The 121896-nt window shown below is 42.2% G+C and overlaps 2 protein-coding genes across 3 annotated transcripts; one reads left to right on the top strand and one right to left on the bottom strand.

Annotated features, from left to right (window-relative positions):
* The first annotated feature begins 8450 nt into the window (after nt 1-8450).
* On the top strand, nt 8451-19467 carry LITAFD (LITAF domain containing). 2 transcript variants are annotated; one of them, XM_048321345.1, is made up of 5 exons: nt 8451-8608; nt 14819-14925; nt 16978-17043; nt 18187-18329; nt 18783-19467. In XM_048321345.1, exons 2-5 carry the CDS (start codon nt 14832-14834, stop codon nt 18873-18875), a joined length of 396 nt encoding a protein of 131 aa, XP_048177302.1. In that variant the 5' UTR covers nt 8451-8608; nt 14819-14831; the 3' UTR covers nt 18876-19467. The 2 variants fall into 2 exon arrangements, with proteins under 2 accessions (XP_048177302.1, XP_048177301.1); XM_048321344.1 differs by having other exon boundaries at nt 8453-8608; nt 18170-18329.
* Nucleotides 19468-22385: 2918 nt separating this feature from the next.
* On the bottom strand, nt 22386-95911 carry USP7 (ubiquitin specific peptidase 7). The gene is made up of 31 exons (XM_048320775.1): nt 95402-95911; nt 65124-65228; nt 59227-59425; nt 57691-57829; nt 56911-56999; nt 56079-56187; nt 50192-50322; nt 47725-47779; nt 47123-47203; nt 46938-47028; nt 46071-46153; nt 44529-44638; nt 43511-43667; nt 42486-42630; nt 41765-41895; nt 40525-40659; nt 40218-40319; nt 39425-39530; nt 38983-39075; nt 38113-38180; nt 37087-37187; nt 35569-35722; nt 34185-34252; nt 33029-33137; nt 32858-32935; nt 32404-32504; nt 31710-31809; nt 30742-30861; nt 29439-29510; nt 28424-28514; nt 22386-25725 (listed from the first exon to the last, which is right to left on the bottom strand). Exons 1-31 carry the CDS (start codon nt 95484-95486, stop codon nt 25619-25621), a joined length of 3315 nt encoding a protein of 1104 aa, XP_048176732.1. The 5' UTR covers nt 95487-95911; the 3' UTR covers nt 22386-25618.
* Between the last annotated feature and the right edge of the window lie 25985 nt (nt 95912-121896).

Below are 121896 nucleotides of genomic sequence, written 5' to 3'. Positions count from 1 at the left end.
CAAGAGTTAATGAGAGACAGAGCAGTGCAAAGCATATCCAGAGGTACATAATCTAACTTATTCTTGTTTAATTATTATTTTTTGAGAAGAAGCACTTCCCCTCCAAGCAGGGCTGCTCAAGAGAAGCAGGCTGTGTTCAAATTAATCTGCTCTGTGACCTGTCAGTTGCATGAGTTCCTTATGCTCTGAAAGTGAAATCATTTGGTTAGGAGCACCAGTGTGTCTCTTGATCTTTCAGTACGTAACCACTGGTCATCTTGCCTGTCAAAGTATCTGAGAAGCAAATAGAGCACCTCATGTACAGCACTGAAATCCTCCTAAAAGTGTCCAGTAAAATGCAGCTGACTCATGTCAGAGTTTTGTGCTGAAGGAGTCCTCTGTATCTTCTTTTTCAGGCTAACATACTCAAAGCCACTTCAAAATTAAAAATGGCATTACAGAGCTTCAGACACTGCAAAACTAAGCTAAACTCAACTGAAACACTCGGCTTGTGCTGGCACATAGTCATCATGTTCTCTCCCACAGTGCCTCCTAACAACACTCACACAAACAAATCAGCTTTGGATGGGTTCTGCTGACGTTATCTTCTCTTCCCATGTCAACATTTTAAGGACCTCCACAAAAACAACCCAAGGAGTTTAGAGCACAATAACTTCGGCATGTTCTATTGTCTTATCTTTTTCTTTCTGTACAGGCTCACACAGACAGCCAGGACAGTTCCCACTTCCTGCACTTATTAGACTGCCCAGCCAGGTCAGTTTTTCGTTGTGTCTAATTTCTGGTCTTTGGGGGTGGTTTTCAATTATTTTACTATCACCAAATACAGGGATGTTTCATGGCTCGCTCAGCAAGCTGGCACAGTTGCCATCCAAGTGAAGGGCACAGCAGCCCAGCCAGCTGGTGCTCACAAGGGTACACTCTACAGGGGCAGAGAACTTCTCTCCTCATGCCAGAAAAAATAAAGCTGGATCAGTCTGGTTTTCACTTGACCATGGTGTTCACAACTACCAACCTCCCCAGGGTACATGGTTGCTTTTTCACAGGGCCTGCAGAATAAGGGCAGCATTAAAAAGGGTGGAATTTCAGCAGTTATTTGGGACTGAAACCTGAAATAGCAGAAAATGGCTTTAAACTGAGCAAAAGCAATTTGTAAATTAGAAGGGACATACCCCAACATAAAGATGTGGTTTCACAGCCTGACAGGAGAGCATTAAGCAAGTTCTACAGTGCAGTAAGTACCTTAACAATCATCCTGCTTACATCTGATTTCAGGATAATTCCCTCCCTGATCTCCTGTACTACTTTTGCACACCTTTAACTCTCTACAAGTCTCTCTTGACATCGTTTCAGACACAGGCTGATAAACATTTGAACGTTGCTGGACAAGTTTCAGAGAATAGTTCCAGGCACAAGACTAACTTCCTGTTGTGTTCCATCAAGAAGAGCACTGCATATAAAGTAGAAGGGATCATTTTAATGAGTAAGGGCTTGATACCTCAGCTGCTGCTCAAGGCTCAACAACAGGGTCATTCAGGTATGAGAGGACTCCAGGAGCAAGTCCAAAAATAACTTTAAAGGTACCTAAATTGTAAGGAACAGGATTATGGAGCACTGCAGGTTCTGGCCCCAACTTCAGCTGCAGAAGACAATCCCATTATCTTGTCCCCACACAGATCTTTGAATGGCCTACTTTGAACTCAGTGATGGAAAGGATTCATTGCTTTTAAGCTGTAATCTTCATGGAAGAGATGAGATACTGGATTACAGACCTTGTGAGTGACCAATAATAGGCAATACTCTTTCTTGTTGCATTTTTCATGGAATAGATGATAAAAAATGAAGTAGATGGCTCCGGGTTTTCCATTACTCGTTTGCTTTTGTAATTCCCTAATTTTTGTTAACTATTCTGTAAAATTACTTGGAACCAGATATTTTGGGATACCAAATATGAATACATTTTACCTTGAGGCTTCTAAAAGCAAGAAGCAGAGGGGACAGAAGTGTCTCGGACCTGTCAGTGCCAGAATCCCGGAGCTCTGGAGCTCTGCAGGCTGAAGAGGGCAGCAGCCTCTAACCCAACCCCAGCAGGGTGAGCTGCACCCAGAAGAAAGGCCATGTGTGTTTGTGGGGTTGGAATCCACTCCTACACACCGACTGCTGGGGTATCCGTACAATCCCAGCGAGAGTTTTCCATTTTAATACAATACTGGTTCTATTTATTAATGTGACACCAATGTGCGTTTTTGATTTTATGACATTGCTTTCTACATGTCACAGTCACAATCTCAAAAACTGCAGGTGTATATGGTTAGTGCTTTGCAGATAACTTGTATAAATTATTCTTTGGCCAACACTGTCTTTATCAACACACCAGCGACACAGAAAAGCTGCTTTGTCCTTTGTGCAAGTCAGAGTACAGGGAATGCTGCTCTTCCTCTTTTCTGGCAGATTTTTGTTAAGTGCTCTGGAAGTTCAGTCAAGGGAACGAGGTAAAAAAAGACATGATTATGAAGTATAAAAAAGGAATATATGTTGTCTTACAAAATGTCACTCTCTACCTACCAGGCAGGTGAAGCAATCTTCTAAGAAAATCTCAGCATAGAAATACCAAGAACACGTTGCATTTCCAGGAATTTACTGATTGGGATTTGTATCTCTGATAATGTCAGTAATTCAGGCATTAACCTGCCATAACTAGCAGCGGCTGTGCTGAGCTCTTTCCATCCTTTCTCTTATAGAAACCATGCTCTAACCTGCTGCTTCTTTCAAGTGAGGAAATTGAAGCAAGGTCCAGGTGTTCAAGATTTAAATTTAATTCTCTCAGAAAGAAAAAGAAAAAAGAATAATTTTCGATTATTTTGTTTGCTTCTAGAAGCTGAAACAGAATATCTCAGGTTGGAAGGGACCTACAGGGAACATCAAATCCAACTCCCTGCTCTTCACAGGACTACCTGAAATTAAACTTGGGAAACAGACCTGAAAACCAAACGAAAAAAAATCCATCTAAACTCATAAGCTATGGGTGCCCAAAATTAACAAAAGGGTGCATTTGCCAGTGCAGGGCCCCACACTAGGACTGAGGTTAATTACTGGCCCAGTTAATTAGAGGACTCCAGAGCCTCTGGGAGCCTCCCCCAGGCTGAACCTGCAGCAGCTCCCTTACCTCAGGCTCCTCCTGGCTGCAGGAACTTGAAGCCCCTCTCATGAGAGGGATCAGGCACTGGGAGTCTGTGGTTTTGTGCCTTTTGCATCCTTCGACCTCGTGGTACCAGACAGGAGCGCACCCACCCCTCTGTGTGTAGCAGCATTCCCTGGGGGAAGCAACTCTTAAAACATTCTGATTGCACTTGCAACAAGTCTTTGCAAAGCCTGTGCAAAATCAGCACCATCTTTGCCCAGGAACAGATAGTCCTGGCCTATTTAAACTGTGTTCAATCTCCTTGTCCACTTTTATAATCAAAATAGAGTTCTAGGGACAACTGGAATCCTGAGATACTTATTCTTCTGACTGCACCAAGGTGTGCCATTAGGCAATAATTCAGGCATCTGACCACATGCTGTTTGTTACATCAGAAACATCCCAGACTTGCAAGCCAGTGCTACTGATCAGCTCTTTCCAGCATCTCAGTCCTCACCACTGAATTAATTACCTGGATCTGGGTAATGAACTTCCCAAGTGACCCTGAGGGTTAAGGGCTCACTCCTCTTCCTTCCCAGATCAGCATGATGATCTGTAAGGTGGTTTTGTCATGTGTATCATGTAGGTGGCAATCCTGTTGATTCCCCTCGTTGGAAAAATCAGAAAGCCCCTTAATTCAAGCAGAAAATGTTAAACCTCTTGGACATGCCAAGCACAGCCCAGCTGTATAATCACCACTGTCAGCGCCACAGTCACGTCAACAGAACAGGCTTTGTTCTCCTTGCATGAAATTTCACAATTCCCTATTTTTTTCCAGTCTGGGGGTCTAATCCTTCATGGTTCTGGCTGTAGCAGTCGTTAAGGTGTGATAATAACCAGCAGATGCCATTCCATTCCTGTAGCAGGGTGTCTCTGCCGTAGGCTCCACACTGTGCTCCATCCCTCCGAGGCATCAAGGGCTCAGCAGTGACCTCGCAGCTCCCACTGATTCCCTGCAGCTCTGCCTGCCTTGTCCAAGCCAAACTGTGTGGTTCAGGCTGAAAGCACAAGAATTCCTCTTGGTAGCAGGGATGTATTTGCAGGAAAGCAGAAATTGCTGTGAATGCAAGGACCTAACAGGACAGATTCTCCTCTTGAAAACCATTAACAGCCACGGTGGTCAAAACCAGCAAAAGCTTTAAAAAGTAAATTAATTTTGAGATGTTCTCACTGACTTTTCCCATGTATTGTTTCAAAAATTTTCAAATACCAAGTTAGGATTGTGGATTTTTTCCAACATCCAAAATAAAAAGAGGAAAACAATGAAATACTTTTCATAAAGGTATTCCTTGCAAACCAAGGGGGGAGGTCACTCATTTTCCTTTGATTCAGTGATTAATTTTAAATTAAACTGTTAAGTATTTTCTGCCTCACATCATTGATGAGTAAGACTACATGGATGTTATAACCATCTTTCTGACACCAAGCTCAGAGCTTGTAGAACTATTATTTTAAAAGGAAAAAAAAAAAAAAACAACAAACAAAAAGGAAAACCCATGACTTTTGTGCTAGTAACAAAATTAACCGATGGCTGGGGTCTCAGAGCAGATGAATTGCAGAGGGTACAGTGATTTTTCAGATTCCTGCATGATGTGCTGCTGGTTCTCTTTCTACATCTTATTTCAATAAGCAAATTACCAGAAAAAGCCAGTGTCCAATTTGTCCTATGAGAGATGATTTTTCACGTGGAAAGCATTGCGCAGAAGTGGTTTCTGCTTTGAGCTGTGTGCCACGTGTCACCAAATATTTATTTTGCACATTACAGCAACTCATCTCTGGATCTTATCTGAGAAGAATGGTGTTTCATATTTGAGTCACTCTTATCCTTCTGGTGTCATCAGTGTTCCAAGAAAATGCTGCATTCAGATACCAAACAGGGCAGGCAAGTTCCCAGCCAAGAGAAGGTTTGTTCAGCTATAGCAAACTGGCATTTTAATTGGGAAAGGAATTTTTCTACCTGCACTATATTTATGGCAGACAATAGCAGGGGTATTCACAGGCACTGATATTTTTTGAATTACAAAACGCTTCCAGCTCCAGGTGTCAGTGACTGCACACAAGCACCTGCTGGTGTAAACAGGAGGAGAACTGTGTGCACAAGGTCTCTGCTTTCTATAACTGGAGAAAGGGTTCAGATTTTTCACCAAGCTTTATTAGCAAAGGACCTTTACTCATTGATAGAGAAGCTATATCAAAATATGAGTTATCTGTAATAAGGTCTCAATTCAACTTTATTTTTTTCGTGCTTTTACAGAGGTTGCAGTCAGCAGGGCTAGAACTGAACACAAAACAGCAAGGAAGAGACAGTCTCACTTCAAAGAAGATATGAACTATTTAAAAGGGAAGAAAGAGAGAATTAAATCTCAGTTTCACCCACCTACAAGTCAGGAGCACAGCATGAGCCATTTGTCTGAGGCCCCCCTAAGGTCAATGGAAAGACACAAAAACTCCTTCATGCCCCATTCCACCTGCACAGGTGGGTGAACAAGGCCTGGCCATGAGGAGACCTGTCCTCACTGCTCTGCTGGGTGCTCTGTCCTGTCCTGGGCCAGACTGCAAACCTCCTAGAGCTTCCCCAGGGGCAGCGTCTCCCACATGGTTCATGTAGGGCTTGATATCCAGCAACGCTCTGGCTCTGCAGAAATCTCCGGGTGAGAATTTACAGTCTTTATCTCACACAAAGAACCTTCTGATCTTAACTCCACAGTTAAAACATCCACAGTCAGAAACAGGGCTAACAACTACATGCAAAAAAACCCATAAAAATATTGAATCCAATTTTCCCATCCCATGAGAAACTCTGAGCAAAAATAGGAAAGAAGCCACCAATAATTGTGAGCAGCTCCTACGTGCAGCAAGTGGCTATTTTGTATGACGATAGGAAAAGCAATCATCACTTGATGGACTAATTTATAATGATTATTGCAGCCTTGCTGGTCTCTGATAGCATACATGATATTCAGGGGGCTGATACAATCTCTCTCCTTACCAAGCATCACACTGTTTCTCCTAGAGCAAGCACTGTAATTAAGATTGGGAAACAAAGCCAGTGATACGCACGTAACCCAAAGTTTAAAACCACTCACTTCCCCCACGGGCTGGAGAATCAGAGAGAGGTTGGCAGGGGAGCACAGCAGGCACAAAAACACGTCTGGCAGGAGACAGGAGGGGCTTTGCACCCCCTCAGCTCACCTGCAACAAAGGCTGCAGGTGACAGAACACCTAGTGCCACTGGGAGCAGGGGGCAGAGCTGGCACTGCCCCCCGTGCGCCTGCAAAGAGCCCTCGGAGCTCCAGCCACGGCAGGGCCTTTCCCAAGTGTCAGCTTGGCAGCACCTTAAGTGAATTAAGGCTGTTGAAAATATTTAAAGCACTTGAGCCACCCTACATCACATTCTGAATGTGTTGTGCGTGAGTGCTTTTGGATGCACTCATGGTTTCATCACTTCTTTTCCTCTGCTGTTCAAGGAAAAGAAAAGGCATCCATCCCCTAAGAAATGGGCCCTCTCTCCCACGCTGATTTCCTGATATATAAATATATAGAAGGACTACCCTTAAATCCATTTTTTCTACAGATATTACCATTTTGACACTTCTCCTTTTTTTTTTCTTCAATAGAGTGTTTTCCCTAGACCTTAAAGCGCCTCTTCAAGGAATAGCACTTTGCAGTATGAACATGCAGTGACTTTCCTAAGAAAATATTGTCAAAATAAGGTCTCTTCACAGAGCATTTGAGTTTCAAAAAAGCATAATTTTACACATTTCTATTAAAATTGAGTTATTATGATCAGTCTGTTATTTTCATTTACATGAAGAGAACACAGAGGAGTGAATAACTTGCCCGATATCACATAAGAAACCTATGAAAGAGCAAAGGTTTGAAAGGCAGAAATGGGATCAGCCACAGTTACTGTCAGCCATCCTTCCATATTTCTAGTTTAGCCTGGAGATGCGACTCTTGTGAGGTGACTCTGCAGCTACTCTGGTGATGTGTGTGTAGTGCACAAAGTGCTGAGCCTCCACTTGGGCAGTGAGACAAATCTGAGTAAGTGCTCTGTACCTGGTCCTTTGAGTCTGGAGAGGGTGGTGATGTGCTGTCACCATTAACAGCATCCAAAACCACCAAAACATCCATTAACAACAACAAAAAACTTCTGTTTGCAGAGTTTCCAAGCTGTGGTGACAAAAGGGGCATGAAAACTTGGAGAGCAGAACAGTTCCCTCTCTTCCCATGGGCAGTTTCCCAGCTGTACTGGGAAAGAAGAACCACTGTTTTGCTAATTACTGTGCAATCCTGACTTTCCAAGCTCAGGGGCTTCCTGCACTGCTACAGCCCTTCCTTGAGTAAGATTTTTCCCGGGAGCCAAGCCAACAGCATGTTCTGTGTTGGTGATGAGAGTCTGCCAGACAAACCCCGGGCATCACGCTCTGTCCTTGTGGGGAGCACTGGGGATGGGCTCCTTCTGTGGAGGAAGGTCTTTGTACAAAACAGTTTTGCAGGAGGTTCAGACAGAGCAAAAATGATTCTTACTGAGAGGGTCACCATTAGACTTGGAGGTGCCAAATGTATGGCATCTGAGGGAGGCGGTTTTGTCTCTGTTTCTCACCTTTCAAATATATTTAAATTGGTAATAAATTCAGTCAGTTTTCCCCAAGTCAAGTCTGGTTTGCCTGGGATGGTAATCGGTGAGTGATCTCCCTGACTTCATCTCATCTGATGAACACTTCCATCTCATTTTCACTATTGAGGAGGAGAATAAGAGCATCTGGGTGGGCATCTGGCAACCCACCACAGAGAAAAAGCATCTATTTGACAAAAATCCAGTTCAGCCACAGACCTGGTTACCAAGAAGATCTCAGCTAAAATATCAGTGGTCACCAGCCTGAACAGAGATCTCTGCTGATCTAAGCACACTTAACTGGTCAGAAAGTTAAAGTGATCTCAATAATACAATATCAGAGGCCCAGATGTGCCTGTGCTTTCCATCACTATTTTCTCCTAGAGAAGCACAGTGGGTGAGGATATACACTTTCCTCTTCATTGTCCTCAAGTTATTCCTGTGCTGCTTCTCATCGTCTCCATTAGCTTTCAGCTTAGCACAAAGGAAAAAATCTCTGGGATATTGGGAAAAATACAAACTGAAAAAAACAAACCAACAAAAACAAGCTCTGGTGCAAGCCTGTCACACAACATTCCTTTTGTGACAGAGCAGGTGTGAGCAGTGGGCTGGGACTGTGGCAAGCTGGGGTAATTATACGCTGTGCACAGCTGACTCGCACCTTCCACGGGATGTCACTGGGGCAGGACCGGGGCCATCTCACTGCTCAGCTGTGGGCTCCCTCCCCACACACAGCCAGAGCAAAGACATGGATGAAGTGACCACCTTTTGAAGCTTTCTTTCCTCCCTAGATTTGCCAGAGCTACATAAAGGTAAGAGCTTTCAAAATGCCTGGGGTCAACACTGTGTTTCCTCCTCAGGAGATAGAGAAAGGGAGGACAAAAGGACTAAAGCAGACAGTGAGCTCAAGGAGTATGGCAGCTGTGGCTCTCTGCTGGGAATGTTAACTTTTCGTGATTAAATTGTCAAGCTCTGAAAACCTGCAAGCCTCTCTCATGTTCCTAAAATCTGGAGGCAAAGATTTTTCTCAGGATATTTTCTCTTTCTCCTAGAACAGATGAGAGATGGTAAAGAGGAAAAGGAGCTTTCTGAGAAGGTGGAAATGAGAGCAGTAATAAGGATGGAAATTCAAGCTAATGCACCATAGGAAAGGGCTTAGCTCACACATAAACACAGGGCACACACCTGCTTGCTTCAAGTGAATTTATTCATCATAACTTTGTAAGAGTTGCTAAACCAGCTCCAGATGCTGTAGGACACATTACTTGAGCTGCTCTATCAGTTTTCAATTGAAGAACACGTTATGGACATTATTTTTAGAAGGGTATAAATGAAATGCTGGCAACCCATGATTCAATGCTGTTGGTGAGAGAATGTTCATCTATAAAGGAATTAAATTAAAAGTTGGCAAACATCAATTTTTAAAGTAATGATGAGGTGCTGGAAACAACTGTGTAAGGCTGCCCTCAATTTTGAAAGCTAAAAGGAAACGTGAAAGACAAAATTGTGTTCATAGAGGACAAAGGCTGAATCTAAACTCAGCATTTCCTATCTTCTGTGTGCTCGAGTTTTAAGGCCTAACCAAATGTGACCATGTCACAGCAGAACTGGTGCAGTGTCTCCTCAAAGCAGTATTTCTGTCCACAGCAGAGTTAAGGAAAACCAAGACTAATTAACTGCAGAACGTCACTGTGGCAGAACAGGAACTGAGCCCATTTTTTTTCCCCAGCGCAGGTTAAGGCACAAACCACTGGACAATACATCCTTTTAATGGTTCTTACTCTATTTTTGGAATGGCAATTAGGGAGGGACAAGTTCTAATGCAATCCCAGGGCTCAGCTGTACTCACCCTTCAGAGCAAGTGCCCTTTAAATACGAATAAAGTTGGTCATCTCAAGGGAACAAGGCATTATACATCAAACAGTAAATTAAGGAACAAGGTTTAGTAGATAAACCTGGTGTGCATCAAAGGTTAGCACAAAAAGCAGGGATGGATCCAATTCAGTATTTTAATTAATAACCTTGGCAGAAATATAGGAGTGGCTAATAAAATGTATGACTTAAGAAACAAATTATGAAAGCAGAAATTCTATTACACAGAATAAGAAAAGTTAGAGACCTGCTGTGGCAGTATTTGTGTGCACTACAATGCTACAAAGCAGCGCACTTAGAAAACGACCAGAAATTTCAGCTGCAAGCTGGGAGTTCATTAGTACAGAATGACATTGGAGGAGAAAGACCTGCTGCTGGTTAATGACAACTTAAATACAAACCAACAGCATGAGGTGGCTGTGGAAAAGGAAATAAGTGCTGCTGGATTATTCTGCAGACAGCTTTTCCATTAAATACAAGATGACATTCATACCATCCCATAGGCTGAGGACAGAGGTCACTGACCATTCAGGGACAAGAAGGATGAATTCACTGTGCAGAAATGAAAAGGGCTCAGAACCTTGCTTAGCCCTGTGAAGGAAAGGCTGCAAAGGGACAGGAATGTTCTCGGGGCTGGCTCAAGGGGAGAAGGTTTTCTGCAAAAGCATGATGCTGGCACAATAGCACACAGCAAGGAACTACCATTAATAATTCTAGACTAGGAGGTTTGTGAAAGTTTACAGTGTTTTGGATTGATTTAAGGTGAGAGCAACAGGAGCAGTGAAGGTACTGCATTATAGGCTGGGGCTCTCTTCATGAAGGATTAACTCAACATAAACATCCGATGTGGGACAGGACAGGAAAATCCAGGCAGTCCCTGCCTATCCAGCAGCCTTGTGAGTGCACATACTGGGGAGTGAGTCAAGGCAGACAATAGACAAGAAAACAGAACCAGGTGAAGAGTTTCCAACAAGAAATATGGTGCATATTCAGTCAATCCCCTGCAGCTACATCCTCTCCATTTGAAGAGGCTGGTAGCCGGATCCAGGCTTAAAAGCCAGAATAACTGTGATATTAAAAAATTAATTTCATGTGTAAAGAATGGGGAATTGGCAGAGCATTCTTCATCTCCTTGAAAAGGTTGTCTGCTACAGATATAATGAATACTTTTTTGAAGTCCAGCTTCTCATTTGCTGCCAGCTGTCCTCTCTTTTAGCTTCTGTTTAAGAATGAGAATAGGCAAATACCTGAATGCTGCTCGCCAATTATGTTTGTCTGTATTAGAGCTGGAACTATTCCTTCTTGAACATCTGGAAACCCTCAGCACATTGTGAATGTTACCTGAAATGACCAATGCAAGACTAAAGGCAAAAGATCTTTCCACTGAGGAATTCGGTGTTTAATTGCTAGCCAAAAACTGGAATTAACTGCTTCAATCAAGTGAAACGGGCTCTTGATATTGTTCAAGCCCCAGATGTAATTGCATGCCAGCAACGGCATTTTATGGCCAATCCTTAAAATATCAGAAATGTAAATTGTCTCATAAACACAGCTGAAAGGGCTAAATGTCCAGGTAAATGTTAAACTAGTGATGACAGGAGAACAAGAACACATTGCAGCAAACTGAAAGCCTTTGGGCCAGTACCCTACAAGCCAACAGGCCACTGGAGAAAACTGCTATACCTCCATATGTCTAGGGAGCGTGGAGATCCCTCACTATAATGTTTTAATGCTAATCTTCCAAAATACCAAACTTTTGAATGTAGTACCCTATATTCTTTAAACACCCGAATCTTAAAGTTTCCTCCAAAATACCATGTTCCCTTTTTTCTGTCCTGAACACACCCTCACTGAATGGCAAATCCCACACTGATATCAGATGAAGCTGGAATGGACATTAAACACTTCTCATAAAGTCACTGCTTGCTGAGATGCCATCCTGGAGAGCCAGATATGAATGTGAAAGCAGAATTAGTACTGCAGTGAGCTTCGACTTTCAAATGAAACCCTTTTCCAAGCACAGATGACAGTGCCTGTGCCTCTGCAGGCACACTTGGAATTAATGGCACCTATGGGGTTATTCAGCCGACAGGGACAGTCGGGAGGGACATGCAGAGGTGCCGGTGAGCGCTGGGCAGTGCGGCTGTGAGTGGAATTTCACACCTCATCAGCTTTGCTTGCCTGCATGAGGCTGCTCTTCACACCCAAACACAAACCCTGGAGCAGATCAGAGGAAGATGAAGGAAACTGCCTGCCCATTCTTCCCTGGAATCTGTCCTTCCTGGAACAGAAAGGCTTTGTCATTCGCACCTCACTTTCACTGAACAGGCTCTTTGTGCACATGCCTCAGGGTGTGATTTACTTATTTTTATTAAATACTGATTTCCACAGGACTTAAAGTCAGCTTTATTTTCCAGTGCATGTCCATATGCAGAAGAGACTAAAACTTGGGAGAAGACAGGGAATTGTTTTGGTGCCCCTGGGATGATGCGGTTCTGCCTGCAAATCAGGCAGTTTGCAGTAGTTTGAGTCAATCTGCTTCAGATAAACCCAGGCTCACTCCAGAAGAGCTCCAGGGGCTGCTCTGCCCTTGCACAGAGCTCTGTTTGCTCAGGGTGACTGCAGAGAAGGAAACTCACATCACCTCCTAAGCTATTAATTGTGACCCTCCTGGGCATTACTGTAGGGAAGTTTATAGGGCATTTTCCTGCTCTTCAGGAACTGCTGCCTGATATTTCTCCTTATGACTTTTTCCTCCAGGGCTACCCACACTGTTCTCTCCCGTATCTTCTCCTCCAAGAACTGAAAAAGAGGGAATTCTCTAGCTCTAATCTATGGCAACAACTCCTACAGGTTTGGGAGTCACAGCCCTAAAGGGCTCTCAGGCACCTTATACAGGGTTGGAACCAAGAACTGGGAGTAACATACTGGAGTATGTTATATTAAAGGGGCCGCTGAGTTGCATAAACCACCCTAGAAAATGCCTTTCCTGGACCTCTGAACTTGCAGCATTCAGGCCCAGAGGGTATCCAAGCCCCTGGTGCTTTCTCCCACACAGGCTGAAGAGGCTCCTGCAGAAGCTGAGCCCCGCTGCCCACCCAGCCCTGGAGCAGGTCCTCCCTCCCAGCACACAGAGAGCACACAGCAGCAGCACTGAAAATGAGCAAATTCAGGGCTTTATCAACAGCCTCAGCCCACAGCTTCTGTGCTTGGCAGCTCCAATAGATCAAACACAAACCTGGCATCCCACACTATTCCCTGCTCTGCTGCTGATTCACTTTTGCACCTCGTGTCCTACACATCTACCTGGTGATATTATCCTGATACCTCTCTGGGTGGAACCAGGATTAGTCAGTGTGTGCTTGCTTTCAGCAGTTAACTTGACAAGTTAACACCGTGCTAACCATGATTATTCCCTCCTACCCTGTGCCTCTTGCAAGCGCCTGCCTGGGCTTACAGGCACTGGATGGAATTCAAAAGCCCTTTCCTCTTTTTCCTGTTTCACAGCGAGATGAATTCTGCAGAAGTGTCGCCCAAAAGGACACCACCCAGTATTTAGTGTATGGTGTTTCACTACCAAGATAAGAATAAGACAAAAACTTGGAGACTCCCTGTAATTTTGCCCACTAATCCCTGTCCCAGGGGAGCAGCTCTTGGCCAACCCTGGCTAATGTAACATTACCTATCACCACACTCCTGAGCCCACGGTCACGGCTGACACACTCTCCTTCTTCTCCCTTGGCTCTCACAGCTTCATCCTACCCAAATTCTCTCTACTCTCACCTTTTTTCCTTCTCAGTGGGATCCTCATAAAGCTTCAACAATGGCCTATTAATAGCTCTGACATTCTCAATCACCTGTTTTAGCTCCTTTATAACAATTATACCGAGATGCGCCTTTCTCCAGCCATTCTCTCTAATCCATGTGTTTTCCATTTCCTGGGGCATCTTTGGCCTTAACGTGGCCAGTGCTGGATTTCTGGTTTTTTTCTCTACACCATCCTACCTATTCCCTTTATTATTCATTCTCCTACCATTTTCCATATCACCTGCTGTTCATCCAGATTTGTGAAAATTGCAGCACTTCTTCCCCGATGATATTTTCAAATTCCTTCTTCTTTTCCTCCCTGAGGGACTGATGCTTTATCTCAGCACTACTGATCCCCCCTCTTTTGTCCTCCCCACCCATATTGCCCTCCAACACTCCTTGGGAACAGACCTGTTGAGACCATCCTGCCTTGCCCAGCAACTCCTCTGTTGCTTTTCTTTGACCTCACACACTCGGGCAGTTTGTGCATCTGTGCTCCTTTTCCCCCCAAAACTTCCCTTCCTCGCTGACCTGTGCAAAAACCCTGTGCCTTTCTTCTGCAAAGGACTCCTACAGTAAATGTTAGTAGGAAATCAACCAGTTAATACTGGTTCAAGGGGCAGCTAGGAATAATTAACGCCTTTCCACTGACAGAAACACAAACACATCCCCATCCGTGTCCTCTTCGTTCCACCCGCCGTTATTGTGAGGATCAGCTTCTGCTAACACCTGCAAAACACACATTTTGTGGCCTGATCTTGCTCAGAGCCTCAGGGAACGCAGTCATACATAATAAGGATGTTTCCCAACAAAAGCCTGTCACCTACCGATGAGACAATGGTTTCACAGGACAAAGCTGGTCGCGGTAACAATGGTGATAAGGTTGCACAATAACCCGAGGAAAGACAGATCCGAATTGCCACTGATTGCACTGACTTAATCACATGTGAAGGTTTTTTTCACAGGTTCTCCAAGTGTGCTCTTCCCTTCCTTGATTATTTTGACAATCCATGGGGAAAAAAAGGTTATCTTTTCTGCAGAGGTAACACTTTCAGTCACGGGTTTACACACTTTGAATAGTGTTTTCTGGGGGAACATTTTTCGCTTTCCAGCACAAAGAAACACCCCAAGATGGTATTTTCTACTCTCCACCTTCCTCATCGTGAAGCGCAGTGCGGCAGGAACTGACTGCGCTCCGGCCTACAAAGAGCCAGAATGTGAGAACTGCGATTTTCCCTCTGAGCATCACCCGAGTGCGAGAACCAGGAGCTCCAGAGGCACTGGCAAATGCAGGGCACGGAGAGGGGCGTGCAGCAGGGTTTATGATGCGCTCCCTTCGGCAGGTGAGCCGCGGAGATGCTCGGGGAGAAGGCGCGCGGGGAAGTGCCCATGGTGATGTACGAGCCGCACCGGCAGGAGCCCTCGGCCCCGCAGTTCTGCGGCCAGGACGGTAAGTGAGGGCTTGGAAACAGCAGCCACAGGGCTCCTTGGGCACACCGAGGGTTGGTTTCCTGCATGTCGCTGAACACATTCGGGCCCGGCCTTTCCAGGACGTGATGGGGTTAGAAAGCGTCTGCGCCAGGATATAAAACCCAGGGCTGGGGTAGGATCTCCTAACAGAAACACCATTAAGCGGCAGTAAGTATTTTTGTTGGTTTAGTCAATTTTCGAACAACACACACTTTTTTGCAGCAGTGTCGCTACAATAATTTCATATTCCTAACGTGCAAATGTGTTCAGCCAGCGAACTCTGTACGTGGATGGGTTATGTCCTGCTTTAATTGCCATCTAGTTTTACAGAGGACTGGCCTTTTCCCTGACATCCCTGCTGGCCAGAGCTGCCCTGCCTAGGCGAGTTCTGCAGCCAGACTCCCACAGGGATGAACAACCCCTGCCCATGGGTGAAGCGCTGACAATTCAGCTCCAGGGCTGCGAGTGAGTGCCAAGAACTGCTGCTCCTGGGTTGGCTTTTCCTTCTGAAACCAGGCACTGCTCTCACACCTACACAAGTATCTCACAGCACTCCTTGTCTGCAGTGATTCCACCTTCCTTACCTTCCTGCTACTGAGGAAATTGCCATTTACGGGACAGGACTGAAGAAAAAATCCGAGTGGGAGATCAGGTGGTGACTAATGAGGCTCCATGTGTCAGTCGTGGGCCTCTAAACCTGACTCATTTTCAGAGTATTTCACTCTGATCAGCTCTCCCTGTAAATATTTTTGTCTTCAAAGATCTCCCTGGCCTCTTTCTAAGCTCAGCAGAGCTTGCAAGAGACTGGGGAGAAGGAGTCTCACTTGAGAGCTACTCAGCCAAGGGACAGGGGCTGCACACACCCAACACTGAGCTGCAGGGTCTCGTCCTTGTGCAGGAAGCAGATCCTTCCCAAAAACACATCGAGTGGTAACTGACTTGTACTAAGAACATTCCTTTTCTAGATCATAAGGAAATTATTTTGGTTTTAATTTTTTTACAATTTTTTTCCCTACAAATAACACCCCCTAAAAACAAACAAAAACATCAAACAGAAAACCACTCAAAGCCAAAAACTGAACACCACCCCATCACCACGAAACCCAAATGCCGTTGCAAATCTTTACTGCTTCTGGCAAGCCATTCAAGAAAATATTGCTAACGTTTTTTTCATCTTTGTCACTGTATTTTGTCTCACTTTGGAAAATTCCAGTTTATATCCCTGTGGGCTCATTCCCTGGTTGCACTCACATCGTTTCTGAAAAGCTCGAGCACAGGCTGGACTCCCAGCTCAGGGCTGCTCTGTCTGGGGGTGAGGGTTTCTCCAATGCTGTCCAGGCTTGACCAACCAAGATTTCTCATAGGGACTGTCCTCCTCTCCCAAACTCAGTCCAGTAGTTTGGTACCACGCTAGCTGGCTGTTAAGTTTTGTACATGGGTTTATTTTGAATGTATCCATGAATGTATTTTTTAATACAGTAATTTATTTCACTTCAGGTAGGCTGATTGCATTCTTAATTTGAAAGATCAGTAAGAGAACTGAAAATCCTTGAGGTGTCTTAGTCACCAGCTTCCCTTCTCCCAAAACAAAAGGAAAAAGATCTCTGAACTTTGTTTTCTAGAACAAAGAGTATGATGAAATAACTTGGTTGAAAGCTGAGGAAGTTCAAGCTAGTAAAAAGGCTCGAAATACTCAGAGTAAGGACAGTTATCACTGAAATTAGAGGTACTGTGGATCTGTTATCAGTGGAGTCCTTAAATTAAGATTGAGTACCATGCCAGTGTTATGCTGGAATGGACGAAGTTGCTGCCTTTCCTAAAAAATTATTTGGTTTCTCAGCTTTTGTTATACAGAAAGTGAGACCAGCCAGTCACTGCAGGCTTTAAAAACCCAGGAGTCAGTACAGTGGCTGTTTCTCCCTGTGCTGGATTTCACCCTCTCTGCGAGGCACCTCTTGTCTCACTCCACGCAGCTTTTGGGAGCCAGAAGCTGTTTGCACTTGTACAGTTTGCCCTGGTTTTCTTTGCACAGGGGGCTACGAGTTTCCTTCTCCCCCGCCTTACTCCTACCGAGAAACCACCACCATCGAGGAGCCCGGTAAGTGCAGGGGTTGTGCTCCTGACAGCTCTCGTGCCACATGCCAACAAAAGCGAAATAGGTTTCGTTTTAAAATCAACAGAGAGGGTGGGAGTTTTCTGACCCAATCTCAATCTCATAAACTGGAAAATTTGCACAGAGATGTCAGAAGATAAACTAAGACAAGGGACTCAGACTTGCTTCTCCAGCATTAGCCAATCTACACAAGTACCCCTTTAAAAAAAAAACAAACAAACCAAAAAAGCCCAGCCAGAAGCCAGGGCTTTCAGAATAAATCATTTTAAGGGCAGTGTTCCTGATCTAGTCACCTTTATGGAAGTGGAGAAGCTCAAAGGAGATGCTGAGGAAAGGCTTTGAAGAAGAGTCAATAACACCTCATACAGGAGGAAAGGAGACACATTTTTAAATATCCCTAAAACCAGCAGGCACTTGAACTCAGACATGCTCTATCCTATTTATGAAACAGATACCTTCCCACTCCTCAAGTTTTGCCTCAGGCTACAGTGTGAAGTTGTACCCTAAACTTGTTTTAGGATCCTTAAAATAGTATTTTTTTCCCAAAAACATTTCTGAAAAAATATCCTTCATGTACCCACAAGGGGCATCCCCCTCAGGGATTATGACAGTCAAGTCTAGACTGCAAAAACATGAGCTGGAGTCTAACTGGGGACAGCACTAGCAGCTGTTTGATGGCATTTAGGTTTTAGAGTAACTGCATCGATGAATTTCTCATAACTACTGAAAAGTTGATTCAGAATGTTCCTCTGTATCCTTCAAACCTCTTCAGGGAGAACAAGCATTTTCATATGATTTTAAATATCAGAAGATAAATTCTCAGTGTCAGAGTACATCCACCAGAGGGTGGTGGGGACTGCCTGACTCCGGGGATTATCCCACAGACAACTCCCTGTGTATGTCCTTATCCGAGTAAAACTGGCTGGTTTTAGGTGCAATGTATTGGGGCACACAGAACAACCAGCACAGTGGTTCTAAGGAATATACCTGAAATCAACAATAACATGGGTGCCACCTTAAGAGCCCACATTCTCCCAGTTAAGGCTTTATAACTTGTAAAATATTTCCTGTGGTTCTAATTGGGCTGCTTCTCCTCTCCTCCTGAATTCAGTTTATTTGGTCTCCCAGCCTCCAATCATTGTGGCAGGGATCTTCTCCAGCAAACCAACATCCACAATCTGTCCTTCCTGCCGCCAGCACATCACCACCCAGGTCACCTACAGACTGGGCAAGCTGTCCTACCTCCTGTGCACGAGCCTGTGCATGGTTGGGTAAGTTTTCATGGGCACTTTAGAGATTCAGCATAGCAGAAGGTTAAAAATGAGTAATTAAAAAAATCAAAGTTCTAGTTAGAGCTTATACAGACAGTTTGCCCTTTTCCCCTTGATAAGAAGCCATCCTGTCCTTTCTAGATACAGTCATCATGCTACAGGGGATGCAAACTTGCTAAATTTAACCCAGGATGTTTCACTTTTCATAAGACAAGCAGAAATTAGTACAACGTTGTCTACTTCCCAACTGTCATTTAGAATCAGGCTCAGAAACCAACTCATGCATAAGATGTAAGAAGCGAAGATTAATTTTTTGGAAGATACTTCAAACGTTAACAGACTTGGGAAAGAAGTGGATTCATACAGTGAAAAGGCAGACAGAACAAGGCAGGGAAAAATCACAGATGCAGCCAGTAATCATTCTGTGCATGTCCATCTCCTCTTTGGCTGCAGGTGCTGCTTTGGATGCTGCTTCGTACCTCTCTTTGTGAGGGCCTTCAAGGATGCAGACCATTACTGCCCCTGCTGCCAGTTTCACATTTATAGATACAAAAGACTATAGAAACAAACTTTATGAAACCAGATGATGTAAAGCCTCAATTTCCTAATGGCATAAGATTCTGCACATAAAACTACTGCTAGGAAACTCACAGGAGTATGCTTAGGTTCTGCAGCTCCCTTGCTGGTGAACCCACCTGTAAACTCCAATTTACCACCACATGGTTGGACTGGCTTTAAAACAAAAGCACTTAAAGACTAATTTGCAGTGTCACTTAATTCATGCTCTATTTGATTTGCTGCCCTGTGCTGTGAAGTTTCCAGCTGGTGAGTACTTCAGCTCCTCTCAAACCTCCCACCCAGCTGGGACACAGACTCCTCCGGACCTCTCAGCCCAACGCTAACCAAGGTTTGGACATGGATGTTTCAGAGAAGCTCCTACCTTCTCTGCACTGGAACTGACTGGTTGAGATTTCATTTTTCTCTGCTCTTCTTCCTATGGGACCTACCCCTGCAGGGCTGTGGGTGGTACAGTGTAGCTGATTATTTATTAACAAAACACTAATTTATGATACTGTCTTTGCTCTGTTACGTATGAGGTAAGAAAATAAACCTATAATTGTTCACAATATTGGCAAAACATCTGCTGTCTGCATTGCTTCCATGCCCCATTGCACCCAGAGCAGAGATGCAGGTCACTGGGACACCCCTTTACACTAACAAGCTACAATCCAAAAGGCAAACACACAAAGAAGAAATATCAGCAAACACAGCTTGAAAAAAGTCACCACATCACAAGGCCGTGATTTTACCTCTCGGCCTTCTCACTGCACTGTATCATCTCCCAAAGCAGGGACATACCTCTACATAGAACTTTACAGTCACTTATCTTGTGAAATCAAATACCTGCTATTGCAATGCCCAGGAGGTGCCAGAACCTTCTCAACACTGACAGCAGCAGCACCTGCTGCAGCTTATTGCTGGCTGGAAAAATAAACAGAGGAAGAGAAGAAACCCATGTATATCTATGTTATAACATCATAAATGCTTTCACATTGAATCAGCACCCTGCTTGCTGAGGGCAGGTGGGACGAGAGGCAGCAGCACTGGGCTGCTCCTCTACCCCGCTCTGAGTACAGGGTCTGCACTACCGGGCACTTCAGGAACTCTAAAAGCTCCTTATCCAAACCCTGTCCCTGCTGTGTGACCACGCTCCCTGTCCCTGCTGTGTGACCAGCCCTCCTGTCCCTGCTGTGTGACCAGCCCCCTGTCCTCGCTGTGTGTGACCAGTGCCCTGTCCCTGCTGTGTGACCAGCCCCCTGTCCCCGCTGTGTGTGACCAGTGCCCTGTCCCTGCTGTGTGTGACCAGTCCCCTGTCCCCGCGGTGTGTGACCAGTCCCCTGTCCCCGCGGTGTGTGACCAGCCCTCCTGTCCCTGCTGTGTGTGACCAGTGCCCTGTCCTAGCAGTGTGTGACCAGTGCCCTGTCCTAGCAGTGTGTGACCAGTCCCCTGTCCCCGCGGTGTGTGACCAGTGCCCTGTCCTAGCAGTGTGTGACCAGTCCTCTGTCTCCGCGGTGTGACCAGTCCCCTGTCCCCGCGGTGTGTGACCAGTGCCCTGTCCTAGCAGTGTGTGACCAGTCCCCTGTCCCCGCGGTGTGTGACCAGTGCCCTGTCCTAGCAGTGTGTGACCAGTCCCCTGTCCCCGCGGTGTGTGACCAGTGCCCTGTCCCTGCTGTGTGTGACCAGCCCTCCTGTCCCTGCTGTGTGTGACCAGCCCCCTGTCCCTGCTGTGTGTGACCAGCCCCCCTGTCCCTGCTGTGTGTGACCAGTCCCCTGTCCCCGCGGTGTGTGACCAGTGCCCTGTCCCCGCGGTGTGTGACCAGCCCCCCTGTCCCTGCTGTGTGTGACCAGTCCCCTGTCCCCGCGGTGTGTGACCAGTGCCCTGTCCCTGCTGTGTGTGACCAGCCCCCCTGTCCCTGCTGTGTGTGACCAGCCCTCCTGTCCCTGCTGTGTGTGACCAGTCCCCTGTCCGGCTGTTCGGTCACTCACTGACCGTGGCCGCAGCCGCCGTCCCGGCCATCGCCCGCCACCGCCCCCTGCCGGGCACGGGGCGCACTGCGCGCTCCGCCCGCGGGGGACCGGGGCAGGGACAGCGGGAAGGGTCAGCGACACCGGGAAGGGTCAGCGACAGCGGGAAGGGTCAGCGACACCGGGAAGGGTCAGCGACAGCGGGCAGAGCCCAGGCCAGAGCCCCCAGCAGCTCCTCCGGCGGCTGGCACTGCGACACAGCGAGGGCAGGTCCTGGCTGTTGGACACTGTGGGGTTGAAGGCGGCCGTAGAAATCAGCTCCAGAAACGGCACTGCCCACCGACCCTGCCATCCTAAGCCAGCATCACAAACTGCCCCTACTGAGCTGATCCCACGGTTTAGATTGGACAAACTGCCCCTGCTGAGCTGATCCCATAGTTTAGTTAAGCTAGGCTGGCCATATGCACTGATTTTTGCTTCAACACGGAACTGCAGCCTTCAGACTATAGAAACCCCAGTCTTCAGACTGTGAAACGTGAAAAAACATAATCAATGTAAGTAAAAACTTAAACCACCATTTCCCTGGCCCTACATGAAACTCAGAGCCAGCACTCCCCAGCCCCCTCAACACCCAGGCCACTCCCAGAGCAGCTGCCCCAGCTTTCACTCCTCCGTACCAAGGTCAGTGACTCGCCCTCCTCTGGTCACCCAACCCACTGTGACCTAATGGAACAGAAACGCACAAGGATCGAAGGCAGCCACACAGATGGCAGCACAACAGGCTTTACCAATTCACACATTGTTTTAGGATGCTAAGATTTTTCTCCATTTTAAAATCTGGCTGTGAAACCACAAGATTTGCTGTTAATTAGTGGTAAATAACGCACCAAGTCAGTGACATTCATCAGGAAAGGTGCAAAACCCAAATCCACATGAATATGCACACAGCAAAGGAATTATATAAATATATGACTTGAGATGTGCAGGAGGTATTTAACACAAGTCGTTAGGACATTTTTACACCACTATTTACAGGTACAATAGTTTACACAAGTGTTTAATAAAAAATAAAGGCTTCCAGCCATAGCAAATTTAATTCCCTGCTGTGCTTGGTATACAGCTAACTTCAACATCACCTGGGACAGAAATTAAGTTGAATACAGATTTGGAGCTGGATTAGGACATATCACATGTGAACACTGCCCCCTTTTTCTGACCTCAAAGACCACGCAGGTTTAACAGCCAACAATAAATGAACACTCACTGCTCTCACATCAAACAGCGACACTCTGCACCTCAATACCAAAATGTTACAGGAAAAACAAAGGCTCAAAATGTGGAAGCTGACGTACAAGTCAGAATTTACCTTCTGGCCAGCACACCTTATATTACTAATGCCATTCCTGACACAATTTGGCTGAATTTTGCAAACTTCATCTACCTGATCTAACCAAAATCTCCCTGAGTTCTGAGCGACCCACAGGCTGTAACTCCCAATCCTCTCCAAAATGAAGGGCCAAGACACCAATGCAGTGTTTACCCTAGGCTATTTTATTTACAATATGTACAGTTCCTACAGAAAATGATTTCTCACAGAGGATATCAAACAGCAACCCCCCAGCGTGGCTCCGATGTGGGCGCTGCCGCCCGCAGCCAGCGCAGCGCCCACGGCCGGGCGGGTCCGAGCTCCAGAGGCCGGGCGGGGACGCTGGCTCGGGAATGCTGGCTCGGGAATGCTGGCACGGAGCTCCGGAGGGCAGCAGCTGAGGTAGATCCGGGATGCGGGAGGCACTCGCTCTGCTAGTCCTGCGGGAAGGCCACGGCCGGGCCCTGGCGCGTCCTGCGGCAGCACTGCCTGGTCGGGGTCGCTATGCCAGCCTGGGCGGCTGAAGGGGGCTGGGGCTGGCTGTCACTCTCTAGGCAGCAACTATGTCACTGGTGTGATCTGCTCAGATTTCACAGAATGCTTTGGACTCCTTTAGGATAAAAGGCACTATATAAATCTACAGGAACAACGCTCGCTATTTTCGTAGGGAGAATTCGGATGGGCTGTTAACAACATGTTGCTCTGATGCTGCGTACCATGAAATTACATCCTTATTGCTTAACACTTATATTACCATTACCTTAATTTAATGCATTCACTGTCTATTATCCAGATAACTCCAAAATCTGAATAAAGAAATGAAATTCATGGCAGTTTTGAAGACTGTATTCTTGTAAATTTTTTTAAATGAACTAAACAAACATACTGCACCTGAGAAACCCTCCTGTCCTCCTCTTCTCTTCATAGGTGTATTTCCATATTTGAACAACAAGTTAACTTGTGCTCCAAAAAATTTTTTTTCAGAAAATCCTTCAGTCATTGAAAACTGCATATGGAATGCCCCAAAGTATGGACTTCACCAAACTAGTGTGGGAATAGCACAAATACTGAAGCACATAAAATCCAGTCATCTAAAAACCAAAAGGCACCCAAAATCTGTTAGCGGCTTTTTCTTCTGAAATAGGAAGGATTGTGTTTCTTAAGATAGTCCCTAAAAGCTGCCAACATTCCATAAATTAATGTGAAAACTTAGTGACATTCAGATACAAGCTCAATTTTATATCAGTCTAAACAACACTATATATAATTAGGGCTTACTACTGCTGACCAGAGCCTCTTATTTCACAGAACAGCTCGGAAACAAATCCTGGTATTTACTGAAAGCCTGTAGAGACAATCCAAGTACCAGTAAAAACACCACTGGGATGGTGCAATTCTCATCAGCTTGAGGGAAATTTGAAGCAAAGGAAAGCTTTCTCCACTTAGGGCGTGCCAGTTAAGCACTTCCCTCTATCGCTAACCTACACACTCAGACAACAAAAAAAAAAGTAAACTAGTCTGCCTTGACTGGAAATAAGAGACAGTTTAAAGCACTGCAAGATACAAACTAAAAAGAGAATCAAACATACCTAGAACTTGCACCTTCTGTTTTGGTTATGAATACAAGGAACACACTAGGGAGGGAATCTATTTACTCTATGAAGAGACCTTACCTTTAGAGACTCCAGATTTCACTTTACACCATTTATAGCAATAGACTTGAGAATCTGGACCACAAAATTTTGTACAGGCAGGAAGAGTCCAGTCTACCACAAAGACTCTACTACAAGCTTTACAAACAAACTAGTAAAATAATTTTTCCATTTGTCTTTTTTGTACATGGCTCCTTCCTGGAAAACCTTTTATTTGTTAAGTTCAAATGTTACTAGTTAGGACATAAAAAAACCAAAAACCCAAAAAAAACTCCAAACCCCAAAACTATTAAACAGAAAACCCCACAAAGTTTCCCCAAAACAACGAATGAGGATTATACAATTGTCAACACTTAAGGAAAAAAACCCACACCTTTAGCAAAATCTCATGAATGAAAATGTTTCTCAAAACTCTATTTCCAAGGAGAGGAGAAATCTTCTTCAATGTCCATGTCATCACTCATCAAAAAAAATTTTATAGAAAATTTTATTCAACATACAACATTTTCCAGCAAAAAAAGGCAATATACAGGAAGAGGAGTTGTACACTGCGGCTACAGAAACAAAATAAAATACTGGAAAAGAATGTAAAATTAAGTGTGAATTGCTGATTCTATCTTTACTGCACTCAAAACTAGACACGCGGCTGGCATTAGCTCCAAAGAAAAGGAAGCAGTCTGGGGACTGAAATAAAACTACACACAATGAATATCAACATCAGTGAAATTCACTTGCAGACTCACTCAATAAAATTAACCTCCAAGTGTTAAATTGTACATGTTCATTCATTAAATATACAATTTCTTTTTTCGTTTTTTTTCTTCTTTTTTCGTTTTTTTTTCCTCCTTTTTTATACAAAGTCAACAGCTTACTAAACACTAGTGAGCATGCCCTCTGTGCTAAAAGGCTAGTTCTTGTGTTTTCCCCATCTCTTCCCATGGTAACTAAATTAATGATATTTATAATCTTTTCACTTGCTTTTGCCAACTTTTGAGTGTCATTCTATTTGCCAGAAGATGGCATAATCAATCGCAATGGTATTTCTCAATGGTTGGAAATTTAATAAAAAGACCCAAATATCTCATTTTAGGACTCGGGGCATCCACTTGGTAAAACGGGATGCAAAGTATTGACTAAATTAAATGAAAACTAGTTTATTAAAAAAGATTCTATGAAGCTGGAGGAGACAAAAATCCCGAATAAGTGCCAACAATGTACACAATGAAGTAGAGATTGCTATTTATTGATGATGTGAGTTTTTCTTTTGCATTTACAAATGCACAAAAATGTCATTTAAAGTATAACTGAAGGAAATAAATCTGATGTGAGTCTAAACATAAGATTTACTAGCTGCAGTGATGGTGAACACCACACAGGAAGGGCAGCCAGTCAGCTTATGCCATCTATAAACGTACTACAGACAAATAATTTTGCCAATGTCAACTGTTCTACTAAACTCTTCCCTCATTATGCTGACAATTGCCTTGCATTACGTTTACCATAAAATAACTCTCATTGGCATCCAAGCTTTTATAAAAACACCTTCATTTTGCTCAAAAAGGGCAGTCAATAGATACAGAGAAGCCAAACTGAACAGCCTCAACAAAATAAAATTAACATCAGCAGCAAATCCTCTTGCTGAAGACTTCAGATATAGTGCACGTGTACCAAAGTTCTACAGTTGTTAAAAAGGTGCACACACACACTTATTTTTGTCCCTTGCCTTGACAATCTGGTTAAGTAAGTCAGTTATGGATTTTAATAGCTTTTTCAAGGTAAGTGTAGCGACTTCTCTTTGGGGCTTTATTGAAATGGTCAAGCCCTAGCCATGGCCTTGGATGAGACATGTTGCCTAGAAAAGAAAAGAGAAAAAAAAATAATGAAGTTTTAAGACTAAATTGGAAAAATGTTTCCATTACACAACCTACTCCTGTGTGCCCTGTCCACAGCTTGCTGAGAATCACAGGGGAAGGCAGAGGAGTGCAGAGCAGCCCCATAGCCAGCAGGGCAGGGCTTTCCTTCCAACAGCACATTCTGCAGCTCTTTCTGCATCAGGTACCTGGTTTTTCTCTTCTTCAGTTTCCTACAGGAGTTTACAGCAGTGAAGGGTGTGCTAAAGCAGGAAAACTGCTGTTTTGTGGCCAGAGGCACATCAGAGTACCAGCTTTCACCAGAGTGCTGAGCCGGTTTCAAACAGGGGGGAATCTGCCATCGAAACATGACAACCTACAGTACCTGCCATAATCTCTGCTATTCCTATCATCTGGTTTAACTGGGAATATCTGTTAAATTAATGTAAAATGCAAATAATGCTAATTAAGAAATCATGAAACTGACTCTCCTCTTTATTTTCCAAGAAAAAAAAAAAAACCCCTAGTCATTCAGATTGCAAAGAAAACATGCAGATTTTTTCACTTGTTCAACCCAATATTATTTATTTTACTGCTAGTTTTCATGATAAACCACAGTCCGCATACTTCTTGCAAAAGGGAGAAATTCTCTTTTAAGACGTCCTCAATGCAGTGCATCAAATGTTCTTTGAAGTGCAATGATAAAGGCAGAAACTAAAGAGGCCCCCAGCAAGGAACACACATTCTACATTCAAAGCCATCAACTGCAACCACTAAAGCATAAAACACGTGACCTTGTTGGTTGCCTGCACCTGCATTTTGTGATATATTTTCTTGAATTTTTTTTTTGTTTGTTTGACATAATGGTCAATGTCGAATTAAAAGAGAACTGCCAATCTTAGTGGGAGAATGTGAATGTTTTTGAAGGAAGAAATTAGGTCCTACATGGTTGGTGCCAGCACAGTCATGGCTATAGTTAGTGTACCTTAGCAAAAGCAAAGGGACACTGTTGACGTCAGCTATGCCAACCAAACTGGGGAATGCCACAGCTTTGTTTCCATCACTCCAGTGTGTGTTAAAATTTGGTATTTGTAGAAATTAATTATATCAAAGCACATTCTATCAAAGCGGTGAATTCTATGAACTCTCAAATTAGAACATTTTGCTCTCACATTCCCTACAGTTCCTACAAACAGTTCAAGTTCTCCCTTTTCCACATTCTGACATGCTCTGTGCTTTTGACCTGGTTACCTGGTTAGTTTTTCAAGCTGTTTTGGCACCACTGGCTCTGCCTTGCTCACCAAGTCCAACAGTTCATTCCAGACTATTGCCTTTCCCTCCCTGACCCAAGAGGGATGACTCTCAGAATAAAATCAGGACTCTGCTCTGACCACAAAAGAGAGAGTTTATCTGCCTGTGGAGAAATGTCCACCTCCAAGCTGACCATCTGGAGACCCTTCCCAAGTAGTGCATGAAGAGGTCCTGCAGTGACACACTCCTGGGCTCTCAGGTGACTTGTGCAGCTGCAGGCACTCACAGCTCTGGCAAGCCACGAGCCATGGACCTGCCTGTGCTACATACACAAAAGCTGTGTTTGCTAGGCTCCTGCAAGGTACCCAGCAAGAGCACAGGTCTAACTGTTCTCTGCAGGTTTTGAAATAAATGGACAGCTACAGGATTTCTTTACAATTGTTACATAAATCCAGAGCACAGCTGGGAAAAATTGGAGAAAACTCGACCCTAGCAGAACCTACCAATAAAAACCAGAATTCCTAATTGTCAGAAAAACAGAACTGCAGAGAGCCAGTGCCACTCACAGAGAGAACAATCAGCTAAGCTGGAAGAAGAAACCCCAATGAATTCAAGGGTTTCAATGGATCCCTGACTGCAGATCCAAAGGTGCCATTCCCAAACAGAACTCCCAGAAAAGAAGAGAATTGGATTTAGAAGCACTGGTGCAGGTTGCCCAGAGAAGCTGTGGCTGCCCCATGCCTGGAAGTGTCCAAGGCCAGGTTTGATGGGGCCCTGAGCAATGGGTCTAGTGTGTGGCATGTCCCTGCCCACGGCAGGAGGGTGGAATGGGATGGTCTTTAAGGCCTAAACCATTCTATGACTATGAAAACACTCCAGTCGTGGAACTCCTGAAGGACTAACCTGGTTTCTCCCATGTGTAAATGTCTAAGAAAATAGAGGTTTAAATATCAGTCAAGTTAACAAGCTGGCAGCCTATCCAGAGACAAATTTAGAATGGAGCCACATTTGTACCTTGGTGAATCATCTCTTGTGAAAAAAAAAAAATCTAACAGCATCTTATTGAGATATTTAATGTTCTTGCTAGAATCTTCAGATTCATCGAGGAGATCGAGAATGAACAAGAATTGTCTTTCCATGAGAACCAAACATGCAAGGGAGTAGATGGACAATAAAGGTAAGGTGAAACTGATGCTGGACCCATTTGGTCATTCAAATGCAATCTTTTAACTCAAAAGGAAACAGATTATTTATCTATATGCCTATAAAATACATACTCTGGAACTAACACATACATGTAACACTGCTCAGTGTGCTCAGTCACTACATCTAACGTATGTCATGTAAAAAGAACAAACTTCCTGCATCCTGAGTTAAGGATAAACAAGTAACAACTGGCAGAGCAACTTCAGCAGGCCAAAAGAATAGTGAGGTTGTCTAACAACTTACCAGGTTGGGACTCAAAATCTTTCAAGTTCACTTCATACTCATCTTCGTTGAGATACTGGTGTCGGCCCATCATTACAATGGCAAATTTAAACTATGAAAAGAAAAAAAAAAAACACAAAAACCAAGTGGTAGGATACAACATTAAAAAAATTTTAAAAAAAGTCCTCAAGCCTAAGTTCCCAGTCTAACTTGCAGCTGGTTATAAGTAGTACTCTTCAGGGGCTGAAAAAGGCCAAACCTGTTTAAAACCCTCACCAACAACCTGGATAATGGGACAAAATAAATGCTTGGGAAATCATGGACCCACATCCTGGAATACTGCGTCCAGGTTCAGGCCCTCCAGGGAAAAAAGACCGGGCAACAAACTGCAGCAAGTGCAGCAACAGTCCAGTGAGACCATGAGAGGACTGGGGGGGAAGCTGGTGTACAGGAACCTCTGGGAAATGGGTTTTGGTTAGCCCAGGGAACAAAAGGCTGACAGGGCATCTACAGCTTTCCACCACCTGAAGGATGGTGCACAGGAGCAGACTCTTCTCAAAAAACTGCACAGAGGTGACCTCCACAAGTTGCAAAATGAAACATTCTGATTACATGCAAGAAAAGAAAAGCCTTCACAATCATAGTGGAAATACTCTAAAACAGTGTCCAGAACAGGGCAGAATTCTCACCCGTGGGAGTTTAAAAATTGCAACTAAAAAACCCAGCACAGCCTGACTGAGTCACGTTCTGCTCTGAGCAGGAATGTGAAGGGGGGATGGCTCCTAAAGGTCCCACACCAGCTACATTTTTCTGGGTTACTTTAATGTTTCACCAAGTATCTCTCTTGGTGCAATACAGAAATACTGATCCTACTCATCCTACCTAATTAGTCCTAGAAAAAGCATTATTTCAGTCAGGAAGCTGCTCTATCACACAAAATCTACACTTATCCCAAGTCTGTGCTATTCCAACTTATTAAAATAAACTCACTTAGGGTTTACAGTCAGCAATAAAAACTCTCCCAAATTGAAATTACCTTTTCAAATTCTTTTTCTTGTATGTCCAGCATTGTCTGAATCCGCTTCATAACCTCTCTGAAGTGTTCACCCTAGTAATTACAACAAGATTTTTAATGTCAAAAAAATCTAGGAAAAAAAAGGGAAGCTGTTAGTATTTCCTGCTTTAAACTTCATTGAAAAACACTGCCTCAATCTCTCAAAAATTACACAAGTGTCAACATCATTCTCTACGATATGGAGTAACAGCAGGCAACTTGCTCTAAATTCAGGAACTTTAGAAGTCTTATTGATTCACCATTATGCAAACTGCCCCATAAATTGGCCAGGCACTGCCACTGATATGTGCAAGTCAGGTTAAAGTTAAGCAGCAAAGTTAGAAAATTAGCAGCAAAATAGAAATTTGGAAAAAAACCCCATATTCTGCTCCCTGTCTATGTAAACTGCCCAAAAAAGTGACAAATACCATCAACTTAAAGATGAATAATATACATTAACTGTCACAACAAGGAAATGCAGAACAAATATTTTCCACCAAAAATCACAGGCTTTACTCTTTGATCGAAAGTATGAAAATTAGTAAAATTCTAATTTTAGAGCTTTAGAAGCAGAGAGAGATGGGCATATTTCTCATTCCCATATTTTTAAAAGTAGCTAATTTTCACACAAGGTAACATACATCAACCAGAAAAAGTTTAGAAGCAAATGGCTAGCTGCTCCCAGAAATACACTTTGACATTAAGAGAATCAGGGTGACATTCAGCTGGAGCAGCACCACAGAAAAACTTGAGAATTTAAATTAAGCTTTCAAAATTAGCTTTTGTTCTTGTACTAACTTTCAGCCCTAGAAGATAAAGCACATCAAATTACAGAAGGGATGAAATGCAAAGTCATCTCAGAAAGTGCTGGAGAAAGCAAACCCATTTTCCATAATCACGTCTCAGTGAGAGCAACCATGGCTGGGCCACTTTTGCCAACAACTCTGCACTGCAGTTACTCAAGCACTATTAGAAATGGGGTTCTGGGTTTGTTGGGGGATTCTGCAGGGTCAGGGGAAGGGGGTAGTACTGATTTGACAGCTGATGCGAAATGCCTGCTTTCTAGGTATTGCACAGGCTCACTGAAACACTGAACAATGCAGATATGCAAAAGGAACTGAGCTGGGAAGTGATTTAACCATAAAAAGGCACAGATGGGGCACAACCTTTGATACAAGAGCTGTATTTTCCTACACACTTCTTACACTAATGCATTTCTTTGACAGTACTAAAGAAAACATCATCAGTATAATCCCACAGAGAGAAAAAGGGAGGCATACTGCACCTGGTGTATCCTCAGCAAGAATGGAATTCCAAATGTCCCGAAAACCTCTTTGTGGAAATGTGCCACTGTGATTAGCATCTCATTTTCTTTATCTATATCTACCTGGTCCAGAGGAATTTCCTAGATCCAGACAGAGAATTGTGACTCCAATCAGCTAAACTTCCACAAAAAGAAACTAAAGCTTTTAAGTTATTTTTCCAGTTATTAAGAAACTGAAAGCATTACTGATGTACTGTTACTGATCTAAAACAATTCCATTCAAAAACATTTAGAAGAGCCATGTCTGACAGAGTCTTTTACCAGAGTCCCTCATCCCTGGCATGACAGCACTTCAGTTTTCCCTACTCAGGAAACACTCTCCTGGCTTCCCTGAATGGCTTTTTTGACAAGAAATAATATATCAGTGCAGAACTAGCTGACTGTAACACAGCCCTCTCGTCAGCTCCTCATTACAGTTTACACTAGAAACTTTTTTTTGGATTTCTGATCTTTGAGGCAAGTTAGCAGATCTGAACAAGATGTTTAGGGGAAAAAAAAAAATCACACAGTAAGTATCAAATTTGCCTTAAGAACCTCAAATGTAACAGAAAAGGAAACAAAGCCTTCTAGAATATAAGGGTACAAAAGGGGGTTCTAAGGATAAACATTTCTACCATGAACTCTCAAACAAACCTTGGAATTATTGCTAAGACATTAAATGTCCTATGGACAGGCACTTGCAAAGTCTTCATGTATTGTTATAAAAAACATACATAAAAATGAAAGAATGAAACCATTATAGGGAAGCAGATGGAACAAGTGACGATTTTCTTAAAAGCATTATCTTTAAAAATACATGTAATATTATCATGCAATCTTAGTACAAACATCACAGTACTTGAAAATCAACATCCAGAAAATTACCACTTGAGAGGGTTTCTTCTCTCAAAGTTAAGTTTTAAAGCTGTTTAAAGACAAGCACAATTTACCTCTATTCGAAACGTTCGACTTGTTGCAGGTGACAAACACTCTAACAGCTCATCCTCCTGATGGACACCGATTATTTTGTAACTTACGATTTCTAGCAGCCTTAAAGATAAGCAGGAAAAGCATTTTAAAGAAGTGAACTAAAAAAAAAAAATAATCGATGCAACATGTCTTTCTCAAACCGTGAGACAGATTAGTGTGGAATGTAAACTGATGCTGCTATTGTATTTGTAAAATTTTAAATTCAATCTTTAGTAAAAATTAAGCAGTAAAGCCACAAGAGGTTACACTATTTCTGGCTCATGACAAAAAGCCAGGATGTGCCATTACAAAATAGAGGTTTCTAGTGGAGATTATTTTATATATCCTCTTTAAATGACCTCACTTTTAACTCCTGTAACTCCTGAGAAGCGAATAGCATGAAATTCTTTGATTTTAAACAATTATTAAGTTGTGACTAACAAATGCAATTGATGAAACTCAAGGATGTAACTTTATTAAATACAAAATAAATAACGGTGTAAAAACCTATATTTATAGTTAAGAACTCTTAACAGTGGGAATCTAGAAGCTTTTAACACAATATTACATTTAATCTGTTAATAATGGTTTTTACAGTATTTTAAATTCTACAGATACTTTGCAGCATAAAATTTACATGATCACATAGAAGACATCATAGTCATGCAGCTTTACCTTAATTTCCCTGAACCTTTTTCAGAGAGTTCTACAACTTTTTTACATTCTTCTAACAGGTCCCGCACACACCCATGCTTATCTGGATATACTGTTATTTCCTGTGGGATTTGAAACACAAAAATCATTAGAGAATCTGAAAATGTAAACAACCACGTGACAGCACAGAACACATGAGATTGTTGTCCTTAAACACTCATCTTGAAAAGATAACTAAAGTCAACACCTACGTTATCTTCAAAACTTTTGTTAACAGATCTAATTTTCTCTTACATTTTTTCTCTTACATGGTCTTTAGGTGTTTTTTGCTGTTGTTAGATTTTTTTTTTTTTTTACATTATGCATAACCTTGTTCTAATTTTGTGTTACTCAGGGGTAGAGTGTGTGACCCATAACCACAGTCATACCAGCTCTGACACAGGAATGACAGCAAGTGTGTAATGGCTTCACTCACCTCTTCCCTAAACTGGCTATTTAGCCATATGCATTTAAAACTTCTTCTGTTTTCAAAATCAGTTATCTTCATTTTGAGCTTAAGAAAGAAAAGAAAACCTCTTTAGGCATACTTTGAATAGGGCAGAATTATTTTTTACAGCTCATCCCAATAAAAGGAACAGACTCTTACCTGTTGATAGTAGAGTTTTTTTGGTTGCCTAGGCTTGAAGAACTGCAGAAGATCTCTTAAAGTACCTTCATAATTGTGTCTAAGAGGATTACCAGGACCATCTCTATAACTACAGGAGGAAAGAGAACATGTTTTTGAAATCCATCTCTTCAAACTCATCACTGCTCAGTAAATTGAAGCACCAAGAACATTTTTATTACTGTCTTTCAGTTTCACATAATTGCTAACACAGCCTAAGCAGCACAACACACAGAACTTTAGTGATTTTTAAACACAGCTGGGCTGTGGGAACAGAAAACTATTCAGGGTGTGTATTAACTCTCCTTTACAAGCTCACTGTCAGTGCTGCAGGCTGGCAGACCTACATTCCTCTGAAATTACTGGCATAGCAGCACATGCTTTAGATTGTGAAAGGTTAATTTGTGGAGCCATATGACACAACAAATTCCACAGTGGCCACAGCACTGGAAACTACAAATTGCTACTCAAATTCTCACTGATGATGAAGGGCAATAGCCTCAGGTAACTAAAGAGCATCTACATTTCCATGTATACAGAAAGATGTAAGTTTGGTGTGTGCATTATTCCTGCAGCACATACACAGAGCTGTAATACACTACTTTCTGCTATAGTTTTATGTAGATTCAAATCTAGTTTTACACAAACATGCATAAAACCACCACTTGAACCAGAAATATCCCTTTGAGCACCTGTGAACTTGTTAGATTGTCATCATCTTCATAAAACTTCATTTGCAAACTTTGAGGGAGGAGGGGGAAATTCAGTGAAGTAACTCCTGAATTTAAACTTGTAAAATCAGCAAAAATCAGCTTTTATGTGCGCTTGTTTTTGCTCTCCTCCATTCTAGAAATCTGCATTCACTGAAACAGCACTTGCATTAGCTTAGCAATTTATCCCACAGCATCAGGCTTTGACGTAATTAATGATTTTTAAAATGACATTTACTAGAACTCTTCTAAAACATGCAATTCTTTGAGGCTCTAGAGACAGTCATTGCAATACTTCAACTGTCAAAGCAACCTGCTGTGCTTGCCAGAAAGGTAACATCTTACTGGTAGAGAATTAGTTAACAACCTGGCAAAGGCTTATTTTTGAGGAACAGCTTAGACACAGAATACTAAGGAATTCATCTTACCCTTGGGACTTGAAAAACTGTAACAACATTGGATCCGTGTTAAGTCTCTGAGCGACTGTCTTTGCAACCTGAAAATAAATTTTTGGTAAGTTCTGAATTGTTTCACACAGTTATGACATTGCTCTACAATCATACAGTCATTCATTCCATGACAAGAACATTATGCTACTGAAAGTCGGAGAGAACCCACTATGCCTACCTCCCAAAGGCTAAATAAACTAGTATTGTTAGCTTCTGAACAGTGGACACAGAGTAAGATATACTAAGAAAAGAAAATGAGGAAATTGTTTTATTACAGTAAGTTACTGTCTCCAAAAGGCTACTAAATCCACAACAATAGCTGCATTCTTCTTTTGCTTGTTTTTGTTGTTTAGTTGCTTTTTGCTGTTTTTTGGGTTTTTTTAAATCATAGTATTAGGGAAATAAGTAAGACTTACTCTTTGAAGATTCCCCCTCCTTTAATCCCCTCCAAGCAAGTTAGCTTGCTGAGTAATAACACCACATTATTCCAATGAGTACATTTCCCATCACTACCTCACAAAGGCAGGGGCATTCTGGTTTTGCCTGACCAAGAAACCTCAACCTATACAGACCTTACACCTCAAGTGAAAAGAAAGTAGGAGAGAGCAACTAGCCTAAAAACAGATGATGAGAACAGGACAGCAAAACTCATCCCTGACTTTCCCTGTGTATGCAGGTGCTCAAAGTTTCTGCCTTTGGGGACAGAAAATAAAACTGTCTGGTTTTAAGCAGGTTTTTTTTTTTTTTTGACATTGACAAAAGCAACTGCAGGAGAACTGCAGGCAGTCAAATCTACTCAAGCTCTTAATGGATCAGACCAACTTTATTTCAATTTTTTTCTTATGTTTCCATGTCCAGTTTTCCTCATCTGAACACCCCAACCCATCTATTATCAACACAACAGGTTTGATCTGTTAGTCACTGAGCACTAAACTGCACCGTGTGAAGAAAGCAATACAGCTTGGTCTACAAAATAAATATTGTTGTTGATATTACAAGCACAGAACAGGTATCACTAGAATCCACAGGTATTTTCCTTTTAACGGCCAAATAAGTTGAGCAAGTTTTACATGTCACTTTGAAAGCAAAAGCGTAATTTCATGAGAATATAATTTCCCTGACAGAGCAGAATGGCCTACCAAGAAAGAATTTATTATCAAATAAGTCATTATTAATAAAACTGGGGGGTTTATAGTATTTTCTTCTCACAAGCCTTAGTGGCTTCCTTCAATTTTTCATTAACTCCGTGGAAAAAATGTACATGGACAGTTTTAGAATTTTTAGAAAAGTATGTATAATGCATTTGTGAACTACTGCAAGTTACTTTCAGAACAAGGAAACAAAAGAGAAATAGGACACATGCCTGAAAGTAATTCATCCTATTGGATAAAGTAACAACAAAGCCTGGGTCATTGGGGATGGTTTTATCACAGAAAATGACATCCACACGGTGATAGAGGTCCCGGAAGTATTCCTTAGCTGTTGGGAGCTCGCTGTTATCATTTTCTGGGTCATCCCTACAAGAGCAAACAAATGATGATACCATTACACATCACACTGTTACACACACAGGCAGTTTGGGCTTTTAAAAACACGTTCTACAGTAAGTCAGCGACAGCGGAGAGATAGAGATGAAGTTTAGAAACCTTTTGCAAGAGCCACCACGGATACACAGTAGGACTGATGCAGTCAGCAGTGACCCCAGAGCCCGGCGTGTCTGTGCGGTCAGGGCCCGGTGCCCTTGCCTGCTGCGCTGCTCACTCAGCAGCTGGCCCTACTCTTGATTCCTGTGGGTTCACAGCACCATCACAGCAGGCACCATCCCTCCCTCCCACCCTGGCACATCCCTGTGTGTCTGTACTGATGCTGCACAGCTTTCCATGAACCCCTGTATCAATTGCTTTGCACAGAGGCCAGATGGACAACATTCCTTGGCACAGAGAGGCAGAACAGTGGGCACAGGGGCTGGTTTGGGTCACTCCTGACTGGTACCCCAACTTCTCTGCAGAGAAATAGCACCAGGGTACAAGCTGTGCACTTACCCAGGAGTCAGCAGCCAGCCAAGGGTGCATAACACCAACTGGGTCAACTGGGAATGCGAGTTCCAAGGCATGACATGAGAAATACATTCATCTCACATAATCTGGGGTAAGAGTGCTGAAGATAGACTAGCTGGCTTCCACCCACTGTCAGCCCATGGAGAGAAACAGAGCAACACAGTTGGGTGTGACCATCAGGAGTGAGAGCATAGAAATGCTGATTTATAGCCCCGCCAAGCTTATGAAAGATCCCTTTATTGGATACAAGATGCAGGAGTTCCCCTTTTGCCTTGGAGAAATCTCCAGCTGAAGCACCAGCACATCTACGAGCTGCACGTGCTCAGGCAAACTGGGAGCATCTCATCACCACAGAGCAATAAGGAACTGACTGTGAACATAACGGAGAGGCAAAAAGGGAAAGCAATTTAGCATAGTTCTGGGCTGAAAGGAGCTCCAAGAGCCTTGTCCAGTGGCCATGGTACTGAGCCCAGGATCTGAAATGCTGGAAGGCTCCTCAGTGTCTGTGTTACAGTGGCTCCAGTATAAAGCTGCACAAATCAGATGCACTGCTGAACACACTCTGGGAATATTACGACCTATTTTAGGTTATTGGTTTTCTAAACTAGGAGGACACCTTTTCCTTAAGTAATGTGGCACATGATAACTCAAATACCACTGATATTTGCTCATTTCCCCTTTGAATAAACAAATGAGAACTGCTGAGAACACATCTACTGCTGGAATGTAATACTTTGCTCTTGACAAAAAAGCTTAAAGGAAGTTCAGCTTTCAAAGTGAACCAGTTTTTTAATTGCAATAAGCTGCCACCTTAAAATACATACTTCTGAAACACTATGATGTCACCATCCATGAGTTCATCAAGAGCTTTATCAAGAGATACATCATAGTCTTGAATCCTTTCTGTTAAATTGGGTTTAACTTCCTGTAATAAAGAACAAAAATTATTGATCACAGAATAAACAAGAGACAAAAATAAAGGTCACAAATAAAGGTCACGATAGTGAAGAAATCATCAGATAAGGTAACCTGTATGTTCTTCCAACTGAAACAAATGGATAGATATCTATCCATACAAATCAAATGCATGTATTATAAAATATCTATACACATATTACATATTTATACTTGCAGGCTGACTTCTTGGGATAGAAGCACCTATGTAAACAAACTAGAATGACACTGTAATCCTGACCTGCCCAGAGCAAGGAGTACAGCTTTGCTTTTTAGGATGGCAGTGTGTGTGCTGCCCTGGAACCACAGAGAGAGCAGCAGGACTGCTACCAGAAATTGCAAGAAAAACCCAATTCCTTGTTCTTCCTGTAGCAAGGACTTTGCCTTGGCAAGATCTGCATCTTCAGCACTCAATAAATGTAGCAGTTATGAAGATTTATTGCTTCTGTATTTGGGCAGAAACAGCACAGCAGAGTAAGGATTTTGTTTGCTGACTTCTTAGGGAAGGAAGGAGAAGATGCAACATTTTCTCAACTCCACTGTCTAAGGTGGGCACTGAAAACATGATGGCCAATAATGTCAGCAGCATTAGCTCCTCTAACACAGCAACACAGGTTTAGCACAACAAAGCTGCTCATATAGAACTTCATGGAGATTTTTTTTTGTTTTTGAAGCCTTACACTTCTATCTTATCTGCTTAATATAAAATCTCTTTTGAAGTTAACTCTCTGCTGCTACTCTGTTGCAGCACGGTAGACTTGGAAGTTGCAGATTACAGTGCTGATGATTTATAAATTACCATTGTTATAAGCAACTTTTTTAAATTAATAAGTCTTTTTTCTTTCTTTACAGCATGCAAAAGACAAAAAAGTTACAAAAAGTTTATCAATCCAAACCTCATAGAGGATAAGGTTAGTTTCTTGTGGAAATCCTGCTCTCTCACACATAACTGGAAGCAAGTCACCTGTTGGGGGAAAAAAAAGGAATGTGAAATATGTTGCACGAATTGCTAGTGAGACCAATCACAAAAAGGAGAGAATCCCTTTTTTTACCCTGGGCAGATGGTTCTACAATGTCTAAGCCCTCTAGGTTAAAGTTTCCCTTATTGACATTCAACCAGAGACACATTTATGGTTTCTTTCCACTTAATCTGAACAACAAAAATACATGCAAGGTCATTGAAAATCCAAGAGATGAAGTAACACTGCTCCTTCCCCAGAGAAAAGGTTTAGTGTCTTTAAAAAAAAATTCATGACAGCTAAAATTAAAAACGAGACATTCAAAATGACAAACTAAAATATTTTTAGTCAGTGGGTATTTGCTGAATTCCTTAAATGGACCCATATGAAAACCAAGGCTCACACACAATTCAGGCTGAGCAGCTGCTCAGGCTGCCATAGTGAAAGGTTGTAGAAGAGTTATTTGAAAATCTATTGCAAAAGTACATTCCAAAAGTATCAGAACAGATAGAGGTAAGTATGAAATCCCAAAGCTTTACAACAGGTCCAAAACAGCTCTTTGTGGGCAGTAACACCTGGTGAGTACAGCAGCAATGAACTGACCACCAGCGGGGTTCTGAGGCTCAGACCTGCAGAAAATATCACTGACACAATGTGGGGACAAAACTACTCAGGTGCTGGGTGAAATAAGAATTTGCTTCTATGGTGTACCTTTGGTTTCAGTGATGGAATTATTATTAAAGTATGTGCAATCTACTTTCATTAAAAACTTCAGTGATAGCACTGAAATTTAAATTCAGAACTCACGTATTTTACAGGATATAGGGGTGTAGATATGTCCACAATAATTCAAACTCCGAGTCTTCGGATCATACATCTTCAAAAACAACATTACATCATCTACAAATTAAAAAACAAGATTTAATTTTAAGTAAGGCTTGGGGAGGGGGAAGGAGATCACCTAGATATTTTTATTTACACAGTAACAAATACATGTCTTTGATTTATTAATTCGGTGCTCTTAAAATATAGAGAGAAATTTATTCAGTGAGTCTAAAACATGCAAAACATGTCTTCCACTTCAAGAGAAATGAAGGAAAAACTGCATGAGAAAAATTAATTTCAGCACTGTAGTCGTTTGATGGATACATCAACCACATTATTGAAAAAAGGAGTGCACTATGTTTCTGGAGATATACCCAAAATGGAAGTGTTTTGTATTTCAGAAATGTTTAGACCATATGCTTACGATCTTTATCAAACTTGGGCAACGTTGCTCCAGTAGCAGCCATCTCTGGATCTACTGTTTCCAAAAATATTGTCCATGGATTCTCATTGTCACTGAGCTCAATCATCTATGTAAAAGGATGTGAGAGAAGAAAAAAAAGTCTCTGAAGAACATAATACAAACCTGGTATCTGCATTTTAATCAGATACAAGAACTTTATGACATTCTACAAGTGGGAGAGGTTTTTTTCTAAGTTGTGTTAGAGGAAGTTTATGAAGTTTATTAAGACACACAAATATAGGTATAAAACTACCAAAAACTTTGATGAAGCACTAACAGTAGGTTTTACTTGAAATGAACCCACTTCTTTATCATTTAAAAGTTGACCTACAGCTACCTTTACAGTGGCAAGGACATTACTTTGTTTTAGAATAAAAAGACACTGAAACCAATCTCTGTCCTCAGTGGTATTTACACACATTTTACACTTCAAGCAAGAGAATTTATTAAATCCAGCGGGTTTGCCCCTTTTGGCAAAGGGACATTTCTGTTTTAATCTAACATAAAAAAATCACGATCACACCTTTTATCCACAGAAGAAAAATCATGCACCAACCACACTCCTCTGCTTCCTATCCAAATTAATCCACTAAACCTCAAGTCTTCCCAAGTATCAAGCTTCACCAGATACAGTGAAATTAATTTTAAATTAAAAGCCTGAAAAATCTTATGTCTCAAAGTTAGATATTCTTAAAGAGAACTAAAAATCATGGGATATGTACAGAAGTAGTATCATCTCTCAGTGACTACTTACCGTTTTATTGCCATCTGCTTCATTATCTAACATTGCAGGTCTTTTTGTTCCATTACTTCTTGCTTGCATTGGCCATAATCTGATTTGATCCTGGGGAAATCCCTAAAATAAATAAAAATTGTGACAGGAAACGAAATCAAAACAAGGGAAAAATAGGCTAAGATGCTTTTACTAAACTCAAACAGATCTTCTGTGTTAAAACGTCTAAATTATGATTGCTGTCAGTATGTGGAGAACATAAGGGCTATGAAACAACCATAATGTAACAAAATACATATGTGCTGGTATTCAGCTACAGAAAACTCACCATTGTTTGAGAGAGGTTTTGAACAAATTCTGTAAGTGTGGAGTTTTTTAATACTTTGAAAACGGTGTATTTCACTTTTTCTTCATCATACATATCATTGCCTTGGTGACCACAGAACTGATCCTCTGCCACTATCTGAAAAATGACATTTAAAGGTTACTATTCAGATTAGCCCAGCTGCACCACATAATACCTTCTCAGGATGCTTTACTGTGCAGCCTCACTGGCCCTCTGGCACAGTGCTAACACTATTCATGTTCTCAGGGAGTAAATTTGCAAGAATACAGATTACAATGAAATTAAAAAATTGTGATTGATAATCTCATCAGTGCAAGTAATTAAAATACATTAATTCTTACAAATCCCAAGCAATTAAAAACCAGTCGTGCTTAGATCCCAAGTCTTGGAATGTGCTCTAACAATCTTGACACGTGGAGAAAATAAAAAGGCTACATAATTCTGTGCCTGGTGTAATGCAAGGAGGCCACCTAACCCTTCCCCTGCATTTCCCACAGCTCCCCATCACTCTTTGTTAACAGAAGCACAAACTGTGCAATGCTGCCAGTGTCCCACTGCAAACTGCTCAGTGCAAATGCAGTGCAGAACAAGCTGAACTTGACCAGTATCTCTGCTTATCAACACCAGAAAGAACAGGCAAGGAAACATGGAGGCCCATGGAAAATGGGTTCTATTTTCCTGTACCAGATGGGTTCTGGAAAGAGCCATAAACAGGGTTCCTTAAGGCAATTCATAACAATCTAGTCCATCTGGCTTTTCCAAAAAGATAATTGCAAATATAAGCACTCTCTCCTTCTGCTTCTACTTGATGAGCTCAGTTTGGCAGTAGTCCAGACCTGCAGCCTATGGCTAGATACATTCTAATTTTAGAAAATAATTCCTGAAGGAGATAGAAGTGCAGTGGCAGGGCAGCCATTTGAAATAACCTGGTCCTTTTCCCTTTCACCTGAACTTACTATTTTCACTCACAAGCACAATAAAAATTCTAAAGAAAACAGAAATGTTTATAACATACAGTACTGTGTGTTTTATTATGATTCATTGCATATGTAAATATACTTAAAAGCACTAAAATCATTACTTCTCTTCAAACACTACTTCGGAACAAAAACTTAAAAAAAAAAAAAAAGGAAAGAAAAATCAAGGTTTGCCTCCAGGGTGGCTCAATATTCTAAATTTTCATGGTAAAGTAGTTGTAACTTAATCTGCTTCAAAAGCTGACCTGCACTTGCATATAGAGGTGAGCTTCCTGCCTCTCCTTCCTCTTCTGAGCTTCTATCCTTTTCTCTTCTTGTAGCCTTTCTACAAGTTGTTGAGGAATATCGTGGTCGGTGACAGGCTGCAAAACTTCACCTACAGAACAGATTTTATGATGTCATTTCAAGATTTACATCAAACAGGTTCTTTTTCATGGACACTTGACTTACTTCTGATTTGAAGTCAAAACCAGCTTTCTTTATCTTTTGCTTAAAAACATGGTTTGGTATCATCATGCTTTGGCAACACTGAAGCACTTTCTACAACAAGCCAAAATGCACTACCTCCACGAAATATGTATCATAGACTTTTGAATGAAATATTCAGTTCAGAATTGAAAAATATTTACCACCACTCCATTTTTTTAGCATATATATGTATCTACATGTTTACAATCAATATGATTCAATTCCATTACTGAAGTCAGTTCACTAAGTTTTCCATTCTATAAACCAGCCAAGGCTGAAGCACTTTGTAGGTGCCTTACTGAGCTAAAAGATGACACAGAGCAAGCAGCACATGCTTTCCAAAAGTGAGAGAACGGCCGGTTGATCCCATGGGATCTCTCCGTTCTGACTGTAAATAACGCAGTCCTGTTGTATAGGAAGACTGCCAACAACTCAAGAGGTAAAAAAACCCTGACTCCCTGCCTGGAAGTCCCCCTGGAGCACAGAGAGGACACGTACTGAGCTTGGACTCCCTGATGTACACCAGCATGTAGGCGTTGGTGCAGTGTCGCACGGACAAGTCGTCGTCGTGCCCCCCGTAGTTGTGCTCGATCGCCTCCTCCTTCGTGCATCTCGACACAACATCATCATCGAATTTACACCACTAGGGAGAAAGTTTTATAGAAAGATGATTTTACATGTAAAAACATATTCCTGGATGATAAATTAATCCTATTTCTGGCATGTCTTTCAACTCTTTGAAGTAACTAAAATTACTCTTCAAGCGGCATGACTTTCAAAAGGAAATCTAGTTCAGTATAATTTGCGCTACCTGCTACTTGTGCTCAGCATAAGGAAGTCCATAAATACCAAACCTTTACTGAATATTTTACAGTGAGTACCAAAAGCACAATAATTATTCCAGGAAGCTTTTCTTAAGACTGTTATTCAAATAGCTAGTTATTTCTGCAGGAAACAGAAAATTGACCTTTTCTGTTGTAAAATGAAATAAAAAGCAGTGATGTACAAGTCATCTAGTAATTATTTGTACATTTAGAGCAATATACATCAAATTTTAAATTAAAACAATATGGCCAATTAAGAATAAATTAAAATAGCAACAAATTCCCAGTAAAATCTGACTTTTACTGTGAACAGTCAGGTACACACAAAACCAGTGAACTTAAGGGAAGAGGTACCTGACCTATAAGTGTCCAATCCAATCAAGTCACCTGAACCTGGGACAGTGGGACATATACAAACATGCTGAACTTCTGAGTCACAGAAACATTGGAAATGCTTGTATTTCCTTCAGCAAAGTCAGCCTCAAAAAAATGCTGGATAAAATCTGATCGAAGTAGAACTTCAACACATACACACACAAGTGAAAGGATTTCCTCAGTTAAAAAGTCTTTTGCTAAGAGTCAAGTGTGTCTGCAGACTTTTCTTTTAGGGGACAAAACTTCTAAAGACTTGTCCATTATGAAAACTGCATATATGCATCTACAACACACAAATACTTTTAGGTGCTTTTCAATACTCACTTTGCCATCGCCCTTTGGATTTAAGTAAACAACGTAATGTCCACCATGGTTATCTCCACTGTGTACTAGAACTGCATGGAGAATGTAATTTGCAGGATCTTTAGGATCTGTTTTTTGCAAAAATTCATCTAGTGGCAACTGTTCAGGAAATTCAAACCTAGTTTTGAAAAGAATGAAGACAACTGTATTTGTACTTAAGATAGACATACTTTATTATGCACGTATTATTATGGAACATTATGTGTACTCCTAAAGCAAAGTATAAAAATTGAACATGTTACTGTTACAATGCCATTTCTATCCAAGACATACTGCATACAGTGGCAGAATTTATACTATTTAAATATGGAGTAAAAATAAACTTTTTAAGCAGCTCAGGAAAGTATACCCTCAGTAACAAGGGCAAGAGCACTTGAATGAATTAGGGCTGGTTTGGATTCACTGTGTCAAGGCAAAAGCTTTACAATCTGTTGTTTTCTAGCAGACAAATGCAGCTTTTCTTGCACAGGTACCACTGGACTGGAACATTACTCTGAAATGTCTCACCTTGGTGAGAATGAGATAATTGCAACACACATTCAGTTTACAACCAACCACGTATCTCCTCGAGAAATTATCAGCCTCTACTTACAGTGAGTGGGCAAATGGCTCTCCCTCCATCCATGGAAACAGATGGAGGGCAAGCAGGTAAATCCTTATTCATCCTGCTTACTCTGGTGGCAGCCTAGCCACAAACTACCCAAAGAATGCTACACAAGCCATTAAAAGATGCAGTCACCTGTTCACAATCAAAACAATCACTATAAATTACCAAGCATTCAATTTGTCATTCTGAACCTCAACATTCAACCAGTACACCTTTAGGGAACCTCCCCTGTGTGTGACTGCACACATCTGCCTCTCAGAGTTTACTCAAAAACAGGATCTTAGGAAGCTATTTTTTGGTAAAATACATTCACAGGTCTAAATTCTGTTAAAAAAACCCCAACCCACAAACTAAACCAACCAACCCACTTACCTATCATTTATCTTGATGTTTTGGTCAGTCTGAGGATCATACATAAACCTCATGAGCTGTAGGTGTAATACTGGTGGCAATGTTAGGAACTTCACACCTTTCTCTGCCTCCTAGACATTTTAAAGGAAATAGAGGGTTGAAATTTCAGGATTTTTAGCAACTCAAAATAGTTGTTTGCCACAGATACTCTTCATATGGACTTTTATAGACTTGATGACACAATGTGCACCAGAATGGTTCAAAACTTGGGTGCAAGTTAAGTATCCTAATGCTGCACCAATCTCCCATGAGCTACTCCAGTAACACAAGAACTCAGTTAAATTAAATTTAGGCCATTCATACAAGCATATTTGGACACCTCCCTGCATTAAGAGCAAGTTACCTGCATAAATAAAATTGAGAGAATATGGAGGCAAAAACTCATTTTTGATCTATTAAGAATTTCATGTTCATTGCATCCTGCCAACAAGTATTTGGCTACTGTGCTGCACCTTCCTAAGAACAGCTAAAGAATATATAGAACATTACTGACAAAACCTGGCTGTGGTGGCCAGTGAACCTACATTACAAGGGACAGAGAGTTCTCAGTAAGACCAGTCCCGAGTACCACAGGAACCACTTTAGGTTTGGGTGACCAGAAAGGCTTCTCCCAGGATGCTTGTTCTGTTATGTTAATCTATAACATAATAATCTAATATCATTTTATATAATCTATAATCCAGTTTGGATTCCCCGGTTGGCTGTTAGCCTCTACCTCTCGTCACTCCCCCAGAGATCCCCATTGGTCCCGTTCCCTAGTCCCGCCTTTTCCCCGCCCCCGGACAAAACCCCGGTTCGCCTTTGTTCTCTCGTCTTTGCCCCTGAATCTTCGGCAGTGTAGAAGCTATAAATGCTCCTGCTGGAACTCATGCAAAGGCCCTTCCCATCTCTTTGTAACCGACTTTACACTGAAGCAGGCCATGCATTTGTGTGTGCGTGCATGCATGTGACCCCACAGAGCTGGACAGAGACAGCAACACCTGGCATGTCAAAGCTGCAGAAATAAGCTTTAGTAAAACATTATTTATAAAGGACTTCAGCTTACTCCAGTGGGTGCAGCAAAGTGCAGCTGAAGAGCTCAGAAACACGTGCACACACATAAATGTTTAATTTTCATGGGTTCATTTGGTGTTCTTGCTGAGGATACAAACATGAGCTCTCCAAAGTTACTTTTAGAGCTATGCTGCTTTTTCACTTGACACATGGAAGAACAGACTACTCATAGAGGAAGAACTTCTCAGTCTTGAGACTGGTAGAAAAGTGAACCATTCTAGAAACTGGAAGACTTGGACCTATAAAACTCACTACTAATTAAATTGCTATAGAATCAGAGCTCCATTTTAAGAAAACTAACAGCAAATAAGAAGAGCTACATAAAATGCTTGTCTAAGAAGCATCATCACCAAAATCAGTTGATAAAATCTAGAATGGGTTTTGCAACACAGCTGTGTTATCAAGGATAAAGAAATAAGATTTAAAACCAGGTAAAAAAAATAACAATACCTGCAAGCCATGTTCTCCTGCATCATACTTGTTATCACCATCCAACTGCTCCACTGCAACGTAGTCAATGAAGGACTCAAAAACTAAATGAAAAAGAATGGGGAATTGTACAGAAGGAGGAAAAAAAGTAAGTTTCCTCTAGCCTGCAATGTATTAATCAAATGACATATTAGGACATGGCAGTTTGTGTTTGAATATTTCTGTCCTTACTTTAAGTAAAGTTTTACATTACTTAAGAATGTCAAGAAATGCACCATACTGCAGGAGCACATCTAAGAATATCGGTAGATTTTAAAATCACAGTTACAGCTCTCTGCCACAACTCCTCACTTGGCAACTGTTAGGCATCAAGCCAGATGCCTCTGTTTGCTGGACTCTTACACATCCTTTTCCATGCCTTGTACACCAAGGGCTCAGTAATGAGATGGTAAGGGACCACTGTTATGCTGTTCTGAGTAGTTCAATCTTTTTTCTTGCTTATTACTATGGTCAGGTCTAAATAAGACTCTATTTTGTCTGAGTTCATCTTTATATATAAATTATAATTACTGTGACAACACCACTGTGATCACCATGGCACAGTTCTCTGACACCAGAAAATTTCTAAAGTTCTTCAAGTTTTATGAAAAGATACCAGTAAGAGAATTAGGGAGGAAAGAGCAGGGAAAGGAAATGGAATAAGGGAAAAAAAAAGAAATGTAATGCAGGCAAAAACATTCTCTGCATTGAAAATGTTTTCAATGAGGTGTCCTAAAGCAGGTATTTCCAATCACTGTGCACCAACAAACCCATTTGAAATCAGCAGGCACTAAAGTTGTGCAACATGTTGTAGTACTGGATTGGTGCATATCACAATGTGTCACTTACTATTTTTCTTTCCCTTTATACTTAGCTGGATGTCATAATAATCTTCTATTCGTTCAGATCGATAGTCTACGTGCTTGCATTGGATATAAGACTGGAAACAAAAACGAAACAACAGGGAAGTTCAATTTTATACAAGTAGAAAGAGTTAATTTAAATTATTTTTGAGAAAGGTATTAAATACATACCACCATCTTCCCTCTGAACAATTTAGGGATTGTGCCTTCTACACACGTGCCTTTCATTTTATTTTCCACATTATCAAGCAGCTGAAAGAAAAATCAGTTTTTACACAAGACAAACTTGCAGTTTTTAAATTTATTCATCACACACACATGATTACTTGACTGATTAGATACTAAGTCTCTTGGATAAAAACGAAATATTAGTCTATTTGTACTGGCATCTCCTTTCTAGTCCTTTAAATCCTCCTCCTCCCCCTAAACTGAGGGCTACTCCATTCCTTTGAGTCTGGAAAACCCCACAGATGTAACAATGCATTTCATCTTCAAAACTGCATTTCTCTCCACAGCTATAAAAGTACCACTAGCACATGCTCCAGCTACTTTCAAGCTTCCCTACTGTTTACAAATTCCTCACCCACAAAAGGCCACAAGCAATTCATTCTTAAAGAGGAACCAAGGCAAAAACTCTGTCTTTGAGACCTAATTTAAATTATTCAGGGCCACTATTACTCTGATTGTTCCTAAACTATATCATACATATATACACACAATTTCAAGAGACAAATACATACATCACAGATCAGCAAGAAATAATATAAACATACCACTCGACATAATTCCTGGACATCATGTTGCATGAAGCTGTCTAAAGTTTCCCACCTTTGTAAGGCAAATAAATAAAAAATTACTAATTATGAAAAAAACACCTCAAAAGACATTTTTCTGATTTCTTTGCAGATCAAGAATGTAAAACACAGCAAGATGTAAACACTGAGATTTAGGACTGGCTGCTGCACAGGTTCTTTAGTTGTGTAGGAAGAAGGGGCAGTGAACTCGTGAGACATTTTGGCAGCCGTTCTGCGGCCACCCTCCTTCTCCTGTGTGGGACTGGGGACAGGGACTGGGAATGCACCCAGAGCCAGCTGAGGAGGCCACAGCCAGGCTGCTGCTCTTCCAGTCTACAACCCAGTCTCAGTTCATGCCAAAAAGCTCTTAAGAGAAGACTTGGGAGCAATTCAATGCCATCAGTTTCCACAGCAGGTTTCCAGCTGCCTCTCTTCTGAGGGCACTTCAGGTGCAGTCAAGTATCATTTAGGGATTATTTCAGCACAGGAAAGGAAGCAAATGGATTTATAGGAAAGACTGGCTCCTTTGTGCTCATCTAAACAGTTAATCCTGGGCATGCAGTAACTCCAAGGAGGCATTCAGCTTTCTGAACTGTCCATGTGCAAACACACTGTGTGAAAGCAGAGGTAAGGGCAGCAGGCTCTAAATGCCTTCTAGCCAGCATGCCACACAGCAGCAAGGGTGTTCAGCACTTCTGCCTTCAATAAAACAAGAGTAACATGCTTCTAGCTCCAGCATTAAATACTCCTGTGAGAACTGTAACTTCAACTCAAGAAAACTTTTAAGTTCTAAGTCTCTGACAATTTTTTTAGCAGCAGTCACCACTCCCAACTGTAGAAAATAAACTCTGTTGACTGTAGGCTCCAGCTTCAGTGGGATGTTCCACCCTGGCCCTGGAACCAGCACCAGGGTGACCAGGAGCAGTGCTGACTTTATCCTCCCTCACACTCTCTTCTCAGTGACTCACCCCCACTGTCACACGGCAGCAAATTAATCTCCAAAGTGTGCCAACAACTGTGCGGGGTCCACACTTAAACAAGCTGAATCAAGTGACTTGTCAGATAATTAAGAATAGAAAATAATGCCCTGAACTCTCTAGGCTTTACACACTAGTCAGCTCATAGGACAAACCAAAGAAAAAGGTCACACACTAAAATTAGGATAAAGAAGGGCCCCTTCAGACATGGCATCATTTTCTACTTAAAGAGGTCAAGCTTAGAAATTCACAACACTCAGTAAAAAGTACTACCCTAACCAGCATCTATCTAGGTAGGGCCCACAAGGCCAAAAACCCCTCTCTGATTCAATGATGAGGGAAGGGGAAAACCTAAATCTTCAAACACATTCTAAAACTCCTTCCCAAGAACAAAAGCAGGCATGAACACATTTTTAAAGCCCTGCTGGTTTGGATATACATTTAAGCATCTGCAACACCCTTGGGAAAGGTCTCTTCATGCTACTGAATATGATACAGTTGGGATCTTAAGTGAAGATGAAATTTTACTCTATCACCAAGTCCTTCCAATGTAACGGGACAGCAGGAGCACTGATAAACTAAATATACAGTGTGCTAGTAGGAAGAGGGTATGGTCAGATAAACAGACAACACTGAGGCTACTGATTTCCCTTTAAGATTCCCCAAAGGGGGAAAAGTCAAGGTTGCAAAGACACAAGGTTACAAAGAGTGTTTCTAGGACAGAGCACCACTACAGGCTGTAGCAGCAGACACAGGATGAACACGGAGGACAGCTGTGTGGAAAAGATGATACAAACTCCCTAATGTGTTTTGAACTAAAACAGTGCTTGTCAATATTACTACAAGACTAACCTACAGTGAGACAAAGTAATACAAAATCCAGTATTTTAGAACAGATTTTAATAAAATCCTACTCCACACTTATAGCACATGCAAAGAGAAGACCTGTAAAGGTTATGCTAATGTTAGTTTTTCTGTCCTAACTTGTGACTTTGATATGTTGTAAGAAAATGTTACAGCAGCCAACAATGTACAACATGGACATGCAAATTACTGCTATTGCACTAAATCTAAAACAGATTCCATTTTAAAAAGATATTACCAATGCATGAACTGCAATGTTTCAACAACTGTTTTGTTCTGAATTTTACTTAAGTCAAATTCATCACACAATGTTCAAGTAACAGATAAATTATAACCCTGCTATTAACAGCTCTGTTTCTGTACCATTCCCCTTCCCAAAAAAAATCTGACTTTTGGATCAGCTGTCCTTAGTACTGGCTACAAATAAAAACCTATCCAAGTCAACTACAGAAAGTTAACAATTAACAATAATAACAATTAACATGTTATATTAACACTTCTCTGCACCTCTCTAAAAATAACCTTATTAAAATAGAACATTTTTAAAGAAAAGCTTTATGAAGCCTGCAAAAGCCCAATAAATAGTGCAAGTTTCTGAAACTTACCCAAATGATTTTGTTAACTTTTTAGTTCCAACTGGTTTGTCACTATGTTGCAGCTCATAAAACACTCTTTGCAATGCTAAAGGAACACTTTTGGATGAATCATCTCCTTCTGTGGGCATCATGTACACAGCCTGAAAAAGCATTTAGTTCAATTAGTATCAGAAAAGTTTATTGCTCATCCTATTTAATGCATTCTTTCCTCTTCAGTGACTTCCTTCATAGAACTCAATTTAATCAACACTTCAAAAAAGTCTGAAAAAAAATCTTGTACTGTAGTGTAAAAATGTTAATTGTCTGGAACAACTCTTCTTAGAGCACAGTGGTTAGAAAGATGTGAACAACAGATTCCATTCATGGTTATTTTATCTAAATAGTTCCCTTATTCCAGCCTAGAACAGTAAATGCACTAAAGCATTTAACACCTTCAAATAACTCTCATGCCTGGTATGTCTGTGCAATCATCACAGTAGGACCAGATATACCAGTCAATACTACAGACTTTTGAAAATAACTGGTATTGTGAAAAAGCAACCACATGAAACCATAAAGGGCAACAAGTGAACAAAAACAGAAATGGCCCACATGGAGAAAGATGTCAGAGGAAGCTCTGAGAGCTCCCGATACATTCATTCCTACTTAACGTCATCACTGTCCAGCAAATAAACAGCTTAACAATTCAATTCACTGATTATACTGATCTGTGAAGGATTGAGAACAGAGAAATTACACAAATAGACCAAACAGGGATTAAGAGTTCAATAGCCATTGAAATGAGATTTACTTTTTAAGAAGTGTACATCAATACATCTAGGGACAAGGAAGAGCAAACAAAAGGTATTTACAGGGAGATGTTCATTTAAGAAGCATAAATAATAAAAAGAAACAGACAACCCTGTAAGGAGATTAGGCAACAAACGAAACTAAAAAAGACCCCAATATTAAGTAGCATATGAGAAAATAACCTGTTAAAAACAGAAAAATTGCCACCTGAATTTTTTTCCTGTGAAACAACAGGGAACGATCCATTTCTGTGAGTGAAGTGCTGAACTGGACCTCAGTGACTCTCCCTCAGTTTGTGCATTAGCCTGAATTCCAGAGGTGTGCAGCACATCTAACTTACCCTGGACTTCAGTTCCCTAAATATAGAGCAAGGGTAGCACTTCCAGCAGGCAGCTGGGAATTGCTGGGCAAACACAGTCACTGCTACAGGACAGCTCAGAGTGATGGGAATCAGATGGGACAAGCACTGGATGAAGACAATGCTAATAGAAAAAGAACACAAGGTTGTGGCAAAAAAGAAAAGAAAAACAGCAAAAGAAGTTCCTAAAAAGTTGACAGGTCCGTTTTCTATTCCAATTCTGAGGATCCACTACATTTTCCAAAAGTACAGCAACAGAAATACTTCAAAGAATAAAGAAACTGTCATCAGAGTATCTACAGCAGTAAGATGAAATAAGAGAAATAATTTCATAAAGAAAGCAAATTCCTGATATTCTGACAAAAAAAACAATGGTTAATTAAGCCACTGTAAAGTAATGTGATAATTCATGTGACTGTATCTTTAAAATTTTTAATTTAATTTTCAGAAGTTACCAGTTAATAGAGATGACCTAAAACAGAATCACGAACACCAGTAACTTCCAATTTTTATTTCTACTCAGTTGCAAGCTACACTGTTAGTAGTACTTACACATACAGAAAGGAAACATTAATAAAAATTACCTGAAATATATCATCAACTATATTCTGAAGGACAGTCAACAGAAGTCTTTGTTAGAGTAATTTTAAGAACAATAGCCCAACCTCACCCTAATGGCAACAATAAAAAAAGTCTTTTGCTCTACTTTGGGATTTGCTTAAACTGCTTTTATAAATTTTATAAATTGAAGAAAACAGCATCTTCAATTTTATCACTGGCAACAGGTTTTAACTGTTGAAACTCAATAACCCTTCAACTTTTTTAATGTGTTAAGCACTGCTTCAAGAGTTTATGGTGATGCAGTCTGGAAGAGAACTCTGTAGGTTCTGATCTCTGTTCCTGCCCATACAGGTGCCAAGTTCAGAGTGGGGTCCAGGTGCTCAGGATCAGATCCAGTTAAATTCTGAGCATCTCCAGGAATGGAGATCCCACCACCTCTCCATACATCCTAATGTAAAGCTGGACCCTGATTATGGAAATTTCCATCCTAAGATCAGAACATTCAGCTTCAAAGCAATTCAAGTAAGCTAATGAAGTAAATAATTTCCAATTGCTTTATGTTTATCATCCAAATGCAGAATCCCAGTTAACCAGATCAATCTGGGCAAACTCCAATTCAAATTTCACTAGCTAGGCTTATACCTCTGATTTCACAAGCAAAAATTATTTCTTGCTTTAAAATATGAACATCAAAACAAGTCGCCATGCTGAAGAGTCAACTTTAAACCTCTTCCTGTACCTGGTTTATGAACCTTTTTAAGAGTGGGTGTCACTGGTTAAAGGTAGAAAGAGAAACAGTTCAACAATCAAGTCTCAAATCTTCTGAATCTCTATCACCAGCCCCTATTAACTTCTTTGAATATCTTATTGTAAATTCTTTTTTAAAAAAAAATATATATCGACACTTGCTATGTTTAAACAAATAGAAACAGGGTGTGAAAATCAAGTAATGAAAAAATGCAAATATAGTCACTGCTGATACATTCAAAAAATAAATACTAAAATGCTAAACTTACAGCAGGCTAAAAATCAACATAGTGATTGACTCTTCCATCAAAAATGCATAAACTGGAACTCAGAATACCTTGACAATTAAACAAAATTAAATCCTTTGCCTTTAGTTCCTTTTTTTTTTTTTCATGTTTTTCTCATATACCATCTGGACAATTAATTCCCTTCCTGTATCTCTCAAGTAATATTCAAATAATAATTTACAATTTACTTATAATCACTACATTCCAGCTGTCATTGAATAAAAACACCAGTTTTATTTCTCTGGAAGTTCTACATGTGTTATGACAAAGCAGACATTTAACACAGCCTTTCTTGGCTCTTCATTCTGTTTGTGTATATAGGTAATATTGGAGCTCATTTATCTAAGTTTTTCTCCACACTACCACTTTTTAAGTATTATCCTCTTCAAACCTTTATTTTTATGCCTTACCCTCCCAAATTCTGAAAGCCTGACCTCAAGATAAAGGAGTGAGGCATTCTGATCCACTTAAAAAAGCAAGGTCTCTTAATTTAACACCTGAGAAATTCCCTCAGAAAATGAATACAAAAGAGGGATAAGGACATGTATAGGCATACTGACAGATATGAGAAAAATTTTAGATATTTATATAATAAAAGAATGGTACAGGTAACTTTGAACACATTGCTTAAAGCCAGGAATTACTTGAAGAAGGGAAGAAAATACTGTGCATGAAATTCCAAGGTTAGGTAAAATATATTGCATAACCTTAGGAGAGCCAGGAAGAAATGGACCAGTACTTAGTATTTTAATGTAGTTCTATCACCATTCTACAATGCTCTCATGAGTTGTAGGGACTTTTTCAAGGGAACCAGCAAAAAGTTCCCAAATGGACTGAATGCAGCCACAAGCACGGACAAGCTGGAGGCACTAAAGACAGTTCTGGGACAACTCAGGTAACAGACCCCAGGATCAAACCTGGATCCCTCTGGAAGTCACCACTGCCTCTTGCCTACATGGACTGCAGTTAAGCAGAGATTATCAGTCACAAACAACAAATAACAATATGCTCTAATGTGAAAGTTCCTTTCTTTATACCCTACCACTAAAGCCACCTTGTTGCTTAAAGGGGAGGTCTCGTTTCAAACCCCCAAGAACCTCCTATCTGCTATCTGGAAGCAGAGCAGAGAAGAAAGGACCTCTCCATCAATCCTCACCCACGCTTCCCCAGGGCCTGACTTTCCATAGGTACGTGCCTGCCTTTGCTATTGTTCATTGCTTCCCCAGCTCTGCTCCTGACAGCAGCTTCTCTGGGAACAAAGCTCTAAGTAACAGCAACAGAAATCATTATTTCTTCCAAGGAAGGAGGATTCACAGAAATTATGGAAACAGTGAGAAGCAAACCAAGGATACTGCACGTTTCATTTTACTTTGGTTTAAGAGGAACGAGTTTGGTCAAAGTGAAAACAAAAATGTAAATAATACTTTTTCCAGACAAGGCAATTCCTGATTCTTCCTGATCTGTACCAATGCCAAGTGAGTGCTAAAGCTGTCTAAAACTGCCACTGTCATCTGTTCTGTTTGGAGGGGCTCTGAAAGCCTGAGAAATGAGCAAGGAATTGGGTATACCAGCTGAGTCCAGGAACACTTCCATAAAGGAAGCTGCAGCTACCAACTTTAGTAAATTAAGTTTCCTCATATGGTCACTAGCCAGATATTAAGAGACTCTAAAAGCTGCTATTTATTTTGGGGCTGGGGAAGAAGTGCAGGGGAATGCCTGGTAAGATTAGTTCAGCTGAAACCAATCTGTATTACAAGAAGAATTTCTTCTTCACTACCTCATGGTACATACTGATTTAGTGACTACAAGACAATCTTGAGCAAGCTACTCAATTGCATTAGATGGAGCTATTACAAAAACACTTTTTTCTCTCAAGCAAAGTGAAGTTGTCCAAAAAAGTAAAATGCACAAACATTGAGTGCTGAGCAGAAAGAACAGACTTTATAATGAGTGATAAACTGAATGAGTAAATTATACCTCCTGCAAAAAAGAAACAAAACAGGTGCATCATGTAAAACAAGACAAGTGTTTATCTCTTGTCCATGGCATTGGTAAGATCTCACTTACATTCTACTGGAGTTTGAAGTGCTATTTTTTTTGCAGCACTTCAGAGTAAACAGCACATTGCACATTGCAAAGACAGAAAACAAATGCCAACTGGGACACTTACAGGCCACAGGGATATAAATAATAACATGGTGGGAAAATAAAGGCAGTGGAAAGCAGGTACATTGGAAAGGGAAAAGAAAGCTTAACTGAACAGCAACAACTAGTCTACACAAGAGAAAGCCCAAGTTAGAACAGCTCATTTTCACCAAGAGACAGAAAGTAAGTGTAGAAATGCACACAAGGATGAATTAGGATCAATAGGACACTCCAATACACTGAATAGTTCCAAGTTATTTTTTTCTCCCAGTACATCCCCTCTTCTAGATCACCACCTCCAATAACAAGTCATCACTTCTGTTTTTAATCCCAGTGAGGGCACTGCACTGTTTTAAAATTATACATTATCTAGTTATTTTATTCTGGCTTTGGATGAGACATTTATTAAAAGGTATTCAAAGAAGTTCTTTCCAGCAAAGAAATAACATCTACAGTAAACAAAAAATATTACTAAAGTAAATATAAAATTCAGTGTTTAAACTACTGAAAATACAATGCTTTCCATCACTATAAGGATGGCAATCATAATAACAAAAAATTCTGCTGCATAACATGAATTTCAAGATGGAGCAAATGTGTATTTTTGTGCATTGTTTATGGGCTGAGAAGCCATAATTCCCTATTTTAACTATTTCAAAAAAGGGAAATTACTTCCATCTTTTATCTGCAAGATTAAACTCCTTCTCCTGCCCCCAGCAATTCCTAGCAATATTAGCACATAATACAGTCAAAGAAACACCCCCTACGCTCAGGTCTTCTGCAGGTGCTCTGCCTGCTTCCACAAAAGACAAAAGCTTGTGTTCCACACACTACAAAAGGGAGCTTCCTGTACTCTGCCTGCAGTACGGCATGCATGACCATGTAAGTCACAACTCCTCTGAAAGGATAAAGGAGGCAGAAGGATCACACAGCTCTGTTTTGAAGCATTTATAAATGCTAAGTAGAACAGCCAATGTTACAATCTCATGTTCTTTCATGTATTACTTACCTTTCGTAGCTGATTTGTGAAAAATAAAGTCTGTAACAAGCTGTTCATGTAACAAGTTGCTCCCTGGTTCTTTAAGCCAACATATCCTGTGTGCTTCTTTGAATCCCACCTGGAAAACAGTTTGTGGCTGAAACCAAGAGAGTTCTGTATTGCCAATAATAAAGAGTATTTGTTCTAAGGTACTGCTGCTGGTAGATACCAGCTACTCTTCAATTGCTACTGAAGGTTCAAATAAACTACACTTCATTACTGCCTGCCAGTAACAACAGTCTTTGCAATGAAATGCTTAGTGATTTTATTACTTTTTAAAGAAATATGTTCTATATGGCAGAAAAATTATGTCCTATGAGAGAGTTGTGGAACTCAGAGCTGTACTTTTAAGGGGCAAGTCTGCACCTCTGTACAGCCCCATTGTTTACAAGTGCCATGAAGGGGAACAACTGAGATGAAGCAGTTTTACAACAACTGCAAACCAAGGCAAGTTAGACAGCAGAGCCACCTGGCTGCACCTGAAACCCCATCAGCTCCCACACCACAAATGCTCGGGCCAGAGCTGCAGAGGTGTTGAATCACAAACCAACTCACACAGAAGCTGAGTTTCCACAACATTTTGCTGACTCGTGCAAACAGAAATTTAAGCTATAAAAAATCTCTATGCGACTATGAAAATATTGCCATGTGAGAATTCATCAATTAGTAGTGACAAAGTGAGAATGTCTGATGGGAGCTACAAATGGCAATAACACAAAATACTTGAATCATCTCAAGCAACATAAAAATGCTAGAATTAAGAATTTTGAATATTGATTTGTTTTTAATCAAAAATACTTACGCTACTCCGTGTGGAGCATCTGCTTGAACATAGACTTCAAAAGTAACTTTGTCCTCTTCTATAAAGCCTTTTTCAGGATCAGTAACTTCCTGTAAAACAGGAGTGACACAGGAACATGAGAAGTGGAACACGCATCGAAGCATTCAGTTAGACATCGCTTTCTAATTTCCAAGCCTGAGCTATCAGTAATAATAAACTGAAGAACACCAAAGCAGCTGTTTGTCAGCTTGCTACGTTTAAATTCTTTTTCAGTGTCTCAATGCAGGAAACTTGTTGTTGCCTTTTAAGATTTTGCAGTAGTTTTTCAGTTTTCAATTATATAAGTTGGTAATAAGAGTTGGTAATCAAATGTTCTAGTTCTTCTAGACCATATTCCAAAATCTTTGCAAATGCTTAAAAAACTGTCAAAATTCAAGAGAAACCTCAGTAATATTATTAGGGCATTAAATATTTGTACACATACACAAAGAACATATGGAAATGCAAGCAAATGTATGTTGCTCCAGAATGTCATTGACTTTCACAAAGTGAAAACAAAACACAAGCACTCAGATAGACAGAAAATAATAATGAGGGACTATTTAAATTACAACATAAGTAAAAGCACTCTATAAAAATCAAATTAATACAGTAAGAAATTGAAAAGAAATCTACAGCAATGATAGAAAAAAGTAACAGCTTGGGGAAAAAACCCCCTTGCTATCAGCATCTCAGTATGCAGGAGTACAAGTACAAAACTGCTCCTATCTAACATAAACTAATACATGTCCAATTACTTACACTCCAGGCCATGAAGTTAGAAAAGCCCCAGTCATTCTCCTTATGAAAGAATAAGTGACTAATACGACGACTGAATGATTTTTCATCATCCTTGTAGTTTATTATCTTGAGAACTGCTTGTGCATGACAGGACCATGACCTATAAATACAGAACAAACACTTGAAACTCTTTCAAAATCAAGCTTTTTATAGTTGTTACATAATTTTTTTTGTTAGGGATTTTTGGCACATTACTTTCACACACCGGCTTTTTTTTTCTTTTTAGATGTTAATTGTTATTGAGGGCATGAACCTCTGGGGCTTTCTGAAGCCACGTTATGAACCAGGAATGGAGATTTTCTTATGGCAACAGTGTTGACAAGAAAGTGTGTCAGTGACTTGCAGGTTGGTTTAAGAAACTGACGGCTCTCCCACATGAGTTAGTTCTGATCAACCTCACTGCACATGGACAGGCCAACTCCAAGTACCCTTGGTGTCTACAGAGTGGGAGGTCTCAGCCTTTGGTAAGGAAAGGAGGAGGAGCTTCTACCCTTTTTCCCAGAAGGTAAACTCCCCAACAGTAATTGCCTCAGCAGCACTTCTTCATGACCACTGGTGCTCCAAACCACCCTACTCGTGCAAGGCAATCAGTCTGGATACCAGCTCAGACAAAGTCCTGTCACTGTCTCATGCAGTGACACTGATGCTTGCTCAGCTCCACCAGCTGCACCTTGGTTGGTACTTCTGAAGATCACATTGTCCTTTTTCTGTAAATACTAGGATGTGAATCATGTCCTGTGACTTGTTAATATACTTAAAACTTTTTCTTTACATTCTGCCCTGAGCACTCACCTCTAAATCATAAAAACAATGAAGAAATGCAACTTATTATTCAGAGTAAACAAGCTTTGTGAGATTCAGTGTCAGAATGGGAATTACCCTATTGGAAAGGACACCTGAGAGGTCTGCACTCTTCCTAGATAAGCTACAGGAATGGCCCAGAAATTTGTAGTTATTTTTAAAATTTTTTCTATTATTTACAAAAGCAGTCAAAGGTAGCCAATGTTGATTTGCATGCAGGACTCCAAGAACACACATGTGTTCAGATCTTGCTGGATGAGTGATGAACTCCACTTAAAGAGAGGACTCATGCCCTGTTCTGCCTGCACTGGTAGCAGTTACCTGTTCACACGCTTCACAGGGCAGCATTTATAGCTTGGCATGGTTAGAGAAGCTCCACTTTCATTTGAAATAAACCCAGAACTTTTTCCATGCCAAGAAAACTGTCAGTCAAGGACTTCTCCTTCAGCAAGCATATATCTAAATTCTACCAAAAATTTCTAGTTACACAAGCTGATTTTAGCTCATCCTAAAGAGGGGATTATTCTTACACTTTGAGATTTAGAAAGGTGGGGGATAAAGGGGACTCAAGCCCTTGCAAGAATTCTCTCCTCTTGCAGAAAGCAAGGCGAAGTATTTTTTGTAGATGTTTGTATTTCTTGCAATAGATTAACCAGTATCAAGCGAGGACTTGTACAATAATTAAAGGGGTCTTACGTGGAATCAGATTCAGCATTGCACTGAAGGAAGAATCCTACGCTTTTTTGGTGTGGTCTGTCCGGGTAGAGGCGCGGCATAACCATGATCTTCCATGGCAAATTCCGCACGAAGCAGGGAGGGCTGAGGACTGACTCACTCAACCTGTTGAAGCGTTCGACTGTAAACTGAAATGTTGCTTCTGATCGCCAACTTGTATCTGTAATACACACACACAATTGTTTGAAACACCTCATGTTCTTCACTCCAAGATGGCCAACATCATCTAACATGAGCATGTTTCATGTGGTGGGATATTGGAAGGAACAAGAACATCCCCATCCCAGTGAACTACTTAATTACTGACATTCCAATTTTTTAATTTTGAAAAACACTGCAACTCCCTTCAGGCAAACAGGGCGCTGCAAGACGTGTCCCTTTTGTACACAATTTCCTTAAATGCTTCTTTAGCAGTAGGATTTGTTACCACTCCAGTTTCTTCTAAAGCAGCAGATGCAGCAAGACAGAGACATCAAATGCTTTACAACTAAATCACAGCCCACTCTAACTCTTCTTGTTGTGTAGCATCTCTACAGCCCAGTTTAAGTCAGTTCCCTGCATGAACCCATATGCACAAAGGAATTTGACAATCTGTTCAAATGCCCTGTTGATATCATGTCACCATTTAGTTGGTTTTGGCTTGCAACAGTGTATTTTAGAACAGATGAATGCCACAGGTTGGTCATTGGATTTTTGTAAAATCTTATCAGTTTGCCGAAAATTAGCTCAAGAATGGGGTCCTGTATTCTTTGTGGTATGCAAAGACTTCAGAGATTTTTAGTGGTCTAGCACGTAATTAAACGAGACTATTTTTTTTTAAAGAGCTTATTTTGACACACACGATTAAAGTAATTTTGCCTTCTTCCCACATACCCAATTCTTCACCTACCACAATCTGCTCTGCTTCTGTAGTACACAGCTATAACAGGGTGCTGGAGACTGCGACAGTTTCAGCAAGGCGCAAGACCAGGCTCTCTCTATTGTGACACGCCTCATATTGCACTCAGGGAGAAAAAGCCTGAAACTTATCCCAACAACTCTACAGGCCAGGGATGCACAAGATACTCCCCTCCTTTTCCATGGTTCCAGTCTGACATTCATGTAACACTGAATGCTGCTAGGCTGTAAGGAGATTGGACAGGCACGCAGGGCAGCACGCAGCACCCATGGTCACCCTGCTGTTCTCACTGCACCTATGGGGGATGCACAACTGAAGGTGTGTGACACATGCAGTGACACCTGAAATCAAAGAGCACTGAAGGACAACACCACCAAGCCAGAAATCGGATTGTGAAATTGTGACAAGGAGCACAGCACAATAAAAGTGTTCTTTCCGTACACGGACAGCAGTCGTTTACTCAGCTTGGCACAGCACCAGAGACAGCGCTGAATCATTTTTTCAAAACACAGGTGAGTCCTGATTGCTACCTTACTTAAAAAATGAAACACTGTTGATTACAACAATGTAACAGTGTAAAGATTATACACTTCATACTGAAAATTACCAAGTTTTATCCACAACTGCCAGGGAGCTATGACAGATTTCATTCTTCTCCCTTGTGAAGCAGTTTTCAAGCAGTTTCCTACTCCTGAACTGCAACACAGAGGATTTTTTTGTGTATGGCCTGGCAGCCCTAAGCAGTCCAATTGTCTCTTGAAGGTACTACAGCCCAAACCAGCTTCCTATCCCCTCTACTAGTGCAAAGACCTTCGTGTTGCCCTGTGCTGTCAGCTTCCTCAGTAACTTAGGAGTTCAAAGGATTACTCTCTCTTTTTTCCCCACCTGCAAGTGCAGCTAAATAGCGGTCTGTCACCTACTTAAAAACTGCTCTCTTCCCAGTTTCACTACTCACTGCCTGTTGACAGAGTGAAGAGCTGATCTTCTACACCCAAGAACCTGGCAGGCTGCAGACAGAGGAGCTCTAACTTGATTTGCAGCCAGGATAAAACAAATCTGTAACATACTTGAAAATTTAAAATCAGTCTTGCATCACGTGTATCTCAAACCAACTTGAGGCCACCTCCCTACTCACAATCATGATCAGTGCTTCTGGGCTCAGTCTGAGCTTCCAAAAAACGAGCCAAGTTTGCTTTCTGCCTCCTTTGATGCAGCTTTCAGAGCACTTCAGCACAAGGATGCAGCAGTGCTGCTACAGTGTCAGCTAAAAAACGCAGCCCACGCTGCATCTGCAGAGGCTTCAGAGAAAGTTTGCCTGTATTTCTTGATTTCTTTTCAGGAAAGCCTGTGCATGAGAGCTCACCAGGGAATGGGAACTCTTCCTTGTAAAATATTTGAGCAATCACTAGTAACTGCTCCATAAAAATGCAGCCTCGTAACACAGGTTAACCCCAAAATAGAAGCTTCTTTAAAAATAACAACCTTCCTTTCTTTCCAGTAAGCCCATTTCTCTCTTCGCAAGTGTAATGATTTAAAAGAGGAATTTTACTAGAAAAAGAAGTTTACATAGCAAATGTGACAATTATTTTGAGTATGTCAATAAATAAAGCCTTTTTTTGCCATCATGAACGTGTCCTCCAGATTCCAGTTACAGACTGCAGCTGGCAGGAGGATAATTTAGCAGTGACTGGCAAGTGAGACTTTTACGAATCCCTGAACTACAAACTGAACACAAGTTAGAAAGGACTGATCCCACTGACAATACTTGGAGAAGTTACATGCAATGGACTGTCTTTGCTATGTGGAAAAGATTTTTTCATTGATGTGATGAATGTTATATTCAGCATCTTCATGGAACAAAGATCCTTCAAACCACAGATCCAAATACTGAATATGATCCATTTTAAGACTGAAACACATATTTAAATGTTTATACTTCTGGGAAAAGCAGATTTCTTTATCCTCTTAGTAAATGATGCTACCTTTAAAGTGCACTGGGGTTATTAAAATATTCTGAACCTGAATTATTAATGGAGGAACTGGCTGAATATTCTATGAATATTTTAATAATGATCCAAATACAGCATGCAATACCAGCATACGGCTAAGACTGATGCTTCTGAAAGCCTTCTTGCCTCTGCAATTCTTCACAGAAATGAGACTTCAGGAGGTAATGGCAAAGCTGTGAGTTTATGTTTAGCTAGGGACCTTCTGTTTGAACTTTAACTTCTAAGAGAATTTATTCTATGTGTTGCTTTGAATACTGATGTACTTGCAAACAAAATTTGATCAGAGCCTTGTTTTTATTATTTTTTACTTTATTTGCAGAAGCTGCTATTCCAGCTTTTAAAGTCTGGTTCATTTAAGTCATTCTCCATACAAAGCACAGCACAGTCCTTCAGCTGGTCCTTTTAATTGCTAAGACTTCATACAGAGCAACAACAGGTACTGGTCACAGTGCTTGAGAGAACACAGCTGTATCTGAAAGTCCTGCTGGTGGTCCACTGCTGCTCCCATTCCCTGTGCCTCACAATGCCTGCAGCCTGTTGCCTAGCAAAGGGGATGAGAGCCACACTTTTTTCCCCCAATCTTATCAGTCATTTCTTTATGTGCTAAGCTAGAAGAACAAAATCACCTCAAAAGTTACTTGAGCTCAGAAAATCACCAGAAAGCTGATTTCTATGATCCAGCTGGAAGCATCAACCTTTCACCTTACTGTTCACCTCTCTCACAGGAACCATTAAACTCATTAATTTTGCTGAAGAGGTACCTAAATTCTCCTCATGCATTCAGTATCAGCTCAGATTGATGACCCTTGCTATGAGTAACAGCAAAGGAAAACTGCATGTTTATCAGAGAAGCCAGTATCTCCCATTTTTCCCTGTCTTTGGAATCTCTGAGCTGTCCATTACCCATGCATATCATGCTGCAAACCAGGTTAGCAAGAGCACAAATAGCAAGAGAGCAATTGCACTGATGTGTAAATAATGCAACAGCAAGCAACTAATCTGATTTACAAGACTTGGAAAAGAGGCATCATCCACTTACGTGATGCAAGTCTTCAGGAATGTTTCTGCAACTCTAACATTTTGCAATAACAGTGTTTTCTATCTGTGTCAATGCACAGCTGTAGCAGCACTGAGATGTAGCCAGACACTCCTTTATTCAAATATGATAATGAGGAACTATTAAGAGTATTGCTTAATAATCACACTTGAACCCTGAAGGATGTCCCACTGCAGAGAGGGCCAAAGCTCCTGGCCATGCTAGAAGGCCACAAAGGCAGGAAAATGCTTTCACAAGCCTTCTGTCAAATGCGTTCAGATACTTCTCTCTAGTGCAACACCTTCATACCCAGTTCTGAGAGGAGACAAACAGCTGGAAATTGACACAAACAGGTTCACAGTAGTTTTTTTGGTTAAAGGGTCAATGTTATTCTAAATGAAGAGGTGAATATCTGATTATATGCCAGCCCTGATATAGCCTGGCTTTCATCAGCTAATTTGTACAAGTCTATACAGACCAACTAGTGGACAAATTTTTTTGCTAATTGACCAATGTGTTATGTACTGGTTATATCAACAGCAAACACCATGAGGCTTTCTACCTATAAACATCACCACTAACAACAGAACTTGAACAGAGCTGCTCTTGCCAGTTGGTGGCAACCTATGGGATCTTCTCTTGCCACCCTCTAAATACCATGGCCTGACAGACATTTAACATCTTCTGTAACAACTTTTGATAAGAACAGAATTCCCTGTTTCAGGCACAACTATTTACTCTGAGCAATAAATCAAAACCCTCTGAATGAGATTAGGTAATCACACAAAATTCATAGGCTAAGGAGACTTCATTTTTATTTCATTGTGAGACTCTGGTCATCGAAACCTTTATCTTTGCCAATAATACAGAAGTGATTCAACCATGAGATGCTTTTGTTCTGAATTTAAACTCTATTCTCTTCATGGAACATTACTATTTGCTATCAGTATTCTATGTTCCTTGAATGCATGAAAGTAAGCACTGTTTTCACCTTTAACCTCAAACTCTAATTTTACTGAAAAAAATCACTCAACATTTTTGCATAACTCTAACTAAATGTTTAAGCCTAGTCCTGAATGTACTCTCACAAGACAGCATGGAATATGGAACAAATCCCACTCATATGATGTCTCCCTTCGCTCAACTCAATTTTATTTCATTCTTGAAAATGAGCAGTCCCTACCCATATCCTCTCGTAAGAAAAGAAATATCATTGCACATTTTCCTCACTAAACATAACAGATTTAAATGAATTAGAGACTTGTTACGTTTCTTTAAATACACCCGGAGTTGTAACTATCTGATCTTCTGTAACAGAAAAACTGTACAACCTTACTTTCATTTAATGGACCAAGAAAAAGACTTCAAAAACACATGTCTCCTTTTATTAACAGGACATTAATATATAATTTTTCCTTTGCTTTTGCAAGTAAAATTGGGCATCAGAACTGAGGGCAAAAGATGTTCATCAACAGAATAGTTACCACTGACTTACCACACAAAGACAAAACCAGAGCACAGCTGCCACCTGACAAGAGAGCAGGACAGATAAGGATTCTAAACACCCCGAAGGAATTGCGCAACTGATAAAATTACTATTCAGCAAAGCCCAGCTGCAGCACCTTTAAAGGGCTGCATCACAAAACATAACAATGGACAGTAGCACTTTCAGCAGTTTAAACGAGTACCTAGAAAGAGTACAAGAAAAAAATCCCAAACCTTCAGTAGTCTAATCCTATTGTACAGCTACGTCAAAAGGATGCCTACACAGAAAACCTGCAGCCATAACTACAAAGGGATTCATTTTTTAATGAGCTGCAGATCACAGGACACAGGTAAGATGGACCACTTTCTCCTCAAAATCATAAAACCAAAGAAGCCAAACAAACCAGGATTTTATCAAATATTTACTTACCATCTTCCATGTCTTCCTCAGTGTTGTTATGTCCGTCAGCCATCGCTACGTTCCCATTAATGACAGGATTTTGAGTAATTCTTGGAGGATCATCTGTATCTCCAGCTAAGACAACAAAAAGTACGTAAAAATTAATAATCAGAAATTAACTTTTTTGTCTCAGGTAATGCTTATGAGACACACAAATGGTGCACACTTGCACAGAACAGTATTAAATTAAATTATTTCCCCACAATTGTACTGGTATTTGTCTAATGAAAATTCTTCATATAGGTGAACATTTATAGACGAAATAAAAAGTCCACATTAATGTGGAGTACAGATACAAAGAACACAAATTGACTTTTAAGTTTCCAAATGGCCTTAAAATCAGCATCTCATAATCAAATCTCATTAAATAAAAACTTTTTCTTGCATTCTGCATTTTTACACAGATTCAAGTTTCTAGTAGCAGACTTGCTAAACAAGTAAGTTACTTTAAGACTTCTTCAGTGTTACTGGTTTTTTTAAAAAAACCCTGAACCTCTAATCTAATGTAATGGTAAGATTTAAATCTTACTTAGGGAAAATTGGAAAGGAAATCCTTTAGGATCAAGGAACATTTTAGCTACAATATTTTCCAGTTTCTAGCCATCACTGCCATTAAGTTTTGCTACAGTGACCATTACACATGTAAATGCCACTACACCAAGAGATATGAGACAACTCAATGAACTGAAACCCCGCTATTTCTCAAATGCATTGCTTTGATTGAGCAAGCACCTTCCTGATTCCTCCAACAACCGAACAACACCTCCTTCCATTGCTTCCACACCAAAAGCCAGTGGATAGTTTCAGCACGATTATACAAAGTGGATATATTCTTGGATAAACCAAACTGAGTTTTATAATCAAACTGTAAAACCTATAAGCCCTTGCAACCATCTCAAGGACAAGCACTACTTAAAAGACACTAATTTAAAAGTAAGGTTTCTCCTTGCTATACAAGTCGTGCTATTAACTCACATATTCTACTATGCCCCAAAAGTCCCAAGGTCACTGATGTGTGTAACCAGGAATAGTCTTATACCCAAAAGCTACACACAAGTTATTGCCTGGGGATGCAGGTAACCTCCGCACAGGAGGGAAACCATTCCCAAGGGACACAGCGCGATGCCAGCTCCAACACAGCAGCCTGGCCGTGCCCTCAGCCGTCAGCACCCTGGACAGAGCCGCCCTCGCCACGGGCCCTGCCGAGCTCCCACCCGGCTCCCTGCTCCCCACGGGCACGCAGGGATGCCCACGGACCGGGGTGCCCACGGACCGGGGTGCCCACGGACCGGGGTGCCCGGCTGTTTGCAAGAACTGCCAACTACCCTGGACATTTGCCTTCTACCAGATTGCAGATGAATCTCTCCTGGGCAAAAGGGACAAACACAAGCGACAACGGGAATCGCTGTGTGATTATCTCCCAAGTCTTTCAAAAGCCAGGGAGGAGCTCGCACAAAGGTAGGATAAGCCACGGGGGAAGTGCAGTAGGATCAGTCAGCAAGTGCTTCAGAGTTCTCCCTCTCCTCAGAGCACAAAATGCTTTTGCAGCCTCATTCCAATTCACAGCACACAGGAAGATACTTTCACACCCGGCACTCCTATTCTGATTGTTTACTCTCCTAGTAAATCCGCACAAGTAGTAACCTCTGCCCTCAGCACAACAGAAACAGCTCCGGTTAAGGACTTACTTCTGGATTAGAGCCATGCTAGATCACGAACTTAATGCTCACACACGGCTTTTGGAAGCTTATTAGGGTGCAGCAGATCTCACTGAGGTACCAGTGAAAGGGCTGTTGTGAAACATACAGTGTGCAGCACCCACGACAACACGTGCACTTTTCTAAACTCCCAGTTTTAGAACAAAAGCAAAATCAAGTATGACTTGAAGTTTTGACTTTGTAAGAAAAAGGGTTGCAGAAGATTAGCTCGGGTGTGGTAGAGCCTCAGGGGCCCCCTCAGCAGCAATCGGCACTGGCAATGCTGCATTGGAACAGCAAGTTAAAGTAAAGATTTACTACAACAAAATTATGGAGGGACAGGTTTGAACTCCTGCAACTCAAGAGCAGGAAAAATGATAAAAATCAAGAGTGAGAAGGAAAGATCTCCATTTCTACATCCTGCCTTCCGCCCCCCCCCCCCCCCCCCCCCCGCTTTTTTAACAGCACGGGCTGGTCTAAACAGAAAGCTGTCCTCTGGGTCACTGCTATCTAGAAGCATACACCATGTTCTCAAAATGCAACAATTGTTTACACTGAATTAACACTAGTTTTTTTTTTTTTAATTAGTATTCTTCCTAAAGTTATCATCAGTGCAACTTAATATCTGGAAACAACCTGAAGCAAACACCTGAATAGTTCAATTTTTCATTAAAAGCACATACAATGTTTTCTTTCAACAGGGAATTTAAATGTTGACACTGTGTTTCATGGGGAAAGAACTCTCCTTAACTAAGAAAATAAAGAGCTTCTAAGAGATACTGCTCTACCTCCTTTGAAAGTATGAGGAGTTAGAGAGCATAGCAATAGCAATCAACTTAAACAGAGACAGCTTCTGAGAGATACTGTTTAGTGATAAGACAAATGAGCCATGATGAATGCCCTTGCTTCTTCTGCTGACATATATGGACAAAAAGTTTGTGATACAGCTTTCAGATATGGAAACCAGATAACACTAGTCAATGTTTTTGGCTTCTGTGAACAAAGGAAGCTTTTTAACTGCTAATAAAATTCAACTAATCCTTTAAACAAACAAAACACAATCCCTCTTCAACAGATATACTAGCAAGCAGTATGACAAAATACATTTTCTACTAGAGCACTGAAAACCAGTAATTTGTGTTTTCCTCTCTTGTCCTTAAGAGCTCATAGGAAAGAATTGTAAAATCATACCAATATTTAATTAAGAAGTATGTTTTCCTTTGCCTCAAGCAGAGGCAATGCCAAAGACTTAGTCAAATTACACATTACAGGATTAAGAAAGAGGAAAAAATACCTGTCCACACTGGCCAGGAAAACCTTCCTACCACACATACTACTTAATACACTGCTGTCTTTAATGCAGCTTAAACCACAGTGTGTCAACATCACGCCAGTCATGTCATCTGTCCTTTCCTAGATCAGAATGCCCAGTTTTAATCATATCCCTGGAATAAATTTGAGATGCAGTCTATGAATCAACTGAAAGTTAACATAAACCACATCAATTAAGGACCTTATGCATAGGAAAGCAACCTTATGAATAGGAAATGTTTTTAACTCTTTAAATACATTACTGAAAAATATTAAATAAATACAGCCTTCAATAGCAAAACTGTAGACATTGTAAGACTGTTTTGTAAGCATTTGCTTTCCACCTCCCCAAAATGCAACACATAAACCTTTGTAGATATTCTTTTGTTACAAAAAGGAATGCAAGGCAACATAAAAAAATAGTGATGACAATTTCTTCTGAAACATTTAACATCACATACCATTTTCTCTCTGCCCATGGCACTGTGTTACAAATGAAAAATACATCTTGAAGAGTTTAAAGGGGGTCTCTGAGTTTGGAGGTTAAGACAACTTCCAAGAAGACACATTTCAGATGTTAGTTTGTGCAAAAAAAGAGCTTTCACTTAGTTACTGAAAGATCATGAATGCTGAAATAAGTCTGAGATATGTGACTGGAACAAAACTGAAGTGTGACACCACAGCTTGGGAAGCTGGTAAGAAGTGTCAGTCAACCTTACATAGACAAATTACTGGATTATATATAAATGACTCTGCAGGTGCACACTTCTTATCACTCATTAACTAAGTCTGTTACTGAAGTGTTGAGATGAAAGCCTGAAAGCAAAATGGTTGTGGCAATTGCTGCAGGGGAAAGCGAGGGAGAGAAGGAAAAAAACCCAACCAAATTCTCTGAAACTATAAACTTGCCATGCAATGACAGACCCTACAGAAAGTATATATATTTTAAAAATCTGCTTATTATGGACTATGAGCTCAACATTATCATATTCAAATACTCACACCATTAAGCAATCAGAATTAAAACAGCATCAGTGCTTTAAAAAAAAACAACCCTGTATTCAAAAAAAGCTGTTCAGATGGATTCCGCCTGTTTAATAATATGAACTCAAGTGTCACTGAAAGATACACTGCTCTGTTCTACTGTTCACAACAATTCAAATCCACAAGGAAGGAATCTCAGTTTGCCGTATTTTTTTCCTACCGATGAGAAAGCGGAAAAGATTTTGTCAAGTTCATATGGCCTCTGGCATAACTTAAATCCTGTTCTAAGACAGGAGCACTGCAGAGTGCTCCATCCCTGAGCTGCAGGACATTGCTCAGCATAAACACGTGTTTGCAGTAACATGTGGCCAAAAGCTACAGAATGACTCCACAATCACAGCAATTCCACTACAACAGAAACTGCCTCTATTTTAAAAGCTATGACAGCGAGCTGTAACTTTACTAGCTGGCTTTCAGTCATGACTCACATCACAGCAATAGTCAAAGTCTGAAAGATTATTTATAATGTTTGTCATTAGCTTTTGGAGCTGGCAGCCACTGAGGAGACACTGAAGCAGTCTCCGCAGCAGGTTATGAAACATTTGTTTCCTCTTGAGGTTAAGGAGACCACAGCGGAGGAGTAATAGTGATACTAAAAACTTGGTTACAGTTATCACACACATCCGTCTCACACTGGAAATCACTCGGACTGAGGGCTTTTAGTTCCTGCAGACAGTTTGCACAGCCCTCCATGCAGCAGTGCCACAGCAATCCCAAAATGAGCAGGGAATTGCACCAAGGGCAGCATTAGCAGCCTCAACAGGGTCAGTCATTCACAGCAGCTTTAAGAATACCATGAACTTTCATATCCGGAGTTTGGCTTTTAGTAGAGGAACACAGAAAACAACATGACTTTCTCCTCTTCTGCTCGACTAAATGGACATTCCAGAATCAAAGCCTTCATGAAAGTTTTTAAGGAGCATTTTTCTTTTTAAATACAAATACAACACTATATACAGATATGATTGGGGGGGGTGAATTCCAGTGGATGAATGAGCCTGCAGTGAACACTAAGAAAAGGACTTACTGAGTAAAAATATAAGGTGGCAGGAGATAAGAATAAAGTCAGAGAATGCAAATGAGCAAAGCCCATGCTGTAGCAGTCAACCTACATCAGCATCAAGGATATCCACTGCATGCTCAATACACAGTCGAGGTCTAGCTTTGCACCTCAGCGTCAGGACTCAAAGCTGTCACACCCCCCAGGGCAGCCCAGCAGAGCCACGGTCCTCTGCACTCACTACAGAGCATCTCTTCAATTGTGGAACAAGCCAGAATCTCTTCAAAAGCTTTTAAATTTTTTTTTTTTTTAAATGCATCAGTATTTTAAATAAATCAACATCTAGAAGTTTACTTCAGTGCACCGTTTAGAATACCAGCCTGACATGGATAATAGCACACAAGTAAAAAAAAAAAATAAGGAAATCACCACTGCTAGAAATCATAATGAATAAACATTCTGTGATTTTGAGTGTTATAATAAATATCACCTCTTTAACCACCAAAGTGACCCTTGCTATTGTAGCTATTGGGCAGCATATCAAAACACATAATTGAGAAATTCCTAAAGCAAGCAGGAAATGTCATGCTTTCTGAAGCAGTTATCGAACTGTGGTGCAAAGAGGACACTAAAGAGACCCAAACAGAAAGCATGAATATTACTTATTGAAAGCAAACAAGAAAGTTAGAAAAATGTGAAGGACATGATGAACAAATACCTGCCTTGAGCTGGAAGAAACAATGCCAAGAGGTTACTTCACAACTCTGTAGCAAAGACTGCCCAGACCATGCCTGTAAGGGCTGCAGGCACTCCAGTGGAACTGGTTTTTATGTGGCTGTTAACAGCTCCCAAGAAAACTTGTGGGCTCCAGCAACTTGCTTCTCCAGAAGTCTGGAAACCAGCTCTCTGAAAGCCAGATGAACAGGCAATACTCCCAAGAGGCAGGGTTTAAAAAGAATAACCAAAAACCAACCAACCAACCAACCACCAAGACCAAAAAAAAACCAAAACCAACCACGCACACCAAAATTAGCCAAACAAGCTCCCAACTCCATGACCTGAATGGAATTCATTTACAGTAGTCAATCTTTGAACTACTAGAAGTGTTCAGTCAAAAATTTCCCCTCACTTGCCTTGGAAGAACTCAGCTTTTCCAAAGTAAGAGAAACTATTTGGCCTCTAATCCCTACCTGCAGTTAGAATACAAACACCACTTATTGCACAAAGGGACTCAAGAGAAAAGGAATTAAATGAAAAGCATTCTACACAGCTTCATTTTTCCAAGACAGTCCTAGGTTGCTATAATGAAAAATCTAAAGAGGAATCAAGCAATTTCTGTACTGTGGCTGCCTTTCAAAAGGCATCCAAAAATAAAGCAATTCACCTAAAACATTTCAAAGGTATGAAACAGTAACAGAGACTGAGATTAATTTTGGCCAGTAGAATGGGAGGAGGGGAAAGGGAAGTACATAAAGCCCCATGATCCTATGGATCAAGATATAGGTATCTGCTGTCACAGATGTTTCCATGATTTGTAAATATTATGTCATTTCTCTTAACAGTTAAAAGTTAATTCTCCCATTAGCAAAATTTGCAATCTTTTGCTGTGGTTTCATTTATTCTCTTTCTTTCTTTATGGTTCATTACTTGATCCAGTGCCAAAAGGTATCTAGAAATGTATGTACCTTAACAAGAAAGTTATGAAGGACAATGACTAAGTCTTAAGGGGAAAAAGCTTCTAGAGAAGTTATCAGAAGGCAAGAGCCAAGCTTACAGACTAAGGGAGAAAGGTATTAGGGGCATAGGAAGCGAGCAGACTTCCAGCTAGGGAAACAAGATCTTCAGTGCTTTCAAAATATGCCTTAGTCCATTTAGAAAGAAAGAAGAAAAGACATTTATTTACTAAAGAGCAAGTAGCCAACGTTAAATCTTAAAAAAAAACCCAAAACCAAACCCAAACCAGTATTATATGGAAGTCTCTTGCTCTCAAACTGTCACCTGAAACAAGTAATTATTGCATTATTGACTGGGAATTGCAAATCTCCCACAGAAGGAGATGATGTTACACAAGACAGCAAATGAAGAACTGGGATGGAACAACTTCCTGGAAGCAGACTCATCTCTGCCATGCCTCCAGAATATGTAGCAATGACTAGACAGACAGTAACAACACCGCAGCCACCACTTATTACACTGATCAATCATTATATTCCTGCTGCCTCGCATTCCCATCACTGGGTCTGCCCAGCCAGAGAGGACATTTTGACAAAGCACAGGATGGCCAGACTGGTTTCTAACTGTGCCAATGTAACTAATGAATGGGAACAAAACTGTATTAATAGATTACATGATTATTCTATTCTTAGATAAAACAAAGCAATTACACTCTAAGAAGCCCCTGAACACCGAACAACACACATGAACAATACCAGTCTGTAAGGTAAACAGTATCAGAAACTTCATCCCACTGATACAGTTATCTTCATGCAAAAATGAATGGGAGGTACAATGTAACTTTGGGGATAGAAAAATAGATGAGAACAAATAGCCTATGCAGAACTTGCTCTATAACTAAGCAGCTTGCTGCAGCAACTCACTTATCTGCTGATCTTCAAAGACAGGAGCAGGCTGATGGCACTTTACAAAACAAAACTCTTAAAATGTTTTAAAAATGTGATTAACTTCCTACTGACACATAAAAAGCATTTAGGGTATTATCAATACAACTACTCAGTGAACTTTAGGCTGCCATTGAAGAAGTCACCCCAATATTTGCTAAAACCAACAGTGACTAAATTACCTGCTTTCAGCAGTTTAACCCTTTGCTTTATGAATAATTCAATGTCAGATGAAAGACTGTGCGAACCAGAGTGCCGTTTGGACACTAAAAACACACCTGTAATTATCCAACAAATTTACAACTTATGCTCTTGGTAAAGGAGTGTGTATAGGCAGCCTTCACATTTCAAGGGATCTTTCAAACGCTTTTTAAGCCACAGGTGTTTAATAACTGGGGTAGACAGCAGCACTGGCATGAGATTTTCTTCAGTAGAGTGAAATTATTTATCAGAAGACACCAACCTGCCTGTCTCATTATTCTGGCTTTATGCATTATACAGTGTCACAACCTCTTGGCACTCACCAGAATAAGAGAAGGTGTGCTGAAAAATCACAGTTCCTTTTCTTAGTCTGAAGAAATTTTTTAGCTTAGGTTATGCTTCTAGAAAACTATCAGATCAGGAAGAAACGCAGGAAGACTGCTTCTGGCTACCCTGTAATACTCAAAAAACAGTAACTAGAACAGTTGACAGGATAAATTATTTTCTTCCATGATCAGAAAAGGCTGAAACATCACAAGTGTCATGACCTATTATGGCAGCAGCTCCTGGACTTGCACTACCTTCTCCTTGCTGTATCTAGAGCAGCAAGGCTACAGAAGCAACTACCCCAACTCGTCACGTCTTGTCTCTGCACATTCCAGAGACGGCAGTGTGATTACATCTCTGCTGGGATCGGGCACTCGGTCCCAACCTACCGAACACACCCTAAACAATGTGTTTTTCCAGTATCACACCCCTCTTTATGTTTTACTGCTCTACTGAGTAATGGCCTTCTCTATTGCAACAACAAAGTCTACCATCCATGGCATCACTAGAGAGGTGGCAAAACTACTCACAGAAAAAAGGAAGTTCTGACAGAGGGAAGAAAAGGATGCACCCTCAGCTGGAGCCAGGGCAGTCCAGGCATTTATGTTTGTGTGACACTTTACCCAGCATGCTACAGTGTTGTGGACATCATTGTGGTGTGTTTAAGACAGACAATTAAAAAGCAATTAAAATGAGTATATTTGGATAATAATATGAGCACATCATGGAATTAGTGATTCTGCTCCCATTAGCACTTCTCTCTTTCCTTGTGGAAGTCTAGAAAAGCACACACCTCCACCACCAGAACCAGCACGATTTTTATTACTTGGATACATACATTTCACAGAACTCACTTCTGTATCATTTTGGATGAGTACAATCCAGAGTCTCAGAAAGTCTTGGGGTACATCTATTTAATTAACTACAATAACTGAACACTCACAATATGCTTAAGCAGCAAAAAGGTTTTGCACATTTACCAGTAGCATAAAACATTGCCTTACATGGGTATGATCACACATACCACTTGCCCAAACTAGCTCTGAAGGTACAGTGCTTCTGCGCAGTTACTTTGCTACAGAGTCAAAATATTATTCATCACTATTTCAGATTCTGCAATTCTGTTTTGAGACCAGAATCATCCTTACAGCAAATGCTAATTGCACTGCTCACTCCTGAACTCAGCCCTGAAGCATGCTGAGTTTTGATCACACTAGCGGTAGCACAGAAAGATAGCCTGAATCTATTTTCCTAATAGTGATGTGATTTTTAAACTGTTGAAACACTGTTGATCTGTCCATGTTGGAGTTTAAAAGCAAAAATAATTTCCTAGGAGAGAAAACACCAGATAATAATATGGATTTGCACTGGAATTAATTTTATAGGCACTAGAAGGAAAAAACACAAACCACCTACTTCAGCCCCATCCTTTAATTTACCTTTAAACAGAAAAGATCACTCCAAACCACAGAAACTGTGCAATGTGCCCAGAAACCTCACATTTAGGGATCTAACACCTCCAGCATTTGTTCCTGTTATTTTCAGTAAGGCTTTTAAAGGTCTATCCTTTATTACTGGAGATTTGCTAACACTGATCTTGTTTTCCCTCTTCCTCTTATGCTCCCTCCTATGCAGAAAAATGGATAGATACGTAAAGCAGGTTCACAGGAGTCACAGATAGATACTAATTCTGAGACTAGGCTTTGGTGAGAAGAGGGAAAGGCAAATAAATCAGATTCATGAAAATAACATTAAATACTACATACAACTGTGAAAAAGCAGGCAAGCACAGTTAATCGTGTTTCCTTCTCACCTGACAACACAAACAAGCTTAAATGCAGGCTCCTTTGCTGCATAGTAAAAGAGTCAAAATCAAATATTCTCACAAGAAAGTACTCCTTTGAGGAGGACTATGGAACATGTTTCAAAGGTGGCTGTTGTAGCAAAGCAGCCTGAAATCACAGGCCAAAGCATCTCCAAACTTGATCTGGTAATCCTATGGCAAACCTAGGAAAGAGCAAAAACTGTGTCCCTGAGGACACAAAGAGTGGTGATTTCTGCCATGCCACTGGATGCATACACTGCCCAGTGGGGATGCACAACTGGAAGATCTCAAAAGCACAGTATCTGACTACGTTTTTCTTGAGGTGGTGGCTTCGGTGACCAAGAACCACTACAGACTCTAATTATCACAGTGCACTGAGTACTAGAGCAATCTGAAATGTGGAAGCAGAAAGATATTGTTTATACAGAAGAACCGTAAATCAAGCCTGTTGTGTGTGCTGGTTTGGCTTCTCCATGACTAGAGAGGGATACAGGATTTTCTACTACTTACAATACACAAGGGACTTTATATTAAATTACCAGAATGCAAGTTTAAAGAAACAAAATCTGCTCTCCAGACTTTTAGCACATATTTCCTCAGTTATCCAGGACCCTTCCTAGTCTACTCAGTCAATACCACTAAACAGCCATTTGATACCTCGTACCATCTTTATTTTCCTTGCTGTAACTTCTTTACTTCTCCTACACCTTTTCAAGATGGAGGAGGAAAGCAAGGCTGTTAACCAGGCTGCACTCAGTGTTCAAAATGCAGCAGCACAGTGAACTTACACAAAGCATTTATTATTCCCAGTTCACTTCCAAAGGCGATGCAGTGAATGGAAGAAGATTCTATGAGGAGTGGTGAAAAGGTACAGAGGCAGCATGGCCAGGCTCAGACACCCTCGGGGTGTGCACAGCAGGGAAGGGAACTCGCCATCCCTCCCCTGCACTCACGTTTAACATCAGCATCTGCCACTGACAGACCTCAATGCACCAGGTTAAACAATTTTGCTCAACCCAGGGTGGCTAATCTTATGCAAATATTCAGGGTTTCCATAAGGAGCTTTTGAACATTCATACCGGGAAACCTGTTACCAGCCTAAAGTTTAAGAAAAAGCCCCAGAACCAAAGTTCCTGACTGAGAACGGAGTTTTGCAGAATCTATAAAACTTTACTGTAGGAAAAAAAAAAAAAAAGCCTATTGCCACAGTGTTTGGCACTTTTAATTCAAACTAAGAGCAGGCCGAAGTCATGCTTCTCTTCCACTCCAGGACAAACATTCCCAGTCATGGAGAAGCATCCAGGCGGCGTGCGGCTGGGAGCAGGATCAGCCCTACAGCCCCAGGTGGGTTTCCTCCTGGTTTGAGCAGCCAACTGCTCTGAGCAGCCTCTGCTCCGAGGAAGCACCGAGGCAGTGAAGTGCAGAGCTGAACCAATTAGCGTGGGGTACCCGGTGCTGATAAATCCTAACCTCATGTCAGGGTCGCTTTTACAAGTGTAGATTAACCGTGGGGAAAACGACAACAACAATTAAACCATTCAAGGCCTGAGGTTTGGGGTTGTTTTGTTAAGTCCTTTATGTGAACTGATCCACATGCACACGTGCACGGCCTGGTAACACAGGAACATTTACTGCTTCCTGCCAGCCATACAGAGAGCACTGCTGACAAAATCATTATTTTCTACTGAAATTCAGTTTTCACTGTATTTAGTAACAGATACATTTCAAGCATAATAGTAAGCTATGATTTTAAGAGATTCCTACTACCAAAAAAAAAAAACAATCTACACTTTGGGTTAATTTTAACATTTGTTTTCGATGTAATTAACTAGAAGTAATTATGCTCTCATCTAAAATTAACAACTGCAAAATGAGCAAAACAAAAAGCGTTCCTTTTTTCAAATGAGATGATACGGAAAAGAAGCTGCTTTCTTGTTCTCTAAGACCCAGATTTCAGAGTTCTATCCTCCACTAGTTTCCCAAATTCCTGAAAGACATGGTTCCCGGGAGCTTTTGAGGTTGTTCCTTAATAAGCTCAATTTTCCAGCCCTGTCTGTTAGCACTGTGCCATGTTCTACAAAAGCTTCACTGACCAAAGAGGACAAGCAGGGAATGACTGCATGGAAGGGGTGCCCAGCTGGGACGTGATGCCCCTGCCTTGAACAGGCAAAAGGCTCAGGGCTGGTGCCCCAGGGAGCAGAGGCTCTAGGGCGCTTTAACCCATCCTGCTCCCATTTGGAAAACCCCTTCCCTGCATCAGTGTCCCCATTTTGGCTGGAGTCTCCGTGAAGACTTTGGGGTCTAGACACTCCCAAGAAAACCCAGCCATTAAATTTCTGGCCAGCCTTAATCTATGGAATCATCTGCCAGGTGGCTGCTTTCCCCTACTTTGTAGCATAAACACTAGCAATCATTAAAATAGTTTTAAAAGCCTTAACAGAGCACTGAACCAAGAGTTTTCCTCAGTCTCTACAACAGAACCATTAAATCCCAAAGCAGTTTATGCTTTCTTCAGTATTCATTTTAACTAAGATTTTACCTTTATTTTCCCTTTCCATTCTGACAGCAACCTTCCTACCCCCAAGTGTTAATGCAAGAAAATAATTATTTAGGCTCTAAGAAAGAGTTGATTATTGTTGTAAAATATTCTGAAGATCAGCTTCACTTTACTGCTTTGAAGATGAAAGTTACTGTACCAAAAACATCCAAATGTTAGCAGACACCAAAATTAGCACTAAACAGTGTTAATTATTTAATACTGTCTACACGGAGAACAACTTTCTTCAAACAAATAACACAGCTGAAAAACTGTTTTGTATGGAATCTCCAGTGTCAGTCTCCACTATTTACCACTGAATTCTTAAAAGAATGCAGAATGGGAACTTTATAATCCTCAGCTAAACACTCCACTGACAATTTTATCACTTTTCTTTGTCAGCAATTTTAAGTCACATTCTTTTCTTACTGAAAACAAAAGAAAACTTTTAAGTGACTAAAAAAGCTCTTCCTGTTTAACTATTCAGTGTTAAATAGCCAAGCAGCTGTTCTGGTGCCAAACAGGCTGCCATGGGACCATGGAACCAAGTCCCTGCTTCCCCAGGCCTATTAGTTAAGCAATCACTATCAGAAACGAAGTTATACTTTGTATTCTAGAGAAAACAGTATACAGACCCAGCCACATACAGATTTTGAGGCTAACTTGCTTTTCCAAATCCTAACACAAACACACTGAAATCTATGAGGCAAAGAAACTGCTGCATACTCCTCTACAGGCACATTAGTTGTGAAAAGCCAAATTCAGACCTCCAAACCCGAGAAACTTGTAATGCAAACAAGAGTAAAAAAGAACCTACTGATAAAACACTGAAACACCTCTAAACAAGCAATCTTTTAGAACTATTCTTTATCACAGACAGAGCTTGAACCCTGTGCCTCATACAGTAACATCTGCAGCTGCAAACTTCAAAACTACATGGTTTATGCAAACAACTATTTCAGAAACAGAAATACAAAGGATGCATTTAAGAAAGACGACCTCACACCTCTGTAATTAAATTTTCATTTCATTTTACAGAGCAACCAAATGTCAGGGGTGGAGGGATAATGATGCTTCTGATGGAGTTCATTGTATATGGTGCGGCTCTTGGATATTTCAGTGCTCTTGGTAATGTCCTGTTGTGTTACCATCCCAAAAAATCACCCAAATTAGTTTTCCCCTGTAAAGGGAGACAAAACAAGTTGGTCAAATTTCTTCTCTTTCTTTGGAAAACCAAGTTAGTTCACATGTGGCAGCAGTTATAATTAGCACATTTTTCATCAAACATACATTCTGAAGAGGAAATTGTACTTCACTGCTCACATGTTTGTTGCATATTTACTTTCTTAGTACATATTACATTTATTTTTTGTTTCATGGCCCAAATCCTCAGACAGTATTTCAATAGCTTTCTGGTCAACTATTCTTAGAACATAAAGGCAACAAAACAGACTTGAAAATGCATTTTAGGACAGCTGACTACTGTGTGTCACTCAGTGAATTACATCTTTCCTATGCTTTGCAGAACACCCTAATTCCAGAAATACACTCCCAATCTCAATACTCTATTCTTTCTGGCAAATCTTTCCAACTACTTCTATTTTCGCTCCACTGCTAGTACCACTCATCTGAAGCAAATTTTGAGGACTTCCAAAATTAATTACTGCCTTCCTGCTTTGCCTCTGGCTAGAAGCTGGTATAAACACCACCACCAAACTAAGCTGTATCTCAGATTCCTTATTCTATTGATGATGAATGATTCTTCCTTTGTCTTAGGAAAACCCAAAGTCCCTTAAGTTACTCCACACCCTGTATTTTTCTCTCTAAAATGCAGCATTTGTGGTCTGTGTCATCATCAGCCACTACAACCTCACACACAGCTGGGACGGAAACCCTCACTACTCGCGCTTCTTTTGCTCCAGTTAGCCCATTCACATTTCCTGCTACAACTTTTACCCCACAAATGCTCTCGCTATTTGGAGTATACCCCTGGAGCATACAAGAGCAGATTTTCTGTCACTACTGGATCCTCATCTCATTTCCTCTCTTTTTCCTGGACTACTTTTCCATGACTTTAAAACTGCTAACAGTTTTCCTTGAAGGGGTGTGAGCATGGGATAGTGCATAGCAGTGGATCACAGGGGAGAAGAGAAAAATAAATCCATAGAGGTACACCACAAACTGTCTAATATATAATTCCTGGCACTTCCTCAGCTCCAGACCTTTTTCACCAAAAAAATTCAATTAAGAAGCCATAAAGATGTTTCTTCTTTCAGAAGCAGAAAGGACATGATTTAAGAGATCTTACTGAAGAAATAGAAGCACATACAAAAAAAAAGTATCTGCAATTAATGTGTATTATTTACAGGTTTTTCATTCAAAAGTCACTAATTTTTTAATGCATTAAACTAACCAAACTCAAGCAGAGAGTTCCAGTTTAAATACCATTACAGACAGGTCAGACCCAAACCTGAAACAAGCTCCAGATGTTACTGGTCAAAGTCAGAATTAGACCAGGATTTAAGAATTACTAGAGACAGTAATAATTTAACTGCAACTGTTATCCCTTCAGGAAGGGGAAACTTTTTTTCTGAAGAAAGGAAGAGACACACTGTGTCCTTGCAGTAAAGAAGAGACATAAAAGACAATTTTAAAAAAGGAGAAGATAAAATAGACAGGGACTGAAAAGAGAATGGTTACTTTAGTGGTTACTTTGCTGGAGGATATCAGGGAGGAGAAGCTGCTCTCTTGGACACAGTACTCAGACCAGCAAAAGAACCAAACTGACCCTTTGAACGAATATTCAATTATTTTACCTACAGAAACCAGGTGGCTGCAAGCGGTGGTGCTGTGCTTATCTGGGCAGTAACACTACACTGGCATACTTCGAGCAGCCAAGCTACACAACAGGAAATTTATCTGTGCACATGTAACAGGAGAGTCTTTACCTGTTTAAGCTTGTTCACAAACCCCATCAGACACAACAGATTATCTAGATTTTTACCTAGCAGATGTACTTTTTTCCCCCATTACATCCTTTGACCATAAAAATGTTAAAATAAACATACGCGGTTTGATTTGCTCTAATTCATATGGACAAACTCAGGTATTTTACCGTCCCTGTGGATGTTTTATTATTGATGCATTTTCAGCACACTTTAAGATCAAAGAAACCCCACAAGACCAGAAAGAGAGAAACACAGACAAGGGGACAGGGCGAGTACATCTCTGTCTCACTTTGACTTGGACAATCTGGGTAAACAAGATATTTCACTAAACACCCAGATGATAATCTGTGGGATGCTAGAGATGTCTGGGATTTTATCAGAAAACTTCTATCAAGCTGCAGGATCTCCCCATCCTGCCCTTCTCAAGGCAAGGCCCTGGGATTTAAGCCACCTGTAGCTGTATGGCAGGAGAGAGGCAACGCACCCCAAGAACCAGGCTGCACATACAGGAAAAATGCCACATCCACTGCTGCTGGGTTACACAATGCAAGATAAAAAGGTGCTCCTTCAGTGTACAAAACACTGCAAATGCCACCCTCTCTTCTTTGAAAATTAAAATACTGACTTCAAAGTGCTGACACAAAATAAATGACCCCAGAACAAAGAGAAACACCTTTCAATTAACTTCCAGGCACCTAGTTTTAGCTTTTGCTATTGCTTGTGCCATCTTACCTGCCTAACACATGCAGTGTTCACAGCCAAATTTGGCCAATGTGGCTGGGGAAGAAGGGTATTTTCATTATTTTCTGCAAATCCTATTAGCAACCAACTCCAGGAATTTCTCAACCAAGCAGAAACGCTACAAATGTAAGGATTTCAACACCAATAGTGCTTATTCCCTGCCTGAATATAATCCAGCACCCTTGAAGTCTGAGCATACTCCAAATCCCTGCAAGCTTCCTTCTCAGGCACAATTCTGAACTCACCCTGGTGAGCTGTACAGGGAACATCCACCTGACCTGAATGCTGAGCTCCAGTTACTGCGGAAAAAGGAAGACTATTCCACATCTACCAATAAATGCACTCCCCGTGCATTTGCACACATGCACACAAACTCAAGACACCGGTCCCAAGCAGGCCAGCAGAATCCTGGCATCCCTCTGCAGCTGAGGTTAAGAACCAGCATGGAGTGACAAACTCCTGCTACACAACAGCACTGCCTGCATTGCATTAATTGTGTATTACAACTACTGCTCTAGGGACAAATATGATATTTTTGTAGATAAAAAAGTCTGCTGGACATGCAGAGTTTCCATGTGATTTTTGTTATCAGTTTTAAAAAGTATGCAATCAGATTGGATCAACAAAGGTACAGCTCTCACACTTTCTGTTCTGTGAGGACTAAATCAGAAACAGTCGTATTGGTATTATTTATAGAATTCAGTATTACTTTAGTATTACTGACACTATTATTGTAATACTCAATTTATATAAATACTTTATCTGAGATGAAAGCGATGTTTTATTTGTTATACTTGGTCTGGCCAGATCTTGAACAGGATCAGCAATCCAAGTACCAGCAATACAGTTTCTCAATGTCCAACAATCAGAATCTATGCTTATGCAGGCCCATAACCTTCATGATGCTTTATCTTCAGGGAGAAACAGAAAGAAAACCAGACAAAAAGCATGAGTTCTAGGGCTTTAAGGGTTTTCAGTTTTTGAGTTTTGTCAGAAATACAGAGAGGATGAGTGAAAAGCTCGGCAGGTACATGATGTACACAGGTGGCAGGTACAGGATGTTCACACAAGAACTGTTCCTGCCACTGCTGGGTCCTGCTACCTCACTGGCGCTCTATAAACTTCTTAAATGGTAACATGCACTTCATTATAGCTCGAACAACTTAACACCAATCCTTGTATTTGGTTATCGTTGCTTGAAAAAACACATCTCAAAGAGCTGGGAGAGCTCTGTGGAAAGCAGCAGGTATTTCTCATTACTACATGTGGCATATCTACAGTAATTTATATTTTCTCCCAAATCTTACAATACACAAAGTGATTAAACAATCTGGATAGACCATAAATCAAATCATTCAGGTATATTCAGGTGCTGAGCTACCATTAAAATAGCATCTTAAAATAGCTTTTGCTGCTGCTGAAGATCACAGAGCAGTCCAAATTTCTCTGCAGATCAAGGAGGCAGCTGCATACATTCAACCACTACAGGACTTACAGATCTTAGTGAGTAAATTAACATGTAAAGGAAAAACAGTAGGGTGAGGAAAGCATTCCAGCTCCCAGAAGATTCAAGCCCACTCAACACAGCCAAGTATACAGCTATCTTGTGAATATAAGCTGAACTTCTGAAATGAACATATACCACTAAAAATTCCATGTTATCCAAGTGCTGGCACCACTCCCTGCCTAGCAGGCAGTTAACACACCATCTTCTTTCTCTGCGGCAGCAGGAAAAAGGAGTAGGTACCCCTCCAGCCTCTGCTCAGGTCCAAGGACCACCTAGACAAGGCTGCAACCAAGAACAAGGCATCTTCCCAGCTGCCCACTTCTCCAGGTGCCCTTCTGAACTGGACCAGTAGGTAGGGCACAATTTTTCTTTTGGAAGCAGTTACATATTTTCAAAGCTTCTCCTCCCAGGGCACCTCTTCCTCTACCTTTGGCACACCCTCCTCTGGGAAAGGGGCATAGAGCAGGGTCCTGCCATCCCAACAGGTCACCCACCTGGGAGATGGCTCCCATGGAAGGAGTGCTGTCAGGAACAGGACAGGGGCCACATTAACTGGCTACAGGGTACAGCACATCCCCACTGGAGAAGCAAGTTACCAAATGAATAACCCCTCCCCAAATTTCTGAGCACGATGTAGAAATCAAAATTGCACACTACCAGCAGCGGGTTTACAACACCGAGAGTTTAACTAGCTTCTCACAGAAGGCAATAGTCCATATTTAGGGTAGAAATTAACCATAATTGCTCAACAACTCCATTTACTTTAAAAAATTTCTTACTCCAGAAAACCCAAATATCTATTTACAAAGCTGTATGCTACCAAAATTTTAAATACTTCTATTTTACACTCATCCTTTGATTTAATAAAGCATGCATCTGAGGTGGTTAATGTGCATTTCAAGGTATATTAAAAGTGAGAGATCAAAAATTAGCACTAGCCCAGTTAATCTCTGCCAATATTTTGCTCCAGCTACACTAACCAGACCCTGTCTAGCATTAAGTTCATCAGTACTAAGCCAGTTTGACCTTCGTAGGTCTAACCAGTGAATGTGATGCTAATTGCAATAGGCATACTTTAAGCTGAATTCAAAATGACAGAAATTTCATGCATCATCTTCTGCAAACTTTCCAGATCAGGAAGCAGGTTAACTCTGAAACTCTCTGCTTTTAACATACCTGCTAAAAACCTGTATGATCCAACCATATTCCAGAAATCAGTGTCTCCTGTTTAAGTGAGTACCATTACCCTGGTCAGAAACCTTGGCTAATCAAACAGCTGCAGTAAACACCAACTCCCGGTCTAAATGCAACCTGGAAACTTTTATCCCACAGGAAAAGACAATTTGGACAGGAGACTAAAACCCCCCCGAATACATTTAGATCATAATTTAAATTATTATTTAGATTTATAATTTCTATTATTATTTAAATTTGTAATTTAAATTAGGTAACTGTTTGACTTTTTAATATGTACTTAAATCAGAAAATAGTAACCCACTTTGTAAAGGCAAAAAAACCAAAGGCCCTTCAGATGTATATCCAAGTTGGAAAATGCAAGAAACTATATAAAGCTACAAGGAATACCCTTGTGGGAAGGGGAAAAAAAAAAAGAAGTAACAGAAGTGAAGACATTCAGAAGCAGACCTGTAATGGGAACAATTTCATCCTCAGAAGTGGTTTGCATCTGAACGACATTCCATTTTTATAATGGTAAAACCATGTGGCTGCACTAAGAGCCCTGTAAACTCAGATCTTACACCTTTGGAACTTTGCTATGGCCCTGCAATGCATTTCTTGGGGGAGACAGACCCAGGTGTCCAATAAAGGGTCTCGGGTATGTTTTAAAAACAAGTTATAGAAGCTATTAGTGGCTTAAGAATTTTCTCTTCCTCCTGCCTCCCCAGTCAAATTGACCCACTTGTCTGTGGGGCCAAACAATAGAGCAGACCAGTGAACGGAGCTAGGTTAAAAATAAACACAAAATAAGGAAGTTATTTTAAATTCAGATCTCTTCATTCATCTCCTCATGAGCAAGGAGGCAAAAGGGAAGCACAGAGGTCAAAAAACCCTGCTCTAGAAGACAACCTCTTCTCTGTAGCAATGTTGAAGTGAACTAGACACAACTCTTCCCCCAGCTCTCAGCAGCATGTAAAAGTCATCTGATATAATGAAGTCTGGTGCCCAGACCAAAATCAAGGACCTTCCCTGCAGCTTGTGCTCAATTTTGGGTTAAGCTCCTCTTTCTTGCAGGCACTATTCTCAGCTGGACTGCTACACAGCCACCTGACACTGTACCAGTCAAGAGACTCCTTGGAGGTGGGAGACTTTTGATGCCTCTGGCTCCAGAGAGGTCAAACATGCACACCTGCTAAGTGGGCTTCTGATGGACTAATTTAAGCAAAAGCCAGGTAACAACAATAGCAATCTTGAACAAAATGGGCCTTCAAGATGCACTCTGTGTTGAATTCAGTGCTACTGGTACAACTTCACTAGCAAAAGCAAGCGTTTACACATTTGGATAAGTAAGGCATTGAGAAGGCTCCCATGGTTCATATTCAGACCTTGACTAAGCTCTACTTCAAGCAATCACACACTATTCTTGGATTTGACCTCAGTTCTGTTCTTTAAAGGTGGCATAAAATATCTAAATTTTTATTCATCTTAATTAGTAGTTGCAATACAGATTTACACAAACACTTCTGGGGCATGTATGATCTGAAAGACAATAAACAGATATAAACATACTGAGGAGAACCACTTGAGGCATGGGCTCTCACTGCACTCAGTTCATTGTAACTGCAGGACGCTGAAAGGTCTTACAGAATTAATTGGAATATTTTCTTAATCCAGCAAGAGAGATCACTGACCAATAAAGCTGAAGTGTTTTTATCCCAGGTTTAAAAGTCTGAAGACAGATGCTGAGGTTCCACACACCCTTCTTCAGTGGCAATGCCAACAGGTTCAGTCCCACCTCTCTCTACACCTCAACCTGCCCCACAGCCAGCTCAGCTCCTGCTCAGCTACAGGGACTGAAGAGCCCCTGGGTCTGACTCCTGATCTCCAGCCAAGCACAGGGAAACAACAGTCATGGCTTATCAACAGGCAACTGACACAGGCACAACGAGATCCATTGTTGTGCAACTTTCTAATTATTTTCCCATTAATCTGTGCTATTATCAAAATCAAGAGGGTTTCCCCAGCCGAGCTCTGCTGATAAGCAAAGGAGCTGCACTGCTTTCCCTCCTTCAGAAGGAAACCACAAGAATCCTTTCCAGTAAGGACCATATCCCTTCCCACACCAGCCCTCTGTCCTGCTTTGGGTGATACACTCCAGAGCACAGGTGTTAGGTCAAAGCATGAGCCTGATGAACAAAAGCTGAAAACACAAGACAAATCTGCTGAGGACCAGAAAATATTTTAAAATCATTATGGAACTGAAGCAGTACATTTGAAGGAAAAACCCAATTATTAAATCCCATGGTTAAACTTTCAGAATTAACTACTTTTAAAGAAATTATTAGTAAATTTTTAGTTCTGGCAGATTTGGGATTGATTTTACTGTTGCTTATTTTTAATTCCTCGACCATAAGGACACTTTTAGAAAGAAGAAAAAAAAAGGAAAAAACCCAACACTTAAGCTTATGCTTGCCTTCGTGGCATGACAGAAATATTGCAAAGTGTTATAGTTTTTAAGGGGACTGTTTTTTTGATGCAGAGTGCAAGCGCAAGAAGTATCTGAAACAGACTGAAATAGAGGAGGTGAAAACCACACAGGAAGAATGAGAAGAGGGAGAGGAAAGCAGATGAAAAATTGTGAAACACCACTACGCTAATTGCTACTAGCAGGGAAGGTTTTGCATGTGGCTTGTGACCCACTGTTTAATTCATGTAATATACAGACACAACTGAGTTATCTCTGTGTTCAAACTGCTAATAGTCTCTCCTGTTCTCCAGAATTAGGTTCACCCCTTGATATTACTAAGCAACTAACAGTTAACCAGGTGAAAAATTCTTTAGAAGAGGTCAGTTCCTTGCTATTCCCAGGGAAGAAAGAAATCTAACTATCCTTAGCTTGATTTAATGAACAATAAAAGGTTCACACAACCTCTGCTTAAGCAAATTTCTTCTTACAACAAGTACACCTCACATTGTCTTAGGACCTGAAGCCTGTATACCCACACAGCAGCATGCAAGTGTCCAGTCAGCTCCAATTTCTGTAACAGAAGCAAATTAACCATTTATCTAAATGGAAGAATTCAGATACGCTCTGAAGGACAACTCGTGTCTAAAAATTGTTACCTGACCTCGGTTACCAGAAATACCTGCTGGTAAATAACTGAGACCCATTTCACAACTACTGAGCAGCAAAGAGGCAGATGCATCAAGAGAACTGTCTACATTTGTGAGCAGGAAGGGAGAATGCAAGTTTTGCCCTACCTCCAAATAAAGTGATCTCAGTTCTTGACAAAAACCAAAGATGATACAGAAACCACCATGCCCCTGTACTAGGATTCAGAACTCCACCTTGATTGCCTAAGACAATATGCATTTTTAGATGGGGGGCGGGGGGAGGAGGCAAAAAAAAAGAAAACATTCACTCCCCAAACATTTCTTAATCTCTTCATTATTTTCCAGCAGAGATTATCAAGACAAAAAAATGCAACAGGTTACTGTCCAAAAACTGCAGAGTGCTAAATAGCACAGTCATACAGGGGCTGAGCAGCCTGAAAGGACCAGATCCTTAATGGTCCCTATCACAGCTGATGCATGGAAACACAGATCCCAGGGTGACCACCATTTAGATCCTAATACCTGCACACTGGAATGTTGGTATACAAGCCCCTACCATTGCCACAACCATGTCCAGCACAGCAGGAGAACTGCAGAACATGGCCAAGTTCCAAACACCTACCCGAAAGTCCTCGTCCTCTGCTGAGGGATATGGGCTCAGCTGCAGAGGGCAGCAACAAGAGCAGGTGGGCACAGCTGCCCCAGTGCCAGGGCAGGGTGGCTTCCTCCCACAATGTGTTGGTCTTACGTTGAGAAGTCTGTTTCTTTTCTTAAAAATGTAATTTCTCTCTTCTTAAATGTCATATATTAAAATAAATAACATAATTTATTTCCTTATCTACTAAAGACAGATGTAACATCTGTAAATTTTTAATTCACCAATTAGGCATTTTATGAAATAAATTTACACCACTAATGCCTGATCTATTTATCAGAAAGAATATTAACCTCCTAAGTTGTATTTGGAACTTAAAACCATCACCAAGTTTTAATAGGTACTCTCACCCTTTTATCAAAATCTCCAACAAAGTTCTGCTGAACAGTATCAGGAATATTAGAAAACTCACTGAATCACATGGGGAGGAAAATATCTGTTGTGGGACCACACAACCATTCCTTTTTTCAAACATGGCAGAAAGTCATCCAACTGTTGTATAACACCATATTTAGAATCCTACACCAAAGCTGTACCTAGACCTTTACAAAAACACACATGCACAGCTGGAGATGCCATATTTTTAAAGAATATCCGTACACTGAACCTTGTGAAATCATCAGATGATCAAGATTAGAGCTCAGTGAACACCAATGATACTCCTACACATCCTTTGCTATTTACACTAGGAAAAGGGAAATTATGAAAAATTACCTCAATAATTTTCACAGATTTCTGCATTTAAATCAATTCATCATTTAAATCTACTGGAGTGCATTAAGCCCCTTAACAAACAACATATAAAGCTCCAAGTTCTGCTTCCCAGCAATTTTATTTTTCATATCAAACAGATGTGACTATATTAAAAAAACTCATCACCTCTCCTAGGCTGAAAAACACTGCAGTACTGCTAAAAAAAAATATCTATTTTGAACTTTCTCCTCATATGACACTCCAGCTCACTATCCACATCGTCTTCCTCTGGCTTGCAATATGCTTTGGAGTGCAAGCTGAGGTCTTGGTTATGATGCAGCAAAGCTGACAGTGTTCAGGACACCTGGAAGACTGTCTAGATCCACACACCAGCACATATGCAAGAATAGGCTGAGGGAACAGTGTTTTTTCTTTCCCAATTTAAACAGGATGCTCCTGGCACACCTTCTCTGAGTGGCATCACTCTGGAGCTCTCTTTACAGCTGCAGTCAGGAAGAACTCAGGTTTGCAGACAGTGAACATCCTGCTCTCCTAAGACATTTGATGCTACAGAGCATGATGGTTTTGTTTAAATCTTCACTATAATTTGGGTCAGAATGACTTATTTTGGTAATGTTTAAAACAGCTGCCAAGCAGCAATTAAAAACACTAACTGAGCTATGCTGTATTGATTATAGCATGGAATTTGAGTTTTCTGAAAATTTATCACTTAATCTCCACATTTTTGATTTTGCCTAACAAATATGTCCATGCTGTTATGCTGGACAATCAAACTGTGATATTCTAGATCTTATCAAGTCCAATATAAAACAGTTTTCAAATGTATTTTTAAATTCTGAAGAGAATCCCCAAGATTCTTAGGCACTACAGTAAGACTAACACTGTCTTCCCCAAACTGGAAATAGTCAGCACAGTATTTTCAAAATCCATTTACTAATGTCCGGAAGCCTAATTATTTCTAGTTGACAAAATCTCAGCCTTCTAAGGAATCTAAGCAAATTAAAGTCAGAATAAGACACTATTTCCAAGTTGACCATTCTTCATTTTGCTGGCAAGTCATTCAAACCCTACTCCAAGTTTCTAAACTTACAGAAATAGTTTTAATACAACCAACAAGGCAAGATGAAAAAAATATGGATTAGCAGAAATGTTAAAATGTTGCAGTCTAAGCCTGCAACAATATTAAGCCTGCACAGATTATGCTACAGCCACTGCCACTGATTAGGTGCACTTTCACTATTTTTTCTAATATATGAAATTAAAATGCTATAACCACTGCAGCAAAACACATTAAGTGACCAATGGAAATGTTTCAGAAAACAACACTATATATTTAATAACTTGACAAATAAGATAGCCAGTCTCCAGCCCCCCTTCTACTTGTCAGAACATTTTTAATAACTGTTACCCTTGTTGGTGACAATGTCAAATCAGCATATAGCAGATTTTGAATATATTACTATACATATGTATTTGCAGGGAAAAAGCACACTTGCTATGGATTACTAGTAACTTGTATTGCGAGCCACACAATACTTTACTCTCTTGCAATCAACAGCCCTAAGCCCTACAGCCCCAAGATACAAAGTCAAACCGAAGTGACTGATCTGAGACACCTCAAAGCACAAACTAAAGCAAACAATGCCATATTTTAAATTCATTATCATTCAAGAAAAATTAGATGCTTCACAAGCTTTAAACCAGTTCATTTTCACCCTTACCCCAAATATCGAATGATGTCATGCAGATGTACTGGCTAAACTGGTTTAACTGCTACAGGCTGGATGCACTGTTTAGATTTTCTTGTGATAAATTACTTCGCAGCAATGAAATGGATTCTGTTAGTTTTAAACAACTATCTTCACCTGCTTTTTTAAAGTAGTTTGGGCTTCTACTACTTTTCCTCACACAGCTTGACAGCTTTCTACTTTGCTTTGTGTAACTCCCTAGGAACAACAGGGAGCAGTTTTTACCACTTCCGAATTCAGTCAACAACATGGAACAACTGGAGTGCAGTAAGGAAGCCTGAGATACAGAGCTCATCCTGAGGAGTGTGCAATCTGCACTTCCCTCTGAAGCTTGCACACATTTTCCACTACTCCACTATTTCCACTTCTTCACAGAGAGTTTACTAAATCTGACAACTTACTGAGCACCCAGTTTATGGAGAATGCACAGAAGGAACTCCAGACATAGGCTGTACTCTTCAGAAGCCACCAAGGCCATTTTCCTGGCTGGCATGAAGTGGCTACTTGAGAATGATCCAATGCACATCTTCTCCCAAGGCCAAGCAAGCTGTTTCCAGAGCTACTACACATGATCATTATTGGGAGTAAGAGGCCAGGCCTGGTTCTTTGCTCTAGGTATAACCTCAGAATTAACCTAATTTTGCTTGTTGTCCACTGCATCAGCATTTTTATATTCCTTCGCTCGACCATCATCTATTTCACGGAAAACGCTGGAGAGGGGAAGGGGCAGGAAGAACATATAAACAAGCAGATACCCACAGCTATATAATGAAATTAGTCTGCATATTCTCCTCTCAAACACACAGCCCCATTTTTATCACCACCTGGCTAGAAGCAACATAGAAGACAGCAAAGGAGCGCAGGGAAAAAGAGGGATACAGGCATTCAGGAGGAAGGCATAGCAGCAAGCAGAAAAAGAAATGAACACTGGGTTATGTATGCAAATGATATTAAATTGCCAGGAATTGAGAATATTAATGAGGACAAAATATGAGAGGGAAGCAAGCATTCAGAAGACAGGCAAAAATAAGTTAAGTATTTGAGACCAGTATTCCACAGAGGGTCTGATATCTAGCAAATTCTGTCAGTAATGTGCAAGGAGCACAAACTTTCAGCTGCATGGAAACTGCAAAATAGTGTGATTTTAAACTTTTCACATATGCACATTTTAAACTTTTCACATACGCACAGACACGTCAGGTTTTTTACTGGGTTTTTTTGTATATATCTTGCATCATTTCCACCTGAAATTCAAGTCTCAATTTTAAATTGCCCAAACTAAGGAAAAACTTAGAAGATGGCATTACCTGAGAGGCTGCAGAGCTGACACAGTGACAGAACGCAAGTGTGCAACCTGAACTACCAGTCACTGCATGTTCCCTGCCTGTGACACTCTTGCTAAGCCTGTGCTGGCTACTTCAGGAAAGAAACTTCCCTAATGAGAAACACACGTACCTATGGAACTATGGGCAGAGGCCAAACCTACAAAAAACCAGTTTCAAATTATAAACAAGGGAAACTTATAGTTATTAAACTGTAAATGAGTCTTTCCATGAAAGAACTCTATGCAATATGTAACTGTAGATTTGTATTAACCCGAGTTCTTTGAAGCTCATGCATTTGTGAAAAGATGTTACAGAGGAAGCATATATAAAGTATCAGACTTTGATTCAATTACACTTTAAGAGCAACTCACTAGCAATGTGAGAGCCCTAATTCTTTGCATGATAAAGCAAACTACACACACTACTTACAGTACAGAAAAAGTTATTACTTATTTCTTCCACTAAATTTATTTAGCACACAAATAAACTCTTCAGAATTTCCACAGGATAATTTACTAATCACCACCCCAAACTGTTAATTTATCTAACACCCAGGCACCAACGGCTCATCTGCACACTCCCACTCTGTTTCGGCCCAAAGGCAGCCAAGGCACCCAGAATCACATGCTTTTATGCAGCAAGAATAAATGAGGGGTGCACACAAAATCCATGACTAGTGACAGAATTTGGCCAGGTAACTGTCAGCACCTGTGCTACCTCAAGCTGCCCTTCCTCTTCCTTTCCGCCCCAATGCCAAACCCTCTCCACATTCACACAACACTAAATGGGGTTGCAGGATGAACTCAATTAACAACCTGAACTGCATTTTAACCCTCCACTTTCTGTTTGTAATAGTCACAGGGAGGTGCAGTAGCCCAGCGGCTGGTGTGGCGCATGAGGGGACCACCACCAGCAGCAAACACTGTGTTGTCCAAGTGTCCCCTCAGCCTGGGAAGTAGCTGCCTTCAGCTACAGGGACACAACCCCTACGGCACTCTGAAATTTAAAGTTTCTCTGTCTACATATCACTGCTGCCAAGCCTCAGTAAGGCTAAAGCTGATTACTAACAACACCCACAGGTAACAGGACTAAATACACAAAGGGGTGACTGGTAACACCACAGCATTCTAGCGAGTACTGCAAGAAGGTGAGGCTGCATCACCCTGGTCCTGCTGAGCATGTACCTGGCCTTCACCACGGCTGTCACTGCTTCATTCCTTCGAGATGCAGAGATTAATTTTTCTTTTTAAAGGGAATGTCTTCATCCCTCGTGAAGTCCAAAAGCCCTGTCCAGTAGTACTTTCATTTACACAGAGTGTCCATAAGCTCATCAAGAGTAAATTAGTCATAAGGTAAAGTGGAGGGGGAAAACAGGGACATGAGAGCAAACACTCAAAATATCATATCTGATTCAACCCTGAAGAGTTTAATCCCACACTTCAATTACTACATCTGAAATTGTTATTTCGCTCTTTAAAAATTGTTCATCTGGTGTAGCTGTACACAGACTAAGCAAACTTTCAAGTAATTTAAAATCAAGATGTGCAATTTTCCACTGTGCATTCTTCACATGCCTCCTAAATCTAACGTGATCACTCGCTGAAGAATGGCATCCAATACTGCTCTGTGCATGTTAAAATTAAGCTAACTACATGTTATTAAGTCTTTTCCTCACTGCTTGAAAACATCTCTAAAGAAAGCACAAACACCCATATATTAAGATGATGAACACTGTTTTTACACATTAAATTAATATATACCCATGATGTCAACTTTTAATAAAAGTTTGCAATAATCCGATCTCTGCAGTCCTGTAAAATTAACATGTTTCTCTAAGAAAAATCAAGTATGGGAATAAACCTCCAAAGGCCAGACTTTCCTGGTTTTGTTTTCACATAAATGGGCAGTTCTGTAAAGTCTCAACAATTAGCAGGTTTGTCATATCAGGTGGAATCAGCTGTGTGTAGTCTAAAAGATTTCAAATAGATTTCTGAGACAATGATGTATTCTCAGTGTCACTATGTTGATATGTGCAGAGACTCTTCCCTCACCCCTCCAATGAAGGTGACCACCAGCGTGATTTTCACAACCACCACAGTGATTTCTGCATGTATTTTGGTCTCCTGTATTCCCACTGGCAAAGGGGCTGCAATCCAGAGAAGTTCAGGACACCTTTAAACTGCATAAAAATGTCCAGCATGTCACAGTGAGCCCAGCATGCTGGAGCATCCAGCCCACAAAATTCAAAATAAAAACAGTAAATACAGTCAAAATTCTAAAGGACTTGAAAAGAACACTGAGAAAATGCAGATTACTAATGGCTATCAAACAATCTGCTGGAAACTACAACCCACAAGATGTTAATATTTGTATGTATACAAATAGGAGGTATATTTTAAATCACCTCCTTTTACATATTTGTAAATTTGGAGATTTTACTAAAACAGAACTGAAGAGTAATTCAGATAGTAAATAAGTTTTAGCCATTATTGTATGAAATGGACACTAACGTTTAAGAAAACTGGGCTTTATGTAATGACCTTCTAATCTTGAAATGTAATCTCACAGTCACTGTGACAAACTTCCACTGAAACACCTTAGCTCCTCCCAATTTCAATGGCTATTATTTAGCAGAAAGGCACATTTGCTAAGTCGATTGTCCCGTTTTCAAGCAAAATATCTTGTGCTGGCGAGTATTTATGTCACTCTTCACTAAAACGAGTGAATGAGAATTGTCATCTTCACAGCCAGGCGTTCTAAACGATGTTTAGGTAGTTGATGATTTTGACCTCCAAGTCAACTGGTACGAGTAGCTTACTGTGGCCGTCCTTCCTTCAGGAATGAAACCCCGCCATACATTTGCCCAAAAAAATTTTACAGCGTTGAATTCAGATGGGAGGTGTTGTTCAGAGCAAGGGAGGGCGTGTAAAAACAACACCACAATGCAAAAAAAAAAAAAAAAAAAAAAAAAAAAAAAAAAAAAAAAAAGAAAAAAAAAAAAAGGCCCCGCTAAAGGCACCACTGGAGACTACACCGGACGGGGGTAGGGAACATGCAAACGTAGTACCTCCTTTATGGAGCCAGCGCAACTGCATGACGGTGCAGGATGCGGGCCGCGGGCTGTGCAGGCGCTACACATGGCCAGCGCTGCCCGCCGACCCGCGCAGGCCCGGCCGGCAGCGGGTTCTGTAAATAACCCTCGGAGGAGGGTTAATTAAAAATGGCGAGCAGCGTAGCTGCCTGCATACAATGAGCGGCCAGGCAGGGCAGGGCTGCAGCCCCCCGCCCGCCCCGCCGGGCAGCCCCGCGACAGCCGCGTCCCCTCCGCCCGCCCCAGGCAAAACCCTGCCCCAGAATCACCGCAACTACTTTGACCGGACCCCGTCCCCCCACCGCGGCTCGCCCCCAAGCCCGGCGGGAGGCTCCGAGGGTCTAGGGGCGCGGGGCTCCTTTTGTAGCGGCGCTTCCCCCGCGCCCTCCCCCTCCCGCGGTGCAAATTCCTGCGGAGCCCCCCCGGCCGCCTCCCCCGGCCCCGCACCGCAACTTTCCCCGGCGTCCCCCCGCAGCCCCGCCGGGCAGCGCTCCCCTCGCCCCGGAGGTGCCGGGGCCGGCAGGAGCGGCCCGGGCAGAGCGTGTTTACCGCGGAGGGCGGCCCGGGATCCCCGAAAGGACGCGGCGGTAGGGGAGCCCCGGGAGCGGGGCAGAGGGGCGAGGGGGAAACTCTCCGCGGAGTTGAGGGCGCGGGCCCTGCCCGGCTTTACCTTCCATCTCCATGTCCTCTGGCTCGCTCAGCTGCTGCTCCCCGGGCTTCTGGTGCTGCTGCTGCTGCTGCTGATGGTGGTTCATGTCGGGCTGGGGCTGGGGCTCGGCGGCGGCGGGCTGGGCCTTTCCCGCGGGGGGCTGCGGGCCTGTGTCGAGAGGGGAAGGGGCGGAGGAGCGGCGGGGCCTCGGCAGCGGCCGGGACTGGGCGCCCGGTTCGGGGGGCTGCGGCGGGGCTCCGGCGAGTAGGGAGCGGGGCGCCGGCGGAGGCAGCGAGACGCGCACGTATTTGCTCGCTATTCGCCCAATCTCGGCGGCGGAACCCGGTCGGGGGAAAGGGGCTGGGAGGAGGGACCGGCCGGGGGCGGCGGCTTCCCCGGGGGCCGGAGGGGAGGGGACCGGGAGGGGGGGACGGGAGACCCGGAGTCAGGGCCCGGCGGCGCCCGGCGCTTCCCCTTCCCCCGGCGAGGTGTCCACGGCGCTGCGAAGTCGGGGAGGCGCCGCAGGGCCCCTGCCGTGCCCTCCCGCCCCCCCCGGCGCCCCGGCACCGCCGCTGGCCGACGCCCGGCTCGCCGCTCCCGGCCCGCGGGCCGCCCCCGTCGCCCGAGCCCCGGCGCGCTGCTGCCGCTCCGCCGCCGCCAGCGCTCTGTACCTCAAAATGGCGGCTGCGGTAACGCCGTGAAATGTCACATCCGCATGAGGGGGAACAGCCCCGCAGCCGGGGAGGGAGGGAGCGAGTGAGAGAGGGAGGGGAACAGCGCCGCGGCCGCCGCCGTCGCCACAGGAGGGCCGGAGGGGCGGGGACAGGGGCCGGGCCGGCGCTGCCGCCGCGGCCTCCCCGCAGGGCTGCCGCCACCTGCGCGGGGAGCGCTGCGGCCGCGGGTCTGCACTGTCCGCTGGGCCCTTCGCGGCCGCTGCGGCGGAGACCCCGCTGCTCGCCCCGGCTCTTGCTGGCGGGGGCCGCGCCCTGTGCTCGCCGTGCGGGCCCGGGGCGGGGAGCGGAGGGAGCCCCGCGCGGCCGCGCACCGACACCGGCCGCCTCACGCGGGACCCGCGGGGCTCCGGCCCGGCTCCGGCGCGGCCCCGTGGGCTCGGTTGCCTCTTGCGCCCTGGCCCGCGGGTGTGTGGCTGTGCGGGGGCTCATGGCGAACCCTCCCCGTCACGGGGCTACAGCCGGAGCCGGGGCACGGCCGGGCCGGGGGCTCTGGCGAGGCCGTGCCCGAGGTGGGCCCTGCGCAGAGCTCGGCCCGTCCCCGGCAGGGCACTCGCTGCCACATTTCCCACTTGTGCGGCGTGGACGGGCGGATAAAGGACATATTTGTGAGACGTGTGGAAAGGGAAAAATCTGCTGTAAACAAGACTGTTCCTCGCCTGCATGCCACTATTTTTTAATGAGCCTTGCCTGAAGGATGTAGTCGCTCCCAGGGAAGAGACCTGTTTTCAGAGGAGGGATGGAGGAGGCAGGGGTGCATATGAATAAATAATACCAGGCTGCGGTTAGAGCAGTGAAGGAAGCAACTTCATCTAAGGATGAAAGTGTAGTTGGAAGGCTGTGGAGAGTTCCATTAAACAGTCCAGTGTTTGCTTCAGAATCCTGGGAAACAGGCAGCAGGACAGTCGCCAAAGGGAAGGACTCAGAACGTGCAAAACTGGGCCTCCTGAAGGGACTGAAAATGTACCTAAGCAGACAGTGCTGATCTGCCTGCAAGAGGATAAATTAATTTTAAAAATTATTTGTTTTTCTAGTTTATAAAATGAGCAAATCAAAACCAATCTGAGGGGAAAATTCAACCTGTCTGGCTTCCAGTTTCTCAGCAGCACAGGAGTCTACAGGGGCAGGAGAGGAAAATAATTTCCAAATGTGGAGTGTGAAACCCTGCCTTAAGAAGTAAATTCCAGGTCTAGAAAGTGGAAAAATAAGGGAAGATGAGGATAGTAGTGGGAAGATCAGGTTTTAAAAACACTTACTTTGATAGTTTGCCTCTCAAAAAGTATATTCCTACTTTCCTTGTTGTTCCTCTGAATTTTCAAAAGCTTTTTAAAGAAAAATGAATTACAGATCTGGAATTTTTTTGTTGCTATTGACCCAGGCAAAAACATGACAAATCTGGGGTTCCAGTGTCTCAGCAAAAGAGGAAGATTAGGACAGAGGTTCAGAGAGAGATTGATGCACATATCTTTAGTCTCCTAACATCCTAAACTTTGAGTTCCCCACTGTCAGTATTTCCCTATAATTACCTCCCAGAAAAATTGCTCTTTCCTAACAACTTCCATTCCAAGCTCCTAAATCATACACAGGTTTAAACTCATCCTTCCATCCTCCCTTCCAAGTGATCCCCAATACAGGATGAACCAGTATGTCACAACAAGAAGGTGGCTACGGGTTATTACCTGATTCTTCAGCCACAGACACTGGTCTTGTGGGCATGGAACAACTGAGGAAAACAATTTCACTACTGCAAAGAGCGAGTCCCTAAAACTAACTGTAGGCTGATATTACCATAAGCCTTAAAAACATTCTTTTGTATGCAAAAACTCCTCTGAGCTTCAGTTCATTTTAAGGTAGATAATTTTCCAAAATTGTCAAAATAACGTTCCAAAATTCCTGCTGTTTTAGGGGAGTAAAAATTGTACAAAATTCATCTGTACAAATACTTTGCTGTGGAAGAGGTAGTATTGAAGAGAGCGGAAGGAATCTTCCTGTCATTAGCTGCATGTGGGAACAATGTATCATCAGTTTGTGAAGGCAACATATCAAAATCCAGCACTTGATTGTATATTCCTAATTTAAGTCAACCAAGTCCAGTTGCAATAAGGTCTAAAGTATCCTAAAATGTTTTGAAAAGACGTATGAAAATGTGCCATTTGTATTGTGCAAAGCCAGCAAAAATCTATTGAGAATTGATTCGAGTATTTCTATTTAAGAGGGAATAAATTTTTAGTATGGGTGTATAGTAATGTCAAATGCATTTATAAAATAATTAAATAGCAGGCATTTTATACCATCAGCCAGTAATTGTAGCAGTGTGATTTGATTGTTTCTAAGCAGGAAATAGAAATCTTATTAACTGTTGAGCCTAAGGTGAAGTCCAGATCTCAATATATGCTAACACTTTATCCTAACTACATGAATAATACTTCTGCTGAATATTCCTGACCTTTTGCCACTCCCTCCTGAAACTTTCTGCTCTCCAGTACAAGACACAAAGGCTCTGCCCTTTGAAGGAAAGGATGGTCACCTTTGTATAACCACTCGGCTGTGTCACTGCCGCCAGCATTTCACACTGCCTCCATTCCAGCACTGATTCCAAATCGCTTATTTATCCAGCTGATCCATAAATGCCTCCTATTTTCTTGCAAACCTGTTTCTGCACTGCACACCGCATCTTCCTGTGACTTCTGTGCACTGTAGTTCTGATGGCAAATTCCTTGTGCAGGAAAGTTGGGCAAATCTCTGGCATGGGTTACTGATATTTACAAAAAACTAAAGTAAATATCATTAGCAGGAACATAATGAATAGAGTCTAGGTATCCATTCCTTTCATTCTTGTCCTTCCTTTTTCATTCCTTCCTTTCGTTTCTTACACCCACTAACAGAATCTTCTCCAAAGTTAGGCCTCTGTCCTGTCTTCCAACCCAGTCCCTCTTGGCCTTTGTGCCCCCACAAAGCACTGGGCAATCTGGTGAAGCTGCACCTAGCACAGGATTTCATCTCCCAGGTCCAGGCCATGGATCAGCAGGCAAAGGCGATCCCCCCGTGTGTGTGCTGGGGTCAATAGGGTTGTGACTGGCTGCAGCCTTGCCACATTCCCTCCACATTAGTCATCCTAATGAGATGAAGTTAAAGAGGTGCTATCATCTTTAAAATGCCATTGAAGAAATGGGCTTTGTTTTGCAAGGCTGACCTGCTCCCCAGCCTCCCTGAAACGTAAAAATAAATCCAAGTCAGGCTGTTTATTTTTAAAACACTCACAAGCCCGTGTTTGTGCACCAGGCTGAGCCTTCAGGAACCAGAGAGAGCCCTGTGTCTCCCTGTGCCTCTGCCCTCCAGGAGAGAGATCCTGACTGTGGCAGAGCCAGGGAGGTTCTTCCCATCCTGCTCCAGGCTACCCCCCATCTTCAGCCGGGCCTGATGCCCACTGCTTGGAAAAATTTGGGAGGGAACTGCAGAAAACTGAAGGAAAGGAGGAGGGTGCTCAACCCATCCTGTGCCCCGTGGCAGAATCAGCCAGACCAGGCATGTTTCTGCCAGCCTGCTCGTTTCCTCCCTGCTGCAGGAAATCTTGCTTCCCACTTAGCTCCATTTGCCGCCCTGGCTTCAGCCTAGAGATGGCCTCCCCTGGCCAGTGCAGAACTCGTTTCCAGCACCACGTATGGTGCTCCATAATGTGTGCAGGTGGCCGTGTCTATAATTAAGAAGATGTATAGCCATTTAATGAGAGGAGGGAAATTACACCAGCACACACCCTTAATACAGATGCACTAAACCAGCAGAACTGGGGTTCCTGCTTGTGCAGCTTATTCTGCTGTGTCTGTGGATGAATATTCATTAATGCAGACGTGCCTCTGTGCCAGCAGGCACTGACACACTCAAGACACTGAGTGTGCCCCACTCAGGCAGCCTCTTCTGGTCTCTCATAGTTTTTCTCCTTCATCTCACGTATGCACAGACACTTGCTGCTACAGTGATAGAAGTAGTTGATGGCCAGAAGCCCCCCATTCCATTGTTCGTGATCCTTCTGATGCTTTGCCCCATTGCCTGTGCTGCCTGGCTTGGTTTGTACCTGGAAAGAGCGAAAGGGAGATCTCAAGAACCTTTTTTTAGGGACCCAAAGAATCATATCCATTGTCCCAGGTACTCTAGATCAACATAATTGCAAACCAGAGACCTTACAGCTTCAGCAGGTGGTCAGTGGCTCTTGCGAACACCTTCAAGCTGAGTGTGGAGAAAGAAACAATCACAAGCTTCCTGCAGCACGTGAGACAGGAAGCCAACAGGCAAAAGCCATAAAATGTTGTTAAAGGTTCAAAATTAGCTGGAAAAACTAGGTGATTTGTTTGACTGCAATGTATGTATTTAGCTATAGCAACTTGTTCCACAGGTAGTGGGATGGGTGAAGTCTCATGCCCTGTAAATGTATTCTCTATGTTTTGTAACACTCAATATCCTGCAATAACCCCAGACTTTCATGGCTTTTCTTTCCAGTGGCAAATGGCTTCAAATAACCCCAGTCTTTCTCTGAGCAAGGGCTGGACTCAATGACCTCTGAAAGTCCCTTCCAGCTGCAATAATTCCATGGTTCTTTAATATGCCAGCAATTTCCACAAAGTATGCAGGTATTTCCCAGTTCAGTTTTTTCCCCTTTACTGGCTGGGAGTTTTTTTGAGACTGATGGACAGGCAGACAGTGCAATAACCTAAGCTTTGTTTCCGTAGGAAGCTAGGGAAAAACATATAATTGCATTTTCAGGGATCTTCTCAATACAGAGACCTTTGGTTTGATGATTCTCTTTAATCTCACAAACATTATATTTTAAGGAGAGATATAAATCCTTATGCCTAAGTAATAAAAGGTGGTAAATTCATTACAACTGAATACGTGCCATAATTCAAAGATTTACATGATTTAAAGTATATTTTGTAGCGGTTTCTCAAAGCCACAATTTTCATATGACTTTCACAGGCAGTCAAGATGTCTAATGTCATAACTATTAAAAAAAAAGAACTGATGAACTTTAATTTTCACAATAAAACCGGGACTGTTTTGCTGAAAACTTGAATATTTACACCTAAGTTGGTAGGTGGTGATTCAGTCACTGTTTAACATCTTTGAAAAGTCCAATGATTCCTTTTTCTCATCTTCTTTTATTGGACACTGTAAAGTATAAAGTCAAGTATTACAGCAATAGACATCCAAAGTAAAAAGGGAATGGAAGGTGCTTTACCAGTCCATCTTTTTCTGTGCAAAGTAATTAAGTAAGGGTAGCAGTACAAGTGGTGTCTCACTCTGAGGAGGCAGAAGGTAAAGCTGAAAAGTGCAGTGAGGGAAATTTGCGGTGAGGTAAACCAGTCCTTTTAAAATGACTGTGTTGCTAGCAGGAGATTGGGGTTGCCAGCAGGAACATTGATCCTTCACATGCCATTCTGGGGAGGTCCTCACCATGCTGGGAACATGGTGTTGGAATAAGCTGTGCATCTCCTGGTCTGCGAGGGAGATGAGGAGTGTGAGATCCCTGTATTTACAAACAGGCAGCAAGAGCTGATGTGCTTTGTGGCGCAGCACAGGTCACACAGCAGCTCTCTCAGTGTCAGTGCCAGAATGTGAGCTCTGTGTGTATTAAAGTGAGTTAGATGTCCTTTTGAGAAAAAATAATGGTTTGTGTGTTCTCTCCATCCCTGTATCACACACCCCAACAGAGGTGGCATAGACCAGTGGGATGAAAATGAGATTAATTCCTCATTTGGCATAGCAATTGATCATTGCAAATTTTTTAATCTTCCTGATTTTTGACATCAAAACCAAGGATCACCTGTGATGGCAGTTGGCCACTTTTCTATCCAGCTGTGGATACCAAAGAATTTCTGTGCATTTTGCCCAGAGAGTTCTTGAACACAACGAGAATAGAAACTTTCCAGTTAAGGTACCAGGCTGAGACTTAGGAGGTGTAGTTCAGTTCTTGTCTTTGTCACATCTGTGTCACAGCTGTGACACCTGCTCTGCAGAGCACCAAATGGCTGACCCAGAAGACCACAGCACACATTTAAGTTGGCCTTGCTAACTAGAGGCATTAGTTGTGTGTCCACAAATGTATTTCTCTGCTTTGTTTGATGGCAGGAAAGGGACACAGAGACAGGCAGGTACTGTCTCTGCTAAACAAAAAGCATTTTTTTCTGCCACTTGTTAGTGCTGCTAGGCAAACAAACTGTTAAGGAAACTACTATGTTAAAATGAAAATGAATATAAAATAAACCATGAAAAATCTGAGTTTTTAAAATTTGAGCCATTTCTCCTCCCTGAAATTACCTCCCTTTGCCTGCCTGGACATTACGTTCCCACCTGGATGCAGAGTTTAGCTTTGGTGTCCTATGAAGCTTATGGCAGCCCAGACATCAGCCTGAGACCCGTCCTGCCATCTAACTCCAGCAATTTCCATAACTCCTGCCTATGCCTTCTTCCTCAAAAGAAAAACCTGCCTCCACAAATCCTTTCCTCCTTTCAAGACTCCACATAAATGATGACCTCCTCTCTGACACTGGTTCTTCTTCATCCTGGTCTTCACGTCATCCCAGCAGTTTAACAAACTGCAAAAGCAGGGCAGGGGCAGCATAACCAAGTGATGCTATGGCTACATCCAATCTGTATCTGTCATATTAGAATAATCTGTTGTATACCAAGGGGTAGATTTGATTTCCTTTCCAATGTGTAATTTACAATCTGGCAGAGTTCAGGAGAAATGTAGGAACTGATCCTGCAATTTGATCAGCCCCAGCAGACCCAATGAAGTCAGTGGAGTCTGCACGGATGGATCGGATTCCAGTATTGAAGATTATTCTTGTAAACTGTTTCACATGCAAACCTCACAAAATCTGTAGTCACAGAATGATTAATAAACAGGGCAATTGACATCTGTAGTTGGCATTTTTACTTCCTAAGAATGTCACAGCATTGGCTGAATTAATCCATTTTTGTTAAGTGGCAGAGAAAAGATCCTAGAGAGAGAAAAAAATAGAAGAAGTGAAACTAGTAACAGAGAGAAATTTTTAAAAGATAAGCTTGGGAAGACACACCTTTTTCTTTGAAGAGAATAAAACTAGGTCCTAGAAGACAGAACTCTCTTGATACCACTTTCAAATGAGAGCCCTGATCCTGACAGGGAGCTCTGGGCAGGCAGATGTATGTAAGAATCAATGTAGTGTCCTTCAGCGTCTCAAGTTTTTATTTCAGGTCAGAAATTCCCAGTAAAATGAACAAAAGTATTTTCCCCCTTTTTTTTAAAATCAGAATTATGAATCTTCATAATTCCTATAAGAAATTCGTGAAGTAAAAGCCCTTTGGCTTTTGATAAAGATGTGACTGCTGAATTTAGCTGGGAGAAAGCTCTCTCCTAGCTATTATTAGGAATTAGAGTTCAGTAGGAGGAAGAAGTAGTTTAATTAGAACCCCCTGCCCTCTGATTGCTCAGATATCACTTTTTGCCACTGTCATCCTCCTGTTTTTCCTATGCTATCTGCCAGCCAGCAAAGCTGGAGAAGTCAAAGTGCAAGCCAGCCAAAAACCCAGGACAGAATAAAAAAGGTATATTTAGTCTTTTGTCATAAAGGCCTTGAGAAACAAATGAGATCTTTTTGTCTCCTCGTTAAGGTAATTTTCAGATGTATATGCTACAGACATTTGAGCAGAAACTGAGTATTAATTGCTATAAAACTGCTCCTGATGTGTTTTTTGAGGAGGAGGAGTTTCTCACCAAAGCAATGCCTGGATTTTGCAGCATGTTGCAGAGAGAAGGAAGATACCAATTAGAGTAATAGAGAGAGCAAGGCTTGGAACACATAGATAAACATCTGGAAGGCTCCTTGGGGCAATTGCATTTGAAGACTTAAAAATAGGAAGGATTAATTTAACTGGAATTCTGAACTGGAACTGAAACTGGAGTTGTTTGCCGGTGGAATCACATAATTGCACTTCTTCCTATTATCAGTGGCAGTTTACATTCAGAGGAGTTCGGGAAGTCTGACTTTTAAGAACAAAGAAGGAGAACTGACAATAGTGTGGGAATTGAGATGAGAGCATGAATTAACATTTCCCCAGTGCTGAAGTCAATGTCGAGTGTGGCATCTGACTACCTTTATTTAGGTAGGCCTTTATCCTCAATATTTAGCAATGAATATTAATTGTATTTATTGCAAGCTGGTTTGTTATCTGAATAGGAGACATTCAGCTGGTGCTGACAGCACAGTTTAGAGCAGGCTACAGTGTTTCAGCACACCCTGCTTTTCTGGCCATTGTAACGGGAGTGCGCTTTCACTCAGGCTACATTTTGGTTGAGCTTGGGTTTTAACAACAAAAAACCATTTGATTCTATTGAGAAAACTCTGGAATTGAAAATTTTTCGGTATAAGTCACTTCTTAGTCTGGGATCTTTAGGATGATACTTTTCAATAACTTTTGGGCTTGATCCTGCAGTTGCTGCATTCAACAAAATGTAGTATTCCTATGATTCCTATACTCTTTCCAGCAAGCATATGTATATGGATATATGTGTGTATATGTATATTTCATGTCCCTCATAATTTCTTCCTGACTGTGCGTGGCAAAGGAAGTCCCCACCGAATCACCGCTGCTTTGCCAATGGTGAAGGCTGTTGCCTGGAGAGTTATGATGCATGTAGGAACCTGCTTGGACACTTGATTTCCCTGGCTGCTCTGGAGGTACTCCAGTGTTTTGGCAGACTGGTAGTGCTCATTATACTTCTTGCCTCAATGCTCAAGGTGCATTGATACTTCAAAATGCTTTTCTTTAATAGCTTAACAATCAGAATCTTCTACAGAAGCCTTAATTCAGTGCTTCTATAGGCTCAATGGCGCAGCTTTTTCATGTTTTTGTCCATAGGCCCAATAAACTCTCACCATCAAACTGGATGTTTCTGCCAAGGGTTAACTCACAGAGTCATCTGAATGCTCTGGTCACAGCAAGGAACAAGGATTCTTATAAATGGGATTTTATGCTCCTGTGTAGCTTCAAGGAAATCGGTCTCAGGGGTCTTCCACAGTAGCAGCTGAAGGAGCAAAAGCCATCTTTCAGCACAGCCCAAGCCCCAGAAGGCTGGAATATTTAAAGTTCTTGTCAGGAGCTTTCTATCAAAGGCAAATCTTTTGCCTCTGCCCTTCGAGCAGAAGGAGGAGAAGATTTTTCAGTGAAGATCAGCTGGGTTTCAAACTTGGGAAGACCTACAGCTGCAAGTGAAGAAGAAATGGTGCTTTCATTTGATGATTCCTGGGTGATTTAGCCCATCACAGCACAAAGTTAAGCCACTGACCTTCCCCAATACGTGTGGGAAGCAGTACATCCAAGTAGTCTGGCTCCTTGATGTAAAAATGCCAACAACTTTTACCTGAACTGAATTACTCCAAGGTAGACTCTTAAGACTTTGTTATGGGTTCATATGGCATTGGGTATTTTTGAAACCACCTACAAAAAGCTCTTTTCTAGGGTCTTTATGAGGGTTGGATATTGCTGACTTCCTTCAATCCAATCATTGTCTGGTTTCTTAAAGACTTTTTTGCTGACCTCAAGTGAGTTTCATGCATCAGTCACTTCTTTATCATCTTTTAGATTTTAAATGGTAGAGTGCTGCAGAGAGTCCCTGCAAAGAGGAGACTTGAGATACTTTGCCATTTTTACCCTGAATCTTATCATGAAGCCCTGTTATAAATTTTTGTTAGCAACCAGATGTAAAGTTGTAAAGGCCACTGCAGGTGAGCTGTGTGGACTTTCCCTATGCCTCTACAAAACCATTATGCTTTAGATTTGGTCTACAGCAAGAAATCCTATTTTAGTCATCCTGTGCTGTGGAAATTGTTTCTGATATTATAGAAATCAAGCTGTTCAAGCTAGAAACGTCATCTGTTTCAGGATAACATTCCTTAACTCTGAGTTGCTTTTGCTGTAACCTTGCATACATCTTTCAGAGAATGCAATGCCACAATGGAAATTCTCTGAGTTACCCCACCTTTTGTTTCAAATATGACTTGGCTTCTGTATCCATCCCTTTCTCCCAATAATTCCATCCTGACATGGTTTTTCTCATAGTTGTAGCTTCTTTTTTGTCACCTCCTGGTACTGTAGGGGTAAGAGTCCAGATAGCCCTCTGGAGAGGGCAGCCACTCACTAGAGCTGATTTCCCTGAAGAGACTCTTCACCCCTGTCATTTAACAATGGCAGAGTCTGATAAGATATTGATTTTGTAGCTTCTGTGTTGTTCTGTCAGACTTCCTTCCCACTCTCATCCTCTTTTATTTTTTGCCTTCTGATTTATTTCTCTGGTAAAACATTGACTCCTGCTCAAACTGGGAGCTGCATGGAGCAGCTGATCCAGCCATGGAAACCACCAGTTTGTGCTTGGCACTTGTACCCAGCCACCACAGTATGGACCCAAACCTCTGTGGGTTATAAAGGCTTGTGTTTATCTCATTCTGAGAAGTCAAGATACAGAACTGAGAATCTTCACTGAAATGAGGATCTGAGTGTTCTCCTCCAACAGTAACCTTTTTTTTAAGGAGTTGATATTCCACAGTCAATACTGTTCGGGTGTTGCTAGTATAGTATAAGATCTCACGATGCATTCACAGCACTAACGCTTAACCAGAGCTAGAGAACAAACCAACAACAAGGAAAAAGCATGCATACATTAATGCAGAAATGGGTTATTCTATGAAATATTTCAGACTTGCAAAGGTACAAAATTAAAAAGAGCTATTATTTGCTCTGGGAATTTGAGTAAAGGTAAGAGAGGAGAAAGAATATTTTCAAAAACTTTAGACTGAGTATATGAAAAATGCCTTATTAGTGCTAGGTGCTAAATCATGGACATACCTTTCCATGTGCCTTAAAGGGTTTAAATAGTAGGAAGCAATCCTGCACTAGCAGATAGGATGGACAGAAGAACAGGTTACACAGACACTCAGGACCTGAGGAAGGCAGAAAGTGCCTCAGCCAGCACAGGTACAGCTGGAAGAGGATGAGCTGTGATGCCCTCAGGCTCACAAGGCTTTCCAAAGGGGATATTCCTGTGCATAACTTCACACATGGCTATTTGCAGACCTGTAAATCTAGTGCAATTGATGTCTTCCTCTCTATATCCTATAATTTGAGAGCTGAAAATTACTTATAGTAGAGGGAGTGCTGTCTAAACGTGAGAGTAACTTGATGCTTAAATATGTTGTTTTTCAAAGATTCTTCCAACTTGCTACTGATCATCTCTCGGTCCAACAGCTCGGCACTGGTTTCAAGGGAGTAGGATACTTTCTCCAGTCCAATGTCCTCATTTCTGTGTGTCTGAACAACAATTTATAGCAGTGTCACACAGTCCCAGAAAAATTATGTTGTCAAGGTCAGTATGTTTAAAGATGTCACCACTGTTGTTCACCTTTCCCGTCCTCTTGCCAGGTGTCACTGCCCTCGAAACAAGGACAACTTTTTGTGAATCAGCACTGGGGCTGCTGCAACTCTATATTAAGGCCAATGCAGGCTGGAGTTATTTCCCTTCAGTATATTGGGCTGACAGTGGCAATCTAGGACCTGATTCCCCAGAGGATCAGATGTCTCTGCCTTGGAGAGGAGCAAGGCTGAAGGTGGTGTAACCTCGGACTATTGATTTAATCTGCTGGCCCAAGCATGCTGGAGCCTGGCTCAGCATCAGATAGTGGCAGCCATGGAGAGGTTCTGGGCAACGTGACAGGGACTAGAGGCCAGGTAGATTGTTGGTCTGATTTTGCTGCTTGTGAAGAGCTTGTACATAGTGATAAGCCATTTTTGAATCCAGCCAGGCAAAAGCTTAAGGACTGGCTATCTGGAAATCCATGGGACATCCTCAATCTTCTGCTCCAATGGAGGAGAGAGAAGAGTGAAGTAGATACACACAGCAGCAGGACAGCAGGGAAACATGGAGGAGTCACAGCTGGAAGGACTCTAGGTGACTCTTGAGGACTTGCAGGAACAGCCATGATTTTGGGAATTGGTGGCTGAGCAGGGGGAGCTACATCTTAGTGTGGAGGTGGGAGGAGGCAGGAGGCCTGAAGGCAAGGGAGTTTCCAAGGGTAGGCTGAAGTCCTGGTGTGGATGGGTTCCTGAGAGCAGGGGAGCCCAGGCAGGTGCCCAGTGGCTGTGCCAGGGTGCAGGTCCAGGAGGGCTCTGTCCGTTTGTGGTGACCCCCTCCGGCCATTGGGCAGCGTGCGCCTGCCCTTGGCTCTCTGGCTCCAGTGGGTCTGGGCACTGCGAGGGAGCTGCAGTTCCACAGGGAGACCTGCACAAACACATGTGCTCTGTGCAATGTCTATACTCTCTTCTTTCTCTGTTACACAAAATTCAGGCTCGTTACTTTTCCTTCCCTGTTATTTTAGTTACAAATCACTTTTTTGGTTAAACCAAAAAGGGTTTTTTTTTAAAAAAAAAAACAAACAAAACCCCAACATTTTATAACTGTCAGGGAAGCCAAAACTTTTCAAAACTTAATTCTTCAGAGCACTTTGGAAATTCCCACCAGAAAACATCATATAAAGCAACTGGAGGGAACCAAGGCTGGTTTGGGAGTCGTTTCTTGGGGTATCAGACTTCAAGGAAAACAAATTAACAATAACCTGTGAGAAGGACAAAGGCCTATTGTTCTTCCTGTTCTTCTGGCTCCATCAGCTCTCTGACTGTTCCTGCCCAGAGGAGCTTCCTCGTTCTTTCCCGGTTATTTTTCAATCCATTTCTTTCCATTGCCAAAAGACAGAATGTGAAGCAGATCAATGAACAAAATAACAAATCTCAGGTTTCCTAACACCAAGCAAATACTGCCAGAGCCCATCTGACAATGCCCAGGATGGAGGATCCCTTTGGGAACACCAGCTGGCACCAGAGAGGAGCAGGAGATGGCCAGACCCTGCAGCAGCAGCAAAGCTGACAGGCTCTCTCTCCTTTTGAGACTGAGAGAATTAAGTCTTTTTACAAAACTTATTTTGTAGAAAATTTTGTAGAAAACCTTATTTTTCATTTGTTTTCCTAGATTGGTGGGGTGTGATTCTTCTTCTTCTGCTTTATTTATGGAGAGATGATTTAGCCACATGATTAACTAACAGAACAATCAGTTACACACATTGTAGTAATTGTGAGTTTGCATACAGAATACTTGCCATGGAAATTACATGAAACAGGCTCATGTCAGTGAAAAGAAGGAACACTGGCTGTTAGAGCAGGAAGAGTATAGACCATGTCTTCCCATACAGACCTGTCACCTTGCTTTGCTTTAGCACTCATGGGGATTCTTTTTCAAGAAACACTTTTGGTGACATTTTAAAAGCGCTGCAATTTACTAGATGCTCACATTTGGCATTTATTGTGTTGGACAGTGACTCAGATAAAATCCTTGTGGCCTGTGTTTGTTGCTAAATGTTTTTACTGTGCAAAAGACACTTGAACGGGGATGTTACAAATGGGAGGTGTTTGTGTGGTGGCTTGCAGCCAGCAGACAGTGTGGCCTCTGCTGCTCAGGACACTTCCTTAACCCTTAGACTCGAAGAAAATAAATACATATAGGTATTGCAGAGGCCCTGTAGAATGGCTGCTCCCAAGAAATACAAGTCTTCAAATATCTCTGACTTCCCTGTTAGGAAGTTGGAATCATTCCTTGAAGGACAAGATAGCTCAATGGTTGAATCCAGGAAGAAGAAAAATAGGTTAAGTAAGTGACAGAAGCACAAAATGATAGCAGTAACCGGTAGGCAATCTCAGTTTGCCCCAAAGGAATATTATCACAGAAAGGCAAAATGGTTCTGAGATATATGTGGAATTAAAAATTCACAAATTCAGACTACCTACTCCCACTCCCAAAATAATTTGGTGTAAGGTTTATCATCATCTCAGCACACTGATGGTGAACTAGGAGAAGTGCCAGCTAATTCATGAACAGAGGGGACTGGGCAGCAGTGTAAGGAAAATTAAGAATTCTGTGCTTCTCACTCTAATAAAAAAGGCCAACACCAAAATAGCAGTTATAAGTCTAATTTTTCTTTATGGATTTAAACTCATTGTTGTACACCAAGGAGGCAAATACATCTGTGTATCTACACTATTACTGTCAGTGATACTGAGAGAAGGAAAGGCAGTTGTTGCAGTCATCAGAAATATAAATATATAATCAGGGTTAAAGATGGATGCTGAAAACTGATAAAGGGAACCAAAAAAATTACTAGAGCATGTCCTGTGAGTATCCTGGTCTTTCACAGGGAGCACACCTGGAGCAGCAGAGCAGAGGATCACACAGCAGCTCATGCTCCAGCAGCAGCTCATCGGGAAGAGTGCAGGACAGCCATGGGTGGGCACGGTCCCCCTCCCAGGCGCTACAGGAGCATCTGATAACAAAATAAATGCAAAGCTAACATAGCTAACATGCTATGGGCTTTGCAGGAGACATCCTCAAGAGCTGTAACATGAGCAGTTCAGCACAGTCAATCCACAAATTCAGTGCACCGAGGCATTGGGGCTGTTACACACCCGGGGGTGCATCTTGCAAATCTCAGGTGACACCACATTCCTGGAGAAGCACGGTAAAGGGGGAAACAGTGTGCCATAAACCATGGTCATGTTCAGGCACCAGCCTCAGGTGGCTTTTCACGTGGCCTTTACAACAGCCATAAACCAGGTCTGTGTCAGCCACCCTGCTGTGCTCATGGGGGACAGACACCTTCCCCACAGAGCCAGTCCTGCCCATCAGGTGTTCATTTATATACTCAGGAGTGATCTGTTCACTCAGAGCTTTAGAAGGGTAAGTGCCAGCTGCTGGGGTACTCATTTGGTGACCTGAGGTCTGGGGCTCCCCGTGTGGGATGAACGAGGAGTGCTGGGAAGTGCTCTCTGCTTTCCTGGCCAGCCACGTGTGCTCTGCATGGCTGGAGAAGGGCCAGGGGAAACCTGTTAGGAAAAAGTTCCTGTTTGGCTTATAAAAGCAAAGGTGAGCCCCAAGTTAGGCACATGGTGTTACTTGTTATTGCCTGGGACCAAGGTCAGGTGTGCCACCCTCCTTCCAGCAGTGAGGAAGTGCCCTCTGTGCTGCTCCTCAGCGTGTCTGTGACAGGTCAGGCTGTGCCCTACACATTTGTCATTTTTCCCAAAAGCAGCAAGATTAGCTCCCAAATGAATACATCCAGAGTGCTCCAAGAGTGTGCTATGCAGGGAAGAAACCCACCATGCCTCCCCAGTTATAATAGCCACAAGAAGAGCACAATTGTGCTATCAGACATCAGAGAATCTGATCTGCTCGGGACAATGTGCAGAAACCAAGTCTCATCATTTCTGTTGTTCCTAGAGCATTGTTTATAAGCAACATTTCTCCCTTTTGTAGGGTCCTTAGACATAATTGACTGTATTTTAGCAAGATTCTTGTCTGTCTTCCCTTGTTTCTCAATGGGTTGCCATGCTGAGAGCATAGGAAGCAGCCTCCTCTATTCCTTTCCCTCCTGCTCCCCTGGGGATCTCTCCCTCCCCAAATTGCAAGCAGATTGAGACGTCTGGCATCCAGAGAAGTGGGAAAACAAACGACTCTCTCACCCCTTGCCTGCCCTGTGAGCCCAGCTGGCCTGTGTGTGCTGGCTGTGCACAGTCCATGAGCTGCTGCACCCAGCTAGCAGTGCAGGGCCATGGGGAGCTTTGTGCCAGTGCTCCTGTGAGAGACACGTGCTTTAACACTCCTTCTGGCCCCTGTGAGAGAGGCTAGACTCCTGAAAAACTGCCTACCTTAACTTTACCACTTCTGTTTTTCCCCTGTTCTACAGGCTGCAGCATAGTGGATTAAACGTCTAGAAAAAAGTGCTGTTGGAATTTTTTGCAGCTTTCAGTGGTTCAGATGAGGCGAGCAATCAAAGGGCAAGGCAGAGGCATGGCTTTTCATTGCTGCTATAAACAATCAAACTGAGACTTTGCACCATGTAGAAGGCTGTGTTATAAACAAGCACGGCTGCTATCATATTACCATCCCCAGGCTGATTTATATAAACTGCCTTCTGAGCTCTGATTAGCTTCAAACACATGAGCTGTATAGGCAGAGCAGATTGCTGGAATAAAATTTTCAATAAGACTTCTAATTATTCAGGTGCCTACTAGTGAGAAATTTCTGTTTTGGGGAAGTTGCATGCAGTTTCTGAAGTGTTTGAGGAGGAAGGTAGTTAAGCAAATGAAGATGGACTGGAATTTCTCTCTGAGGAGGCTGTGTCTCTGCACTGTGCAGGCTGTATATGAGTCAGGAGCAGTACTTGTTCAGCAGATCACTGGAGGGAAAAATAAATGCATTGTAAAGTTAAGGTAGAGTGCAAACATCTGCATCAGGGCCTTTTAATTTATTCTGTGAAAGGAATATTTACAGCTAGTGAAATCCAAGAGTTTTCAGGCATATTTTCAGAGGTCATGATCAGGGCTGCTGCATGTGAATTTGCACAGCTCATACTTGACTACAAAAAGACTTTCTGTCAAGGCTTATACAGAAAGAACAGTATTCCTTCCACTCAGTAACTCAGAAATCACAAAAGCCCTTGATTATAGACTAGTGTTCTGCTCCCGTGATATAAACCCCTCTTCCCCCAAAAGATTTCTGAGGCAAAGACCCCCTCTGTATTTATGTGCAGTGCCAGACCTACCTATGGCCGAGAATATATCCAGTCCTGCCTGTTCAAATGGCAGTGAAGTGAGGCTGGGGACGCAAGAATTAAACATTATGGTGGAGGCTTAGCTGCTTAGAAAAGTGCTGCAAATGACTAGGAAGCAGCTGCCCCAAAATAAACTCGGGAAGGTGCAGTGTAGTGCTGCAGCTGAGCCCTGCATTAGGAGAGCAGTGGCACAAATGTGCGAAATGGGCGAGTCTTTATCAGGCAGAAGTCCTCGCTGGCCTGGATTCCCGTGCAATTGAAAGCAGAGTCATCTGCAACAATGGGAGCTTTATTTATCCTGAGCAATTGCTGCCAAAGCAGTCCTGGGACGTCCATGAGACTGCTATGAATATGTTTGGAGCAGGATGAATCTGGCAGCGCGCTGCGAAACTGCTGCATCACCAGTCTCAGGTCTGCCGGCTGGATGCACTGACTGGCAGTTTTTGTGCAGGGTTGCTAAGGAAAATATAAAGCTTTTAGGAGCCTGAAATGGCACTGTTCAGCCTGCCTGCCCCTGTGGAGACTCATGATTGCTCTACCCTCTAGAGGCAGTGGCCAGGATGTAATCGCTGCTGTTCTGGGAGCTGACGGAGACTGGCAGTCAGGGCTGTGGGCTGTGCCCAGCCCCGCATCCCCCACACGCTCACAGCTCCCACTTTGCTAGTGGGTGTTTCAAGGAGTAATGCATAAAGAGATACGTCAGGGGTAAAACGGGAGTCGTTTTACATCCTCTGTCTGAGGGCTCCCAGGACCCCATCAGGAGATTGCCCGGTTTTTTTCTTATTCAAGGTAGAAGTAGGTGTACCAAAGGAATGAGAATTTTAAGTTTTTCCCTTGTCAGGGACATTTGGCACTTTCTGATGTGCTGCACCGTGCTTGTCAGCAGGGCAGAAATCCGTGGCCATCTGAGTGTCCTACTGAACTGTGCTTAATCCTGTTAGCCTCACTAATACGACCTACTTCTTCCCAGGACTGAGAGTCATCCGGCTTTCACGGGAAACAATCATGAAACCAAATCTGCTTCCAGCATGTAGGACTCCTGAAAGAAGAGTCACTTACTGACAAGCCTGGACTCGATACCAGAGAGGCAGCAGGACTGACAAGTTTGCACCAGAGAGCACCTCGGCAGGTTGGAAGACTTTTCACTGGACATTATTACCAAGCTTGCAGGGCCTAGGGAGCAGTGAGAATTTGGGAGCACCAAACTGATAACTTATCTGGAAAGGTCACTGGTTGCATCAGGGAAGATGGAGCCCTTACAGCCGAAGGATTCGATGCTCTACAAGAGCTTGGGAAGAGATGTGGGAAAATACTTTACTGCCTTGTAGCCAGGGTCTTTCTGTAGGAGAATGTTCAAATCTTCACTGAAAATAAAATAACAGGAAGAATTTCAAGGGGAATAACCTTTCCTGTTTTGTGAATGTGCCTTTTCTTTATGTAGTCTTCCTGGCTCCTCACTACATGAACCCTCCAGATGTGAGGGCTGAGGCAAAGCTCAGACAAGATCAGGATTGCTTATGGTGAACAAAAAGAAGTAGGGGACAGAAAAACAGCATAACAGGTACTCTGTGAGGTGATGCTGACCTTATTTCCTAATGGGCTGAAAAGAGAGAGGCAATAAGCAAATATAAAAGGATAAAAGGAAATTTTATATTAACTGTCTACTTGATCTCTTCCCAGGGTGAAGGTGAGAACCTTCTTGACAGCTTCCAGGTACTCAGGGTTCTGCTCCTGGGTAAATGTAAATTATGCTTTGTGGAAAAGCCACTCAATTCTACAGTTTGAATTTGGCTGATTAGAGGAGGCCTATTTCTTAACATATGACCCTTCCCATGAGAGGGACACGCTCAGAAACTGGTACGCCAGGGCAAATGTAGATGCCAGGTACACCCTGAACCTGAGAACCAGAGTCTCCAATGCGTGGTTATTTTGTTCCTTAAGAGAAAGGCTTCTATTCTGCACTGCACTGAGTCCAAGTCACGAGCCAGGTGGGGATAGAAAGGCAAACTTTGAGTTGTGCTGCCCAGGCACAAGGAACTTGTCATGGATCCAGAATTAAAGCCCGGCGAAAAGCCCAGAGTATCGCAGTGGCAAGCCCCTAACATGCCAAATGTCACAAACTTCTCAGCAATGCACAGAGATGTCAACAAAGTTTCTGTGCAACATTCTGTTGTCATTTCTCTCTGGAGGTATGCAGGAGGACACTGTCACAGCCTGCAGGGCCACCGACGTGAGCCATGCAGTGCGTGTGAGACCGCGGGAGAGTCTCCCTCCTTATCAGATGCCTGAGAAAATCCTTGTCATCCTGATACTGAGAGCAATAAGGTGATAAATCAAAGGAAATGAAAGCTTGTAGGTTGACAGTGGCTCAAAAAATACCTGGCAGCCCCCAAGGTGTTCATCTCCCCCTCCCATCATCACCTCCAATTTGCTAAGTGCTGTTTGCTTTTCATTTTGGTTTAACCTTCCATTAGCTCTGGCATAGTGGCAAGCTGTGAGACCATTCAAAACCAACCTGCTTACCTCTTGCCTCAGCTCCTAAATCCCAAACTGTGAGACATCTCGCAGGGGGAAGAACAAAATGTGCTGTCCTGCTTTATTAAGAGACTGTAGGGATCTACAGTGCTCCAGGGAAAGAGAGGCAAAGCTCAGCAGTGCAGGAAGGTGGAAGGGCTGGCAGGAGATTGTGGAAAGGCACAGAGACCAGATCCCATCTCTTCTCCCTTGTTTTAGTCAAATCACTCTCTAAATGTGTATTGCAGGGCTGTCCCGAGCAGCTCAGTTTGTGTTACAGGCAGCTGTGATACAACACTCAAATATCGAGGTGGTTGCTTGGCAGTGGTAACACAGCTCAGTGGTGGAAGCCTCTCAGTGGGGAAATGGATCTGTGCAGTGCAGTGGTAGGGGAGATACAAGGTCGAGAATGTTAAACTAGAAATGCTGCTATTGGCATGCAAAAGAATATAAACCAATCTCTTAGTATGAAAACATGATAAAATAATGTAATTTTCATTGAGAAAGTAACACAGGGACCTATTTAGAACCTCTCTTCAGCCCTCCCAGATTCAGAAGTATTAGACATGTAATTTTATTTCCCTGTCACAGCTCATTATGAAAGGACATGGCATGTTCTGCACCCTCTCTGGTTCTAAGATTGGTCTTTATCTCATAATGTTCTGTATGTGAAAGTGTCCTGATCTTTGATCAGCATTAGACCTACACAAACAAAGTTAGAGCAATTTCACTGGACGTTATCTCCAGAGAAGGCAGGATTAGGAACAAAAGATCAATGTAAGGTGCATTGACAGAGCTGGATGCTGAGCTGTGTCTGTTTCTCTGAACAAGAGCAACACTTGGCTTCTGTGCTGTTTTCCAGCTGGTTCTGTTCTGCGTGGTGACTAATGTTACACTGATCTGGTGGAATAACGTCAAGGATCGTATGAAAATAGTCCTTCGAGTACAGTTTGCTACCAATCAAGTTGCTAATGGGGTGAAAAGCTTGAAAGAAACATTGACTCATCAAGCTGAAGCTGTTTGGGCTTTGCCCAAAACTTCCTTTAAAAACAAAAACTGCTTGAAGAGTCCTCAAATCTTTAATAGGATGCCCCAAATTAAGAAAGGGTACAGAGAGATACAGGCTCTCAGGATTTCTGGTGTGTGTACCATTGCTGCCCAGCAGCCAGATGTGGGTCTGCTCCTTCAGAGGCTGCCCTTGTGCTGCCTGTCCCACCCTGTTCTGGATCAGTGATGCTGCCCAGTGCCTCAGATACTGCTGTCAGGGACTGTGGTGAGATGAGTGTGGTGACTCACTCCTCTGCTCTGCTCAAGAAGGGTGTAAATGTTGTACAGCTTCTCTTGATTCTAAAAGAAAAAATAAAAGAGAGTTTTTAGAGTTTCTGAGCACAGTGCACGGCAGAGCCACAGGCAGACTGTATTACATTCCTGTGAACTCGCAGATTCTCTTCTTTTTATGGGAGATATTTTTCATTTCTTTCACCGAGTCAGGGGAGAATCATCTTCCTGTCCACCACCCATCCAGTCCTCCACAAAAATGTTTCACTAGAACTTTTCTGATGGTGCTAAAACCTGACAAATGGCACATAAAATACAGCACTATTAAAATATGATCAGTCACAAAGCACCTCACTCTTGGTGAGGCGACACAGATTACAAAACAGGCTGGGGATTCCTGATGGATTTTCTGGAGCCTCATCTTCCCAACTTCTTTTACTGTTATGCATAAAACAAAGAACATTTTTTTTGTGGAACATATCAACTTGCTTAAAACAATACAAGCAAAGGAAAACACGGCCCTGCCTCCCTTTTTTAGTAAGTTTGCAAACCAGCATGGTCTAGCCATTTATCCAAGAAAATTCAGAGGAATTTGAAACCCGTTCCCTTGGCAGCAGGACAGAGGACTGCATCAAATGGGAAAGCCTGCTCTTGACAGCAGAGAAGTTCCCTTCTGGTATGAGACATAGAAGTTCACATCCTCAGCTGTTAAAACAGAGATTTATACTACATCAGGAACTGTCTCTTTCTTTCTCAGGTTGACTCCAAAAGTGAAGATGAAACAAAATAGGAACCAAGATACAAATGTAGCTATTTAAGCACTGACCTATGATCGATTCGGACAAATGTCACCAAATGTCCTGGTTGTTTGAAGGTGCCATGTGCCAGGGAAAGGCCACTGGCTTTGGACTGGAGCTTTTTGTAACCAGAGGCACAAGAAGCAACCCAAGAGACCCTGGGCACCCATAATCCAGGGCCCTTGGCCCCCTCCTGCAGGTGCCAGCAGGGCACGTCTGTTCTCACTGACAGGGAATAACCCTGGCTGTGTGCAGTCTGGCAGCACAGGCTGACAGAGGCAGTCACTGTGCAGTGAAGTCTCTGCAGGAGCCCGGGGGCAGTAAGGTCAGCCAGCGACTGGGGCCATCCCCACCACCCACACCTCACTGGGGGAAACGGGGCTGGAGTGTCTGAACAGCTCCAAGAGTAGGAGGTTCCACCTCAGCCCCACTTGCAGCCCCCCGTCCTCTCAGAAATGTCACTCATGGATGACCCAGCGGATGGCAGTCACCAGGCCAGGGATCCTTATTCACTCTTATGCAGTTAAAATCTGATTGATTTCCATCTGGTGACTTCAGAAGTGGTTGCCATACCCAGATTGCCTCAGGTCATATATTTTGTCTATTTATATCCTTGCAAAGGAGAAATAAATACAGGTAGATGACATGGGAAAGTCCCCTGAACCAAGCAGAAAGCTTTAGTGATAGCAGTTTTATCATTTGTAATGATAAACGTAATATTGCAGAAAATGCTAAAAGCGAGAAGAAATGAGAACAATTTGTATCTCTGTGGCTGAACTGTAAACTGTGACACCAGGGCAGTTCTATCCAGAGAAAGAAAACCCACCACCCTCACTGGTTTCTATTACATTCAACAGTTAAAAAATGATGCTGGTGGGTAAATCTTGCTCTAGACAGAATAAAGCATGGCCCAGCTGCAGTGCAGAGCTTGTTTCCCTGTCTGTGTGTGCACAGCATGCACTCTCTGTAATGAAGGATAATTGTGTCAGTACATAATTAGAGATAAAAAAGCGGGCGGGTGAGATGCCAGTGATGAGATCAGCATGGCAATCCTCCTAAAGAGATAGATATCTACTTGCCACGTGGTCTGGGGCCAGGTCTGGCACTAGGGTCAAGGAACTACATCTCTATCTAGGCTGTTGCACGACCCTGAGGAGAACGTTTAACTTTTCCCTGTCCCATTTCCCACGTGGTGCAAATGAAAGCTGATTGTTCAGATGAATGTCACCTCTCTGCAGAGGACCCATGAAAAATTCAGGCAGTATTTGAATCATTTAAAGGTTCTTTCCAAGATGCACTGGAGCAAAGTATACAGAGCAGTTCAAAGGCTGGAAGACTTGCAAAAAGATTTGAAGGGGATTATTTGTGACTTAGCTAAGCACTGATTAGTGGACAGTGTGTGTGGAGGCAGCCAGGATCCATGGAAGGAGGGAATGGGCAGTAGTGAAAGCATCAGTTGTACTCTCATAGGTCCAGCTGTTGACACAATGACTGGGAGAAGTCTAAGATGTTCTGTAAGTTGTGGTACTGAACATGACACCTTATTCTAGAGACACAGGGGGAGAAGGGATTAAGGTAGGGAGAGAGATTTGGGAAAAAAAGGGTTTGCAGAAGAGGATAAGGTGGGAGAAAGGAGGATTGCAAAAGGGGAAAGGAGCCAGTAAGAGTAAGACAGCAGGGTCAGAGTTGGTAGAGACTCTCCCTGGGCATCAAGGACAGCAGAAATCTCTTCAGCCATGCCTAGGAGGTGGTGGGGCCTCAGAAGTGAGACCCCAGCATAGCTGGGATGCTCCCTCCTCCGTGACTGAAATGAGTGTTAAACCCTTGTTCTGGGCACACCTGGATCTAAACTCTGATATCCTGTTGGAAAAGTGCCAGGTAAGGGCCATTAGTGTTAGAGCCCCAGATAAAGGGCTGTTTTTACAGTGCAGGTGGTCTCATGGTCAGTGCCATCAAGAGGAGGGGCCCGAGGAAGCCCTGATGAGCAGCCTTGCTCTGACTCTGAGGAGCACACCGGGCTGCGCAGCCGAGCGCAGAGAGAGCAGGGACATTGTTCAAACCACTCCTTTGTGGGACATTCCTTTTTTAAAAGGCCATTCATATAATTCTGGAACAAGAATGGGAAATGCCTTGTCTCGGGCTTCCTGTTGTCAAAGCGAAAAACGATCCCATATCCTCCCGCACGGGCGCTGGCCTGGGCCCAGGACGCTCTGATCACGAGCGGGGCTGCGGGGCTGGCGCGGCACGGCGGGGCTGGGGCTGCTCCTCCTGCCCGTGGGCACTGTGCCTCCTCCTCCAGCTCATATTTTATTTTTAATTCAGCTACTCAGAGGGATGGAGAGAGGAAGAGGCGGGTGCTGCTGCCCTGGGTTGAAGTCCAAAGAGCATTGTTTTCTCATTATGAGCATTGTGTTGCCATCATGGATAATTATAATCTTACATCCCATTTCATTTTTTTTGAAAACCACACAAAAGCACTGAAGCCAGAAACTTCTTGGTGACAACCCAGGAGATGTCTGTTGTTCTTCCTGACTGTATTTTATCTTATGGGGATTTGAGGGTATTACTGTGGAAATGCCAGATATTAAAACCTCATTATACTTCTGTTTGCAAAACAGATCTTAATCGCTCGCCATCCTAAACAATTACCCTGGCAGGCAAATTCTGGAAAAATTAACAGCCAAAAAGGATGAAAAATCTTTTCTTTTTTCTTTGTTGAAACAGCAAAATCTGCATGCAAATTCACTTAATCAGCCAAAACGCCCTGCTAACGCAGCCCTATTCCCAAGGAGGCACTTTTCCAATTTTCTAAAGTGGAGCTACTTGTGTTTCCTAAACCTTATTCCAACTATAGCTATAATATAAAGTTCAATGTTTTTCTGCAACCTGTCCCAGCATATGGAGCTCTGCTATGAAGCAGAGAGACGTACTCCATCCTTGCCCTCATTGCCTTTCCTGTGTAGCTCACACCAGAAGTGGGAAGTGCAGAGCCCCACTGGTCCCAGGGTGGTCAGCACTGCAGATCAGCACAACCCATCTTGGCACTAAAAGTTGGTGATTTCTGCTATCTCCTTGTTCAACAGAAAAAAAATCTCATGCACTTTTGCTGAGGCTCCTGAGTGATTTCCACATCCAAAAATAATGAGTTAGGACTGCCATGGAAATAAGTAGTGATGTCTGATAGAATTGTCTTGGTTCCATGGGGATTCCAGTCCTGGAATTCCTGTCCTTGTGTTTGACTGAGTTCCCTGTGGTCTCTGTTACCCCTTGGGGTCTCAGTTACGTCAGCCACAGGTCTCCTAATTGTCAGTTCAGGCTGTACTTAAAGCAAAACCACTCTCAAGAGGTTCAGGGGGCATTGCTTTTATGACAGCCATTTCACTAAGTGATGACTATGACTTGAATGCTTACTTGCCTTGGAGAAGATTAATCTCTTTTGCTGTTTTCCCCCCTGTAGAGAGCAGTCATTCCTCGACTCTGGAGATCTGACTTCTGAAAAGCTTGAAGTGATTGGTCTGTGTGCTGCTGCTCCAAGCCAGTGCTCGGGCATCAGACAATTCCTGAGATTACAACAGAGTTCCCTCCGGGTCGCCTCCTCCAGCGTCTCTGAAAGGGCCGTGAGTCAGCTGATGCACAGGCTGCTGCTGAAGGATGCTCCCAGCGAGCCCCTGAGTGCAGGGCAGCTCGGTCCCTACATCTGTCTGCTCACAGCCCTCCCTGAGGGCTCAGGTAGAGCCTGCTGGCCCCCCAGCAGCACCCCTTTTCCGAGTGGCTCCCTGGGGAGCCAGGGGTGCCCTGCACCACCCAAGGGGAGGGCACACTGCCCTCATCGCCCCCGAGCCCATCCTGGCACCAGAATCCTGTAATAAATTACAAACACCTGATAGAGCTTCTGGAACACCTGAAAACCACGAGTACAGGACCCCGTGTAGGTCCGTGAGGCAGAGCAGAGGCGAGTACATTGCTTGGGTTGGCTTTGGTTTAGCCGCATTTTAAGAGTGCTGACGAGGTGACGGAGGGGCGGTGGTGTAACTCTCCTCTCTAAGACTCTTCTCGCCTTGCCCAGCCAGCAGTTCAGCACGGCACTGGCCCCAATGAAATTTCTGAGATCACTGCTCTCCCTTAGGGGCTGTAACTATTTAAAAACGCCAAAAGATAAATGGACGTTATGAATTGCGTAACTTCATGTTTCATGTCTCAGCTCCCGGTGGCCAATAGATGTTTATTTACTTATTTCGTGGAAGTTCAGCACCTGGATGGGAAGCTGAAGCCAGGTGTGAGTGTTCCAAGCGCAGAGCCAGCACCTCTGCGGCTGCTGAATGCTCCAGGAGGAGCCCGGCACAGGGAGCTGGATGCTGGGCTCTGGGAGCAGGGAGCCGGGCGCAGGCACCTCCCCGCCCCGCTCTGAGCCCCAGGCGCTGCTCAGGGTAGCGATTTAATGCTAATTTGAGTTGATGGCCGTGATTTCCAAAGCACTCAGCGTTATTGTGCACACCTTTTCAATATTCTCC

Source organism: Corvus hawaiiensis, chromosome 16, assembly GCF_020740725.1.
Source record: "Corvus hawaiiensis isolate bCorHaw1 chromosome 16, bCorHaw1.pri.cur, whole genome shotgun sequence".
Taxonomy (NCBI): domain Eukaryota; kingdom Metazoa; phylum Chordata; class Aves; order Passeriformes; family Corvidae; genus Corvus; species Corvus hawaiiensis.
This window is presented reverse-complemented; position numbering and strand designations above follow the sequence as displayed.

Coding starts and splice junctions, on each gene's coding strand:
- LITAFD (XM_048321344.1), top strand. CDS start 14,832: ATGCTCGGGGAGAAGGCGCGCGGGGAAGTGCCCATGGTGATGTACGAG. Junction 17,044..18,169: donor CACCACCATCGAGGAGCCCG/GTAAGTGCAGGG, acceptor TCCTGAATTCAG/TTTATTTGGTCTCCCAGCCT. Junction 18,330..18,782: donor ACGAGCCTGTGCATGGTTGG/GTAAGTTTTCAT, acceptor CTTTGGCTGCAG/GTGCTGCTTTGGATGCTGCT.
- USP7 (XM_048320775.1), bottom strand. CDS start 95,486: ATGAACCACCATCAGCAGCAGCAGCAGCAGCACCAGAAGCCCGGGGAG. Junction 47,204..47,724: donor TCCAGGAATTATGTCGAGTG/GTATGTTTATAT, acceptor TTTTTCTTTCAG/CTGCTTGATAATGTGGAAAA. Junction 29,511..30,741: donor TCTTGCTGAGGATACACCAG/GTGCAGTATGCC, acceptor TGTAATTACTAG/GGTGAACACTTCAGAGAGGT.